This window comes from Notamacropus eugenii, chromosome 2, assembly GCF_028372415.1.
Source record: "Notamacropus eugenii isolate mMacEug1 chromosome 2, mMacEug1.pri_v2, whole genome shotgun sequence".
In the NCBI taxonomy this organism is placed as follows: Eukaryota; Metazoa; Chordata; class Mammalia; order Diprotodontia; family Macropodidae; genus Notamacropus; species Notamacropus eugenii.
The window spans coordinates 241,585,819-241,716,685 of NC_092873.1; the positions used below are offsets into that span (position 1 = coordinate 241,585,819).

The window sequence follows — 130,867 nt, forward strand, 5'->3', positions numbered from 1 at the left end:
CACATAGGGCAAAAGTGGGAAACATGGAGAGGAACTTAAATATTAAGATGGAGGAGTCATTGTCAATTGAAGATCAAGCAGAAATAAAGATAAATCTATCAATCAATATCTGAGTCTGGGGGGAAAAATATTCATTGAGCTCCTCTTACGGAGAGACAAGGTGCTAAGTTTGAGGATAGGAAAAGGCCTATGGGAGTAACTATCCTCAAGTTAGGGAAGTTAAAGGAGTCAGGAAATCGTTTCTAATCCTAACAACAAGGTCAACAGAGGTCAGAAGACAAGATATCACAGTTGACTAGAGTGGTCAGCAAAGGTTTGGGGAGGAAGTTGGATTTGACCTTAAAGGATGTACAGATTCAATGGGAAAATACAATTCCGTTGAATAAAAGGTGATTTCCACATGATTCTTCAGGGTATTGTATATTGTATATCTATTGTATAAAATATGTGCTAAAATAGAGTTTTTAGGGTCAGTTACTATCATCCCCAAAATTCCAACCAAAAAACAGTCTTCTGAAACTGCAATAATGGTTAAGGGAACAATGGTTCTGAAATAATAGACCTCACTTAGTCTAGGAAAAATTCAGGCAGCTCTGTCTCTGTTTAAAGACTTATTGCTTGAAGAAAAAAAAATTGGCTAATTTGATTCAATTCAATAAACATTTGTCTAGATGCTATGTTCCAGGCAGTAGGCGTCAGAGATACAAAGACCATAATGAAAGATTCCCTGACTTCAAAGAGCTTACATTTTACTGGGGGGGAGGGGAAGGTACAACATTTGCAAAGATAAAGAAATACAATGTGCATTTTAAAATTACATTTAAAACATATCAAGAAGGAGAAAGCAATAACTAAGGCATTTAAGAAAGGCCTGCTATAGGCTAGAGCACATGAGCTATGCCTTGAAAGGAGTGAAGGATTCTAAGAAACAAAACTGCAAAGAAAGGGGACTCCTGATGTGGGGGACCACACGCACAAGGCAAGGAATAGAATAGCATGTATAGGAAAACAGTTCAACAGTCCAATCTGACCAGAATGGACCACAGATAAAGGGAAATAATGTGAAATAAGAGGAGGAAAGTAGGTGGGGAACCAGATTGTGGAGGACCTTAAATGCCAGAAAGAAGATTTGGTATTCTATGCTATAGGCGATATATGGAAGACTTTTGAGTAGGGAAGTGACATAATTATATCTGTGAATTTAGATTGGTTATATTCTCTTATTTTTAATTTATTTTTATTCTGAACTTTACAAACCCCAAAAGAAAATGAATATTTCCACATGCTTCCATATTTTCATATACATACATGTGTATTTCCATATACAGATATAACAGAAAAAGAAGGTTGTACATGAAACTTCAGATTTCGAATATCCTCAACTTTCTTTTCTTTTATATATAACTTATTTTTTATATGTAATGTCATTTATATATAATAAATTGAATCTGTAGTTTTCAAAGCTGCCCTTTTTACCTGTTAGCTATATTTTCTTATAGGTATGATCTTTTGCAAAGTTTCTAGTTCCCAAAGTAACCTCCTATTCCAGGAGATGCTACTGAGCAAACCAGATTGATTTTATTTTGGGAAATTGATTGGTCTTTTATAATACCTAGTAACAAATGGAGTTTTATCAACTCCCAAAGAAATCAAAATCAATTAATCTGAAGAGGCTTCTGATCATTTCCTATTTGGAAGAAAGGGTATAATCTTCCATGGAGCTTTCTAGTTGAACATACAACCACATCAACTTTCTCTGTCCACCACCACTAAATTCATTTGCCCTGGATCTACCCTTTTGACTCATCAAAGACAAAGGTAGTTTAAGGTAATGAAAAGAATACTGGATTTGGAATCTCAGTCCCTCAGCTAAAGTCCCAGCTTTGCCACTTACTAATGGAGCAACTTTGAGTAAGTCATTTAATCTATCTGAGTCTCAGTTTTCTCTTCTGTAAAATGGGGATAATACTTGCCTGTTTCTCAAGGTTATTGTGAGGAAAGGGCTTTGCCAATTTTAAAATGCCGTTTAAATATATTATCTGCACATGATAAAGTCTTTATTCACTATCTTTATTGGTTGGTATAGTGTTTATGTCTATTCATGAGGCCAGCATCTGGATAAGATGGTAAGCTCCTAGAATAATAATAACCTCATCGATACAGAGCTCAAAGAGTCCTTAGAGAACATCTTTGTTCATAGATCTGGGACCTCAGAGGCCATCTACTCCAACTTCACTTTACAAATAAAGCTAGCAATGTCAGAGCTCACTGACAAATCTTTAATAGTTCATAATAGTGCAATTTTATATTATTTCAAAGTATATGGAAGCAGCTAAGTGGTGCAGAGGATAGAGTGCTGGGTTTGGAGTCAGGAAGACTTCTCTTCCTGAGTTCAAATCCAGCCTCAGACACTTACTAGCTGGGTGACCCTAGATAAGTCATTTAACCCAATTTTTCTCAGTTCCTTCATCTGTAAAGTGAGCTAGAGAATAAAATGGCAAACTAGTCCAGTATCTCTGCCAAGAAAACCTCAAATAAGGTCATAAGGAGTCAGACACAACTGAAACAACTGAACAGCATCATCAAAGTGTATGATCCAAAAAAGTAGAAAAGGCACTTAATAAAGGCTTCCCAATGATCCCATCACTGTGACTTCTCATTCCCAAAACTAAGTGGCTATTGTGGGTAACAGCTAACATTTACAGTTAGGATTTGTTTACAAACATGCTTTATAAATATTATCTGATCCACACAACAACCCTGACTAATGTAATAAGTGCTATCATTGTCCCCATTTTATATATGAACAAAACTAAGGCATAGAGCTGGTGAGTGTCTGAGGCTAGATTTGAACTCAGGTCTTCTTCTCTCTATATTCAGGACTCTAGATGGCATTCCCAACAGCTTACAGAAGCTACTGCCCTTCTTAAAAGGTCACAGTCTAGTGGGATAGGGGAAGTAGTCCTTACCAATAACATTATATATCCCTGAATCTTAAGGGGAAGTGGATTTTCAGATAACGAAGATTTCTAGGCATTGAAGTGTATTTTTGTTGTTCAGCCATATTAGACTTTTGTGACCCCATGTGGAGTTTTTTTGGCAGAGATGCTTGAGTGGTTTGCCATTTCTTTCTCCAGATCAATTTACAAATAAGGAAACCGAGGCAAACCGGGTTAAGTGACTTGCCCAGAGTGACACAGCTAGTGGGTATCTGAGTCAGATTTGAACTCAGAAAGATGAGACTTTCTGACTCCAGATCCAGAACTCTATCCAATGCACCACGAGCTGATCCATAGAATGAAGGGATTGTGCTTAATGACCTCAAAGGTCCAAATGTGTCCCCTGATGTTGTGCAAACATTTTTTTTCTATACTTAGCAAAATATTTTGCTTTGTTTTTTTATTTTGTTTTGCTTTTATTCCAGCTCAGCAAGCAACCTCTGGTCTCTGGAGTCTACAGCCTTGTCACCTCCTTCCCATAGGAATCCCTCATCCCCTGGAAATCTTCCACCTCGGACTTATCCCAACTTTCAGAGCTCCCTCATCCAGCCCTGCCAATCTTTTCAGCATCTCACTCCCTGAACCTCTCTGTCCTCCTGTTTAACTCTATTCCCTGGGCCTTCACTGATCAAGACAAACAACCTTTCTTCAACTCGTACCATGAAAAAACTTAATAGGGATAAAATTAGGTCACTTTCTCCAGTTTTTCATCTTCCTTGGTTTGTGCTTAGGGTCATAGGATCATAAGTCTAGAACTGGAAGTAACTTCAGAAGCCATTTATTCCAACCTCTTCATTTTACAGATGAGGAAACTGAGGCCAGTGAGTGATCAGTGACTTCCTCAAGGTCATAGCAAGTAGTGTTAGCTGCAATATTTTAACCCAGGTACACTGATTCCTGAACCAGTGTTCTTTCTACTGTAATGCACTTTGAAAGTTATCTACTAAATAGCTAGGTGGTACTATGGATGATTTAGTGGATAGAGTGCTAGGCATGGAATCTGGAAGATCTGAGCTCAAATCCAGCCTCAGACACTAACTAGTTGTGTGACTTAACCTGTTTGCCTAATTCACTAGAGAAGGAAATGGCAAATCACTCCAGTAAGTTTGCCAAGAAAACCCTATGGACAGTTTGGTACACATTGTCACAAACAGTAGGACATGGATGAACAATTGAACATGTATAAATGGGGTGCTGAACTGGAGTCAAGATGATCTGAGTTTAAATCCAGGCTCAGACACTTACTAGCTGTATGATCCTGGGCAAGTTATTTAACCTCAGCCTGTTTCCTCAACTGTAAAATAGGTATACTCCTAAGGGTTATTGTGAGAATCAAAAATAAGGTGTTTTGCGAACTTTAAAGTGCTACATAAAGCTTAGTAAAATGAACAGTGCTTCTACCATCCTTTTTGGTTGCAACCTACACCTTCTTGCACTGTTTAATCTCTGTTGAGTTAGAAAAGTGGAAGCAAGAGCGACAGGAGATTGAAGCTGAATCTAACTGTCTGGATTGCCTTTTAGATATACCAGGGAACCTCTGGCTTACAAAATTCTGTACCTGACCCAACCAAGCTGTGCCTAGGCAGCAATCTCTAGATTCCATTCTGAATGAGATAATGTGCATCAGGAATCAGCTCTTTTTACTGTAAAACTCATCACTGCATTTTCCATAAGCATTAACAGAAGAAAGCTGTGTTTTCATTTTGGTTGGTTTTCAGAGAATTAGCAGATAAAAGGGTTGTCAGTAATAATGAAAAGTTATGACAAACAGAAGGAAAAAAAATTCATGATCATTGCTATCCATCCACTAAGAGTATAGCCCATCTTGTCTATTTGGCTTATAGTCACATTTATGTCATTCATGGAAGTAGTTAACAACACCAGGTTCCAACCCTACATGTACCGTGACTGTGACCACTTTAAGAAAACCAGACATGATGATTAAAAAGGTTCAATATATATAGTTTCTGGGTAATTTAATCATTTTATTAATAAAGCCAGAAGGTTATTAATAAAAGGATGGTCCTGGGGCTGTCTCTCTTAAACCAAAGACCCCCTCATGCTGATGGGGATCTCAGTTTGCTTATCTGTAAAACCAGAGAGTTAGAAAATTTTCTTTAAAGAGGCTTCAAGCTTTGATCTTTTTACTCCTCAGTTCTGCTCTATATTTTGTTCCTGAAAAAAACAAATTATATGAGAAATTAAGGGGATCCCCACATTCAAATGTTTAATAACAGGAAGGAACAAATGTCTATAATGTTTCCCATCAAAACAAGGTTTCATAGCAACATCAAAGAGAAGGTAAAGAGCGTAAGGCTTCTGCTCTGAAGATTTCAACTTTAGTAATCAACTGAACACTTTTTGTGACTCAAACTAAACCTGAGTTTGGAATTTTCAACAAAAAAAAATTCGTTTGAATTTTCATTCTTTTAAATGTATTCTTTGGGAATTAAAAGCAGCTGGAGTGGTTAATCCAATTCTGCAAAGGCATAATCATTGATCTACTTAAAATGGGTATAGTCTCACCTTTTTCAAAAAATAAAACTGACTCAAGTTTTTGAAAAGGCACCAATTTTAGAGTTAGGAGGAAAACCTGAAGGTAAAGGTGGCATTTAGTGACATTCTATTTTTCAAGCAATGACGGTCTGGGTGAGGTTTTTTGGTTTATTTTAAATTCTGATTGGAAAATATTGCAGTTCACCCAAAGGCCCTTACCTACTTCCTGAAGTATTTCTGGGGAGTTTGAGGGTGGGGATGTGTATTGTCAGAGTCTAGATGCTGCCATTTGCTTAAAAGTGAGAGCTACAATGTGATGAAGAAAACAGGTACTTGAGAAGAACTATTCACTTTCCCCTCCATCTTAGTCACCATGACCAGTCACAATTTAAAGCAAGATTGGACCATACCCCAAAAGCTCCTTTACGGTAGAATTCAAGGCCAATACCATTCAATGCCTATTCTATTCTATACTATTCAATGCCTATTTTTTCCTAAGTATAGATGCATCTGATTTTTAACTGTAATAGCTCAAAGCCAGTACAACAGAATTTATAATTAATAACTTTTTTCTTTAAAATTTCTATTAAAACTTGCCTAATTGAGATCAGCTACTCTTATTTAAAAAAAAAAATTCACCAGTGTCACAGAGGATGCAAAGTTGAAATGGAATGATTTCTTATCATAGGAAGTGTTCCCCAGATGTTTCCATTTGCAGAAAACCTTGTGCTGACTTCAGGTTCAGGTGCTCTACTGAGTCTAGCTGAGATCCATGTGGTCACCCAAAGGGGATCAGCATACTAAGCCACAAAGAAAAAATCAAATGGATACAGAATGTCTATTACTCAGACATGAGTAATTTGATGGGTAGCCCACTTAGTCCATCTAAGTCTGATGTTGGATCTGAGTTGATACCAAGGGTTCCCAATTTCCCTTCCACAGCCATGTGCTAAACTGTGAGAGAGTTGAGAATACATATGTCAGGATTCCTATCTCAGTATCCTGCTCCTCTATTTCCAGCAGAGTCTGGTCAGGCATAGGAGCCCCATCTGGAGAGAAAGCATAGGAACCACTGACCTAAGTCCAGTTGAAAAACAGGGAGGAGATTTGATTGTGTTCACTAATAACAATAGATTATTACTGTTGATTTCATTCTCTTTCCTTCCTCATCTTTTTCCTTGTGTAATGGGAGAGAAGGGAGGGAGGGGTTAGACAATGAGGGCTCAGTCTTTAGAGCACACACATATTTACCCTTCCTGGTGGATTATATAGAGAATAAACAATATTCTCTGCCTACTGCCAATCTACCATCTGGAACTTCGGAGAGCCAATTCCTAGGCATAAGTGAGAGTAATTACGTAATGACAAAAAGTCTTCTGATTGGCAGAGAAGCCAGAGGTCTCAGTAGAGCAGGGGTTCTTAACCTGAAGTCTGGGAACTTGAGAGAGGAGTTATAGTTCAACATAATTGTTTCCTTTATAACCCTATGTATTTTATGTATTTAAAAACATTATTCTGAGGAGTCCACAGACTCACCCAACTGCCAAAGAAGTCAATGATACCCACAACTCTAGCAATAAAGGCTAAGCCAGAACTGAGTATGATTATAAAAGGTTCCATTTCTTACTCTACTGTGGCAGCTTTTTAGTGAGTAAAAAAATTCAACAAGCCTCCACCTAGGGGGGAGAAGCATCAACTAAGCTCCCTTACTTCCCCATCCAGCTCCTATGTAACTATCAGTGAATGATAACTATGTCTTTCGTCTCTTGTGTTTATTCTTTCTTGAACCCAAGTGAATGAATATCTGGAGAGGAAACAGATTATATTATGATCATGTGAGTTTGATGCATGAGCCATCAAAGGTCCAACATCTAGAGTTGGTTAAAAAAAAAAGTGTCTATTGGCAACTCTAGAAGTCAAGTCTGGCAAGGAGACAGCTCTGAGGAGCCAGATGAACTAGAATCCACCCAGCAGTCAAGATATGATATACTGCAACCAAGAAAGCCACTTGTGCATTTTTCTGTGTCTTATGCCAAAGTGAACTGGGTGGAGACTCTTCAAAGGGAGAAAAGGACTCTCTTGGCCACATATGTTTGCTTCATGTATTTCAGTAACTTGGTGCTTCAAGTTTGAATCCTCTCTCCTCAGCGACCAAGTGTAATGGGTAGGGTATATCCTCAGTTTAGGAGGCCTTTTTTTTTTTTTTTATAAATCTTTGGTCATTGCTATTTGCTTTCAATGAGGGCAGTTAGATGACACAGTGGATAGAGTGCCAGCCCTGGAGTCAGGGGGACAGGAGTTCAAATCCACCCTCAGACATTTATTAGCAGTGTGATCCTGGGCAAGTCATTTAACTCTGTTTGTCTTAGTTTCCTCATCGGTAAAATGAGCTGGAGAAGGAAATGGCAAATTACTGTAGTACCTTTGCCAAGAAAACCTCAAATGGGGTCACAAAGGGTCAGACATGACTGAACAAGAACAAAATGTTTTCAATAAATAACCTTTAGGAAAAGTTGCTCTTAGAGCAGAGATTGAAATTGCCCTATGGGGACCTAACTCACCAGTAAAAGTTGAGGGTTGAGAGATTGAGTGAAGGAATGCTACATTGTAAAGAGAAGTGTGTGCACCAGAGAAAACATCATATAACTGGATATAATGCAACCCTATGAATACAGATTCATTCATCCATAAAAATGGAAGGCAGCAGAATGGATCGGAAAGCAAAATTCAACAATATATTGTTGACAAGAAACAACATAGCTTCTCACAGAATAAAAAACCAGAGGTTGAGGAAGAATCAGAAAAGTTGGAGGAGTGGCAATCATGTTATCAGAAATGGCAAGACTAAAAATATTCAAATGGATTTGTGATTGAATGCTTTGGAAGTTCCCTATAAAGATTCATGACAATCTCTCCATGACACAGCAGGATTTCCTCACTTCCTCCTGACATTTTAAGGGTACCCATAGAGTTGTCTGGCTTTCTACCTGTTTTCCCTCATCCTTACCATAATATCAGCTCTAATTCTCTTCTTAAGATACAATTTCTTGATATCTTTTACCCCTCCCTCCTATTTGAAATTCCTCATTGAGTAAATATTACCCCTAGGCAACTAGATGGGTCATAGTGGACAGAGTGCTGGGCGTGAAGTCAGAAAAACCTGAGTTTAATCTAGCCTCAGACTTTAGATTTAAGATTGTTGTCCTTCATTCTCAGAGGACCAAAATAACATCACTACATTAGTCATTACAGTGTGCTCAACTGTGGCTGATCAGATCAATACAAGCTCAGAATGCTCTACCACAAGCTGGGCACAAACAAGCCATGTGAACATTTAGGGTGGATTCAGTAAACTTGCGCATCTCATGTTTCTTTTGATCTATGTCAATTCAGCTTTACTCATAGAGCATAGCCCCTTCCCTGATGTGGGCACCCCATACTGAGCGGTCCCTGTGCCAGTATCTCCCATGTCACACAATCAATTCCAAAGTTCTTCAGAAAGACTTTGAGTTTATCCTTTTACAGCTTCTTCTGACCACCATGTGAGTGTTTGCCTAGTGTGAATTCTCCATACAATAGTCTTTTAGGCAAGCATACATTTGGCATTCAAACAATGTGACCAGCCTATCGGAGTTGCACTCTCTACAGTAGAGTTTGAATACATGGCAATTTAGTTCAAGAAAGAACCTCAGTGTCTAGTACCTTCTCCTGTCAGGTGATCTTCAGAATCTTCCTAAGACAATTCAAATGGAAGCGATTCAGTTTCCTGGCATGGTGCCGGTATACTGTCCAGGTTTCACAGGCATATACTTTCTAACCAGGACACCTTGGGGAAGTCATTTAACCTGTTTACCTCATGTTTTCTCAGCTGTAAAATATGGATACTAATAGCACCTACCCACTAGGTGCTACTGATATGAGACAGTATTTGTAAAGTGCTTACTTAACGCAGTGCCTGCTACAGGGTAGTGACCATCTTTTTTTTTCAGTTGTGTCTGACTCTTCATGACCCCATTTGGGGTTTTGTTGGCAATGATATTGGGGCAGTTTGCTATTTCCTTCTCCAGCTCATGTGACAGATGAGGAAACTGAGGCAAGCAGGCTTAAGTGACTTGCCCAGGGTCATACAACTATTAAGTGTCCAAGACTGAATTTGAACTCAGGACTTTCTGACTCAAGTCCTGCTACTCTACCCACTGTGTCACCTAGCTGCCCTATTAATGCTGTTGTTACTGTTGCAGCCTGCTCACGCTCACCGTGCTTTCCACTGTCTTCTTTGTGATATTCATTCATTTTCCTTTGGAAACTGTAGCATTCCATGTTTCACTGTCATACAGCAATCCTGCTAGAATGTTGGTTAAAACGATGGGCCCTGCCCTTCACGGGAAGCTTTGAGATCATTAAAGGAAGGTGGCAATGTCCCTAAGGCAATCCAACCTACCTCTTGTTCCATTCCAGGCCCAACTCATCCATGGAACAAACACTAAAGGTTCTCCATAAAAAGGCATGGTACCGTGCAACAGACATCCTTCACCCTTTTACAAAAGGTCAGGCCCCATTCTTTTGATTGATGGCAGAACAGGTCTCTTCCAAGAGTCTCTGCAACGTTCTAGGGCTAAATGTCATTAGTATAATGTCATTAGAAAAAGAAGCACCTGGAGAAATTCACCATCCACAGGGAATCCCTCTTGAACCTGAGTATGGTGCTGGTTCTTACCCATCACAATAGCAAACACCTTTGGCAGCAGACATCTCCCTGTTTTATACTATGTCTATGTTACATAATCTTCGTGAACAGGGTTATTTCTGGTGTATTATTTCAAGGAATCTTGAATGCCTTTAATGTGTGGTAAGAGATACCTTGTTGAAAAAACGCCTGTAAGATGACATTTTACCCTACTACTTTTTCATGTTCCAACAAAACATAAGCTTAGTGGGATCTGGTATCCTCATCTTTCAGTCTATTATGAAATAATGAAAACTGTGAAAAAAGTGATCAATTGTCAACTATCATTGTGAAAGCCCGTTATTTCCCTACTAATATCTTCAAAAAATTCCTTCCATTGTTGTCCTGGGGCCTTTTCCTTAATTAATGGATGAGATCAGTAGATACTGATATTCTTTGTTCTTTTTTCGGTATCCATGATTTTGGTACCTTCCCCGTCTTCGGTTATTTTGTATAGCAATCCTTTCATGTCCTTTTGTCACCTGCAACACAGATCTTCCATGGAAACTAGGTCCAAGTGGCTGCTTTCCATCTTTTGTTCTCTTTGGTGCCATTTTTCTTTTAGCAGCATCTGGGACGATGACATTAAAGTGGTAACTTCACTATCTTTGATGGGAAAAAAATTATTTTTACAAACCTTTACCACTTCCTTTGTTTGTGTCCTCTTTCAATATCACTGGGATGCTCTGGAAGAAGGAAGGGAAAAATATACAGGGGAAAATTTAGGTGATATAAAAAGATATCAATATAAATTTTTTGAAAATATCCTTCGGATGACTATTTAGCTAAATGTCTTACAAAGCTTTCTTTCAACAGGTTTTACTCTCCTGTTCTTCTCGATTTCATGAGATAAATAGTGTTCGTATTCATCTATCATCCTTCATTATAAGATTTAACAAACAAGTTTATAAATTCTAACCTGATGTTACCTTTGGCCTCCATCACTATCCATCTGGCGATTAGGTTGGACATTTACTGACTTAAGGTGCTTTCTGAGCTCCTTTAGAATTAATTTACATTCATTAGACTTTTTAATAAAATTACAATTAATATCTGTCATCTTTATAGTTCATTTCCAATTTCTGATTTAACTAGTTCAGAATTGTTTCAGGTAAACATGATATTAACGAATAATGCCTTCACCAATAATGCCTGAGTTTAGTACAGATAATAAGGAAATCCAATAGCTGCACACCAAGAAAAAAAATCAAATAACAATGGGTCAAAGCTATACACAAAATGTAATTATAATAGAAGCCAAAGGGGAAGGGTGGCATGGCACAGGAGAAAAGCAGCTACTCAGGTTGTTGTTCAGTCATTCTTTGGTCATGTCTGACTTTAATTTTTAATTAAAAGGTCACAATCTAGTGGAGTAGCGGAAGCAGTCCCTACCAATAACATTACATATCCTTGAATCTTAAGGGGAAGTGAATTGTCAGATGATACAGATTTCTAGGCATTAAAGTGTATTTTTGTTGTTCAATCACATCAGACTTTCGTGACCCCATTTGGAGTTTTCTTGGCAAAAATACAGGAGTGATTTGCTATTTCCTTCTTTAATTCATTTTACACTATAGGAAACTGAGGCAGAATTAAGTGTCTTGCCCAGGGTTACACAGCTAGTAAGTTATCCAAAGCCAGATTGGAACTCATGAAGATAAGCCTTTTTGACTCCAGGTATGGTATTCTAACCACTGTGCCCCCTAGTTGCCCTCAGCTGTTCAGGAGATGCAGCTAAAGCCACCTTCTCATCAATGACAGCATTCCATTGGAGATAGCTCACTAGCATTACGATTGAGGCTTTCCTGAAGTTAGCAATCTTTTTCTCGGCTTAAGAGAAGACTCAGCAGGCCAGGAACTTCCTGAGATTCCACAGCAAGGGCTTTCCCAAAGAACTGTGTCCTCAGGAAAATAGACTCTGGGATTATGTTCTCAATTGGTCCTTTATTAATTCATCTTTCTCTAGATCAGCCCCTTCAAACCGACACAAGGGAGACATAACCTGTTTGGTATTTTAAACTCTTCAGAGCTTACGTTCTAGATCTATTTCATGTTTAATCCTCCTTTAGGGATTAGGTCTCTAAGGTCCAACCAAACTAGACTTCTTTCTGTTCTTCAGAAACAACATTCCATGCCTCATCTCCAAACCTTTATCCAGGCTGTTACCACCCCCAAGCCCACAATGCACTCTCTCTTCACTTTGTCCTTAGCATCCTTAGTTTGCCTCAAGATCACTTTGCTACCTCCTATATTAGGTCCTTCCTGATTTCTCCAAATACCACTCCATCGCACCAAAACTACCTCATATTTTGTATATATTTGTACGTGTACATGTCCATTCGCACAAGACTGCAAGTTCTTTCAGGGCAGGGATTGTTTATTTCACTTTTGTCTTTGTATCGCCACTATGTGTGTGGCACAGAGGATAGAGCTCTGGGCTTAAGAGTCAGACAACTTGGGTTCCAATCAGACCAGAGACATTTAGTAGCTATGTGACTCTGGGCAAGTCATTTAACCTCTGTTTGCCACAGTTTCTCTATCTACAAAAATGGGAATAATAAAAGCAATGATTTCCCAGGATTTTTGGGAGAATCAAATAATATAATTGTATAGTACTCGGCACGATGCCTGGTATGCATGCATTATGTAAATGTCAGCTATCATTGCTATTAATACCATTAACGACTAAATTAGTTAACATACCAACGAAAATTTTAGAAATCTTTTATTGAGTCTTTCACTATCCTGTATACTTTTTATTAATGGGAAACGTCCAGATACTTCCAGTGAAAGATTTAGGCAAATAAAAGGTAAGAACAGTCTCTGACTTCTCTGATTCAGGGCTGTACAAATCCTTAATTAGCATAAGTCACACTAGAGAAAACTTAAAAGCCATTTTCTGATGTATCTTCTTTCATCTGTACTTAGGTCTTTCTTTGTCTCTGACTTTCTTTGGGCTTCTGCTTCTGTCTCTCTTTTTCTCCCTTTCTCTTTCACGGGGTTCTGTTCGGTGTTTAGATTTCCTGTTGCTATGGTAGCCATCTTTGTTCTGAGACGGACTGCGGCTGTGGCTTGGAGGTCTCTCACTTTTTTCACTCTTTCGCTTCTCTTTACAATACTCTTCTTCATGTCTCCTATGATGCCTCTCCCAGTTGGAATCCTAAAAAAGAAAATTGAGAAATTTACAGGAGTGATAATAGTTCACTTGGTGGGCACTAGCCATAGCACCCAATATTCAAATGGAGAGATGATCTCCTTCTTTGGAAAATTCCCTCCATTGATGCATATTTATTCTATCAGTTCCTGCTCCTCCTATGTGACCCCAGTTCCTCCCATCAATGTGCCAAGGAGAGTCCATTCAATACACTAAAGGCTCACTTTCTCCTGAAGTCACAAAAACACCAGTCTAGCATCTTCTCCTGCCATCATGCATCTCCCTGATGACATCTTTTCCCCTTGTTCTTCATAGTTCAACACTGATTATAAGTGCAGCCTGTTCACACCCACCATCTGCCTCTGTTGTCTTCTGGGTGATGTTCACTTTGATTTCTTCAGTGACTGTAGTGTTCCATGTCTCACAGAAATACAACACTGCCATAGGATAGTGGCATTTTTTAAATGGGCTTTGTTAATAGGAACTTGACAAGAACTAGCACAGAATGACTCAGATGTAGATATTAACACTGTTAAACAGGCTCTTCTATCAATACCAATAATAACTGTAATAATCACAACTAATATTTTTATAACATTAGTATTAGTGTTTACATGTGTTATTTCACTTGATCCTCACAATAACCCTGGATGGTAGATGCTACTAATATATACAGATGTGGAAACCAAGACACAAAGAGATTAAGCGATCTGCCCCTAGTCATGTAGCTAGTAAGGTCTAAGGTCAGAATCCAACTCAGATTTTTGGATATACCTCAGCCAAGAGAAAAATTAGACAAATTTGAGTCCTCATTTCCAAACAATTTCAAGAAAGAAATCAGTGCCTAAAACTAAGAACTAGACTGCTAAACTTAAAGTAGTACAAGCTTCTGCAGCAAAAGCACAATCTTTTCTAGGTATTTGTTAAAGAGAGATTCCTCCCTCTATTTGATTCTCCTGAGACATATCTGTCAGGGCAAACAATTTATCTTTCCTAGAACATCCTGAGAAAAGCTTCACGTCACAGAATAAAATGGAGGGTGGGACAAGTGAAAAAGAACCTTCCTCTCTTCTGTTCTTTCCCAACTCCCAACCCCTAATTAAATTTTAATACCTGAGCAAAGTGGCTAAGAATTGAAAAGCTTATGGTTCTCTCTTTTTCCTCTAACAGAGTTGCTGAAATGCTACCTCCAGTCAAGAATGCCTTCTCCTTGATCCATTCTGATCATGAGAATCTCATGATTACTGCTTCCATGAGGATATCTGTCCTTGAAGTATATAAGTAGAAGTACATGTGAGAGCTTAAAATCAAGAATTCTGTGGTGATCTAAGGCTTCTAGACAGTGTTGAATAGTTTCACAAGAAAGCTGAAATGTTCCCCAACATCCTGCTTCTGTGCTTTATACAACACTCTGAAAGGACTTGGCAATGATCACAAAAATTGACAGGGATATAGCAATGTAAGCTTTAAAATACAGGCAACATGGTATAGTGGAGAGAGGGATATAGCCTAACAGCCAGGAAAATCTGGCTGGAAGAGTCTGCTTCTGACACACACTAGCTGCGTGTCCCTAGGAAAGCTGCCTCACTTCTCAGTGTGATGTAATGAAAGGACAATCTGAAGTAAGAGATTTTAAGTTTGAATCTCAGCTCCCAATTTACTACCTGTGGTGAACTCCTGAAGGAAGATCCTTTTCCTTCTTTAAATTTACAATTTTTTTCCTCCGCAAAAACAAATTTTAGCATTCTACAGAATTCCTAGAAATAATACACAATGCTCACATAAATAAATATTCTTCTGCTCTGATTTGGCAAACACCCAAAAATGCATAGCAGTCAAAGACAAAGAAAATTTTCTATTTTACCTAGAATATATAGTGTGAAAATACCAATTCTTTGTACAAAGAATCATGATTTTTTTTAAAACCTGTTTTTTAAAAAATTTTAATACATTTAAAAATGTATCCTCAACTTGAGAAACATCAGCAAATATTCAAATATACAAATAAGAATAAACAGCCATAAGTTAAACCATAAACTACATTAGGCTCTTGTAAAAAGTATCTATTTAGTTTTATTGATGCCTTTTGTTTTTTAGATGACAGTCATTTCTAGATATTCTCTCACAGACCCCTCCCCTCAAAATACTGACCCAAAGCCAAACCCGAACAGTCCGTTCCACCCCAGCCACCCCCCACTTAGCTGCTGAGCTGACCGTGTGTGTTGCAGCACCTTTTCTCTGCACCCATGGCTGCTCGTTGGGATTTAGTCTTTTAATGTTGTTTTCTTTTATGTTATTGTAGTCACTGAATACATCTTAGACTGAGATCTTTGTACAGTCTTTTTCTTTGAAATGAAAATTTTATCACAGATATTTGGAACAAATATTTATTCTCACTCATAATATCTCCAGCTATATTGGTTTGTTGAGAGAAATAAGAAGGCTTCTGAGGTTGGGGGAACATATAGATATGCTGCTAAAGAGTCTTACAAAGCTTCCTATCTTCCCAAGCATTCCGAATACAGGTATTTAGTGTTCGTTGAATTAGTATAGAGCCTTGGGGAGCAGTGAAGCAGAATGGGTCATAGGCAGGGTGAGTACAGAATGTTGGGGAGCTTTTGCTGAATGCTGACAAACACTACTAGTCTGTTAGGCAGACTTGGTCAGAAGGAGCCCAAGGCTGTCAGTAAGGAGATCAGTTTGGAGGATGTTGTAACATAGATGTCATTCAATGATTTCAGTGGTGGCAGAGAAAACTGGACTGATTCGAGCAACACTTTAATACATCATCTTAATAAAAAGTGTGACAGCTTAGATGAGAATTAAAGGAAAAGGCATTTCTTAAACACTTGCTCTGTGCCACCGTCTGCTAAACAGTAGGACACAAACAGAAACATGAAGCTAGTCCTTGGCCTTGAAAAGTTATCTATGGAAAGGGGACACAACAGAAAGGGGACTGGAGGCCAGGAAGGGACCTTCTGATTTGCAAAGCTGTTAGACTAGTGGACAGAGCCACAGGGGAGCTGACTGACACAACTCTCCTAGCAGCAATGGTAGTACTGGTAGTACTGATTAGGGTTCCCGAACTGGAAAGTGGGAAGAGGCAAAAGAACATGCACAAGCAGCAAAGCTGCATCGGAGAAAATGGCCCCAGAGTAAAGGGAAGCCAGCTGGTGTCAGCCTACATCTGGGGAGCCTCAAGAAGTCTTCACCAATGAGGCAGCAGAGCCGCAGCCTACTCTGAAAGAGTCAAGGAATTCAGGTAGCAAGTGCTGGGGTGACTACTGAGAAGATGGCCAGGGAGTGAGAAGTCAAAGGAAAGGTCTTATGGTGACACAGAAAAGAGCCTCTCTGCCACTCACTCACTCTCTCTATGACCTTACTTAACCTCTCAGTCTCAGTTATTTCATGTGCAAGATGGGGGACATAAGACTGGCACTGCCTACCTTGCAGGGTTCTAGTGAGGAAAGGATTTTATAGACCTTAAATTAAAAGCACTAGGTAAAGATGAGTTATTACTTCTGTCTTCAGAAGTTGAACTTCTCAGAGACAGCCAACTGACTCTATAATACCACTGTGAATGATGAGGAAAGGAAATCAGGATTAATTAAACAAACAAGTCCTTATGACTGACTGCACTGAAAAAAACTGTAGACGCTATTACTACAATGTAAATGGAAAGAATAACCAAAAAAAAGCTAGTCCAAGAGAGGTCTCTCTGGAAACAGGAGGGAGAGAGAGAAACCAGGAAACAGAGGTGACAAATATAAAAGAGATCAACATGTTTGACATTATAGATATTATAGAAGTTGAAAAATAAAACACTCCAAAACCCAAATTTCAATTCAGTTCAACAAATATTTGAATGTCTACTGTGAGCCTAACACTTTTTTCCCCATTGTTGAGACAGATTCCCCCAACAAAGGCAAAAAAATATTCTTTGGTTATTTAAAGGTTTTTCTCCATCTCTCCCTAGGTAGAAATATAAAAATTGCCACCTTAGATATGCCTCTTTTATTTCCCTGTGATAGAAGGTATATTGGCTAAATTGGAAGTAATGATGCTACGCCTTATGGATTTTGTTAAGATAATGTATGATCACAACAGGGAAAGAATTTAGAAGATGAAGGCAAATAACAGATTAAGAAAAATACTAACAGCAAATATGATACATAAAAGCACAGTATTAAAAATATATAAGGAACCATTAATAATTTACAAGGGTGTAACTCAGAATGCCATGGACAGGTAGAGTTAAAGAATATTATCAACAGAGAATTTTCTTTTTCTTCTCCTAATGCTATTACTGAATTGATAGGAATTGCTGGGGATAATTTTTAGCAAATCTTAAGTTTTAACCAGCTCAGCCATTCGCAAGGCCTCATATGAGGTCTTCACACTCCTGGAAGCTGTCTGGAATAATTAAGTGTCCCTTTTTCTCCTAGTTTTCCTGAAACTAGCTGTCACTTTTCTTTTCAAAAACTTGTAAAAATGTTCTATTGAAAGCATAATTCCAAACCAATACAACTAATTCAACTTAAGTAATCTTTAATTAATTTCAATACATAAAGTAGCATAACAATTTCTCAGTCACTCCCTCATTAGTCCTCTCTCTTAAGTATTTATCTCCCCACAAAAAATTCATAATACAGATAGTCCAGCAAAATAAATTCATTAGTTACCCAGACATATAATAATAATGTAAAAAAAACAACACATGTACAAAAGGACTATCAAAATACGAGGTGGCAAAAGTAAACTGGCCCATCCAAGGCACTCTACGAACTTTAAACAAAAATAAAGTTTGGCACACAGTCAGCAACCAGGGGTGAGAAACCAAATTTACACATACAATGAGAAGCTATTCAACAGCTACTCTACCTCAGGATTCTACAGAGATACAAATGGAGGCCCAGACAAAAAAGAAAAGAGAAGCCCTACAAATGCGAGCAATACACAAAAACCACAACAGGGAATTATAACTCATTACTGCATCATCACCCTATCCTGCCATGTGACCCTACCACCTAAGACTCATTTCCTGTAACATAGGTGAAAATAATTTCAATATCTTAACCACCTTCAGCATGTAGGCATGGGGTGGAAAAATTAAATTTAAATGAGTTTTTGAATTGGACGTCAAGGTTCAGAAAACAAATAAAAAGTTCTGAAAATATGAGTCAAAACATTCTTACAAAACCATTCTCATCAATTAAAATAAAAAAATTGGAAAGTATGAATTAAATGTGGTTATCAGTCAATAAACATTCAATGCTTAGAGTCAGGAGATGAAGGATCTTATTCAAGGAAGAGCAAGGAGGCCATTGTCACTACATTGCAGAGTGGGGAGAGGGGGAGGAAGGCACAAAAAGTTTGGTATTGGGAGGAGGGAGCTGGCTGTGAAAGCTTTGAATGCCAGAGGATTTCTTATCTGATCATGGAGGTGGTTTGGAGCCACTGGAGTTTACTGACTAGAGGGTGGTGACATGGTCAGATGGGTGCTTTAGGAAAATCAATGACAACTCAGTGAAGGATGGACTGGAGTGGGGAAAGACTTGTGGCAATTAGATCAACCAGAAGGCTATTATAACACTGCAGGCATGAAGTAATGGGAGCTGTGCTAGGGTGGAGGCACTGCCAGAGGAGAAAAAGTGGAGTATACAAGATGTTAAGAAAGTAAAGTCAAAGCCTTGGTAACAGACTGGATATATAGGAGTGGGGTAGGGTGACAGACAGTGAGGAGATGAGGATGACACCTGGGTGACTGGGAAGAAGATGGTACCCTTCACAGTAATAGGGAAGTTTGCAAGGGGAAGGTTTGGGGAGAAAGATATTGAGTTCAGTTCTGGATGTCTACAGGACACCTAGTTCAAGATGTCCTAGTGGAGAGGTGAAATCAATTGGAGGTCAATAGAGAGGTTATGGCTAGACAAGTAGATCTGAGAACCATCAGCATAGAGATGATAACTGAATCCATGAAAACTGACGAGATCACCAAGTGAAATAATATAGAGGGAAAAGAGAAGAGGGCGCAGGACAGAGCTTTGGGGACACCCACAGTGAATGGGTGTGATGTGCATGAAGATCCAGCAAAGGAGACGGAGGAGCAATCAGAAAGGGAGGAGGAGAACCAAGAGAAAGCAGTATCATAAAAACTCAGAGATGGGAGCATCAAGGAGAAAATGATGAACAGCATCCAAGGTTGCAGAGAGGTCAAGTAGGATGAAGATGAAGATCTTCAGATTTGGTCATTAAGAAATCTTTAGTAACTTTTGAGACAGCAGGTTGAATGATGAAGTTGGAAGCCAGACTGCAGAGAGTTTAGAGAGAGAAAGAACAGAAAAGAAAGGCAGTGATTGGAGACAACTTTCTCAACGAGTTTAGCCACAAAATGGAGAAGACATATAATACGACAGCTACTGGGGATAGATGGATCAAGTGAGGGTTTTTTGATGATAAGGAAGACAGGGCATATTTCTAAGTAATAGAGAAGCCAAGGAGAATAAATGAAAGAATAAAAGATAAGTGAGAGAGTGGGGATGATAGAGAAGGCAATCTGCTGGAGGAGACAGGATAGGATCACTTGTGCATGAAAGGAGTTAGTGTCACCTCATCATGTGAGATAGGAACGAAAATGGAAATTACTTGGGTTTTCAAAATTCCCCTTAATGATTAGATAATTGTCCTAGACAATCTAGGTTTTTTAATTTTACTTAATACACAAACATAGGCTCACTAAATTTTTTAATCCTAATACTGAATTTTGTCAAAAGGTAAAGAAGAAAAACAGAAAACTACTAGAAACTTTTAACCACGTTGCCATTTATGAAGGGAAAAACATCCCAAGAGATTAAGTACTTACCACTCTTATTTCTGGTCGGGGATATAATTATTTAAGCTAATACAAATAACAGAACTGGTTAACATTTTCTTCCCATCCCAACAAACAGCAATTAGAAATGCCATGGAGAGGTTATAAGGGACGAAACAACAATGTCAAAGAAATTCACAACAGGAAAAGAATTTGCAGGCTATAAATAACCTGCTAGTCTAAGTGTCTTCAGCCTTTATGTCCACCCCTGGATAAGTAAGTACTTAGGCCTCTGTTTATTACAAATTTACACTTATTAGAATTTTGTCCTTGTTGGCCTCATTCACAGTTTGGTTCTAGGATGCTCCCCACCCACATATATCAAACACTGGAAGACAACATTACTTGTCCTAAAGCACAGCTCTAATGATGCCATCCCCTTCTCTAGAAGCTTCCACGAATCTCTATAAAATGATGTACAAACATGATAGAATGGCACCTACTTCTTCATCTCATCTCCTGCCACTCCCTGACACACATTTTCTATTTCAGACCAAGTGGATGATTCCTTGTTCCTTGAACACACTTGGCTGGGTCTTTCCCACATTAGCAGAGTGGTAACAATAGCAATAGATTTGGTTTTAGAGAACTTGGTTTCCCATCCTGGCTCTGCTAATACAGAGCTCTATGACCTTGGGCAAGTCACACCTCCAATTCTTATTTGCAAAGTAATAGAGTCAGAGAAGCTCTCAAAGATCCCCCCACCTCTAAATCCTAGGCTCCTAAATTCATTCTCTTTCCCATATCTAAAAGGTTCTCCCTCCATTTCTGCTTTTCAAAATTACATCAATCCTTCAAATACCATCTCTTTCATGAAATTCATCAAATTCCTAAAGTGTTTTTATACCACTCTTATTTACTTACTACACAAAACTTTGTAATTATTCATATACATTTTCTTGTTACACTGTAACTTCCTTGAGGGTGGAGACTGCCACTTAGTCACCTCTATATTCACGAGCCTAATACAGTCAGAGCTTAATATAATCTCTGTGCATATCAGGTACCAAAACATCTTTCTTAAATACTGTTTTTGCATAAAAACTAACTTTATTTAAACTATAACACTTTGAAATACAGTGTTTTGAAGTATGATAAAAAAATGATCAGATTTCCATTTCTAATATGTACCACATTTTTTTTCCAATATGGATTGTTATGCCATGTTACAGAGAGCCCCTTCTATCAAGGCTAAATGAAAACAAGTAAGAAAAATAAAGGGTGACATGCCTTTCATTTATAAACTGTTTTCTTTCATGAATCCTTTTGCTGTGAGGGCAAGGAAAAGGGGTTCTGAGGATGGGAAAAATAGGGTGTCAGTGCATGTGTCCGTCTTTCATTGGTGAAGAAGACCACGCCACCAGAGAAATAATGACATGACTTGCACTTGACTTTGTTTTGAGTAGGGGGGGCTGTGCAAGGTCACCAGCCTCACTTCTCCTCCAGAGCCATCTGAGTCCTGTGACCAGACATTCATCAGGATGACTGGAGATGACCCAGGATGAGGCAATTGGGGTTAAGTGACTTGCCCAAGGTCACACAGCTAGTGAGTGTCAAATGTCTGAGGTGAGATTTGAACTCAGGTCCTTCTGCCTCCTGCTCTATCCACTGTACCACCTAACTGCCCAGGTTGTCAGTATGTTAGTGATAAGAGATTAGTCCTGTGATATCTTTGGTATAGAGAACTCCAAGAGAGGACTGTCCTTTAATCAGTGCAGATCCTTGCCTTTCCAGCAACATAAAGCCTTAGAGAACTGCCTAGAGCATAAGAGATTAACTGGTGTGCCCAAGGTTACAAAGTCCAACTGTCAGAAGCAGAGCTTTGTGACTTTGAGGCTGCTCTCTACCCCACATGAGTGTTCTATTTGTTTCAAATATGGGACAGAGCTAAATATAATTTTCTGGGCCCATCTTTCTCTAGATATTTGAACGCTGAACTTTATATGTGGGAAAGAATAAAAAATCATAAATGAGAATTTTTTCAGTGTATCGTAATTGTTTTTGACAAGGGAAAATGTCAGTCTACAGCTCAAGTCACTCTGGTTTCTGTTGAAGACTACTAAGGGGTCCTCTGAACTTGTCTTTTTGAGTTGCCAGATTTTCCATAAACACTGGACCCAGAGTGTGCAGGAGGCCCTGAATGTGTCAAAGACAAAGCCCCCACACTCCACCCTGTCCTGAGCTGACATAATGTGTTGTTTGCATTCCTGTGTGTCCTTGGGAGTCGAGACAGGCCCCAGACAGTCTATACTAGGCTTGGGCAGCTGGGACCCTTGTAAATAAGCAGACTATCTTATCTTCAAGGTCTAGCAATTTTCAAGGGGAAAGAATGTGGCTTTTGTTGTGGCCTTGCTCCTCCCCTTTGGGAGGGGTTTTGTCCTTTTCCCACCTTACTGCACCTTTCCTCCTCCCATGTCACATCCCTTTAGGTAGAGATTTCTGGTATCTCCTCCTCCTTTTGTCCTGCTGTCATAAAAATGCAAACTATTTCTATATGGACTGTGAACTCTTTGGGATCAAGGAGCACTTCATTTCTCTTGTAATAAAACTGGTTTCCACATAAGTTTGTGAAGTTGTGACTGCCTGTTGACACTTCCTAGATGAAATACCAGGTAAAAAACATTCATTTATAACTTCTGACACAGTACCCCACAGATTAACCACCCAAACATACCAACTGTTCTGTGCTGCGAGCCTGTGATATATAATGATATTCAGAATGGTATTCTTCCTAACAATCAATGAAAACAGCAGTGACATGAGTAAGTCATTATTGTGAGATTAAGTATTTCACTCTCTGTCAGCTAAATACAAAGGCGAATTGAATTAGAAGTACCTTAGAATTTTTTGCTGTTGTATAATCCTCTTCAGAGCAGTGATGAGTTTTCTTCTTATGTTTTTTACTAGAGTGGGAATGACTTGATTTAGAGTCATCCATTTCTTCATCTAACACAAGATCATATTTTGTACTAAAGTACATAGTTAAGGGTAATTTTGAGAGCTGATCATGTTTTAAAACACAAGGCTTTAAGGACCAAATGAGGTTACCAAAGCAACTAAGTTCTAAAGGTAATAATTCAAAAAAATGTCTACAGAACAGCAAACTTACTTTGTAAAACAAACTCAGTATTTCCTATCATTACATAGTGAGTGGGCATGAGGTCATTATACTCCTTAGTGAATCCTCGAACAAGGGAGTCAGCATTTCCCGTTAAGAGTTTTAGAATAATGCTAAATGCACAAAACTGTGGAAGATGCTATTCTGAGTGTGTCCTCCAACATTCCAAGTTACCACTGCAAAAGGCCACAATCCTAGGTGTCTCCAAATAAATCCAGACACCTTGAAATTGCTGGTTCCTCTGCAGCAAGCCCTTCTTCTGGAATGTCTCAACACCACTTAAGAGCAAATATAACAGAGCTACCTATTTCCCTTTCCAACCTTTCCCTTGGGAACCGGTCAGGACTCTGCCATAGAACATCCCAGGCTTGTGCTGATCTGATGATTCCTCTCAGAAATGGCATGGTTTAAAAGCTGCCCTTTCCTCATATTTTTTAATTCCACAAGCCTTGTTCTCCTCCCTCCAAACTCTGACATGTGCAGAGCCTCACCTCCTCCCCAGGCCTGACAAACTAGAGACCTTTGGCTCTCTAATTACTACCCTAAGGGTCCTCTCCAGGACTGCTCAAAAAGATCTAAAGCAATTAAATTACACAACAAATTTATTTCTCCCCATCCCCTAATCTGTTGGTATAATTAGGTATTTATCTTGAATTCTAATGATACACATTTGCATGGGCAAATAATATAAATTTCAGGTGTCTACATACACAATCACACATAAAAATGCTTTCCCCAATCCTTCAATCTATAATCTTAGATTATAAATTTCTCAAGAAGAAATGTCATGAGTCAAACTTATTTTCTGTCTTCCCACTGGAATCAAAAGATGTTTTTTAAAAAGTAGGGTTATCCTCCATGCTATCCTGAAAAAGTTGGATCTGTGTTCGGACATGCCCTTGCTACCTTTAACAAATTCTCTCTGAATTTATCCAAACCTTTCTTTAATCTTTCTATTAATTAAAAAAAAAAACTTCTAGCACAAACATAAAAACAAACATCAGGAGTAGAATTTGTTCGGGAAACTATGTCTCTATATGTATGTATGCATATATCTATAGCTAGAGAGAAATGTGTCCAAACTTAATTGCAGAGGGGAGAGTGGGGTATGTGTGAAAGAAAACAAAGTAAAAAAGTGCACAGCAGAGAACAAAAGAAAACTTACAAGGGAGCAAAGGAAAGATGGACAATTATCAGCACAATATGCATTATTTATCATACTACAAGCTTTCTTGAAATAAAAATTTGTTACATATTTTGAATCCTTTCTCATGTTCTGCTATGCACATGACATGCTTATTTAAGTTTATGATATGTTTTTGTTTCTTTTCTCTATTCTGTATTTGTGTTCTGGCCTTTGAATCTAAAATAAAATTTAAAAATATAAAAACACAAACAAACCCCCCCCCAAAAAAACTTCTATTCCCTCTCATGGAACAAATGCCTTAAATGCATTATTTATACACCAGAGAATATGTAATCTCTTCAGACTGCACTTTCATCAGTGTAGATCACAATCCATGCATGTGTTGCCTCTGCTTCTCCTGCTCATGCTCTCCAGCAGACCCTCCACAAAAGCCCTACCCAACATTCTGAAGGCCTATCTCTCCCTAGATCTTTTTACTTTTCATGGTTATCAGCAAAGCACTCAGGCTGTCAGTCTGACAATCCCACCTTTTCCAATCATACACATCCATGATTATACAGGTTACAATGGAATACGCTGTAAGACTATTTGTGTCTACCAAGCATCTCTCCATGGACTTTCAGGTCACCTGAACCTATGTGTTGAAGAGACTGGCCTTTCCACCAAAGAGTAGCTTGCTACCATTATGTATTGCTACATAAATTTCCTAAGTTCAATTCAGCCTACTCTCTTCCTTCTACTTGATTTTTGGGGCCATCTCACTGTCCATTCACAGTGCTTATCCCAGATATATGAACACAAAAGATTGGCCTTCAACACTCATGTCAGTCTGAACAACATGCATTTGTTTCCTTATTTCTTTTGATAAATCCTGAACCTCAGTAAAAAGGCCTTGAAAGCTTGCTATAATCAACATAATATCATCTGCAAGCAAGAACAAACATCAGAGGACCTAAATGCCTTTAGGAAATCACTGTTCTGTTTGGATTCAGCAAAGGACAGCTTCCATGACTTTCTGGCAAATGTCTTCCTATTTGATGCCTCATCTGACATTAACGATCAAAGGGACACTGAACAAAATTCCCTCTATGACTGCATTTATCAAAGAATTTTGTGTGGTCTTAACATATTAAAGAGAGAATGACTGGAGGAGAGCCAGCAAGGCTTCATCTACACTTCCAAGTTTTTTTGGTAATCAACAAAGGATAAACACAGTTGTATGGTTGTAAAAATGTGGCTTGTTGAAGAGAACTGAAGAATACTCTCAACATTGTATATAACATTTTCATGACAGTATGAAAATGAAAAAGTAGGTACATGGTTTAAAAGCTACTGATGTTCTCAACAAGCTATACAAATTAGTTAGGACTTTTTATTTGCCCTAACCTAAATTTACCTCTTTCAAACTCACAGTATTTCCATTAACTTTCATATTCAAAAATCTGGAAGAGATTTCCAAGTTCACTCTACATCAGGAATTCCTAACCTTTCATCCATGGACAGATTTCTGAGCTTGGATGAAAAAACCCAACTATATCTTAATTTCAATATAATTGGCTTCTTTTTTAATCCTCTATATTTCATTTTAATGAATTTAAAAACAGTATTCTCAGAAGGGCTCCACAAGCTTCAAGAGACTGCCACAGGAGCCTGTGACACAACAAAAGTGCCCTGGTCTAGATGATTTTGAGATCCTGATATCCCTATCAATCCCAATCAGTAGTATTTTCCACACTAAAAAAGACTATTTTTAGTCAATCTTAATATAACAGCATTTCCATCCTGATTATTCTAGTTACCCTTTTTTTCTACAATCAATCAACAAGCACTTACTAAGCTCTAACCAGTTGCCAGGCACTATGGCACCTCTTATACTGCTTTACAGACAAAAAGAATTCAATGTTTTTCACAAAAAGTCTATCAGATAAAAATCTTCCTTCAAAAAATGTTGGGTAGAAAAAAGGTTTAGATGATGTAGGGGAAAATGATCCTGTTTTGCCAACAGGAAGCTGGAAAGAAAAAGAGGAGCATTCATTTGAGAATGCAAAAACCCACACTGTGCAGCGTGTGAAATGACAGATTGATAATGAGTCTATCAAGACATAAGTAAACCAAACATGACATAATACGAATAGCATCGTTTAACTGCTTCCTGCTTGGCTCAACTCAAAACTTGGAAGAATCTCAATTTTTTTATTTTTTAAAATTTCTTTTAATTTTATTATGGTGATTGACTTGCTCAATAAATACTTGCTAGTTATTCCAATAATAATGGTGATGACGATGATTACCAACTGAGGACAATGTGTTCAGGGGACGAGAAAACTGAGAAATGGAGTTCACGTACATGAAGAACTCTTACCCAGAAGATGATGAACAGATAATCACTATTTCCAGTAAAGACTAGAATAGAAAGAAATGTGTTTAAACTATAAGGTTAGCCAGAAGAAAGAATTTAGTAACTATGAAAGTTGTTAGCGTACTCAACATCTGAAAGATAGTCTTCTCTAAGGGCCACCTCAGTTGGGTTCCCATCTATCTAGGGCTAAGTATGGTTCTGACGAGGGATAATGGAATGAACTCATTTTAACTTTTAACTTAAATGAACTTTTAACCTTTTCCTAGCACACTACTGGTAATTGTGACTTAGTCCAACAAACCAAAGTATTAAAAAAACTTTCAAAGAAAGAATAATTTTGAACATAATTATAATTTCGCAAACAGCCTTGTGATGAAAAAAGTCTTCTATGGCCTTTGCAATTTTCCAAAACACCTAGAATTCTGCAGCTTGAGGGGGTGCTCAATAAGTATTAAACAACCAGCTATAACAAAGGATACTCCTGTTTGGGTTTTACTTTATCTTTGAGAGCAAATTTAGATTTTTCCTGGTCCTTTTCATACTCCTTGAAATCATTCTTGGTATATTTTCCACCTGTTTATCAAGAAAAAAAAAAAAGAGATGGTTGAGTTAGTTCAGAAAAACAGAATTCAATAAAAAGAATGAATTGCTAATGCTCCACAAAAGAACCTTCAGAAGTTTAATTACACTACATGCTTCTTTTATTAATTTCATTAGTTCAACATAGAAACTTAAAGCTAGAAGGATTTTAAAAATAAGCTAGTTCAACTCACTCATCTTCCACATGAAAAAACAAGCCTAAGGAAGTTAAGTGGTTTGTTCAACATGGTGGCAGAGCCAGGACTAGAACCCAGATTCTCCAGCTCCTGCTGATGGTTCTTTGGACTGGAAAAGGTCACATTAATTCATCTCTCTATTAGAAATCTAACTGAAATCAAGTAGCATGCCTAATATGGGCAGATGCTGCCACCTAATGACTGAAAAGAATATTGCAACACAAAATACAAAAGGGGGATCCACTATAGATGTGTGTGCTCCTTAAAAAGAGTTGGCATAGTTTGGCACAGTGACTTTAGATATGTCTTCTTAGTAATTTATGAATAAGTGGATCCATGAATAAAGAGACTGCAAAACACACACTGCATACTATTGTTCTCCAATAGGAAAAGACCTCATTAGGTTCTAGATAATATGCATGAGAATGAAAAAGTTAGGTGACTCTTTTCCATATTAAAAGTCCAAATTCTAAGAACTCATATATATTTGCATTTAAAAAGGAAAGAAACAAAGGAATAGAAACAACCTACCTTTCCCTCTCCATTTAACTTTTGCAACAGACTGGCTAAAATCTACATGTATTCTTCTGTCATCTATAAGCACATTATCCATTTTGAAAAAGGCTTTTTCACAGTCTTCTTCCTAAAGCAATGTTATTTTTAAAAGTTAACTCTTTAGTATATTTCTACAGCTCAGTAAATTTGATAAAAGCAAAAGTTAACAAACCCATCAGTAACTACTGATGCACATAAACTATAAAAATATGAATGATTTACAAAAAAGAATGTCCATCTACTTCAGAAGAGTATAACTGCTTGAATATTCTAAGCCCCTATCAAACCCCTCCAGTTGGAGAGGCAGGATAGTGCAGAGGGCTAGGGGCCAGGGGACCAGGATTCCACTCCTATCTCCACTATTAATTAGCTAGCCCGAGCAAGTGAAGCGCTCTGAGAGCTCCAGATTCCTCACTGTGAAATAAGGATTATATCTGCATCATCTACCTCACAGGTTATTATGAAGAAGGCATTTTGCAAACTCTCAAATGCTATATGAGTTATCATCATTCACAGATAATTAGCATCCAAATTTGCTTACTATTCCCTCGTCCTAAAAGGAAGAAAAAGTTATAGATCCTTAAAATGCATATTACTGACATTAAAGAAGAGGAACATGGGATTTCTCCATGTGACCTACAGATGAAACCTGTTGTCTCTCCCATTAGAATGTGAGCTCCTTGAGAGTCAGAACTAGCTCACTTTTCTACTGCATGCCCAGTCCTCAGCACAATGCTTTGCACACAGTAAGCACTAAACATTTTATTCATTCATTCAATCAAGTAAGCAAATACCATTGCAAAATTTCACTCTCATTCTTCCAATAACTTAGCCAACATTCTCCTGGGTCCATTTCTGTGGGATAAGGTAACTGTCTACTCCTAGAATTATTTTGTGGCAGTCACAACTAATTATGAAAGAGATGGCTTTGATGTAAATATATCTGTGTACACAGAAAATTTAAAACAGTATCTAGAACAATGGCGGTAACACTATGATCTGGTCAGATGCTATCTAGGCTATTGTGGTCAGAAATGGGTGACATTTTAGGGTGGCTGGAGAGGGTCAAGATCAATCAGGAAGTTTCAAGAACATAACAGCTAAAATAATAAAAACAGCTAATGTTTATACAGCGCTTTAAAGTTTACAAAGTGCTTTACATATCTATTTTCTCATTTGATCCTCAAAACCATGAAGTAGTATCAGATATAACTATCTCCATTTTGCAGATGAGAAAGCTGAGGTGGCACTGAGGTTCAGTGTCTCGTCCAAGGTTACACGGCTAGTACGTGTCTTAGGCAGCATTCAAACTCAGGTCTCCCTGGCCCCAAAGCCAGCATCCACTGTGCTGTCCAGTTGTATAAAAAATCAACTGAAGGAACTGGAGATGTTTAGTATGGAGGAGAGAAGGCATTTGAGGGCAAAAAAGATGCTAGTTATCGAATATTTAAAAGGCTGCAAGGGAAAGAGAAATCAGATTGTTCTTCTAGCTCCTAGAGGGAAGAACTAGGAACAATGGATTATTTAAATTGCTAAGAGGCTCAAAAAACTAGAACAATGTACTCAAATTACCAGAAGGCAGATTTTGCCCAGGAAAAACTTCCTAACAATAAGATCTACCCAATCAATGTCCATTAGTTGGGGAGCAGGTATACAAACTGTGGTACCTGAATGTAATGTAATATTAATGTGCTGCAATAAATGACGAACATGATAGAAAAGGTTTATAGGATCTGAAATAGTAGACAGAGCCAAGAAAATAACACACGATGACTACAACAATGGAAATGGAAAGAACCACAAAACAATCAAAAGTAAATGTTGCAAAGTTACAAAGAACAAGCGTGGTCCCCAAGAAGGAGCTATGAGAAGACCTCTCCACTCCCACAGCTTCACAGGGCTAGAAGGTCAATGGCTTCTGTTCATGCAAATGTTTTCAGAATTCTTTTTTTGATGAGTTTTTCTGATTTATCTCTTTTTATCTTCAAAAAATATTATTTGTTATAGAGGATGGCTCTCTAGGAAAAAAGAGGGAGAAAGATAGTGGGAAAATTTTGGTGGTGTAAAAAAACATGAAAAAATAAAAATTTATTTTAAAAAAATCTATCTAAAAGTGTAGTGGGCCATTTTGGGAAATTCTGGGCTACCAGAATACCAATTCTGGGTATCCAAGGAAAGACTGTAAGACCACTTGTCAAAAATAATACCGAGAGGATTCCTGCTCAGGCAGGGATTGTACTAAAGGACCCCTAGAAGGACAACTGTCCACATTTTAACTTCAGAGTCACAGAATATTAGGAATGGAACTGACCTTCAAAGATTATCTGGTCCAATTCTCTTATCTTAAAGAGCAAAAGGAGGACCAGAAAGAGAAATCTGACTATTTTTTGACCGAGGATTAAGAACCAGGTCACCTAAATCTGGGCCCAATTCTATTACAATACACTGCCCCCTCCCTGCAAAAATGAATTAAAATGTACTAAAATCATGATTAAATAAAGCTGCTGGATTATGAAGTATATTATTCAAAACATTTTAGGCTCTCAATGCAAACTAGTCTGAAACCAGAAATTAAAATATAGGTCAAAAACAAATAATAAATGAAACATCCTAACCTTTTAAAAAGAGTCATTTTTTTCTTAATTACCTAAATAAGAAATTACTTGTAAGAGATTAAATGAAGCCCACACTAATACAATATCAAAACCTAAAATCCCATATCATAACAAAAGAGAACAAAACAGGTATGAATCTGAATGTTTCTGCAACATGGCATACCTTTTCAAATTCAATAAAGGCATAACAAAGAGATTCTCCCGTTTTCCAGTCACGAATAACTTCACAGCTAAAAAAATAAAGAGAAAGGGATTAAAATGAAAACTTAACATGGTGGGGGGAGGTGTCAGGAACCCAATCTCTCAGAAAAAAAAAGCAAAATATTATAAGTGAGCACTAATGTGGAGGGTTCCTGGAGCTTGAACTATTCCTATTTTGGCTAAATAATGTTTCTTTGGAAATTTAACAAGTTTACAAATGGAAAGACTTGACCTAGAACAGCCCAAATGCCCAACGCCATTAGGTCATATGTATTCAATAAAGGGAAGGGTGGTTTAAAAGTGTTCTCTTTTTCTTCCCCCTCACCAGTAAGGGTCAACTTAACTTTGCTAACTCCATGCTTAAATTATTAAATTTTTTACTATTAGTTTTTTGTCTAAACACCGAAGTTTATTTTTAAATGACCATAAGCCAAGACTGTGTATAAATACAGGTGTTTTTAACCACAGCACTACACACAAAGTATCTTACTACGGATAATATTTTCTGTATGACTAACAATAACAATATCTAGAAAACCTTTATATGGTGCTTTGAAGTATGTGAAGCCCATTATATTAGTTATTTTTAATATGTATAATTCAAAACAGTACATACACACTTGGCCTTGGAATGCAATGTTATTGTTTGGTTTTTTCCTATTAAACATTCTCTTTCTCTGAGCACAAGTCAACTGGCTGATAGCCAAAAGGCTGCCATGTAAAATAACATAAAAATTAATATTTTTCTTTGGATAGTTTATAAAATGGGAAAAAGAGAGCTGACTACATTTTGTTTCTGATAGCTGAGATAAACTGCGCACTTTTTTTATTCTTGTTTTTCTTATAAAATCCACTTCTAAAACCTTCATGTTCTAAAACAGAGGTATGTCATGGTGGTGATCAGTTAATATTTCCTTTGACGAATAAGAAGTTATAAGTAATGATCCTCCATAGAATACAAAGAAGAAGAAAAATTTCTGCCCCAAGATCTAAATTCTAAATGGAGAATACTTCAAAGGAAAGAAATTAAAGGGCTGTGAATTCACAATGACACACTGCATTCAACCTTAACATAAGAATACACAACAGAGAGGGCTCAAGCTAAATATTTAATTCAGGAAAAAGCTTAACACCAACTCCAACCTCGCCAAATAAATGTAAACTTGGCAGAAGTGAATAATGAAGTATGAATAAGGTCTAACTAAGAGAAACAAAAAATCTAATCAGAACACTGAAAGGCAGGTGCTAACAAAATTAGGAAGAAAATAAGGATAAAGATAAGTTATGATTTTCCAACACTGAATAAATGATTATAGAATTGTAGGATTCTCATCCATGCTGAAGCCAACTAATATGAAAATAGGAAAAGTGAGTTCAAAATTAAACTATGGAGGAAAATAGGCTTGAAACTGCCTTGTATGCAGAACATAGACATTGGAATGTTAGAGCAACAACTGATTTTGCCATCATTATCAGAGAAAAAATTAATCCACACAAATGAATTTTTCATACAAAGTTTACTCTCTTTAAAATACCAAAAAAATTTTAAATTTCACTATTTTTCAAAGGGAATTTTAAAATGAATCACACACTTCCCTGGTTTCTTAATACAAGAAGTTTTTTAAAAAAGAAAACTGCACCGGCATTCAATGCACTTGATTTAATTACTTGAACAACTGTCAAATGTCTACTACATGGAAGATGGTGTAGGCCCATTTCCTCCTCCTTTCTACCTTTTAAAATCTGTACCTTCCCTTTAAGGTTAAGATTCAGTGCCACTGACTTTCTAAACCTCCCAGGTATAAAACTGTTCTAAAATTCCTCCAATATTCCTCAAGCACTGGTCTACATCCATCCTCTTTCCCATCACTATCTATATCAAATTATATTTACCTGTTGACAAGTCTCAACCCCCTCTATAAAGGGTAAGGTTCTAGGGCTCTGTTTCACATCCCCAGCAGCAGTAGCCGAGAGTGTTGCCCATAGAGAGCCCATCATAAATATCTGTTTAACTGAATATGATTAAACACGATCCAACTGTCACCACAGTGCCAACTAGTAGTACTCCAGGAGTTGTTCTGTATCTTTCTATGTGGCCAACTGTCAGCTGCAACATGAAGCTCTTCCATATGGTCCTCCTCACCTGGCCCTGACCACCTTCATAATTTGCTGCTTCTAATATTCTGTGGTTTGAGAAGCAGAAAACCAAGGTGGTGAGAAGAGATGAGCATCAGCAGGCTCCCAAGGGAGGACACCTCAAGTGCAGACCATGCCCACCAAGGAAGGACAAAAGTACAGGCAGAAGGACGTCACAGCAGTGCGTGAGCAGGCCGAGAGGCCTCTGATCATTGCCCAGCTAACACTCTAGTCCAGATGGTGAAGGTTTCCAGTCTGATGTCCAGGTAGGTGGAACTACTATATTCATATAGCTTTAAGACTGGACAGGCAAGGATGAGGTGAGTGTGGACCAAAAACTGTCTCGGTTTCTTCTCTTTCTGTGACTTCTTCATTCAACAAGTGGTTACACATGTGCAGCACTGCAGCAGTTACTTTCTCTGTTTTTGTCCATTCTTATGCTTCTCACACTCTACCTAGAATTACTGCTTAAATAATGTGTAATTGAGAGTTTAACAGTAAGGAAGCTCTATTTTTACCACTGTTTAAACAGAAAATTATGGATTTCAGACAGCTTGGTTTGCAGGTGGTCAAGATGATATCTAAGAGTTCTCTTAGAGAGGAACCTTGGTCTGGGAGGAACATGATGGACTTGGGCAAAAGGCCTAAATCCGAGTCCCAGACTTCTGGCTGTGTGGGAGAATCACTGGACCTCTCGGAGCCTCAGTTTCCTTATTTGCCAAGTGGAGTTAGTCCTTGTACTGTGCAGGCAAAGTTCCATATCAACTATACAGAGCTTCTTAAACTGTGGGTCACGACTCCACATAGCAAGAGTAAAAGGTTTCTGAATGCACCATGACCAAAAATTAATTAAAAATCAAATGCATAATGAATCTGAGGTGTTTCTGGAAACACATGCCCTCAAGCCACGCAATGCCAACAAATGCTGCTGAAACAACTGGAAAAGGGGTCTCGAGTGGGAAAAGTTTAAGAAACCCTGCCTATGCAATGCTATCTCGATATGAGTTGCTATTTCTCATTCTATTCATCAGCATGTCCAGTAATTCACTGCACGTGGTCCATTTCTTCCTGGTAACGCCCACATTCTCTTGAGTTTCTTCTCCCCCCCCCAACATTCCCTCTTTCCTCCTTTTCCCCACTGCTACTTTGGTACCTCTGGCCCTACTGTTAAATCGAGAGCTTCTCTGAGAGCAGGGAAAGAAGAAAGAATCAGCACAGCTTCCTCTACTGGGCTTTTTGCCTCTTCTTTTCTCCTCTTCTCCCATCATTCTACCTCTCCTACACTTAAGGCACAAAGTGGTACTCTGAGGTCCAACTCTGTGGTCCAACAAAACCAGTGAGTTAGAACTGAAGTGGCCATCCCACCCTCATACGAAACCTCCAAAACAAACCCAAACAAATGGAAAGGAAATCCTAAAAGTATATTTGCAAATTATTTTCTTCTCTGACATGTTCCCCATTTTTATAGCCTCTTTTGCTTTAAAATGGAAATTTTTGAAGGAAGTGAAAAATGTGAGGAAATCTAAATTCAAATTAGCTTAACTACTCATTGTTCTTTAACTCTGAGAATGTTATTGGTTTTTAATAAGTAAAGATAAATGTCTTAAAGACTGGTAAGTGTGGTATCATGGGAAGAGCGCTAGTCTTGGATGCAAGGACCTAGGTTCTTATCTTTTACTTCCTATGGGACCTTGGAAAAGTCATTTAATTTCTTTGAGCATCAGTTTCCTCATTTGTAAAATGAAGACAATATTTGCACTAAACACCTCTTATGGGTGTCAGGAAATGCAAATGAGAAAGTATACACAAGACACATTGTAGTAAAAGGAAATCTACATAAATGTAAGCTACTATTAACATTAGAGAAGATGCTGGTAGATCAAGAACTATGGAAACCACTGACTCAATACATTAGAGATGAAATTCTAGGAATAAAATCTATCTTCCAAATGCTATGAATAGTTACCAATGAAAGCTAAACTAATAATCAGTTTATATATTGATATATAAATACAAAAATTATGCATAAATGTATCCTCTTTAGGAAAGCACCCTATTTATTTCTTTCCTTTTCTCCCCTCAAATCAGTAAGAAATACCTTTTGATGGGCCCAAATCTTGAGAAAATTATTTCTAGATCTTCATCTGTGGTTACTGGATTCAATTTGCACACGAATAGGACATTTTCTGGAGGTTTGATATCTGCATCAGGTAAATCTCCCACCTGAATTAAAAGTAAAAAGAAAAATGTCATTGTCTTCAGTAGGAATATTTTTAAAATTCTAATTAGTCTCACACAAAATTTGCTAATGAATCTGAACCTGTATTTATGAACTGAAGGTACAAGGAAATTAATCATTAATATTTTAACATGCAGAATAATACAAAATGTTCCTGGTGATGAGAAGAACAAAAAAGAGATAAAGCACCCTGGAATAGTCCTTGCTCCCCACTTTTACCACCACCCTGCTTAGTCACTTGCCCCCAGGAGTTCCACAAAACCAACAGTGTGAGACTTCCAATCCTTACAGTTTGAGATGAGGATAACAGTCATTGTGGGGAAAATTACATCTTCCTAAAGCCTGCAAGCAGACCAAGAGAAAAGCATGCACCAATAAGTAGTCTACGATAAATGTTGTTCAGACAGAAAGAGAAATGGAACAAGACACCATTACCCTACTTACTGCACTGTCAAGAGTGATCAATAACAAAGACACTGAAAATGTGTATCTTTAAAATGAAGAAGAAAAGAGCACCTCTTACTGAAGCTACTTATCACCTACAAGGTATGCATTTAAAATAATGGATTCCTTTCCGAATGAATAAAAAAAGCAATTCAATAAAAAATATCCACCCTAAAATAACACTGCCAGTTAATTCACAAAAACAATAGCAAGCAATGAAAGTTGGCAGTAAATGTAATTCAGAGAAAAGGAAACAGATGGCATATAAATATAGATAACATTATTATGAAATGAGAGGCAGCACAACATTATAGATTAAAAATGGGAAAAAAAAAGACTAATGTGGGCACTTAATCGCTTAACAAAAGTCACTTAAATAGTCTCGTGGCCTCAGCTATTATTGACTGCATACACAAAGAGAATACCTGTTAGCATCCTTAGTTTTCTCCCCATATTCATTTAGCTGTGTTAGTTTTGCTTTATGAATTAACAGTGTCATGAACTTACTCTGTAATTAATGTTAAATTCCTCAACTACTCTTTATAATCAGAGGATTTAGAACTAGTTGGGATTCTAGAGGTCAACAAGACCAGGACCTTCATCTTCCAAATGAGGAGGCTGAGCTTCAAAGGCTAGGTGACTTTCCTAGTCACTCATGAAAGAAGCAATAAAGCTAAAGATTCAAATTCAGATCTTTTGACTCCAGCTCCAGTATCTTCCCCACTATACCATATTGCCTTTTACAAGTTCAACAATTCATTTTTCATGAGATGAAATCTAGAGTGCACCCAAGTAGTCATTTAACTTTTGCCTGAACACCTTTGGCAGGTTTGGGGGCCCCAATACCTCCTAAAGAACTCTTTCAGTTTTGGAAAGTTCTCCTCCTCTCTATACCATGTATCTCTTTCCTGAATTACAATTACAATGTCACCATACAATATTTAAAAACACACATGAAAGAGACTTATTTAAATAGTTTTACAATGCCCAGAAAACAAGTCTAGCTTAGGATGCTTTTTTTTTAAAGAAGCAATCTTTAAAAAGTATTTATAAAGTGAATTTGCTGCTGGACTTTGCAGCAAATCCACTTTATAAATACTTTTTCAAACTATTCCTGTTCCACAGAGAAACTGGAATATTAATGCATTTAGCATGTGAAAAATTCCTGTCCAAGGAAAGTTTATGCAAACTGAGCAGAATGTACAGGGATAATGCTAACCACACTAGGAAACGGATACGTCCTAGCCAGAAACGTTGCTAGTTGTTGTCAACACTTTGAATTCCCAGTTCCTATTATAGTACTTTGCATAATAATTGCCTAATAAATGTTTTAATGGATTCAATACGAAAGTATAGCATAGTCATATAAAACTCAGAGTAGGCTAAGGATGGCTAGGAAGCAAAAGACAACAAAAATGAGTTTTAAAAAGCTGTATTCGGAAAAAGATAATAACCAAAGAAGGGTTGACTGCTGCTCAAGGCCCACGGGACAATTACCAAATTTCAGAACTGGAAGGGACTTCAGAAGCCATCGAAGCCCAATCCATACTCTTAAAATGAAACCTCCCGAGAACACACCCAAGTGGTCATTCAACTTTTGCCTGAAGACCTTTAGTGAATTTGAGGAACTCTTTTCCATTTTTAGAAATTTCTAATCGTTCCTCCATGGTTCCCCCCCTCCATGCCATATGACTCCTCCAATATTCCTCCTTCTCTGTTACTGTCACCATTCTGGGGCAGGCCTTAGGCCTGGACCACTGCAATAGCTGCTGGTGGGTCTGTCTGCCTCAAGACTCCTCTCATTCCAATCCATCTTCCATTTAGCCAGTAAAGCAATTTTCCTAAAATGCAGGTCTGACCATGTCACCCTCACCCCCACTCAATAAATTCCAGGAGTTCCCTATAAGCTCCAGGATCAAATACAAAATGCTCTGTTTGGCATCCAAAGTCCCTGCTCCTACCTTTCCAGTCTTCTCACACCTCACTCCACACCACATACTCTTTAATCCAATAACAACAGACTCCAGGCCATTCAATTTTCCATCTCTCATTTATGAGTATTTTTCCCTGGCCTCTCCCCCACCCCTGGAATGTGCTCCCTCTTCCATTCCAACTACAGACTTGCCTGGCTTCCTTTAAAGTACCATCTAAAATCCCACCTTCTAGAAAGCCTTTCCTCAGCTAATTATCTCCTATTTGTCATGTATATGGTTTGTCGGTAAGTATTTGTTTGCAGGTTGTCTCCACCCTTAGACTGCGAGTTCCTTGATGGCAAAGACTGATTTTTTTGCCTCTTTTTGTATCAGCAGCACTTCGCATGGTATCTGACACATAGTAGGTATTTTATAAATATTTATTAACTGGTCAAAATTATCACAGCAAGAGTTGCCCTACAGGCAAACACACACATAACACTGAAGAAATATGTGCAAGAATATATTTAAGCAGAAAGTTATCTTACCATTTCTAGAAGAATAGCCTGAGTTTTTGCCTCCTTCTCAGCCATTATTTCTTCAATTTCTTCAGCTGATCTCCCTTTGAAATCATCTATTTCTTCATCTGCTCCTATTCGGCCACTCTACAAGGGGAAAAAGCATTTTGCAAATAAAAACATAAATACTGACCCATGTATTTAATGGAAAAAAATCTAATATATATGAAAGACAAAATACCTTTCCATAGTTAAAAAAAGCAATCAGGAGTAAGCTAACAAGGGTGATGAAATTAATCTAATGCCAACCAAAATGAACTGCTGAGCAACCAAGATGACAAAGAATCCTGTAGAAATTAGCCAGTGTCCAACAGATTATTGATTTCCAAAAAGTAAACAATGCCACAAATGGTATCCAAAGTCTTTCATTCACAAAGTTTAATTTTAGGCCACACATCACCAACACCAGTTTAAGATACATTAGGGACAAGATGTGATTTCACAGGTATAAAGAACACCCGGATGAGGAAACTCTCAAATGGGAACATTCTCTGCAACTCAGTCTGAGAAAGCTGCCCTGAGCACTAAGACATTGAGTCGCCAGGATGGGTCAAGGATATGACCCGAACCCAAGTCTTCCTGGTTTCAAGGCTGGCTGTCTGCTCATCAGGCTGATGCTGTTCAGAGTGGAAAAAAATCTACACTGATATAAAACAGTCCCTCAATTGCAAGGGCCCTCCCAAGGAAACCAGTTCAGTTTGGACCTTCGAGTATATCTCAGACAAAACCAAACTAGTACCCCAATAGAGCAGTAATGTCAGAGGTAGGCTGGTATTATCACTACTCCAAATACCCTCTGCTGCCCTTCTCCCCTTTGCTACAAATGCACAAATATATACATATTTTTGTCCTATTCTAATCAAGACGCACATCCCTGGAAATAAGATTTTTAGAGAAATTTTTAAAAATTCAAGTCAAAACAGCTAATGCAGTTTGAAGTGTCTCAAAATCATTACTGTTTTAATAAAAAGAAAAGGGCAAAGGAGAAAAACAACACTGCAATAAAGAGCTATGTTTTAACAGATGAGCAGTAGTAGAACTAAGAAAAAGCATCAGAAATGCAGCAGCAAGGGGATTCTATGTGTGACTTTAAGGAAAGTCACATCAAAGTAGTGGGATGGCTAGGTCAGTGTCTGCAAAAAGAGGACTACAAGTTTCTCTGTCTGAACCTAAGCAAGCCCTACAGAAATAGTTACAAAACATAATTCTGAAGAAACCATTTTGAGTGTGAAAATCACATCCACCCATGACAATGTACAATCCCAAGAAGATTCAGAAAAATCAAAGAACTTCTTAGTAGAAAAGACTATAGATGCCATCCAGTCACATCCCCTCATTTCACAAATAAGAAAAATGACCCCAAAAGGTGAAGTCACAGCCAGAAAGTGGCAAAGAGTCAGCATACTTACATCTAGTTGTTCTCTGGTTGGTTCTGGTGACCGATCAGGAATTGATAAGCCAGCTGGGTCATCAAATGGATCATCTAAAATCACTGTATGATTTATCCTTACAAATGAAAAGCAAATCATAGGTCTGAATTAAAGTATTTCAGAATCTACACATTAACCATAAAATTTTTTAAAATAATAAAAGTCAGCCATCTTTAACCATTCCTCAAGTCAAAAGAGAATCTATATCAAGTTCTTAAAATCTGCTACTTCAAAAGAAATCATTTTCATTTTTGTTTTCATGTTGCTATGACTATCTGACATGATATTCACCTGCAATGACCTCTAAAGTAGAGAATTATTCAAATGCTGAAATCCTAAACTTTTGCCTTATTTCTTCATTATCTACAGGACCTCTTAAAGCAATGCATTTTACTTTCTGAGGAAAATTAGTAACCATTAGTACCATTATTAACATCAAGCTATATTATTTTAAAGATTTTTTTCAAAACAAATAGCTAACATGTAGTACAATAATCTTATAATTATTTAAATAGAAAGGCAAATAGTCATGACTACAAGAATTCTTCTAGTCTTCCATTAAACCACTTTCATTCCTCCCACGGAACAATTTCTACATATCACTACTACTAAAAAGTATTTATTAAGAGCCCAAGTGAATATAAGTGTGCTAAAATACTAAAGCACAATATGTACAGAGACCAACACTAAAATAATCTGATACCCACTGACCTCATAAGGTTTGGCTCAAGTTCCAGCTCCCTCAAAAAAGCTATTAGAATTAAATTGATCAACATACCACATGCCATGTCTTATACTTGATGGCAGCCTCTGCACACAAATTCATGTATACATACATGTACACATACATGTGTACACACACACAGAGTTCACTCAGTTGTGAGTGCCTTCCTAGTCACTGCATATGAATCTTGTACATATCTTGCATTTACCTATCTACGAACATGCTGTATCCACTCCCACAGCACCCACCTCACCCCCAGAGCAGAATGTAAAATGTTCTTGGAGGAAAGGATTCTCTCCCTTCCATATTTTTATCAGAGTTCCTGTCACATAGCAAATGCCTAATAAACATCTGTTCACTGAGTGAACCTAAGTCCTTAAAGACTACCAGGCTCTGGCAAGTCCTACCAAGCTGAAAAGACTTCAACTACATGGCAGACTATGAGTCTGTTGGTCAGGACCCAGCCTAGGTAATTTCATAACACCTCATCACCAAATAGCTAACCATAACAGATTTTTCTGGACAGAGCCACTCGTAAAGGCTTCTAAGGCAGGGAGTTACAGTTTGCTATCAGATAGGGAAGTCTACATGCTATGAAATCACAGATCCTTAAAGCACTGTATGTACAGTGCAAACAGTAATCACACCTGATATCCTGATACGGCACAAAGTCTTTGTCAACAAAAGTCTCATTAATTTTCATGATCACATCCATTCCTTCTGTTACTTCACCAAATACTGTATGTACGCCATCAAGGTAATCTAGATTTTCTCCTGTGGTAATAAGAAACTAGATGTGAAAAAGAGAAGATGTATATTATTACATAATAAAGTAAACACCTTTAGAAAGTATATAGCCAAAGTTATTCAAAAACATAAAAATATACAAATCAGATTATATCTAAAGAGATAAGTTTTGTATAACCTCAAAACAGTATGTTAGTAAGTCATGCTAACATAAATTTTGAAAACTTTTAGTTCAACTATGTATGTATGAGTGCATGCACACGTGTGCATCTGTATTAATATTGAGATGGCAATTTGTGAGGTTGTGCAAAGTGGCTAATTTCAAATGGGACTAATTTTAATGAATGTGGTGGGAAAACCCAGGTTACCAAAAAAGTAAAAACAAATCAGAGATCCTAAAATTGGATACTACCATTGTCATTTCTAGTGTCAGCTCTCTCACCCCAACCCCCCCCCAGGGAGCTTCGGAGAAGTCATTTCATCTCCCTAGGCCGAATTTTTCCAGTTAACAATATTCATAACAACAACAACAGCAACCATAATAGTATGGTAGACTTATGCACAACATTAAAGTTTACAAAGTCCTTTCTTAAAAAAACGTTTTCCCCAATTACATGTTAAAACAATTTTAAAACTTTTTTTAAGTTTTGAGTTCCAAATTCTATCCCTCCCTGAGACGACACGTAATCATGTAAAGCATTTCCATATTAGTCATTTCATACAAAAAGAATCAAATACAAAAAAAGAATGAAAGAAGAAAGTGAAAAATAACATGCTTCCGGCTGTATTCAGACATCAGTTCTTTCTCTGGAGACAGACAGCATGCTTCATCATGAGCCCTTTGGGATTGTCTTAGATCACTGTATTGCTGAGAATAGCCAACCCATTTACAGTTCTTCATGGAACAATATTGTTTTTACTGTGTACAACATTTTCCTGGTTTTGCTCACTTCAATTTGCAACCGTTCATGTAAGTCTTTCCAGATTTTTCTGAAATCATCCTAATTTTTTTTTAGCACAATAATATTCCATCACAATCACAGCTTGTTTAGAATTCCCCAATTGATGGGCATCCCTTCAATTTCCAATTCTTAAACACCACAAAAAGAACTACTATAAATTATTTTTGTACAAATAGGTCCTTTTCCCTTTTTTTGATGTCTCTGAGATACAGATCTAGCAGTAGTATTGTTGGATCAAAAGGTATGTACAGTTTGACAGCCTTTAGAGCATAATTCCAAATTGTTCTCCAGAATGGTTGGATCAATTCACAACTCTACCAACAGTAAGTACATTCATGTCCCAGTTTTCCCATATCCCTTCCAACATTTATCACTTTACTTTTCTGACAGAGTCCTTTTGCAAACATTTCATTCAACCTCATACGATCTGTACAACACCTTGTGAGGTAGATAATATCTGTAATTAGCATCCTCATTTTACAGACAAGAAAACTGAGACTTAAACAGTAAAGTTATTTGACCATAATCACACAACTAGTAAGCACAAGAGTCAGGACTCAAACCCAGGTCTTCTGACTCCCAATTCACCATTCTTTCCACTATGCTAAGCAAAAAAATAAAAGGAACTGGCCTAGAAAATATCCCAAATCTATTCTAGCTCCTCCATCCATTTTCTATTTAATTGGCTTCTTCTTCATTACAGAATTTTAAAGGATTAGCAGAGTGTTTTCAAAAAAATTAAAAATAAAAGAACAAATAAACTGTAATCAAACAGTTTTAAAAGGTTAAATAGTATGATGTTCTGATTCAGAGGTTCAAAATAATTTCCTTACAATGAAAATTATTAAAACATTAGAATGGGAAGGGGTGGTGGTGGTAGGAAGCAAGGTATGGTCTACCACCCACAAAGTCCTCCAAACGGAACTAGAAAATGAACTAGATCAGATCCTGATAAGGAAATCCAGAAAAAGTCACTGCGTCCTTTGTCCAGCCCAGTCTGGTGTAGGGAAACAGAGAGGGACATCTATGGACAATGGGGACCAGGTCGGGCCAAGAAAACATGGCAGCTCAAGCAATCTAGCATCCAAGGAGAGGCCAGAACAAAAGGAGGTTCCACACCCAGATCAGCCCACCCCCAGACCTATCTATGGCACTGTAACAGGGACAAGTGTGAACCAGCAGTTCTGTCACCCACTACCAAGTTTCAGGTCAGAGTGAGAAGGAGACCTGCTCACAGTAGTAGAGTGGTAGCTTTTTCAGGTAGGAGGCTTTGGGTGGTGAATAGGAGAAAGTTCAGAAGCCAGTAGCTCACACTTTGGAAATACAGTAGAATCTTAGTTCCAGCATCTAGCCCACTATGCAGAAAATAAGCAAGGCAGGAATCCCAGACCAAAAGGGAATCTATAGTTCTGTCATTCAGAACCAACAGTTTTCCCTCTAACTGATCATGGTAAAGTCCAGCAGCAGTCTACTCTAACAGATTCAAACCAAGGGTCAAACCATTCTGGGATTAATGAAAGCTTGTAGGTCCTCAGAATGTTCCTGAGATATGGGAATAACACAATACTCAAAAATCCAAAACAGGAACAGCTCAGTCCTTCCCTCTACAAGTGTGGCAGAGTTCAGCCCTAACATCAATACCAAAGTCAGGAAGTGGGCTGGAAGAATGGGCAAACAAACAAACAAACAAACAAAAAAGAACCCCACCATGACGAGCTATTATGAAGGCAGGAACATTCAAGACAGCAGAGGAGGAGGAGGAATCCACCTCTTTACGATGCCTAAGCCAAAAGAGAAGGCTTATTGAAACAGAGGGCTCCAAAGCAAGTGGCCTGGGATGCTGTCAGGGAGCAGCAGTCAGTAATCAAATCGATGGATTGTCCCTGGGCAAGGAATGAAGCCTGAGGAAGTCAAGAGGAGCTGCAGTAAGAACAACATATAAAGATGCTGATGTGAGAAACAAACTAGACAGACTTCTGGGGATATCTGAGTAGAATCAGGCCAGCATGCGTTGCACTTAGGTTTGTGTTCTTACTATCACTAAAATATTGGAAGACTGGGAAAATTCTGTTAACACAGCAGTAAAGACAGAATAGTTCAAGGTTGAAGATGCCATTAACATTCTTCAATGTACATGCTGAGTATTTGGAAAAACTGAAGTTGGGCTGCTCACCAACCAATGAAAACTCCATGGTTTCCGCCCTTCTAGACCACAATTCTTTACATGAACTTCTGCAAACACTTGGGAGTTGCCATCTACTCTAAGAGAAATATCTAGGTGACCACAGACAGTCTCACAGCGAGAGAAGCTCCTGTCCTTGACATCCACATGTTTAAGCTCTTTCTGAATTTTCATATAATATGTATTCAGGCAGTTTTCATAGTTTTCAGATGCTTTGAAATATTTCCTGTTTTCTTTAACAGTATAAAATATTTCAATAAACCAAAGCCAAAAAGAAAAAAAGGATTTTTTTTTAAGATGCTTTAACTATAAGCCCTCTCTTTTTCCCCAAATACATTTCTATTTTACAGACTGCTCTGGTTTTCAAAATTGGTCAGTTTCCATACTAACCTACTCTGGTGTATGGGTGTGGGTGTTTTTTTTTTTTTAAGTACATCCAAGGAAGAAATGACTAGATACTTTCCTAAAGTACTGACCCAAGGAAAGCAAGCCTCCTTTAGTGGTTTTGAGTTTTTAGAGCTATTCATTTCAAAAGATTAAAATTTTTATAGTGTTTATGTTTCAGACATGTTATCGCCCTCACAATTTCTTGGAATTTAGAGAGAGAATCAATGTGTACTCAACACCATTTCCCTGCTATAAGAGGGCACTGTTTTGTATACATGTGATATCTTTTTCCCCCTCTTATGATTTCAACATAGAAGTTTTCTCCAATGCCCAGTATGGATGATATTTTACTATGAGCCACTGTCATAAGATCACTAAGATTCAGATTCATCTTCATTCTCCCTTTGCTATATCATTCTTTTGTGCAGAATGCCTTAGGAAAACTTTAAGTTATTGTTTTCAATTTAAAAAAACCCTACTTTATACAATTAGTCATTTTCATCATGGTCTACTGTGTATTTGGTTTGTTTCAATAATTCACTGCTGTAAATAGTGCACTGCCATCAAGCTCAAATACTTTCTCATTCAATTTCTAAATTCCTTTTAGTCCCGGGGAGCTTTTTTGATTTATCTTTCCTGGCTAACAACAGCCAACAGGATGTAGAGGTATATGGTGTACGATGATGGGGAGTTTACACTGTTTTGGAACCTCTTCAATATTCTGCAAACCCTTCAAATTTCATTCTCAATGAAATTTTAGGAGTGGGACACTTTTAAATCCCTTCAAATTTAGAAAAAAGTATGACAGGGGATTTTATGTTCTTCCCAGTCTTAAAATGCTTAAGCCATTTAAAACTAAGAATCCCATCTAAAATGCAAATATGTCTTCTGGAATGCCTTCTTCCTACTAAGGTCAGAACTGAGGGTTAAGTATAAAAACCTTTAGCACTGTGAAGAGATATAGGGTTAAAAATCATTCTTCTGTATAAACTTTGTAAATATTTCTATTTCCTGAAGAGTTCAAATCTGGCCTCAGACACTTACTAGCTGTGTGACCCTGGGCAAGTCATTTACTCCTGTTTGCCTCAGTTTCCCCATCTGCCAAATGGGCTGGAGAAGGAAATGGCAAACCACTGCATAATCTTTGCCAAGAAAACCCCAAATGGGTTCACAAAGAGTCAGATACAACTGAAACAAATGAACAATAACAACAAAATATTCTAAATGGTAAATAGTGAGTGGAAAGTACATATAATTTAAACATTTTGTTCTTCGGTACACAAATTGTTGGCCCTCTTTTAAAACATAATTGTGTAAAATGCTACTCTAAATTAAAATTGAGTACTGTTAAATTGGGTAATTGAGGAAAAAAATATGAATTTTGTTCAAGTATAAGTCTCACCTTTCTAGAATTGCTGCAATAGGTTTATTTGCAAAAAGCAGCTCACCTGAGATCCATGTTGATCACTGCCATTGTTCACCATAGATACTGTGCCCTTTTTCTTGTGCTTAATTCTTGGCATTTTTTCTGCCTCAAAAAACCTTGCTTGATCACCATACAGGTGCCTGAAAATACACAGCTGTTTTTAATAACCATAAATAGGCAAAGATGAAACTATGATAAAAAAGCAGATACTTCAATTTTTCAAATAAAAGCCACAATGAAATAGTCCAATTGTGTACAATTGTTTCTGAATTTAGAAATGGAAATTACTAGTGAAAAACTGTTTATGTAAAGATGTTGAATTTAAACATTTCCATCATTTCACTGGTATATTCAATAATTCAACATCAGTGAAGAAAACTCCTAAACAATTTGCTATGGCTGAAACCCAGTGTGACATGATAGACATACTGAAAGATGACATAAAATTACACATGTAAGTTTCTACTAAGCATCAGGACATCAGTACACTCTTCTTTTTCCCTTCTGAAATCAAGAAGGACACACAAAGTTGAATAAACAAAATAAATTTATAGCTTAAGGCCTAAAACAAGTGTATTGGTTGCGTTGTGAACAATGTAAAAGAAAGCATTATACTCTTAATGAAAAAAAGTTTTTCATATTCTAGACAGACACCAGTAGGATGCCCAGAGATGCCTCCTCAACAATGCACAACACTTGATTTCTTCCACATATTCTTACTCACCTTCTCCCATATGAACTATCATTCACAAAAAAACTGATTAAGGTTAGCTTTGTAGCTAGGGACTAATCAAACGCCCTGAACCTGCCACCTCTGGCCTCATTAGCACCTTACTTGAACTCACTGGACTAGCCAATCTCAGATTATTCACAAATAATACTTTTGAGAATGTAATCATGATTCCAAATATTACTTTCCACCACCTCCATCCCCTCCCCATTTTCCCTACAAATGCCCTCAGGAAGTTAGGTTCACATGAAAATTCTTTAAAAATCATAAAATCATGATATATTTACTACTGTTGTAATAAAGATGTATATATGGCCAAATGAAGCATATTTAATAAACATTCAATTAGGAAATTCAATTTTTGGTATGTAAACAAAAAGTACTTACACAAAGACTGACTCTCCTCCTCGGCCAGTACCCATAGGATCACCAGTTTGAATAATAAAATCTCTCTACAATACACAAAAGGCTGATCAATTGATATTCTGAGTTGAAGAATTTAGGCAATAATAAGCAATGATCACCAACTTACCTGTACGTTATGAATGAGACAATAATTGTAGTACTTTATTTTGCACAACTTCAAAAAATTCAAGCAAGCTGAAAGAAATTAACACATAATTCATCAGCAATTAATAAGGAATTTTTTAAATACGCAAACATAAGACAAGTTCTGAATTTACTTCAGTTAACTATTAAGGAAAATATATCTTTTTTGGTCCTTGTTAGAATAGTTCAAGAATAGGAATTATATCTTTTTTTTATCTTTATGTTTTCATCCCTGGCACTTGGCCCAAGGACCAGTACACAGCAAGTACTTAATAAATGCTTAGTACTGGAATGATTTATATTAAAGGCCTGGAAAAAAATCAGACGAGACTGAAAAGAAATTTCATGCTGAATCTTTTGATTTGTTTCTATTTTATTTTTAAAAGAATCTATCAGTTGCAGAGCACCAATAAAAAAGAGCTTTGTAAACCTTAAATTGCTCTACAAATGTGAAAATTATTTTTATTTATATTCAACATATATAAAATAAACTGGTCTGGTATAGAAAGTATAAATTCAGAAGATAAATATGTTCTAGAATGAGAATGTTCTATAAACCTGGTGTTTTTAGGCAAATGAAATTGTAAAATTTATTCAATAAACACAAATTCACCTTTTACTAAACACTAAATGCCTGTTATATACATGGCACTGTCCTTCAATGACAAAGTAACTGGCCTGAAGGTGGCTGAGACACAGAATAAATATAATGCAATTTAGAATGAGAGAAATGTATAGGAGAAGTCACAGAGGCACAAAAAGATTAGGAACTAAAAGATCTTTCTTGAGCTAATAGTATGAAGGAAGCATTCATGGCAGAGATAGAATCTGGGCCATAACTTAAAGAAAGGTTTCTTAACTCGGCATCTATAAACTTATTTTTTAAATATTTTGACAACCACATTTTAATATAATTGGTTTATACTCCTATGTATTTTATTTTATGCATAAGAAGGGGTACATAGGCTTCACCAGACTGCCAACTCTGATGCCATGACACAAAAACATTAAGAATCCCTGCCTTAAATGGAAAGATTTCAGTAAGTACAGTACAAAAAATACTTAGCTTGGAGCCAGAAAAGACCTGGGTTTGTATTCTACTAAGACTTAACTAACTGACTATGTCACTTAATCTAAGACTCAATTTCCTGATCTGTTAAATGATCTGTTAAATGTTCCTCGTCTGTTAAAGTAATGTTTATATTCCATATCTCACAGGGTTATGAAAATTAAATGTGATTATATATGTATGTATGTTTGGGTATATATGTATGTATGTAAAGATATACACATATATGAGACAGACTTTGTAAATGTCGGTTTTTATTAAATAGGCTAAGAACTATAAGGGAAAGCATTGCAAAGTTGGGGTATGACATAAACAAATGCAGAGGCCAGAATAGGCAGGATGAGGCCAGAAAGCTAATATTCAAGTTTGGCTGTACAGTAAAATGGAATTTAAGCATGCATTATGAAATTAGGAAGAGACACAGAGGACCTTAAATATCAGGAAAAAGTTTGTGCTGTTTGCCTTTGGAAGATTTATTCTGGCAGCTGTGCTTGGAAAGGCAAGACAAAGAGACCAATTAAAAAGCTATTATGAGAGACAGGGACAGGCTTTCTCAGACTCTCCAAAAGCGCCTCTCTACACCCACACCCCCATCCCAGTCCCTTAGGATTTCCCTTCTAAGATCACCTTCTAGTGTTTATCTATCATGTGTGTACCTAGGAAGAAACTCCCTCTATCAAACACAAGTTGCCTCTCCTCTGTGACTATAGTCGAAGAAAGTTGTAAAGGGCTCCAAGAGGGAAAAACTATTAGTCCAGGGTCACATCTGAGTTTTCCTGACTCAGAATCCAGCTCTCCATCCTCTCTCTGGAGCCAGACCCCTGGGTCTAATCCTCCTTTCAAAGACCTGAACACAGCTCACTACGTTCCCGGTATCCATCTAAACCCTGGGCATCCTATGAAGAGGAGGGCCATCTCAGAACTTCCAACGTGGGAACCACCTGCATGCAGTCGTGCAGATTGCAGCCCATTTGTGATTTTGGTCCCTACCCCCTAGGGAACTACCCGAGTTTCAGAGGCCGTGGGCAGTTACAAAGTATCAGAGGCTGACCACGAGCACAAGGCTACAAAGTATCAGACGCTAGAAGCAAGACCTTCCTGACCCCAAACCTGACACTGCCCCCGGCCTGGCTCCAAAACACTCCACCGGAGAATAATTTCGCAATTACCAAAGTCCCGCTCCCGCTCCCGCTCCCAGAAACTTTTCCCAAGACGAAAATCAGGATGTGGTTCAAGGGGCTGAGGAGGGAGGGGCCCCGACCCCATCCCACCTCCCACCACCCAAGGACCAGGGTCAGGGGCGGGAGAGCTGGGAGAGGCGGCTGGCAGGCCGGGGACCCCCGACGCAGCTCCTCACCCCGCGGCCGCTCCTCTGTGTACAGATCGATAACGATGTCGCCCAAAGTGGTCTCCAGCAGCACCGCCATGACGCCCGCGCCGCCTTCGGAACCGGGAAGCCCAGACCCTCAAGCTGCGGAGGCTCTTCCGCGCCAGAGATTCTTCTGCGCGACGCCTCGACCTGACGTCATCGCCAGAGCGCCTCGGGGGCGGGGAGTCGTCGCTATGGCGACCACGTGCCGGAGCCTCAGCCCTCTAGCGGCGCCTCGACTTCGCGTCAAGACCACGCCTCCTTCCTTCCGACCCTGTCCTCATTTTAACTACCCTGAAAAGAGCCGGGGCTGTTAACAGTTTTGTATCTATAGATCCCTGTTCCTCATTATTTTATTTCTTTGAGGATACAGGCTTAGTAGAAGGAGGAGGATAATACTTGGATAGGAGCTGCTACGTCCAGATTACTTCCCATGAGGGTTGGAGCGGCTCCCAGCTGCCCCCGTGGGGCATTAGTGTATGTTAGTGTTCCCACCTTCGTCATTTTCCCCTTCTGTCATGTTTGCCCTCCCAAGAGTCTGCGCCAAGCAAAGGGTCTTCAGGACGGCGGGCGGTGACAGAAGCCCAACAGCCCGGAGGTGCCAAGGAGTGCTCCCTGACCCCTCACTTCTCCTGGTGGTACTCTCATGCTTGGGGAGGGAAGGCGGGGAGAAAGGCTTGGTCGTTATAATTTCACGGTACTCAGTTCAATGCCGTTGCTGTTCTTTTCATTTATATTGCTGAAGTCATCATGGATGTAGTTTTTCTTGTTCAGTCTATTTCCTGTTTTATCCATCCATTGCCTCTCCATGCTTCTTATTTAATTATTCTTATTTAATGGGCTTCTTACTGTACAGTCATGTAGTCATTCCCCAATTGACGCATATGTACTTTGTTTCCAGCTCTTTGCTACTATAAAAAAGCAGGTGTAAATAGGTTGCTATATTTAGATCCTTTCCTTTTATCACTCATCTCCCCCAGGTATATATGCCCAGCAGGGAAATATCTGGGTCAAATGGTATAGGCATTTTAATCACTTTGTTAGCATAAGTCTAAATTGTTTTCCAGTGTGGTTGGATTAATTAACAGCTCCACCAGTAGAACATTAGTATGCCTGTACCTCAAAGATTCACTGCTCTGTAAACGCATCACGTAAACAAATGTGGGAGGGAATGATGTAGTTTTTTGACTGAAAGCTTTTTCTTTATAAAAATCTGTAAAAAAAAATCTTTGTACAAACCCCCTCTCGGAAAAGCAATGACTTGTAACAAAGGATAAGAAAGGGGAAAAAAAAGCCAGCTCATCAAAGTTAACCAACACATCAACTGAGTGAAGGCATATATCATAAAAGTCAAATTGGATAAATCTAAGTACACGTCAAACCTCTAGTCAGATAGAAATTCTGCTACCCAGAAAAGGGGCATCAGGAAAAAAAAAAAGTATTACAAGCATTTAGAAAAAAGCAGTTCAAGTATTAAGGGACCACAGGCTTAGTCCCAGAAGACTTGACACCTATTTCTATAGATAAGATTTTTAGGAATACAGTATTCCAAAGGGCAAAAGAGATAGGCAAACAAACAAGAACTCACATTGTAGAGCAGAGCATAACCTTGTAGAGAAAAGGGGAACATTTAAGCAGTAGAAGACATTAAGGCACTTTTGATGAAAAGAATATAAACCACATGGTGGCACTACGAATCTGGGGTAGGACTCTGTAGAACCCTATGAAAGAGCTAGGGATTTTCACAATGTCAGGGCATGTCCTCTTGACAGTTCCAACCATGTGCAGTTCCCTTGTAAGGGCGTCTAAACCACAGAGTGCTGATGAGTCAGAAAGACTGGGAGAAAAGTAGAATCCAACATAAAAGAAGACTTGTAATGATTCCTTATGTGCTATTGTACAAGTTTTGTGTATTTTCTATACCTGCTTATGAGTCCATGTGTAATATATACACTCTACCTCTTTCTCTCTGAACTCCAGCTCCTAGTAGCTAAGTTCTCCCCTTGGGGCCACTAGCCAGCAGCTCCAGTTCCATTTAACTATCTAATATCAATTAGCTTTTACAAAGGAATATTTACTTCAAAGATAAAATAAGGACAAATATACAAATATTCCCCACTATGGCCACCTTAGAGACATGTTCTCCCCTTATACTTCTTGGTCTATGCGTAGGCTAATAACTTAGCTTGGTTCCTTCCTAGTATTCATTCCACCAAGGTCATAACCAAAAGCAACTTCTCTGTTGGATGAACTCTTGTCTCAGCTACCATTAGACCGGTGTCCTGAATGTTACCCAGTGTTGCAAGGGCTGTGGCCTGGAACACTGGGATGCTAGAGTGCCCTCTGGACCTTTTAAATTCACAAGATCAGAGGATCCAATATCCTTCACCTCAGAGGGAAAAGAACAATTTCAGAAGATAAGAAATGAGGACTTTTCACTAGGCCCTATGGCCTTAGAGGGGAAGAGGTTCCTTGATGTTCCCCCTTACAGCATTGTCTCTCACTAGCTACTGCAAAGAAAGTCACTGAATGAAGAGGAAAGGTCTCACTGAAACTGACTCAGTTCTTTTTGAAGATTCCCCTAGTTCCAGCTATGTAACTATTGAAAAAAAAGTTCCTCCCAACTGTATAGTTACAGACCAGAACCAGTTACAGAATATCTGTGCATGCTGTAGCCTATAGGTTTCCAAAGTGGGCAATACCACCTCTAGGGGAGTGAGGCACTGGAATGATGGGGGGAAAGGGGCAGTAGTAGCCTCAGATGCAATTGGGGGAGTATTGAATAAAAATAAGGGGCTGGGGAAAGCATAAGGAAAGAAGAGAACATTTTGAAAACCATTCATACATGTTTACTTCTTTGCATAACAGAGTTAAAGTTGTATTGATTACATTATTTTCCCAAGAAACACACAAAATACAAGTTATAACCCATCAGTGGTCAAGTCCACTGACAGGTCTTAATAAATTAGCAAGTGTTGGCAGGTGAGCATACTGCACATTTTCAGGAAGTCCAGTATGCATTAGCAAGAATATGTGCATGTAATGACTTGTTTACAATATGATACTATACAATTACATGATGCAGTACAAAATTTCAATGTAGGAAAAAAACTATAAAGTTACAATAAATTATTAAATTTAGGATGTCATTTTTAAAAAACATTTTTTGAAATGATACAGATTTCAAAAAACAAACCATTAAAGGATTAAAGAAAGTAAATTTCCTACTAATTTTTTTTTTAAAGGGAGCTATAGGCCAAATAAGTTTGGGAACCTCTGAACCTCTCTAAGGTACTTCCTTTACAGCCATTTTAAGTCTCTCCAAAGCAGGTCTGCCAAATTCTCCAGACATGGAAGTTGCATAGGCTAAGCAAGCTGATGGGATCACTGTGCCAAACCCCAGTTACATGGATTTTCTGTGGGCTTCAGTAAAGACTGTTCTGTACCTGATACACATTTGTCACCTTGAGTGCCTCTATGGGATCAAGAGACCCTGTTACCCACATATGTGGAAGGACAGCTCTGTTAGAGATTTCTCAGAGTAAACTCTGATTTGGAACAGTAAACCAAAAGTAAATTTATCTTTAATGTTCACCCTTGAGATGAAATGTGGGCCATTTGAGCCCATATCCTTCAATTTAATAAGCCCTAAGTACGTACTATATGCTATGTGCTTGAGTAGACACAGACACAGAAGATACCAAGACCAAAAATGAAAGAGGTCCCAACTTCAAAGGGTTTAACTACTAATGGGGGTGAAATTAAACGTTAAGGAGATAAATTCAAAACACATACAGTAAAGCAAATACAAAGTAATTTGGAGACTTGGAGAGAGTATTAACAGCGAGGGGCGTCAGGAGGGGCCTTTGATGGAAGAGGCACATAAGCTGAAGCTTGAAAGGATTCCAAAAGATAGAGGGGAGGCATGGGAGTTAGTTTGTGCAAATACACAGAGGAGGTGGGAGGTGGGAGGTGGAATGTGTATGAGAAACAAACAAATAAACCAGTTTGGCCAGAACAGCAGAGTACATAAGTAACATGAAGTCAGACTAGAAAGAGGCTGGAATCAGATTCTTGAATAGCTCTCTTCACCTAGATTCTTCTCTGTAGTCCACTCAGCAAAATAATGTATGAAATGATCAAAATTTGAAGCAAATAGTTTTTTAAAATTAAATTTTAGTTTCATAATGATCCACCTTCTCTTACTTTTACTTTCCAATGAGAAAGCAAGAAAAACAAAACCCCTGTGTCTACGTATAATCAAGCAAAACATTCCTGCATTGGCCATGTCTTGCACGCACGCACACCACCACCACCACCACCATCACCCTCAATCTGCACCCTGAATCCATGACCTCTCCATCAGGAGGTGGACAGCATATTTCATCATGAGTCCTCTGGATTTGTCGTTGCATTCAGCAGAGTTCTTAAGTCTTTCAAAAGTTTCTTCACTTCACTTTGCATTAGTTAGTTCATACAAGTCTTCCAAGGTTTCCCCTCTTCCAAAGGCTTCATCACTTGAGTTTCCAATTCTCTGATATCACAAAAAGAGTTGCTATAAACCTTTTCTACATATTGGTCCTTTTCCCCTTTCTTTGATCTCTTCGGGATATATATATATATGTATAGCCCTAGTAATATTATTCTTGGGTCATAGGGTATGTACAGTATAATAGCCCCCAAGTTCCAAATTGCTTTCTAGAATGTCTGCAACTGATCACATCTCCACCAACAGTGAATTAATGTACCTATTCTAACACAGAGCACTCTATGCCCCATTACCTGAAGATCAGGTATGTAATATTTCATTCATCCCCCAGGGTTCTCTTTAAGGCAGTTAGAATATCTAGACTCTCTGCAAATGGTGTTCCAATGGTGTTCCCTAAATTATAGCCATTAATAGTCTAATTAATCTTTACCCAGAAATATTTACTTCAGAAAGAATTATCACAAATACACACACTTTCACCCTCAACATATGGGAAGCAATCTCCCTTGTACCACTTCACTCTGGGGAGGATAAGGGAATTAGGTTCATAATTTAGCTTGGTTCCTAGCACAGTCTCATTCTGAGTCCAAAACCTCCTTGAAACCCAAGCCTTAGGCATCCTGGTTTCTCTGGGTTAGGCTTCCTTGCTAAGGTGGCTGACAGCACTGTCCCACCTGGAATCCTAGCTTGAATGTCAATCATGGTTCAAACTGTTGGATCTGGTAAGGATCACTGCTGCCACCTACCAACATTTTGGATCACATGCCTGTACTGTAAAAGAACCCTTTAAATCTTTACCCTCTCAGCACCGCCTCCTCAGGAACAATATTTCTTCCTATTTAGATATGTCTTTAGGATCTGTAGGAGTGTTCTGTAATTGCGTTTGTAGAGCTCCTAAGAGGGTCTTGGCATGTGGAGTGCAAAGTATTTTATACTATTTGTAGCTATTTTAAGTAGAATTTTTTTTTCTAACTCTTCCTGATGAGTTTTGTTAGTAACATACAGAAATGCTGACGATTTGCGTAGATTTATATACTACAACTGTGCTTAAGTTTTTGTTTCAATCAGTTTTTTAGTTGTCTTAAGATCTCTGAAAATCTGCAGTGGTAATTTTGTTTCCTTATTGCTTATGCTTATCCTCTCAATTTTTTTCTTGTCTTATTTTCATAGCTAACATTTCAAGCACTATATTAAATAGTAACGGTGATAATGGATATCCTTGCTTTATCACTGATCTTGTTGGAAATGTCCCTAGTTTGACCTCCTTAAAAATAATGCTGATTGGGAGGAGAAAGGGAGAAATGGAATGGGGCAAATTATCTCTCATAGAAGAGGCAAGCAAAAGACTTTTTAGTGGAGGGAAAAAGAAGGGAGGTGAGAGAAAAACATGAAGTTTACTCTCATCACATAACGCTAAAGTAAGGAATAAAATGCATACTGAGTGGGATAGGTTTAGTGAAGACTTCTCAGATTGTAATTCTCCCAGGGGTGAGGTAAGGCTTAAAGGCTCAAAGTTACAATATTTTTAGAATAGAATAGTTCCATATAAGGATATAAAACTGTGTAGTGTATTAGGGTCTCAATGATTGGACAAAACTCACATAATTCCTTGATGTCTTCATTTTTAAAAGGATTGGTTAGATTTCATGTCTAGAATGTAAGATCATATTCTCAGCTAATGAGGATAATGGTCAGTGGGGGGAGGAGGGACTTGCGTTAGGGTCTATATAAACACTGCCCTTTTCTTTGTCTTCTGCTTCCCTACTCCTACAGGTTAGCCCCGCTTCTCGAGAATCGAATAAATCTCTTTTCTGTCATCACTTTGGGAGGCCTCTGAGTAATTGATTTATGTAGGGACCTGAGCCATCCCACACAATACTCATTTTGGTATGAAAAGCTGTCTTACAATACAGGAAAGTGGGGAGAAGGGGATAAGCAGGGTGGGGGGGAGGATGGAAGGGAGGGCAATGGGAGGAGGGAGCAATTGGAAGTCAACACTCTTGGGGAGGGACAGGATCAAAAGAGAGAATAGAAACAATGGGGGGCAGGATAGGATGGAGGGAAATATAGTTAGTCTTACACAACACGACTATTATGGAAGTCATTTGCAAAACTACACAGATATGGCCTATATTGAATTGCTTGCTTTCCAAAAGGAATGGGTGGGGAGGGAGGGATGAAGAGAAGTTGGAACTCAAAGTTTTTGGAACAACTGTTGAGTACTGTTCTTGCCACTAGGAAATAAGAAATACAGGTAATGGGGTATAGAAAGTTATCTGGCCCTACAGGACAAAAGAGAAGATGGGGACAAGGGAAGGAGAGGGATGATAGAAGAGAGGGCAGATTGGTGATAGGGGCAATTAGAATGCTTGGTGTTTTGGGGTGGAGGGAGGGGACAAATGGGGAGAAAATTTGGAACCCAAACTTTTGTGAAAATGAATGTTAAAAGTTAAATAAATTAATTTTAAAAAAAATAATGCTGACTGTTTTAGATAAAGCCTACTTGTCAAAGGAAAAATCCACTTATTACTATGCTTTCTAGTGTTTTTTAACAGAAATGGTATATCTTGTCGAAAGCTTTTAATCAAATTAAAGTTAACATCAAAATCTCTTAATCAAATAATTTTTGTGGTTGTTATTAATGTGATCAGTTATATTTATGGTTTTCCTAATAATAAACAAGTTCTGCACTCCTGGCATAAATCCAGCCTGGTCATAGTGTATCTTTGTGATATATTTATTGCTGCAGTCTCTTTGCTTTTTAAGGTTAAATTTTTTTAATTTTACTTAAAATTTTTGCATCAACAACCATTCAGGACTATTGTTGGATAGTTTTCTTCCTCCGCTGGCTCTCACCGCTTTATGTATTGACTCTATCTGAATCACAGAAGGAATGCAGTAGGCTCTCATCTTCCCCGTTTCGTTAGAACGGACATTTCTTCACACGCTGGATGGAATTTATGAAGCGGGTGGTTTCCAAAGGCGGTGGCCCAGGAAGCGCTTTCTCTTTGGGTCAGAAGAAAACATCTTTTCGATCCGTTTTCTCAGCGCAGCACTGACTGCTTGTCAGGGTCTAACTGCCTTCTCGGACTCTGGCAAGCTCGTCTTACCTAAACAAGCTCTCCACGTGCATGCCTCCACCTCCGAAGTCTCTGGGCAGGGGCGCAGGCCGCCAGGGCCCGGGTCTGGCTAGGCCGGCCGGGCCGGACCGCCGCTCCCCGCCCAGCCCCCGGGCCGGCTGGCTCCTCCCCCGCCTGCGCTGCGGCCAGCTCCGTCTACCAAGATGGAGGGCGCGCGGCTGGCCGCCGCAGTCCGCCTGCTGCTGCTGCTGCTGCCGCCCTTGCTCCCGACTCCCGGGCGGCTGCTGGCCCGCGCCGCCGAGCCGCCGCCAGCTGTTTCCTTCACGCAGGTAGCGAACGGGCGCGGGCGCTCGGCCGAGAGCCGGGCGCTGCGGCTGGGTCCGGGCGCGGGCAGCGCGGGGGCATCCCCGGGGCCATCCCCCGGGCACACCGGGCGGTGACCCTGCCGGGGCTACTGAGGGACCAGGGGCCCGTGCCTGGGAGAGGGGCTGAGGGGCCGGGGAGGAGGAGGAGCGGAGTCTGGGGCTTCGGAGCAGCCCCTGCTTGGGGGCGGACGGGTGGGGGTAGGGGGCAGGGGCCGAGGGCAAGGGGTGAAGAGTGCAGGGAGCCGGAGCGAGCGAGGAAAGGAGAGGGAGGAGCGCACCATTTCCGGCTGCCGCAGTGTTCCACTGTTAACCTGTTCCCTTCCCATTCCTGGCCGGGTTTATTTACCACCTTCGGGCCCAAAAGAAATCCCCAGGCACTTTACTATTTCCTAATGGCGCCTTCTGGGGGCAGAGCTGGGGCTAGTTATTGAAAGGCTGGGTGTTTGATCGGGTTAGGAAGTCTAGATGTTGCCTTCTCGAAGCGTTCCTCCGCTGCCTAATCCCTGGCGGCTTCATTCCTGGCGAGGGAAAGAGATACAAATTATCATCTCAGAGGCGCCGAGGGGCCGGACCCCACCCCTGCGGCGTTGCCAGCTCCGGGAAATGGGGAAAATCCCAAATGAGGCTTCCCCTGACACGATTTGCTTACTTCTTTTGCTGTGGCAGATTTTTAAAAAACTAAGTTGGGGCAGCTGAAGGCCACTGCCTGGTGCCTGATTGGAACTGGGATGGCAGGGGTAAGGAAGGACCTGGAAAACATCACCCTGGTAGACGTTTTCAGGGCAGGTCCCAAGAGTTTAAGGTCGGCAGAACCTCAGGAAACAGGTGTGTCTGAGACTGGTACACATAAATTTAGTAGTTGACATACCTAGTACAGAGTACCTGCCCTTGATCATTTCGACTTTTAATTTTGCCGTAAGACTGTTTACCCGTCTAGTGTAGGAAGAAAACAATACAGTCTGTTTCAGTTCTGTTGAGGCAGTCCAGGAAGTCACCCCACACAGTCATTAGAAACACTTGTGTCTACCAAAGTAATCTGAGATAATTTCATTTTGACTGCTGGCTTTAAGTCCACAGTGCTTTGAGGTTTCATCATTTCTGGTTATTGCACGATCTCCACACCTCCCTTTCCACACCCCCATTTTAGAAAAGTTCAGATCCGGACTTGAAATTTCATTTCTTCTTGCCCAGATAGTGAATCAGATTGCTGGGATCTGAGTAATTTGTTTACTCTAGGATTTGTGATGTCACTATAAGTAAATCTTTTGAATTTGAAAAGGGAGAAAAAAAAATCTATGGCATTTTTTAAGAGAACATAGTGTTGTTCACAAATAAACTGGATTGTTGTCTATAAACCCTGGTTTTATTCATAGGAGAAGTGTTTTTTTGATGTGGCACTTTAAAGGAATGTACCTTTAACCTTAAAATAATTGGGTCATCAGAAGGGAGACAGTTGAAAGAGATCTGACTGAATTTATGCATGTTCCCGATAGTCTATGTAATTGTACTGCCATTTTTTCCTTTGGTGTAGTCTGGTACCCAATATGGATTCATTGCAATGAGAAAGTAGAAGAGGGCATTGAAAATGGATAGGGAAGAAGAGCATTGGAGCCGGTCATATAGTCCAGAGGTGGGGAACCTGCAGCCTCAGGGCCACATGTGGCCTTCTAGGTCCTCAAGTGCAGCCCTTTCACTGAATCCAAGCTTCACAGAACAACTGTTCTTTCAAATGTTCAGTCAAAGGCCCAGATGGCCCAGCACAGAACAAATGTTCAGTCAAAAGACTGTACTTGAGGACTTAGAAGGCCACATGTGGCCTCAAAGCCACAGGTTCCCCAGCCTAGTCTAGGCCCATATTTCCACTTTATAAATGAGCAAAGCAAGGCCCAGCAGAATTGAATCGCTTAGCCAAAGTTCTACAGATACGAAAGAGCGGAATTAATATTCGGTATCACATCCTCAAACTCTACTTCCAGTGTTTTTCCCACCATAACCATTGCCAGGAGAACCAGGATCCACAGTAAAGGGATTCCTTCTGAGGACACCCTGAGCATGGGCTCTCACCACCTTTCTGACCCCTCAGGCCTAAGACTCTGCTGAGATAGATCTGAGTGGATCATCTAAGAAGGGAAAAGGACAGGAACTTGGTAGCTAAGAGAGATGGGAAACAGCTCAGGCTGAGAACAGGTCCAAAAGGGGAGCTTTGGGGGTTACCAAGTAGGTCCCAAGGATCTTATAATCTAACGGGGGAGACAACATGCAAACAAATATATACAAAGTAAACTATGTCCTGGAAAAGGAAAGGGCAAACCACACCATCTTTGCCAAGAAGAGTTGGACACAACTGAATGACTGAAGAACAGACTGTATACAGGATAAATAGGAAAAAATGGAAGGAAGGCTGTTGAATAAAAAGGGTTTGAGAAAGGCCTCTCTAAAAGACGGGATTTTAGTTGGAGCTTAAAGGAAGCCAAGGAGGTCAGCAGTCAGAGTGGAGGAGGGTGGAATGTTCTAGGCCGGGGAGAGAGCCAGAGAAAATGCTGGGAGCTGAGCAGCAGAACAGCCATGAGGCCAAGTGTCATTGGATTGAAGAGTACATGGTGTGGAGTAAGGTGTAGGAAGACTGGAAAGGTAGGAGGGGGCTAGGTTATGAAGGGCTTTGAATGCCAGTCAGGCCATTTTGTATTTTGTCCCAGAGGTGAGAGGGAACCACTGGAGTCATTGAGTAGGGAGGGTGACAGGTTCAGGGAGATTGAAGATAAGAAAAAGAGTATGTATGGAAGAGGGAGCAGTGTGTTAGAGGAGAAGGCCTGGGGTGAGATCTCTTGAAAGAGGGGTTAGTTAGCCTTGGTAAGGAATGAGGTTAATCCATCTTGTGAGACGGGGGATGGAGGAGAAAGTGGCAGAAGGCACATTAGTGACAGAAGAAGAGGAAGAGGAAGCTCCCATGGGATGGCCTCAATTATTTTCTATAAAAGATGAAGCAAGATTCTTGGCTGAAAGAATTTGGGGAGGGGGAGCCATGGGAGCCCCTGTGGAGAATGGGATTGTGGGTTGATAAAGGAGGGCAGAGACTGAGCACAGTGCCTGGCACATAGTAGGTGCTTAATAAATGTTTATTGACTGGTTGATTGAACTAAGAGGCAGGATGGTAGAATAAACAGGAAGTCATGAAATTTGGTTCTAGTCTGCTCTGCCACTAACTTGTGTGCTATTTTAACCTCTGGGCCTCAGTTTCCTTATCTGAAATAAGAGCTTGGGATAGATGGTCAACTTGGTAAAAAGTTGGGAAGAGTTTTAGATTAGCACCTGGGCTCACACCCTGACTCTTCCACTTAACTATTTGTGTGACCTTGGACACTTTATAAATTTTAAAGGGCTATATTAGTGCCAGCTGTAAATAAATGCTGGTTATCTTTCTGAGTCTCAGTTTCCTCAACTGTAAAATGAGGTAGGTTAAACTAGATAACCTAGAAGATTATCTAGGTTATCTAGATAACCTAGGTAATGCTAGGGAAGTGTTTTGCTGGGGTACTAGAGGTGAGCTTCTAATGCCTGGCTCACGTTCCTGAACTTGATTTTAGCATAAACACAAAGCTAAAAGTTAAAAGCTATGAAAAAAAACCTTCATTTTTATTTTCGTGGTTTTTATTTTTTGTCTTTGTCTTCTTTTACAGAATGACTACTATGTACATATATTTTGTATGACTGTATGTGTATAACCCATATCACATTGCTCACCTCAGGGAGATAGAGAGGAAAGTAGAGAATTTAGAACTCAAAATATTAAAAGAAAATGTTAAAATTGTTTTTCCATGTAATTGGGGAAAAGATAATAAAATATTATTTTTTTAAAAGGAGGCTCAAAGTATAGCTTGCCAGAGTTAGCTATTTTGGGGAGAGCTACTAGTCCCCAAGGCAGAAGGTGCAGGGAGGGAAAGGGATGATACAATTTCTGGGTAGTACCTAGATCAGGGGTGGGGAAACCTTGGCCTTGAGGCCACATGTGGCCCTCTAGGTCCTCTGGTTTGGCCCTCTGACTGAATCCATACTTCCTAGAACTTAGATCCATTTAATAGACGTAAGCATGATAAGTAGAGGGACAGCTGGCCTTGAGTCCTAGTGACCTGAGATCATGGCCCACCATTGTTACACATTAGCTTTGTGTCCCAAATCACTTAACCTTTCCCCAATCCAGGCATCTCTCTTAACACTATAAATTACAGAAAATTTACAGATCTACCTTGCTTATGGGTAAGGGAAATTCGTCGCTTTGAACTCCTGATAACTGATAAAATCATAGGTCCCTTCAGAAAAAAATTTAAGAAAAAGCAACTCAGATTGAAAGGCTGACATGGAAATAAACATATCCTGATCCAATACCCTAGTGAATGTTAGCTTTCTTCTTGTAGAGGGCATCTGGTTCTCACTTGGGATTCAGATTTAGACCAAGGTATGCCAGTGAGGAGGGCTGCTGGAGAGATAAAGGTATAAGAATACCAAGACTGGAGTTTCCTGCATGGGACGTTTGGAAAAGAATTCATGGACTCAAGCATTGTTGAAGTCAAGGTGATAAAGATTACACTTTTCAGTGGGCAAGAAATCTTAGGGAACCTGCAACTTTAGAAGGGTACAGTTAAAGTTTATATAGGATATTTTATAGTAAAATGTGCCAAATATGCAAATTAGGTGATTCAGGGCAGGAATTAGGGAGTGGATAAGGAATGGTTAGTTCTTAAAGGAACATGCACTTTTAGTATCTACTTGGAAGGTATTTTACCCAGAGTTTATCAGGGAATTGCCCAAGGAGGGGCTACATGGAGGTGTGGTTTTAGGCCTGAAACATCACTAAGTCAACTAACAGTCAGGACTGATTAAAGAATACTGAACTGCTCTCATCCATATCGTGTTAGACAAGATAAATGTAAGGGAGTATTTGTATGCCTAAGTTTAGGATACATATTGACTGGCACTCAGAAAACACATAATAAATACTTATTGGCAAACTGAGCGATTTACTAGTTGTCAGTGAGTAGTAAGTGTCATTATGACCCACTCCACAGACAGTTCAGCCAGTACACAGCTGGTTCAAACTAATAAGTTCTGTAGGTGCTGCTGGCTACTATAGCAGGAAGGGAGATAATGGTTTTCGCTGGGGCAGGCCGTGTCCTTGGGCTGGGGAGAAACTGCCTGGGACAATGTTTTGAGGCTAGGGAGAAATGTGATTTTTAGAGGGAAATGTGACTTTAGAATTGGGGTCCAAGCACATACCCCATCACCAAGAGAGGGACTATCTCAATTTAGAGAATTTTCTGAATCTAAGATATATGGAAGTGACTGTAGAACACGGAAAACAAATAAATAATTTAATATTTTTTTTAAAAAAAGAATTTTCCAGACTGCCCCAGGAATTGGGTATATTCTAGGACAAGAGTGGGGAACCTGATGCTTTGAGGCCACATGTGGCCCTCTAGGACCTCCAGTATGACTCTTTGATAGAATCCAAACTTCAAGCTTGGCACATAGTAGGCTCTTCATAAATGTATATTGACTTCAAGTTTGGATTCCATCAAACGGCCACACTGGAAGAGTTAGAGGACTACATGTAGCTTCAAGGACACAGATTTCCCATCCTTGCCCTAGGGCATGACCAGAGTTTTGGTATAGGCCTTCTCTAAAATGCAGCCTAAACTTGGACTAGCTCTGGAACTGACCCAGACTCATTTCTAGAACCCCTTTCAGGAATCCCCTGTTGATCAAGGCAAAAATAAAAGGGAAGAGTTTGGGATAAAAGCTCCTATTTTGTGCTTTTGGAGTGCCAGTCAATATACTTATTAAGCACCAGTCAGTCAGTATACATTTATGAAGCACCTCCTATGTACCAAGCACTGTGCTAAGCAAGGGGAATGCAAAGAAAGGCAAAAGACAGTCCCTGTTCTCAAAGCTTCTTAGTCTAATGGGAAGACAACGTGCAAACAGCTATATCCAAAGAAGATAGATACAAGATACTTTGGAAGTAATCAGTCATCAGAGGGAAGGCACTGGCATTAAGGGAGATCAGGAAAGGCTTCCTTTCCCAAAGGTAGGATTTTAGATAGCTCTTGAAGGAGGCTGGGAGGCATAAATAAGGAGGGAGAAAATTCTAGACATGGGTCAGTCAGTGAAAGTACAAAGTCAGGAGAAGTTCCAGGAGCAGCAAGGAGGCCAGTGATACTGGATTACACTGGAATGGTCAGTGGGAGCAAGATTATGAAGAGCTTTGAATGCCTAATAAGATTTTATATTTGATCCTACAGGTAATAGGGAATGACTGGAGTTTATTGGGTAGAGAGTTGACATGATCAGACCTGTTTTTTAGGAAGATCACTTTGGCAGCTGAGTAGAAGATGAATGGAGTGAAGACAGACATGTGGCAGGCAGACCAACCATCAGGTTATAAAATAAAAGTTCCAATGTGAGACAGTGAGAACCTATACCAGGGTGATGGTAGGGTCACAGGAGAGAAGGAGGTATATATGAGAAATGTCACCAGATAAAATTGACAGGCCTTTGGCAACAGATTAGATATGAGGGGGAGGTGTTGGAGGGGAGATGATAACTGAGATATCCAGAATGCCAGCTAGGTTTTGAATCTGGGTAACTGGGAGGGTAGTGGTATGCTGAACAATAATAGGAAAATTAGAAAGAAGGGAGGGTTCGCCATATACCCCAGCTTCTGGGATAAGAACTCACTGTTCAACAAAAATTACTGGGAAAACTGCATAACAGTATGGCGGAAACTAGGCATAGACCAGTGCCTGACACCATACACAAGAATAAAGTCCAAATGGGTACATGATCTAGGTATAAAGACTGATATCATAAACAAATTAATGGAGCAAGGAATGGTGTATTTATCAGATTTATGGAGAAAGGAAGAATTTTTGACTAAACAAGAGATAGAAAACATTATGAAGTGCAAAATGGATAATTTTGATTACATTAAATTGAAAAGTTTTTGCACAAACAAAACCAATGCAACCAAGATTAGGAGGGAAGCAGAAAACTGAGAAAGAATTTTTGCAACTAGTGTCTGTAATAAAGGCCTCATTTCTAAATTATATAGAGAACTTAGTCAAATGTACAAGAATACAAGTCATTTCCCAATTGATAAATGGTCAAAGGATATGAACAGGCAGTTTTCAGAGGAAGAAATTAAAGCTACCTATAGTCATATGAAAAAATGCTCTAATCACTATTGATTAGAGAGATGCAAATCAAACAACTCTGAGATACCACATCACACCTATCAGATTAGCTAACATGACAAAACAGGATGATGATAAATGTTGAAGAAGATGTGGGAGAATTGGAACAGTAATTCATTGTTGGTGGAGCTGTGAGCTGATCCAACCATTCTGGAGAGCAATTTGGAACTATACCCAAAGTGCTACAAAAATGTGCATACCCTTTGACCCAGCAATACCACTTACAGGACTGTATCCCCAAGAGATATAAAAATGGGAAAGGGCTTCACATGTACAAAAATATTTATAGCAGCACTCTTTGTGGTGGCCAAAAACTGGAAATCAAGGAGATGCCCATCAGTTGGGGAATGGCTAAACAAGCTGTGGTATATGAATGTAATGGTACTATTGTGCTGTAAGAAATGATGAACAGGAAGACTTCAGAGAGGCCTGAAAAGACTTATATGAACTGATGCTGAGTAAAAGGAGCAGAATCAGGAGAACTTAATACACGGCAACAACCACAGTGTGCGAGGATTTTTTCTGGTAGGCTTAGAACTTCATTGCAATTCAAGGACTCAAAAAATTCCCAATGGTCTCTTAAGGCAACATGCCTTCCACATTCACAGAAAAAACTATGGAATTGGATCGCAGAATGTAGCAGTTCATTTTCTTTTCTATTACGTTTTAGTTTGTTTTATGATTTCTCTCACTCATTTTAATTCTTCTATGAAACATGACTAAGGTAAAAATGTATTTGATAGGAATGTACTTGTAGAACTTATATAAAATTGTATGCCAACTCGGGGAGGGAGGGGGGTGAAGGAGGGAGAGGGAGGGGGGAAAATCTAAGTTATATGGAAGTGATTGTATAACACTGAAAACAAAATAATAAGAAAAAAGAAAAGAAGGGAAGGTTTGGGTAGAAAGATAATGAGTTCAGTTTTGGATGTTTTGCATTTAAGATGTGTTCAGGATATTCAATTTAAAATGTCCAAAAGGAAATTGGTAAAGCAAGATTGGAGATTAGGGCTGAAGGAATGTGTCTGATAATCATTTGCATAGAAATGACCTTTGAACCCAAGACAGCTGATGAGGTCACCAAGTGAGGTAGTTTAGAGAAAGAACAAAAAAGAACCGAGGAGAGGGTTTTGGGGGCTACCTGCTCTTAGTGGGCTGGATGAAGATCCAATAAAACAGCCTGAGGAGCAACCAGATGGGTTGGAAGAGGACCAGGAAGAAAAGTCAGAATTTATATTGAAGAGGATTTAAAAGTGACTGAGACGGGTGGAATTGCAGGCACCTTGTACAGACAGCTTTCTTAAGGAGTTTAACTGAGAAAGGGAAGATACAGGATGGCAGCTGCTGGGATGGTCAGATCAAGAAAGGGTTTTTTTAAGGATAGGGGATCTAGGTGTGTTTGTAAGCAGCTTTCAGATACAGAATTTCTAGATGCTTCCAAATACAGATTCAGAGTTTCCCATGCCAGTAAAGTTGCAGGTCCAGATTTGGGGCGTGTTCAGATTTTTCCAAATTCTCTTTTACCAACTACCATAGTAATGTCCTTGTTACTTGCAGGACAATATCAAAGTTAATGTAACTACCCTGGGAGATGATGGGGAACTCCATGAGAAACAGGTTTGTCCTCCTTTCTATATTATTTTAATATAATTTGCTGTTTATCTGTATTAAATATCCTTATTTCTCTGTTATTTAGTCTTTTTCATCTCAACTCACACTTAGTTCTGTTTTTTTTAATATAAAATTTTTGCCATCATCATTGGAATTCATGTAAACTTTGTTTTATTTTAAGGTTTTTCTTAACATTTTTTATGAGAATGGGCAGATATATGTAAATGACTTCTCCCTAAAGAGTGGAGTAACTCGAATAAGGGGTGAGACCTTCATAGGTGAGTACCACCAGATTATTTCCACAATCCTTCTGCTTTAATAATTCAAGAGAAGGAAATAAAGAACTCTTGGATGTATGTTTTTCAAATGCAAATTAATAGTATACATTATTATAGGAATAAATAGTATCTAGATAAATAGTGTTTAAAGCTGCTTACAGCTTTAGTTCATCTTCAGTGCTGGCTATATGTGGCATTGTACACTGTTTCTCTTGAAATGCAGGTCTTGCATTTGAGGTTGGACCTTTTGGAACTACATCTAAGGTAGGTCAATGTCACTTTAGTGATTTTAGTGCTAGTGATGAAATAGCAGTGTCCTCATATCACTTGAAAAAGCCAAAGGAATTCCCTATTTCTCAAGTCTTTAATATCTTCCCTTCTTAGCCACGTTGTTGATCTTTTTAGGCTCTTTCATTTTCACACAGCTAGTACAAGTCTAAAATAGGATTTGAACTCAGGTCTTTTCAACCCTGAGTCCAGTCCTCTATCCATCATGGCCCTGTAACACCTAATTGCCAAAGGCAATCATGTGCAACTTTCTGTCATAATACTACTCTTTGCAACTGTTGCTCATCTATCATAATTTCAAAAACAGTTTTGTTTTATTTTTCATGGCACTGCTTAGTTAGGGAAACTAATTTAATTTACAGTAGAAGTCAGATTTATTGACTAGAGAGAAGTTGATTTTATAAGAGCCACTTGCTTATGCCCCAATTTAAGCAAAAAAGCATACCTCGTGAACTCCTTCAAGTATTGACTATGGGAAAAAGAGTGCTTTCTACAAACTCCTTTCCTATTTCCTTATTAAAAGTAACGATAATGTACTTATCCATTGACACCATGAAAATACTTTGTATTATTTCATATGGATATCTACATATTGGTGTGTTACATGTTACAGAGATTCTTAACCTGGGATGCCTGAACTTGTTTTAAAAAATATTTTGGTAACTGTTTTTTAAAAAATTGATTTTATTTCTAATCCTCTGTATTTTATTTTATGCATTTAAAAACTTTATTTGGAGAAGGAATCTGTAGGCTTTTCTAGACTGCCAGAGGGGGATCATGACAAACAAAAGAGCTCAAGAATTCCTGATGTAGTACACTTAAGCTGCTTGAGGGTTTTTGATCTATCTTCAGTACTTAACACAGTGTCTTACACGTAGTAGATATTTCAGGGGTTTTTTTATAACTTAAATCAAATGGCTGACCTTTTATAGGATGTGGCACTAGATTTGCAAACCAGAGGACCTGTGTTCAAACACTGACTCTTCCACTTACTATCTTTCTGACCTTGGGCAAGGTCACAACCTCTGGACCTTATTTCAACTTCTATAAAATGGATTGGACCAGATGATGTCTGGTTTCTCTGGCTCTAAATCTGCAGTATGATTCTATGATGTATAGAGAAAATTCACACACCTATCTTCATTTCCTGAATGTAGGCCATTCCTGGGAAGACATCCATTTGGCAATAAACTGTGAAACAGCAAAAAACTTTTCTTGAAATCTGGTTATAATTCTTGTGCAATATCACACTTCCCTTAGGAATCTGTTGTTTTCTTTTAGATAAAATGTCAGCCCTTCCCTCTCTGCTGACTCTTTCTCTTACAGCTACAAACTTGTTCAGGTCTCCTTGGTTCTTTAAAAAAATTTTTTTTCCTTTTTCCTGTCACCTTCCCAAGCTGCCATCTTTTCTCCCCTAGCCTTTACTCATTGCTTCTTACTATTCACTCATTCCTCAGTCACCTACAATGTGGTTTTTTTCCAGACCACACTATATTGGAACTGATCTCTGCAAAGTCATTAGTGACCTTCTGATTGCCTGACCCAGTTACCTTTTCCTCTTCAATTCCTGCATTTCACCCCGACCACCCTTTTCTTGGTTTTCCCTCTCCTTCTTGGCTTCTGTGACACCGTTTTCTCCTGGTTGTTCTGGCTCTCTGACTGCTCCTTCATTGGCTTTCTTGTTCTGTTCCTCTACCCCTTCCCCTCCCCGATTTGGATGTCTTCCACAGTAATGACATAGAATCTTCCCTCCTTCCCTGCCATGTTCTCTCCTTTGTCAATCTCATGCACTCTCATGGCTTCATTTACTGCCTCTATGTATTCCTTACTTCCTTCCATGTACTCTATGATCCAATGGCATTTTGTCCCCCTTGCTGTTCTTTGAACATGACACACCTTCTCCAGCTCCTGAATCTATGCCTTTTCACTGACTTTCTTCCATGCCTGCAATGTTCTCCCTTCTCTACCTCTTGGCTTCTTTCAAGATGCAGTTAAAATCCTACTTTCTTCAAGAAAGCTTTCCTAGTCTCTTAATGCTAGTGCCTTCCCTCTGGGAACACCTTCTATCCATCTTATATATCTTTTATATGCATAATTATTTGCATGTTGTCTCCCTCATTAGAATGTAAGTTCCTTGAAGGCAGGGGATATATATGCCTTTCTTTGTATTGCCAGTGTTTACTCTTGAAACATAGTAAGCCCTTAATAAATTCATGTTGATTTGACTTGAGGCAGTCTATTCTCAAGTCTTTCATTGCTAAGTACCCATTCAACATCTCCACCTAGATGACGCACAGGCATCTCAAACTCTACACATCCAAAATGGAGCCCACCTTCTTCCCTCCAAACCCTGATTCTCTTAATTTCCCTATTTTCTTTTAAAAGAAAGCTCCATTTATTCTTATGCTTTCTAGTGTGTTTATGCGTTTTTGTCGAGGTAATCAGGATTAAGTGACTTGCCCAGGGTCACACAGCTAGTAAATGTCAAGTGTCTGAGGCCAAATTTGAACTCAGGTCCTCCTGGGTCCGTTGCTTTGTCTAGGGTGTCACCTAGCTGCCCCACCCTCTTTCTTTTGACAGCGCTATCATCCTACCAATCGTCCAGCCTTGACACCTCAGTATCATCTTTGATACCTTCTTCCTGTTCACTCCCCACCTCTAGTCAGTTGACATATCTTGTCCTTTCTACTTCTTCATAATCTGTAGCACCTTTTTCTTATTTTCTGCTCTTAGTACTGTGACCCAGTTTGGGTCCTCTTTATCTCTCAATTGTTCTGTTGTAATAAGCTCCTAATTGATCTCCCTGACTTCAGTCTTTTCTTATTTCCAATCCATCTTTTACATAAGTAATTTTTCTAATGTCCAGGTCTGATCATATAACTTCTCTGCTAAAAGCTAAGGTTACTCAGTAATGTAAATATAGAACAAAACACATGTTCTTTAAGCTGATATTTAAGGCTCTCTATAATTTGGCTTCAGCTTAACTTGCCATTAGTGTTTCATCCTGCTTTCCTCCACATACATATTATATTCCGTCCAAACTGGTTTCCCCAGTTTTGTTCTGCCCTTTTAAAACTCATGCTATTCACTACACCTGAAGCATATACCCATCACATTTCTTGGCTACTGACACTTGACACTTACTAGCTGCCTACTGAAATAATGGCTTCACTTTTTTCAAGATCTAATCTAGGGGCCTTCTCCTCCTCACTGTCCACCTTCCAAACAAAAGTAATCACTCTGCCTTCAAATTACTTATGCTTCTCTGTTAAACTTCTCTTAGGGACTTAATCTTATGCTAACACATTATTATAGTTATTTTCATACAAGTTCTTTCCATCCTAGATTATGAACTCTGTTAGGAGAAAGGCCAGTCCTTTTTCATTATATTTGCAAGGCATTTAATGAATGTTTATTGGGTTGGGGGAGGGGAAGGGAATGTTGTGGATTTCAGTCTAGCATGGGTATGGCATAAACCTCTGCTTTTTCTCCTTTAGCTGGCTCTTTCACCCAAGCCCATACTCACACTAGCAGTTCTGTGGTTCCCAGGGCTGTATCACATGTCTACAATTGACAACTCTTAGGACCGTAGGAGTAACTTTGGTGTTTGTTTGTGATTACTTGTCACTTCAGCTTCTGAGCCCCCACAGCTGAGCCTTCGATTTATGTAAAAAAAAAACCATGACATCTTTAACTCCTAAACTTACTAAAAACAAGACAAAAACAATAATCATGACATTTACTCAGTACAAGGTAAGAGCAAAAATATCATAATATTATCTCCATAGAAAGCAAAAATGGGAATAATTATAACATTTACCCAATAAAAGACTAGTGTAAGAATCATTATAATATAACAGTGTACCAATGAACCTTGGTCACCATCTTCCTCTAATATACAATGTCCATGGAGTAGTGGAACCATACCTACAGACTAGTAGGGAGGTACATGAATAGGGCCACCCTTGACAGCTTAGGTCTCTTTAGGAATATTACACAAAGGTACTTCTCTGCTAGCTCTTTCCCTTCTGGACTTCTTCTAGGCAAAATTGCTCTTCTCTTCCTATAAGCTAATGAAGTAGTGACAAGCTCTTTTAGCTCATAGCCACCCTTGATAAGACATTGAGGAAATGTTGCACTATTTTGGCAACATAAATACATATGTGTGTGTGTGTGTGTGTGTATTCACATAGAGTATATGTGTATATGTATATATGTATATATATATACATATACCCATATACGTATATATCAACAAGTTCCCTTAAGTCAGAGACCTGGAGAGCTCCTCAGACCTTCATATAATAAGGAATTCTGCTTTGCTCAACCCAAAGCCAGTATTCTTCTCACAGCATAGCTCACAGTTTACAGTAAAACAGACCTAAAACCTGTAGTACCAGCAAGGTGTTCCCCCATAGATGGAACCATAGAATAGCCCTCTACATTCTACTGAGCCTCTGGGGGCTGCTCCAGTCAGTAAGACAGCTGGAAGCCTTTCATGTCTTCCATGCGTGGTGTCTTCTCTCTGCCTCTTTCTATAGATTCTTTATTGCCTCAAATCAGAACTTCCTGGTGGTTAGTCATTGATTTGTTTTTGCCATATGAGATAAATTCCCCTTTCTGTCAGACATTTCAATATAATCTTCCCAGTGTCCCCAAACAGTTATTTAACTCACAGTTTCTTATTTATAAACTTTAAGACCCTAAAAATTAGTCACATGCAAATGCTCCAGTAGACCACAATACCCTACAGCCATTGTTATTTCTGCCTTCCAACAAATCTTCTCATTTATCTGAGACTCTGGCTCAACACTTTATCTGGCAGGGTGTTTCTTCACAGCAACTGATTTTATTCATCTTCCTTCCACAAATGGTTGGTTTGTTGTTGCCTTATTTTCTGTCCCATTCCACTATCAGACTTCACAGGGAAAGGGGTGGTACCTGACATCAAGGCTTACGTTGACTTATAAATCTAGAGCCACGAGGCCCTTTCTTTTAGAGATCAGGAATCTCAGACCCAGAAAGGAGATTGATTTAGACCAGGTCACACATTATGAAACAGAGCCATGATTCTAAACCAGTTCCTCGGACTCAAAATTCAGTGCAACTTTGTATCAGTTTTCAACAATCACTTCCATAAGTTTTAAATTTTTCTCCCTCTTTCCCTCCTTCCCCCTTCCCTGCCCAAGATAGCATGCAATCTTATATAGGTTCTACACATTCATTCTTATTAAACACACTTTCTTATTAGTCATCTTGCATAGCAGAATTAAAATGAATGGGAGAAACCATGAGAAAAAAACAAAACAAAACTTAACAAAATAGAAAATGGTCTTTCATTCTGAGTTCCAATTCTATAATTCTTTCTCTGGATGTGAATGGCATTTTGCATCAAGAGTCCTTTGGAAATGTTTTAAGTCCTTGCATTGTAGTGAAGGCCTAAATCTATTAGAAACAGTCCTCGCACACTGTGACTGTTACTGTGTACAGTGTTCTCCTGGTTCTGGTCATTTCACTCACCATTAGTTCATAGAAGTCTTTCCAGGTTTTTCTGAAGTCTTCCTGTTCGTCATTTATTATAGCACAACAGTATTCCATTACATTCATATACTATAACTTGTTCAGCCATTCCCCAATTGATGAGCATCCCCTCAGTTTCCACTTCTTGGTCACCACAAAAAGAGCTGATATAGTTTTGTACATGTGGGTCATTTCCCCATTGTGATTATCTCTTTGGGATACAGCCCTAGAAACAGTATTGCTGGGTCAAAGGGGGATGCACATTTTTATAGTCCTTTGGGCATAGTTCCAAATTGCTCTCCAGAATGGTTGGATCAGCTCACAGCTCCACCAACAATGAATTAGTGTTCCAACTCTCCCACATCTTCTCCAACATTTATCATTTTCCCGTTTTGTCATGTTGGCCAGTCTGATAGGTGTGGTATGGTATCTCAGAGCTGTTTTGATTTGCATCTCTCTAATCAATAGTGATTTAGAGCATTTTTTCATATGATTGTAGATAGCTTTAGTTTCTTCCTCTGAAAACTGCCTGTTCATTTCCTTTGACCATTTATCAAGTGGGAAATTCTTGTTTACTGTTGCTTTTTTTCCTGTATTCTTGTAAATTTGATTCAGTTCTCTATATATTTTAGAAATGGGGCCTTTATCACAGACACTGGTTGTAAAAATTCTTCATACTTTTTTAAAATTAATAATAATAGCTAGCATTTATATAGCACTTTCATCTTTGCAAAGCACTTTACAAATATTATTTCATGTATCCTCATGACAACCCTGGGAGGTAGGTGTTATTATTTTTCCCCATATTGCAGAAGAGGAAATTGAGGCAAAGAGAGATTGTGATTTGTCCAGGGTCACACAGCTAGTAAGTGAGTGTCTGGGACTTGAATTTATGTCTTCCTTCTTCCAGGTAGTCCTGTGTCCTAGTACTGAACTACCTACCTGCCTATTTTATACTGTGTTAGGAATGTCAAAGGTAAGGAACCATTGAAATAAATGAAAGATTCTGTGAATAATGTATTCAGGAATCATGACTATGCTGTCAGTTGTACAGAGTAAGTTTCCAATTTTTAGCCAGGCCACAGGCTGCCTTTTAATATTAGCTGATGAATTCAAAATTTGTTAGTCTAGCAAACAGCAGTTTACCACCCACCTGTATAAAGCAGTGGTGGTATGGAGGGTACAAAGGTGAATTAGACAGAATTCATGACTTCCATTAGCTCATAGTAGGGGAAATAAGACATGCACAAGTTATTATAAGACAGACAGTGATTAATGTCGTAAGAGAGGTCATATTAAATGTTATAAATATTTAGAGAAGGATCAGGACCTTGTATTAGAAATGCTTCATGATCAGTCAGTCAGCTGTCATTAGGTAAGGATTTACTAGTGCTAGTTAGTATGCTTAGCGCTGGGGATACAAAGAAAAACACCCTCTACCCCCCACCCCAAGAAAAAGCCAACAATGCAGTTCCTTCTCTCAAAGGTGCTCATAGATGTCTGGGGCTGAGGAGACTGGGTGTAAGAGACATGCCTTTATGGGACATGTCTATAGGATCTTCTACCCTCAATAATCACCTGAGATTGGGAAAACTGCCCATTGCAACACATCCTGCTTTACTCTGCTACCTCCCCATTCCTGGGTACCTCCTCTGCATGAGTCTGTGCAGGGCTTTTCTCTCACCAAAGTGCCTGGGGCAGTATGGGCACTGGGAAAAAGGTGCCTATAAGGGGATGTGCAGTAATTGAAGATTAGGTTGTGACTAATGTGTGGAGGCTAACTTGTTGCACACTAGGCTGAGGAGCTAGGGGCTTATTTCGTAGCCAGTGGGGAGCCATTGATAGCTTGTGAACAGTAGAGTGAGGTGATCAGAGAGAGCTATGCTTTAGGAAAATGAGTCTGGCACGTTAAAGGAGTTAGATGGGTGGGACAAGCGCATGGACCACTTAAGGATATTGTGGTAATAAAGTAGGATTATGGCAATGGAGTGGAATAGGGGATGGATATGTGGACTGGATTTATGTGAAGGAGGAGAGAAAGGGAGAAATCAAGGATTACAGCTGGAGTCAGCAAGACTCTTGTCTGGGTCAGTGGTTGTACCATGAACACATACAGGAAATGCAGGAAGAAGAACTCTTTTTTGGGGGGGAGGGAGGGATGGTAAAGATAACAAGCTTGATTTTAGATGTGTTTGTATGGACTCTGCCAGCAGGGCACTCAGGTACAGATGTTCAAGAGGCAGCTAGAATTGTGTGGCAAGATGTATTCAAGAAAGAAGTTGGGGCTAGAGATACAGATTTTCGTATGCATAGAGATGTTACTGAAGCCTCAGAGGTGGATGAGATTGCATGGGAGAAACCAGTTATTCCAGTAGTGCTTATAGTAATACATCATGGTATTTATGGAAATCACATGTTTATGTCCATTCCTAGGTGATTAAAGAGTTTGACAGAATATTCTAGAATGGGATCAGGTTGGGCCACATCATATCTCTGTTACATTAATAAATATACATTTTTATTCCTGTTTGGCAAATAATCCTTAACTGAAATCTGTTATATCTAGGTACCACACACATAAAGGCAACGAAGTATGGTACTGGTCTTGCAGTCACAAAGACCTGGGTTCAGATCTGGTCTCAAACACTTAAAAGACCTCTTTGAGCCAGCCTCTGTTTGGAAGGGAAAATGAGAATAATAATGGCATCTATGTCAGAGGCTTATTTTAAGAATCAAGTTAAATATTGTATATAAAATGCTTTGCAAATCTTAAAAGTGCTACAGAAATGTCACGATGAACATCATGATCATCATGGTTTAAGGGACACAAACTAAATGGTAGTATTTATTTTGCAGCAGTTCCCTTGGTGAGCATTGCTTTGTGGTATCTTGCAGGATCCTCTGGCTGTTGATTATTTTCTACCATTAGATGTTAGAGCTTTCCCTGGTTGACTTCCAAGCCATTTACTGCTGCTTTGTCCTACCTCTGCAACCGGTGGGCATTATTGTTGAACAGGAGTTTGTGACTAGTAACTTCCCTTCACTACCGTGGGTGATTGAAAGATTTAATTCAAAATAGTTCCTTTTCAGGGAAAAACTGGGGACACCCATGCACCATCACTGTGTTGGGGCTCCCTTGTGTCACTGGGATGCATTTACCTTGGAGGCAAGTAGTATTCAGAGTTCCTTCTTGGCTGCACTATAGACAAACTTTACCAAGGTTGCCTCTATTAACACCTTGCTAATGATCATGAGAATCTAGAGATGTTCCTAGAGTAGCATCAGAGAAACTCTGGACTATCCTGCATTTATTTATTTCAAAAGCATATAAGTACAAGATTTGATAGCAATTTTATCTATGCTGTTCTTGTAGATTTGCATCAGCAGTGAGGATGGAGATGAAGAGGTAAAGCCATTAAAGGGGGTGCAACATTGGCTGTTTTATTCTGTGTAAATATCATTAAACTAATTAATTAAACTTAGAAATCATTTTATGATTATTTCTGTTTAACAATATTATTCCTTTTTTTATAGTGGAAGATGAAAATTTAGAAAACCTGAAGGTCGAGGGATATTTTGGCACTGTCAGTGTACGGATATTAGTTCATCAGTGGCCTCTGGCATCTACCTCCAATGTGCAAATGATTGCCATTCAAGAAGAGGTAGTAGAGATTGACGGGAAGCAAGTAAGAGAGCATACTTACTTATTTCAAACTTAGTAATTACATTAAAAATTAGAAGCAATTGTGCCATGAATTTTGTGAATTTTAGATTGTGTTTTCTTCTATCATGTTTCTAACTTGTTTGGGAAAAAGAATTTAAGAATTGACCTTCTGTAATCATAAAGGAGCCTTTAAACCCCAAATCCCCCAACTTTTTGGAGTTTCTGTTTTACATTTTTTTTCTACTGTCATATTTGGCATAAAAATTATCAATTACATTCCTCTCTTAGCTCATTTATGAATACTCTTAGAGGGAGGAAATGAAGCAATTAGACATGGTTTTTACCTCTGTCATAGGTTGGACTATGGATTAAATTAAATGGAACTGAAAGTAGGGACTACAGAAATGTGCCAAAGCAGACAAAAATATGTTAAGATCCCAAAACTTTCCCCAATGTGGAAAAAAGCAATTATTCTAGATTACTAAAGTTGGCAACCTACAGAAAGAGATCAAACAGGGAAATGGGGTTCATGTTTATGTATGATCCAGTGGCATTATTTAAAACAAAGAGTAATTGGTTATTTTATCTTTCATAGGCTCAACAAAAGGACGTGATTGAAGTTGGTATTTTAGTTAAGAATCAGAGAGTTCAAAGACGTTCAAATTATACCATTCCTTTGGAGGAAAGCATTCTGTATTCTATTCCCAGAGACAATGACATTTTATTTACACTTCCTAATCTCTCAAGAAAAGGTAACTGTATATACATGAGCTGAGTAAATACTAAGTTAAGAAAAATACCTTTCTTGATGAATATTTGTTTAACACTTGAGTATTAAAATACGTTTTTTATGCTTCGGTGCTCTAATGAATCAGTTATCTTATTGCTATGGATACACTTTTCATTGATCATTAATACCTGCATAGATGGTATTCATTCATACCTTCTCCTGTCTACATCTTTCCAGAAATCCTCTCTGAAGAATCCATTCTGTATACTGGAGGTACTCCTCTTATTTTTAGGTTTATTAATAATTATTTCAATACCATAGTCATTTTCCAGTAGACTCACCCTTCCCTGTCCACTTTATAATAACAGAGAATAAGTAAAGCAAAACTAACAGATGAAATAACCATAAAAGTTAGCATATACAGCATTTGTAATCTCTAGGTTCTTTCTGATCCAAAGAAGAGGAAAGCAGGTTACATTTGTTTCCTCTTAAATTCAAGGATCTCACTATAACACTTGGGATTCATTGCCCCACTCTTGACTCTTGATGGAGTGACTGGCCCACCAGCTGTTTCAGTAATACATGTTCTCAATGACTTGTCATGCCAATTATTCACAAATTCAGTGGTAAATTGATACAGCCTACTTAGACCCATCATGTGCCTTTTCCATTGCCCCAAGGTCATTTAGGTCACTTGATTCTTCTGAGATCATGATGTTCCATAGTGATGTTAAAAGAGAATGGACTTTCCTATCTTTTAGCAGTTTGAGAACTTTGGAAGTGTAGTAAATGAGATCCTAAATGAGATCCAGACTAAGCTTTGTCCTACATCCTTATAAAATATTTTACTGTTTGTAATTGCTGATGCATATTTTTAATCACAGTAATGTTATTAGGAAATAAACTTTTTTCAGAAAGTCTTTTGTGTTGTTTTGGATTTATATTCAAGGGTTTATAGGAGTCTCCCTTTTATATACTTATAGAAGTATAGGGCAGGGAAAAAAGTGTTGACTGGAGAACCAGGGCTCAGATCCTCCTGATTCTTATTACCTGTGACTTTGGGCATCACTTAACCTTCCTGAACTTTAGTTTCTTTACTGTTAAATTGGAGGGGAAGAAGTTGACTAGATGGCCTCTGAGGTTCCTTATAGCTCTAGATATATGATCCTATGGGCCATTCTGTGATTTAGTAGATCTCTTCTGCCATAATTGTCTACTCTTAAGTAGAACATTAAGTATCTTTGTTTTAAAGTTCTCTTTTAAAGGAGAAAATTACTTCACTTTTGAAAAACAGAAACTTTTTTTGCTACTTCAGTTAAAATTTATTTTTGCTTGAGTTGAGTTATCCTACACATTTTTAAAGAAGAGATAAACCTCACTTTTTATTCAGTAAGAGATATGGTTACTTTTATGGTTTTCTTTTAAAAATGCTAGTTATAATAAGTCTAGATAATTAGGTGATGTTGATTTCTGTACATACTATGAGTTTTATGACCTTAATCTTATTTACTAACCTTAAAGTTAGTAGTAGAGAGTACATATAAAGGAGCTAGAAGCGTTCGGTTAACTTTGGTCCTCCTATTTCTGTAGATAGCCCTAGTCCTTTGCAGACAACCAGTCAGTACCTTATCAGGAACGTGGAAACGACAATCAATGAAGACACATTGCCTGGCAAGTTACCAGAAACTCCACTTAGAGCAGGGCCTCCATCTTCATACAAGGTAAATGTCAGTATCTCTTATTTTCTTTAAAGTATAGGCCAATACAAGAAGAAACAGTGGCAGCACACAAATTAATGGAAGGATTAAGGGTTGGAGTCCTTTAGATCCTTTAAAATAGAAATCATCATATGATTTTTATGTGATTTTTTTTTTTAAACTGGGCCTGTGATATCAATACCGTATCACAGCTCCTGGAGAAGACTGGCCAGCAAGATAGTACAATGGAGAGAGACACCTAGAGAGCCAGGCCTGGAGTCAGAAAGACTGAGTTCAAATCTGACCTCAGACACTTACTAGCTGTGTGACCCTGGGCAAGTCACTTAACCCTATTTGCCTCAGGTTTCTGCATATCAAATGAGCTGGAGAAGGAAATGGCAAACTATTCCAGTACCTCTGCCAAAAAACCCCAAATGGTGTCATGAAAAGTCAGAAATGACTGAACCACCTGGGGAAGAACTTGCCCTGCCGAGGAGGTAGGTGGTACAGGGAACAGAGTGCTGGATCTGGGGTCAGGGAGAGCTGAATTCAAATCCCCCTTCAGATGCTAGTTGCATGACCCAGAACCACTGCTTCAATTTTCTCATTTGTGAAGCGGGGATAATAATAGCAGCACCTGTCTTCCAGGGTAGTTGTGAGGATCAAATGATCCAATCTCTAAAGCCCTCACCACAGTGGCTTTCCTTCCTTCCTTGGTGGGCATGGTGATAGTAGAGACAAGCCCCACAATCATCAGAATACCATTATTTCAGCCATTCCCTAATTGATGGGCATTCCCTTAGATCTGTTTGGTTTTTGGATTTTTTTTGCTTTTAAATCCCCCCATTATCATCAGATTTATTTTGCATGTGACTGTCCCCTCTTTGGTATGATCTTAACCTTTCCTCCCAGCTGGTTTCCCTGTTGAGCTTGATATGTTTTTATGGTAAGTTCTTTGTGTATGTGTGCATTCAGCCTCATTTTCCCCATTTCAGAAAAGTGATGCCTACTCCTCCCCTCTTCACGTTCTTATATTCCTGCACACTCCAATTATGAGGAATAACAAATTCCACTCCCTTCTTCCTTTTTTCCAGTGTATTTCTTATTTTGTCCTTTCTTAAAATCCTCAGAATGATTCTTTCCACCCCCATGACTTCCTTTTCATTTAACTCTCTCAATAATGCCAATAATGAAAAACACAGGTTCTGAGAGAACACTTTTGGCTTCTTCCCCATGAAAATGTTAGCACTGTCATAGAGCCTCTTCTATTACTCACATAGATTTATCTTTCTAGGTAAATTTCTCTTCACTGTTGTGTTTGTATTTCAAGTTCCTATTCAGGTCTGGTCTTTTTTATAGCAAATGCTTGAGAATATTTTATTACATTAAAGGTACTTTTTCTTTTCTCTTGTAGGATTTAATTCAGCTTTACAGTATTTTTGGTTATAAGCCCACATTTTTATCTTTTGTAAATAAATAATAATAAACCAAGATCTCCCCTGCTTTATGGTAGAAGTTATCAGTTCTTGTATACTTGAAGTCCTTCTTCCTAGATACTAGTAGTATTTTTTTTTCTTGAATGTGGGTATTCTGGATTTTGGCTGACATTACCCTTCTTTTAAAGGAGGACTTTATCTTTGTCTTCTAGGTTTAATAGAAAGGGGCTTTTCCTTTTTTCTCCTTTGCTTCATTTCTTCTAGGTATTGATGTATTCCTTGTGAAAAGTCCATTTTTTCCTTTGAGTATCTGTTTGCAATTATTAGAGACTTCTTCCTTTTGGAGCACCTTAAATTTGCAATACTTAACTGATACTGGTGGGTGTTTTCTTTGATTTACTCATCTTTCTAGCTTTGAGTTCCTGAATTGGGAGCCTCCTTGCAGCTCTTTTTGGTGAGCTCATCTGCCAAGTTTGATCTTGTCCTAGGGACCTTGGGTTCCTTTGTTGACCTCCATCACTATCCCACTTTCACCCCTCAGGCTCTTTCCTGCCCTCTTTGTCATCTTATGATGGTTTTAGAGACCTCAGAGCACCTAGCTTGGGCTGTCCAGGTTGGGCATCATTCTGGTTACTGTCTGCTGCTATTTCTCAGAGTTTTTTTAAAGGTCCTCTGGGACTTTCTAACCATCCTGAGGCGTTGTCAGGAGATCCTTACTCTTGCTTCTTCTGGACACGGCCTTGAAGACTATGTGTGCCATCTCTCGTTGTATTGGCAGCTTAGCCTGAAATGGTATTGGCTTTGCTGAAAGGTCACCCTGGGATTTTGGCTGACTTTTCTTGCAGCTCTTAGATGAAAGATATCACTTATTGTACTTTCTCATTGGATTTTTTGATCATTATTTGCTCTTCAGCAAACTTCAGGATTTTGCTAGAGTTGGTATATGGGAGCTGGGTGGTATGTCTCCTGTTCAGGTAGCCATTTTGGCAGAAAGTCTGAATATGCTGAATTTGAACTCACTCAGGGGAAGAGGAAAAGGAGTTAGGAAAGTTATCTTCACCAAGACAGAACCAGGGGAGTATGAGATCATGAAAGAAAAAGGAGGTAGGAGTGTCAAGGATTTACTAGTAGTACTAAATATTGCAGAGAGAGGTCAAGGACAGTAATGACAGAAAATTAAAAGTATATTTGGAAATAAGGTCATTGAGAGAGTACTGTCAGTGTTGAGCTCAGAAGCCAAATTGCAAGGGAATAAGGATTTATTAGATAGTAAGAAAATGGAGAAATTATCTGTAAATTTATTTTTAAGTTTGGTAGTAGAGAGGAGAAATGAAATTTTAACTTGAAGTGGCAGGAGTCCCATGAGTAAAATACCCAAGAAAGATCGAGGGAAAGGGTTTTAGTGTTGTTTTTTTAAAAGACAGGAACTTATTTTATTTTAAAATAAACATTAAAGACACTCCCCCTTTCAACCCCTTTACAAAACTTCTGAATGTGGAATGTTCTCAAGAATCCTTCAGCAGCCTGTCATTTTAGTAGATTACAAGGTCAGCAAAAGTCCAGTTTTCTAACAATGAGTTTTTTAAGAATGGTTTCAAAAATTAAAGCAACTGAAAATTTACTCATCAGTTTACTGAACTGCAGGCTAGACTACAAGTATCATTAACTTTAGCAGCCTTTGCTTAATACATGGGATTAATTCAACAGGAAGCCAAAGCAGCAGAGAAGTCCACAGGCATGTCGAAGTACAGCTAGCACTCCAACTGCACACAGGAGATTCAGCATGGCATGAGAAAGGCTAAGTCATTAATCCCCCAGGAAGCCTGGGGGATTCCTCATGGAACAGAAGAGATCACTATTGTGGGCAAGACCAATGCAAAAGGGTTTTAATTTTTAAAGAACAGAGGATATATGAATGTGTTTGTAGACAGTTTGTTGGAGAGACAGGAAGAGGGAAATTAAAGATGTCCCAGAAAAGTCAGAATCTAGGATTATTAAGTGGAGAGTCAGTCTTTAAAAAGAGAAGTATTCCTTCTGGGAGATGGACAGAGGTAAAGAACTTTTGAGGTATTACAGGAATGGAGCATTATAGCAGGGTAAGTGCAGTGAAGATGGGGGAATAAGGGTAGATACTTAATAAGTTTTAGTTGTAGCTGGATATGAGAAAAATTGTTGGTTGGGGTAAGAATTTCAAAGAAACAGAGACTGAGTGTCATAATGACTTTATACTGGGTAAAATCAACATGTTTTGTGACCTTTTCCATCAATGGTCAGCTGACCAGGGAACAGAAACATAAGATGAAGAATCTGCCTTGATTTAGTTCTACCATCTTTAAAGCTAAGACCCCATACAGCTTAACTTTTTTTTTCTTTTTAGGTTATTTGCCAGTTGATGGAGGACTTCAGAAAATATATGTGCAAATTCTGGATTAATGTTTTCCCAGTACTTTTTATGTTTATGAATATCACAGTGCTTGGAATTATAGGAGCAGCTATAGTAATAGCCATCTTAAAGGTGCTTTTCCCTAATTATGAATCCAAGTAAGTAATTCTCATTTTTATGGAAACTACCACTCTAGCTTTCCTTTCTTCCTGCCACTCCACTTTGTCATTTAGGTAAATGGACAGACTCAGTAAATGTTCCCACTCCTCCATTCACCCCCACAATAGTAGCACCTTCCTAGAAATATGGGTTATATTCTAAGACTATGGCTGACAGACACTGCTGTGTTAATATTGTGACCATCTATGTGAAGATCCACTTTTATTAATAAGTCTTTCTTCATAGCTCTTTTGGTGCTTAGATGCTTGGATTTTGTCATGGCCCAAGAAAGAAATTATGACAGCCTAAAGTACAATTCTGATATACTTCATTCATCGTTTATATACTAATATACTATTAACAGTATGTTAATGTTCAAATATACTATACTAACAGGTACATAGTATGCCAGTCGTATCTTAATAGGCACTAGTAGTACTACTAGCATACTATGTACCTGTTAGTATAGTATATTAAAATGTTATTAGCAAAGAATAATTATTTAAAACACCATGTTTTCAATCTTTGTGCCTAGAAGGTAGGAATAACATCCTTTTTTTTCTAGGTTTGCAATCTTTTTTCTTAGCCTGTAAGTTGGAGATTCCCACTTCTCTCAGGACCATTCTCTAGCCAGTGATCTGGAAACTCCAGTGGTACTTCCACCGTACCCATCTCTCTTCCCCTTCCCCATTGAGAATGCATTACTATTACTGTCCCAGCTCCCTTTTTTAGTGGATCTGTTATTTTAGAATCTGTTATTATTGTAGGTCAAAATAAACTGAAGAAAAACCTGTATCCTTATCTAGTAGGAAAATTTACTCTACTCTGTATTACAATAAGACATATCCTTTTGAATTTCAGGGGAATTCTTCACTTGGATAAAGTGGTCTACCATGGGTACTACCCTATTGACTTCTTAGAGACAACAGTGAAATCAAAGGATAATCCTGAAGAGAAAATATGTATTTAACACATCCTTACCCCATTTTCCCATTGTGGAATTTGCTACTTGGTTCATAATTTCCAATCATTTAATGAAAAAGTATAATTCAAATAAGAAATAAAAATATATTGAAGAACAGTACCATAACTAAACTTGGCCTTCTAAGAGAGATTGAAGAATAAGGATAAAACATGTGAAATTACCTGACTGGTAATGTCAGATATGACTTTCTAAGGAACAGGAGAGCAGCAAAATTAGCCAAATTGAAATAAAATATGGAGAGACTTGAAGTATCTATATTTGCATACCAAAAAAGACTTTAAGCCAATAATTCCAGATGCCTTATTAAGAAAATTACATCTAATTTTTAATTGTAATGTATGAGGTCTTACTTTAAGCACTTTATGAAAAGCTAAACTTAAGAGCAGCCCCAGAATAAAACACTTTTTTAACTATTTAACTTGTATTTTTATATAACATTTATGATTTTGATAAAGACCCTTGAGATAGATTATTACTTCATTGTACCTGTACTACGACTACTTAGCAGGATCCAAATGGAATTGTCAAGTGCCATTCTTACTGCAAAGGAAATCTCTTGGGGAGGGAAAGAGTTGGGTGTATACACTTATTGGGATGTGATAGGTCAAAACTTATGCTGGTGACTCATTCTCCACAATAGAAATCAATGACGATGTTACTAAATTTTAGTGAGCAAACAAATATTATGTTTTAAAAGAATCTAGTAGTGATCTACTTAATTTTACTTAGGTATTTTTACTTTGCTTTTCATTGCAATTAATATATGAATGGACTTAAATACAAAGTATTATTTATTAACACTGGTATTTCAATGGAATACCTGAAAATGGAACAATTATTTTGAGCCACAAAAAGTTTACTAAGCTTTAAAGAATATTAAAGAAACAACGTTTTAGTGAAATCTCCATAAGATGACAGGGTCTCTGTGCTCAACTATCCAGTTCTAGTTTTATGGGACTTTCGTATGTATTTAGAAGCAAATTTATACATAGAAATTTATTCTATGTATTTAGAAGGGGAAAGTACAAGGGAAATAATTTAAGGTTTTATAACTCACTTGATTTGTCAATTTTATATCATTTACAAAATGTCTTGGATTGAGCTCCCAAAATAAGCTGAATAATACTTTGGAAAACAAGTATTTACCTGTCCCTACAGCAACATTCTGCTACTCAGGGACATGAAAATAGAGTCAGCTGCATACATCTTCAAATGACTAGTGAAATAGGTAAAGTAACGAAAGCCTTCTCCAGCCTCGCACAGAATCTGGCAAGCAGGAGGAAAGGTAGTGTAGGTCCTTGTTCCAAATTATTTTCCCTTTGGTTTACCTAAATGAAAAAAACAGTTCTTAAAAATTATATCCATGAGTGTTGGAGCCTGAGGTCAGAGCTGGCTCCATTACTACTTAGATTGAAAAGTGGCTGTTCAGCTTTTCCCCTCTATTAACAGTTGAAAAAGTGAAAAATGAGGTATAATCTTGTGAATATGAAGGTATGGCCTAAAATAAGCATTAATTATGAAATACTTTTAAGTAAACAAGATTTAATGCAAAAGTAACAAATTGAGTCAAATTTCCCTGCAGCTTAAAAAAATTACATTTATTCAGAATCATGAGTTCTTTTATAATTATCATTATGAAAGTTTAAAAAAATATAGCACTCAGTGCAATGAAATACTACTTTTCATTACTATTGAAACAACATAAGGCAGGTTTTCTCACAGTTTACTTTAAAAAAAGAATTTAGCATGATCCAAATTCATATATCCATTTTTCATATCTTTCAATGTCCGCAGCAGATACTGACTTAGAAACTTTTTTTAAAGCCATTCCAAAGTCCTCCATAGTTGTAGGCATATGCATTTCATCTCTGGAAAGATTTCTGATTTCTTCAGGTGTCAAACCTTCAATGCGCCTCCTCATGGCCATCAGGGATGCATCTCTTCATTTTAAAGAAAAAAATTAAAAGGTTAAATCTTTCATATGTCACAAGGGTCTGGTTACACTAAACTAAGAACAAGAAACCCTTTATTGCTACAACAGAATGTTACAGTGGTTATAAAGTATGATCTTACTACCTGTGCAATAAATAGTATTGTACAATATACACTTAATGTTTCCTTTACTTGAAATGCTTCTCTAGTATGCCAAATGACAATTCCTACCTATCTTTAAGGCCCAGTTCAAATAACACCTGCTCTACAAAGCTGTCCTTGATCTTCTCCAAGACAGAAGTTCTCTCCTAATCCTTGAAGCACTTTTTTTGGTGTATTTCTTAAGCACTTGTGTTCAATTTTGTATTATAATTATTGGTTTATGTGTCATTTACACCTTACTAGACTGTAAGCTCCTGGTGGGCAAGGACTTTGTTTTTTAATCTTTGTCTCCCCCTTGGCCTAACCCAGAATAGCCACTTAATAAATGTTTGTTGAATAGCTGAAAAAATGTTATCAGTTTATTTTACCAGTTAATCACACCACTTATAAACAGTATATCCCAACATATAATTATTGTATACTACTAAAATAGATAAATGGAAGCTACACACATCAAAATATTTGCAGCTGCACTTTTTGTGGTAACAGAATTGGAAATAAAATGAATACCCATTGATTGGGGAATGGCTAAACAAACTGGTGCATGGTTATAATGGAATATTATTGCTGTGCTATAAGAAATGATGAATATAATGAATTATAGAGAAACAGCAAGACTGATGCAAAGTGAGGTAAGGAGAGACAGGAAAACAATTACACTGAATGGAAAGAACAACAAAACAATCAAGACTGAATGCTGCAGAATAACAATGAATAAGGTTAGCCCAGCCACATGAATATACATCCCATCCCTTCCCAGCTCCTTCTTTCTTTGAAGTAGAGGACATGGTGTGGAACACTGTAGATAGCTAATTTGTACTTTGATATTTGGGTTAGTTTTGTGGAACTTGCCGTTAAAAAAAAATTATCATAAAAGAAGGCACTTGGGGAAAGGACAGGAAAAGAATAAGGAAACGGGAATAACAAAAGATCAAAATTTTATTTAAAAAATAAATGAATGCTGAACATGAATTGTGTGGAAAAGCAAATTTAAAAGGAAAAAGAGGCTGGCTGTAGGAAACTTTTTATTAACCAATAAGTAAGGCCAATGAACAACAACAACAAAACAAGGCTTCATCCCACTGGGGAGCAAGTGTTTGGTTACCTGTCTGATAGATTGTATGCTAAATTTCTTTTTTTTTTTTTTTCATATGGCACAAAGCCTCTTAAAAAGGGTTAAATCTTAACACTCAGGTATGCTGGGAAGCATGGTCCCATCAATGAAATCATAAATCCAAATGAATATTTGGGTATTGATTTCAAATTTTTTACATTATATTTATTTTCCCCTAATTCCATTTCCTAATCCCACTAAAACTTCCCTTATAACAAAAAAAATCAAAGTTAAGTGAAACCAACCAACAGAGCAAAAACATATTTATACCACATTCCACATTGATAGTCCCTAACCTCTCTACTGAGAGGAGAAAGATATGTCTGTCTCATTACCAATTTTTAGGCACCAAGATTGTTTATTTAGATTTCAGAAAAATATCTGACAAATTGTGTTAATTATTCTTTTAGACAAGGAGAAAGAAGAGCTAATTCATCAGCTGGATTAAATTATATTCATTAGAGATTATCTGGATTCAGAATTGGATGAATGATCAGCCCCCAAAATTAATCAGTAATGGTTCAATGTCCACTTAGAAGGCCCTAGAGATTGATTCTTGTTTTTGTATGGCTGAACATTTTTATTACTGGTTTGGAAGAAGACATAGATTTGGATAAAGGTTTTTCAGCTTTGCAGATGACACAAACCTGGAAAGGATAGCTAAAACACTGGAGTACAGAATCAAGATATTGTATTAATGGGCTGAATCTAGTCAGATGAAATTTGACAGGTATAAGTGTAAGGTTTTAAACCTGAGTTCAAAAAGCCAACTTCACAATTATAAGAGATGGGTAAGCCATCACTAAATATCAGGTCATCTGAAAGAGATCCAAGCATTTCTGTAGACTGAAACTCATAAATTAAGAATAGGATATGTACTCCCCAAAAGGTATCATCATCTTGGGCTGTATTAAATGAAGCATAGTCTCTAGAGACAGTGAGATGATAGTACCATGCTACTTTTCGTAGATCAGAGCACCATAAATGTTTATTAAATGCTTACTAAGTGTGTTTATGTATATCTATGGGTGTGTCTATATCTATCTATACATACATATATATATATATATATATATGTCACATGTATATAAACAAGACACAAAGTAGATGGGAAGTAGTAGGGAAGACTAACAGTTGTTGAGCGTTTGGAAGAGGGATCAGGAAAGGCCCCTTTAAGCTTAGAGCATCTGAAAAAGAATGCTGAAGGGGCTGAAGAATATGCCTTATGTGACTAGCTGAAAGAAATAAGGATGCTTTGCATTCTTGTGGGGAATGAGAAGTGGGGGTAGGTTTGGGAGCGTGGAGAGATTTGTCTAGAAACATTTGAAATGCTGTCACCCAAAAAAGGGCTTAGACTTCTTACGTTAGAACCAAAAAGACCAAAAGAAATAGGTAGAAAGAGAAGATAATAGGCATTTATTAAATGCCTACTATGTGCCAGGCTTTGTGCTAAGCACTTTACAAATGTTATCCCATTTGATTCTGATGACAACCCTGTGAGGTAAGGGGTTATTATTATCTCCATCTAACAGTTAAGGAAACTGAGGCAGACAAAAGCTATGAATTGCTCAAGGTCTTAGCCAGCTGGTAAGTGAGACTAAATTTAAAGTCCCATTTTCCTACCTCAAGACCCAGCACTCTATCAACTGTGCCACCTACCTGCCTAAAGTAGAAGCTGCAGATTTGTGTTTCACATAAATAAAAATTCCTAATACTTCATTAGTCTGACTCAGTAAGTAATGGGTTCCCTGTAACTAAAAGTGTTCAAGCAAAGACTAGATGACCACTCCTGGGTTATGTGGTAGAGAAAATTCTTCAGTTATGAGTTGGACTATAGGAGTTTTGAGGTCCCTTTCAATTCTCAGTTCCTGTGACTGTCACCTATGATATTAAAACAACAACAACAGTTCAACAGCACAAGTTCAGAGGACAGATCCCTAAGACACTCAAGTAAAGACCTCCCTCTTGGGCTCAAGGTTTAGTCATTCTACACTATGTACTAGCCAATATTTTTCCGTATTGTACATAGAGATAGTGCAAGAAACAATGCTTCACTGAACCTATAGAAAGAAGGCCTAATTGTGAAATACAGCTACGTTACTGATTCACAGATACACATTTGAAACAGCTTAAATTTTCAACTGAGTAGAACAGGATGTAATATTTTTTTCTCCTCAAAACCAATTTGTAACTTAAGGTCTAAAATGACTTGAGGCTTCATTTAACTTCATATAACATAAGAACTCTAAGGAAACCAATACTCACAAATGCTCTTCCATCCAAAAGAATTCCTACCTGCATACATTGGTAATATCTGCACCTGAATAACCTTCCATATTTTCTGCTATACTTGCAAGGTCAACATCATCAGCCAACTCCAGTTCACGTAGACTTATTCGCAAGAGCTCTTCTCTGCCCTTTGCTAGACAAATATCAGAAATGGGAAAAAAATTAAGCCCTCAACAAATAAATTAGGTCATTTCTCATACTCTCACACCTATTTTCTAGCGGAGCTCCTCTGTAATACTTCACCCTCTCCTTAAAATTGTACACTTACCTACAAGTACTTGCTACTGTTGTGCCTTAGTTGTAGAGAGAGCCTTCAAAGAACCCTTTCCCCCAACTGATAAATGGTCAATTGATATATGAACAGCTTTCTAAAGATGAAATCCAAAATATCAATAACCAAAAAATGCCCCAACCAACTAATAACTACAGAAATGAAAATTAAAGCAACTCCCAGGTTCTACCTCATGCTCATGATTGGCAAAGTTGACAAAAAAAGAAAAATGACAAATGATGAAAGGGCTGCAGGAAACAAGCACGTCAATGTAGGGATCTGTTTTGATTGACCGTACATACATATTAAAACAGACTTTGTTTTTTTTTTTTCCAATGGGAGGGAGAGACTAGGAGACAGAATTACTTTTTGTTAACTGAAAGCACACTCAACTGGTTAAGATGACTAAACATTAAGATGTTAATATGCAGCACTATTTTCTCTTGAAAAGAAATCTATTAATGCCCCAATTAAAAAAAAAAAAGATATGTTACAATTTAAGTAACAGTACCTGATGGTAATGGAATGTAAATTCTTTTTTCTAGTCGTCGTCTTAAAGCCTCATCAATATCCCAAGGAAAATTAGTAGCTGCGAGAACCATAACCATTTTGGAAGGGTCATCATTTTCAGAAGCCCCTCCAACACCTAAAAGAAGAGAGAAGAGGGAGGAGAAAATAGACTGGTCCCATAAGTTATGTAGAAAAATCACAACAGTAATGTTGCACTAATAATCACTTTTAAAATAATAAGGACTATAAAATATTTGGCAGAACAACAGGGTATTGCTTCCTATACTTTGTTCTTAGTTTAAGACTTTTTCCACCACTGTGCTAATTAAAGCAAAAAATTAGAGCTCACCGATGAACAAAAACACAATAGCTTCTATTAAGACAAAAAAAAGATTCAAATAGTTAGCAACAATAATAATTAACATACCAAATCTGTTTTTCAAAAGTATAGCCTCTCCCATAAAAAATAAAAATACTATATTAATTCTATTAGCAAGAGAAACAACATGATACAGTGGAAAAAGCATTGGTTTTGCAATCAGAACACTTTACTCTGACTGCTACTAATTGTGTGACCTTAGTGTTAAAACCCTCTAATTTCACTGAACCTCATTTTCATCATCTGTAAAATATAGGTAATACTGCATGAATCAACTTAATCCAAGGCTGTTCTATTCAATTCAACCAACATTGACTATTGGCTAGCACTGTATCTGGCAAGAGACACCAAAAAAATTAATAAATTCCTAACCTCAAGGAATTTAGGATCGAATGAGATAGTAAAGCATTATATAAATGTGAACTACTATAATTTAACATTAAGTGTAAAGAGGGGGTTCACCACCACACATGAATGCTGCAAGGTGCCGTGTGAAATATCTACTACACTGCAGCCCCCTACTATGCACCAAGAGTGCCAGCCAGAGCCATTGCTACCGACACCCATGAGCAGTTAGTTCCAGGACCTTTACTAAGTTCACCACCTCTAGTCCTATGAAAAGCTTTGACTGGTAAAAGCCCAAGCTTTGAAGAGAAAGGAGGGAATTAATTTATTACATGGAATACTCCAGATGCTTATCCCTACTTCTCCCAAAGTAAATTTATTTACCATCCATCTGAACCAGCAGTTCTGCTTTTACCCTTCGGCTTGCTTCATGCTCCTCAGAAGTTCCTCTGCGACTACAAATGGAATCTATCTCATCAATAAATATTGTTGTTGGAGAATAAAATCGAGCCTAAAGAAAAACAGAATAACATGATACCAGGTTATGTTAAAACAAATCAGCAGATAGGTGACCAATTACAGAAGAGCTACTAGTGGAAATTTTTTATTTATCTGCACCTGTGAATTTCATTGGTATAAGGACCTTCTATGAAAGAAATTCCCTCTACTAAAGAAAATGAAATTTCTGGTCTTAAGAGTCTCCTGAAGCACTAGAGAGGTTAAGTGATTAGATCCACAGTTACACAGCCAGTATGTATTATAGGAGAGAAATGGAACTCAGATCTTCCTGATTTTAAGGCCACTTCATATCCTACTCATATATTCTAATCTTACATGTGCAACATATTCCAGACCACTTCTAATGAAAGGTATTTAACTAGATATACATACACATATACATATATACATACACACACATACATATTTAAAGAAAGATAGACAAATGTATTATAGACTGTAATGCCCGAAAAAGGGCAAAAGAAGAACAATTATAAACAGTTGTAAATGTTTATTGATAGATATTCTAGAAAAGTCATGGGATCACAAATTAGATGTCATCTAGTCCAATCTGTATTTCATAGTTAAAGAAAAGGAGGAAACTGATGCTTAGAGAGTTAAGTGATCTGCCTATAGTAGTGACAAAGCCAAGATATGAACCCAGGCCTTCTGAAACTAAATCCAGCATTCTTTCCACTACAACAAAAAATGTTTTTGGTTAAGGCACTATCTTCCAAGGAACATTAAGAATAAAGAAAATGAAATTACCATTCTTCTCTACTTTAATGAAATAAGTAATTTTTCTCCCAAATATGAAGGCAAAGGAAAAAGTAGGTAAAATAAATATTTAACAACATACAGATGATTTCTAGGGGCAGTTTAAATACATTCCACTCTACAAACTGCTATGTAGGCAAAAATATTAAATCCACCTTTAGATCAATGTTTCAGGCCAGACAAATAGTTAACAAAACCTATTTAGTAAGATCATTTGGGGCAGTCTTGAGTGAAGCTCAACAAGGTTTTACATATAATCCAACTTTTGGGAAGTGATGAAAATAAAAACAGAACACAGTATCTCCTACCAGTCAAATTACGAACAACTCTGAGAACTACAAATGCTATTTATCAAATGGGTTTAAAATTTTTAGAGTACTCATCAATTATGAGATTTAAGCCTAAACAATAACTGGAATTACAAAGGGATGAACTAATGTCTAAATTATGTTATTGCTTTTAGGTAAAAAGACAATTCATTTAACCATCTTTCTTTCTAGAAAGGAAGTCAGGTCTTAAAAGTAATTACAATAGATACATATATACCACCTGGAACATTTTAGAAAAGGTTAGAAAATTAGAGTATAATTTTAATATACTAGAAGTTTCATAGCTTACTAGAATATATTAAAATAATTTGACTCCTTCCCCTCTCCCCTTATCCAATAGGTTGTCAAATCTTGTCATTTCTATCTCCACAACATTTCCTACATGTTCCTTTTGCTCTGCTCAGAGAATCATCACCTTAGTTTGGGCTTCATCACTTCTTACTGGGACTATTGCCATCATCTGGTCTCCCTACAAGCCTGTACCCACTCCATAAAGCTGTGAAGTAATTTTCTTAAGAGTGCAGGTTTAATAATGTCATACTTCTGTGCTCATTAGATGTCAATGCAGTTCCCTCATACTTCAAGGATGAAATGTAAACTCTGGCACTTAATGATCTTCACAGTCTTTTAATGTTTTTGTTCATTACACTTCTCTACAATTTGGTCACTCTGGCCTCTCTGCTGTACTTCACACGTTATTTCCTCTGTTGTCTCCCAGGCCTAGAATGTACTCACTCCTCCACTCCACTTCCAGGAATACTTGGTTTCCTCCAAGACTCAGTTAAGTACTACCTTTCACATAAAGCTGTTCTTGACTGCTTATAACTACTAGTTCCTCCCTTTCAAAGTACCTTGTACTCATTTGAACACACACACACACACACACACACACACACACACACACACACACAGAGTGTTAATTACCTGTCTGCCATAAAAGAGGTACCTAATGACTGCTTATTGATTTAGGGCTATCATCTAATAATTCTTAACTTTCAAGGTTTATGATATTCAAATTTTATGATTTTCTATTCAAATACTCCACAGGGGTTGAGAAGTCATCCATTCTCCCCAATAGGAAATTTCATCTCTATAAAGACTTGAATACTACTTGAGATTTGAATGCTGTGACATCATGCAATGTTTTCCCAGAAAAGAAACTTATACTGTCCCTCTCAATTCAATAAGCATTAATTAAACAAACACTCACTATATATCCAAGGCACTGAGGATAAAAAAAAATGAAAAATACTCCTCGCTCTCAAAGAACTTATAGTTTACTGGGTGCATACAATATATAAAAAGGCAAATAAATACAACTTGAGGAGAAAGCACAAAAAAAAGGCAGAGGGAGAAGGGTCAGGTCAAGAAGGGCAGCTCATAAGGAGGAAAGAAGCTAAGGCTTCTAAGAGACAAAAGTGAGAGGGAAGGAATTCTAGGCATAAGGGAACAATCTGTGTAAAAACATAGAGGCAAGAGACTGAGGCCTCCAGGACTCAGTCAGCAGTCAATCCCTACCTTCAAGTTTTAGACTTTCCATGTTTCTATACTGGGAATGTCTATGGTATGGCTCCCTCTTGAAGTCTACTTCCTCTTCTCCCTTTTTCTGGTTAGTCCACTACAATCCTTCTGGCCAGATCTTTTTAGTTAGTTTGGTGGTTAAGGCATATCAACCATCTGCCCTGGTCTCCCCATTGCTCAGCCCAGATCAACACACTGTTTAAGATATGGCCTATGTTCTCTCAACTAAATTTGTCTCTTCCTAACTCTCAAGTCCGTCTAAGACTAACCTTAGATCCCCTCCATGGTGCCAGCCAAGCTGAGCTGACGGATACAAACTAGAACTCATAGAAGGTAAATTTTTTAAAGGCAAGGCCTACTGTCTTTTTTGTCTTTGTATTTTTATCACCTGCTACAGTGCCCTGGCACATATCAGATACTTAATAAACATTTGACTGATTATCCTAAAGCTAATGCGGAATATATATTTCAGCTACTGGTTCTAATCATTTTCCTATCACAGATTGCTGAATCTCTGGGCTTACACTTGGATCCTCTCCCTTCCCTGGATAGATCTCCCCTTCCTTTTCGTAGATCTCATAAACTATATACCATAAACTTTATATCATATTTCAAAAGAAAAGTAAGATCTAACAAGTGAGACAACAAATTACAATTACCCTCCCCAATTAGACAAGCTAAATCCACTGATATACCCAAATAATCATGACCACATATACAGTATAGCACCTTAATAACAGCCATATTACTTGCTAAGGCAAAGACAGTATTTTGGGGTTTTATCTTTATGATTCCTTTTAAGGTTTTCTTGGCAGATACAGGAGTGGTTTGTCATCTCCAGTCAAGATTAGAAATGAAATTTAGGTTGAAAACAGTATGAATTTGAGGAATTACATTTTTTCTTCTTATTCAGATTTTAAAGGGTGAAAGAATGAAAAAGAAAAACTTCTAACAAAGGACAAACAACTTAAGCCAGCAACTGGGTCATTAAACACAAGGTATTTGGTTAACATGCCCAGTTGAAAAAAAGTGAAATGATCCAATCTCCACAAACGTTTAAGATGTTCACCAACTGAAATGACTATAATTATGTTGTTGAGTTTTGGAATCACCAAAACAATACAATTATACAAAAGACAGACCGGGAATTACTTCAAATTCCAATTCCAAATCACACCAGATACCAATCTTGGAGGGAGGGCAGGTAACAAGTGGGGAATTGTACAAACAAGCCTTAGTGGACAGTTTTCAATTGTAGATATCATTGGACTTCAGGCAAATGTTATACCAGCTAATCATGCTAGGTTTTCCTGGTCTCTGAATACACTGGAGATCATGCCAACTCATTTTCTAATCCCTAAAAGAAGTATAGGAAAAAACATAGGAGAAAAAAGAGGTACAGAATCATTAGAGCTCTCTCAGACATTCACCATTTCAAAGAGGAGGCGAACAAGCTTCTCAGACTCTCCTCTGTACTTGGAGGTAAGGGTTGATGAAGAAACATTGAAAAATGTTGTTTTGCATTCAGTAGCTACTGCTTTAGCAAGCAGAGTCTTTCCAGTGCCAGGTGGACCAACCATCAACACCCCCTGTTGGAAATATAGTAATATAATAAAGAATTAACATGAACCTATACAACTGTGATTGGTTCTATTTAATACAATCACTTCTGTCAATTCCAAAACAACTCATACATATTCCTAAAATTATTAAAAAGGTAAAAGGCAACTTAAATCAGTTTTATGCAACACATTGTTTCCCTTCCTATACTCCCTCCCTTGACCAAGAAAGACAAATTTTAAAGAGGACACATTTATAGCTACTGTATAACATTCAATAACTAACACACCTTGCGTTCAGACAAGCTCAGTCGTCTGAAAGTAGGTATCTTACTCCTCTAGCCCAGAAGACCTACATTTTTTGAGGCCCTAAAGTTGAGGATCAAATGAGATATTTGTAAAAACTGCTTAGCACATTTTCTGGCACATAACAGGCACTATATAAATGCCTTCTCTTCCTTCCCCCTTAGATTATGTTCCACATTACTTTTTAACTTACGTGTTTGGAACCATGGTATTAGTTTCTTGGGGTAATTCTAACTAGTACTCAACTTGCTTGAAGCTCAACAATTACAACTATCATTTTTATTCATGTTTTTTATACTAGCTCACTCAAAAATCAGAGTCAGTTATTTTAGATTCTGTGGTTAAATAAAAATCTTGAGGCACTTACTTGATAATATTAATATCATTAATAATTAATTAATTAATTCTGAAATGCTTCATGTTATCATATTCAAACTCACTCAACACAGAACCAATTTAGAAATTTCCTAAAAGTCACGTACTTGTTTTTGATATACAAACTTTGCAGTGCCATTTTGACCATTAGCATAAATGTTTTTTCTCAAAAAAACATTTTTTAAATTAAAAAATTAGCAAACTTTGGTTTCCTTTAGGACATGTGCCACAATTACTTGGATGATGCCATAACACTGAGAGGGCAGGGAAAACTTACTTTCCATGGTCTCCTAATTCCCTTAAAGAATTCTGGCATCCACATGGGTAAAACCACTGCTTCCTTGAGTAATTTTTTAGCTTCTACTAAGTCAGCTATATCATCCCTGTAAGAAAAAAAAGAGATCAGCAGTTCCTTATAGACTTAAAACTCCATGATCAGAAATCTATGCATGTGCATATATAAAATATCTGAGATATGTGTATGTCTCATATATATATATGTGTGTGTATGTATACATATATATGTGTGTATATTTTTTAATATATGCATGCAAATCTCCATGTATTTGTGAAGTCTCTATAAAGAACTCAAAATTTCTGGATTCAAAAAACAAAAGGAAATGCCATCCTGTTTAATTAGAAAGAACTGAGTCTAGCTGCTTACTCAGAAGCACTGCCACTACACCACACAAAGAACAGCCATTTCTTGCTTTATACAATCAGGAGGTTGTATAAGCCAAATTCCTAAAGCAATGATTCTAGCAATACCAAGTACTGTAAGATAAGCATAACAACACAAGGGGAGATACTGAAGTCCCACATCCAACTCTAAAAGGATGGTCATCTAAGAACAACAGACAACATAAAAATTTTAACTTCTATTTAATAGGCTACTCTTGGAGATAAAAAAAGTGAAGACGTTCACAAAAATTAATGAATTTTTTTCTCTATAGGTGATAAAAGAGGTATTAGCCAAACCCACCTCAGCTAGAAGAATAGGTCAAAATATTACTGTTTTAAATAAGTAGAATTCCCAGACAAAAGGCAGTAGAACTCAAACCCAAGTCACTTTTTCAAATGTGTTACAATGTCAAGTGTCCTGATCCAACACAATCACTCAGACAGACTGGCTGGAAAGACCAAGGGCTGGAATCTCACCTCCAACAGTGACTATCAGAGGGACAGTAGGCTTGAGTTCCAATAAAACAAGAATCAGAGCACCACCTCAATAGGTGTCATGTCTCAAAATGAGAAATAGAAAGACCTCTGAAGTTTTCAGCGGGTTAATGTGTCAAGTATTATGATTACCTTTAAACAAATTACCCACACACCATTTCCACTTCAAAATCATTATGCCAATGTGCCATCATTGGCAACATTTTTCTAAATCTTCACTGTGCTGCAAGTTGGTAACTTACCATCGAATATTTGGATTCTGAGAAATTATATCTCTTTCCAAAGCTTCTACTAAGTCTTTATCGTATCCCGTGCCATCAAACTTATTTGTCTCTGGTTCAGTGACTGCAGCAGGTGATTTGTTCTACATGTGCACGCACATGCACATACACATACACGGAAAAAAAAGAGACACAATCCATGCATTAAACATGAAGTTGTTATTTAAAATGCTAATACACTACTAAGATTAGTAAAATTACTAGGAAAAATCCTTCCACCATATTCAACATCTCTTGAGTTCTACATTCAGTTTTGATTTTCACATGAAAAGAATATGACACACTGGCCCTGGAGCCAGGAGGACCTGAGTTCAAATCCAGCCTCAGACACTAGCTATGTAACTTCACCCTAACTGCCTCACACAAAAAAAAGACAATATTAAATAGAAAAAAAAGGTTTAAAAATAATTAAAAAGTTAGAAAACAGGCTTGCACATAAACAAAACCTGTGTGTATGTTACAGCAAATTCAAACATTTAATGTTGTGATCAGTTAGCGAATCACAAATCGATGACTAATGATATGTCATAATAATGATCATAATAAACGTTTATTAAGGCAAGTCAGTTGTTAGATGTTGAAAAATATGCAATTATCTGGAGAGAATTAAGGTTAGAAAGAAGTTTTATTCTCTCTGTGGTTACAGTTTAATCTTACGTACCTACTTTGCCCTTATCAGTGATACAAATAAATCTGTTTTGGATTCCCCTACCCCCAGTTCTTCACCACCACTTCCTAACAATGTCATTCCTCAACCAGCCACTCATTTTGTGGCTATTTCCTTTTGCCCTCTACATTGGAATAAAATTCATCTGCTTCTCTTTTTAAGTCCTTCAAAATCTTGCCCAACTATTATTTCTCCCAGGTATCCTCCATTTCAATCAGGTAGATCATTCCTCACTATTCTTGCATATGACAAGCTCATTCCTACTACTGTACCTTTATTCATACTGTACTGTCTTATTTGGTAGATTTAGATAAGTAATCTCAATCAGGGATCTCAAATCAATTTTAACTTCCAGCCCTGCTCCCAAGTAAAAGGCAATAGGGTACAATTCTTTAGAAGTGGAATGAAGTTTTAAAGTTTTAAAAAGACTATAAATCTAGTCATAGTTTGTAAGACGGATAGGAAAGAGAAGATGGAAGAAGTGAGATTACTTAGGTTCCAGCCTTGTTGTGGGCACTGTCTAGGAAAACATTTTCTGTAAAGCAGTGATAAAACTTTTTCAATCATACATACCCCTGACATTTTAGAATTCACTGATTTTATAATGTCTATTATAAACAATTACACTAAAAATAAGGGTTTAAGTCTCAGAGTATTTTCATTATTTAGGCTTTTCAAATACAAACTGTCCATAACTGTGGATAATCTTGGCTTTTTAAATGTGGAGGCTGAAGCAGAAGTCTTACACAGGCACCTTCTACTGCTTTAAGATTTAAAACACAGAGAGCTCTAATTTTTACTTAATAGCTTAAAATTTTTTTCTTCTGTGAGCACTCATTATCTCTCTCCCATCTTAATGGTTGTAAAATTTAAGCTTAAAACAGATGGCTACTTTACTGCTAAAAATAGTTTTTTATTCATTATAAAATTTTTAAAAATCATATTCTTAATTTTCTTATACTGTTGGAAATTCTATAAAGGCAGCTAAGTGGCAGCCAGTGGATAAGAACGCCAGGACTGCAATCAGGAAGACCAAAGTTCAAATCTTGCCTAAGATACTTCCTAGCTACTTAATCTGGAGCAAGCTATTTAACCTATCTGCCTCAGTTTCCTCAACTTGTAATAATAACAACACCTAACCTCCTAGGGTAGGTGTGAGGATCAAGTGAAATAATTGCAAAGCACTTACAACAGTTCCTGGCACACATGAGATATTTAAAATAAGCTTCCTAATGGCAATCTGGTGCAGCAGCAATAGTAGCAATCCACCAAGTCATACTACCTGTTCTTCCATCATAATTTCTCATCAATCTGTCTTATTTATAATCGGTACCATAAGAAACATTTTCAATACAAAAAAGAATTCCTATTTTGTACCTCACAGATCTCTGTATCTTTTTTCCAACTATATAATTAATTACAAGGCAGAAATCATTTCTCATGCTTTTCTGTAACCCACATCTCTTAGCAGTTTTTTATATATCATAAAAAATCTGTGAATGAAAAACAAATTGTCAGATACTTATTTGCTATAAAGTTTTCCCTCTGTTACTCTTTTTTTTAAAGATGAATTGTACTCAATGCATTTTCTATTAGATACTTTTAATGTGAAACAACTGGCTTAAAATTCTGAAAAGCAAGAACGATCTTATGGATATCTGGAACTGGCTACTGACAATGACAGTAATAGCTAAGGTCAGAAACGTTATTTGATGGGAAGAATGGGGGTGAGGATAACATTCCCAAAAAAGGTCAAGTAAAATAGGCAGCTAATGACCCTAAGTCAATGAAGGCTAAGAAGAATCCATTACTAACTTTGAGTAGATACCCTTGCTTAATGGGTGGAAGGGACCAAAACATCTATTTTCAATTTTTTGCTCTGTAAAATTATGTCTCTTTGAAAGCAATACTGTAGGCTTACGCTGAAAAATAAATATCAATTATTTAAGGGAATATCACATGGCCCATATCTGGATCAATATGCTCCTTACTATTTGTGTGATCTAGGGGAAAAAAAAAAATCCTCTTTTTTGGTCTTTCCCTTTGGTACTCAAATAACTTGTTCAAAATGCCTCATTATTTCAGCTGAACTGTCAATATTCACCCACAGTTCAAATCTTATTACTGCTACTTATTTATTACTAGAGAGCTTGCCCTCTCCCTGTTCACAGGATGAAGAGAGTTAACGTGTAGAAAACAGGTTAGAACACTAAATGTCTTCATCTATAAACAAGACTATATTTTCAGTTCAGAAGTGGACTTCTGTGGGAAAAAAACCCAGCTCTTCTTTGACTACCGGAGAGGAATGTATGTGTCTATAATTATATGAATGGTACTTTATCTTTGTAAGGGGCTTTTTGGGTTAAAAATTCTACTTAGTGTTCTTACATAAAAGAAACACTTTACTAAAAAGTTAAATAATAAAGGTTATATTAAAAAACAGGAAAAAAAACAAGCGGGGTTAGGGTAGGGTGCTAATCCTCTTCTCATTCAGAGTTGTTTCAGCAATGTATCCAAACTTAAATTCTATTTTTACCCTATACCTCCAAGCTCACATTCCCATATTAGCAATTAGATAAAAGGCTTTTTAAAAAAAATATGCAGTGGGATCTACTAAATGGAAACTCAAAAAAAAAAAAAAGATATACTGTGAGATTTGAAAAAAACATAAGCAACTGCAGCAATAATTTTTCATCTCATCTCCCAGGACTTCAGTTGCTTCATAAAGCCTCTATTACCTGGAACATGTGAGAAATGGGACCTTCTACTATGATTTGCAAAAAGTCATCTTCCTTATATTTATTAGTATTTTTTTTGTCTGACAATCTTTGACAACTGACATATTCAAAGTGTCAATTCTCATTCTCTGTGTATGTGTAGGGATGTATATATGAATACATACACATATATGTAAATACCGTGGTTACAGAATGTAATGTAAAATATTGGACCCAGCACAATAGAGGAAAAAAGAGCACTGGACAAAGAAAAATAAATGGAGTTCTATTTAGACTCTACCCTTTGTGACTGGGGTAATTTCATAACTTTGGGCAAGGTACCTAACCTCTTGTGGCCTTGCATTCCTTGGCTATAAAGATGTGGGATTGGACTAGCAAATTACCAAGGCCACTTCCAGCTACTGATCTTGTGTGTGGTTCTAGAAAGGCCTGAACAACCTGTGGCCCACCAAAGGATTTTGGGGAGCCTGCAAAAAATGTCAAGGATGTTTTCCGTGACATTTTTCGTAGGCTGCTGGAAACCCCTTGGCATGCCACAATTGGATTGTACAGGCCTGTTCTAGAAGTTGAATAGGTATGTATGGTTTTTCAAAAAAAAGATACATATATCGGATACTGTTTGCCTTTATTTGTTTCTTCCTTCTAGACACAGCAGGAATTAAGTATTTGTTGAATGGAGTATAGGAAAACTAATAATTTGGGGTTATGGTTAGTAGGGTTCAAGCAATCTGAAGTTTTGTACTGTAGCTTACTTTGAAAAATCAATATTTGGGGAATACAACTAGCCAAAACCTCAAGCTTTTACTTTCATCTTTTAAATATACAACTTAAAATTTCACGTTTTCTTATGGGAAAAATATTAAGTATTACCTTTTCTTCTCTTCCTTTGTTCTGTTGCTCTTTTTTTTCTCGACAACGGACTGCCTTTCCTTTGTCATTATTAGGATTTTGTGAAGATGGACGATGAGGAACCTTGACTGCGGCACTTGGACGGTTACCATGAATTCTAGAGTCACTATACTGAGGAGACTGACGTTTTCTGGGTCCTGGGGATGGTCTAAGTAATGAAAACAGATCATACTATAAAAACTGGTGAGTCTAGTGTCAGAAAATAAGTTATTTTGACTGACTGAAGAAAATGAACAAGATTAAAAAAAGGATATGAAAGGCATGAGGTAACAAGGGACAAATAGGAGGTCTTGATATTTGAAGCTAAGGTGTGAATTTGGTGCAAAGGTTATTTGAAAGTAAGAAGTATTGAAAGCAATAATCATGGAAAAGGATCTTTGTGAAATTATTTGGACATATCAACAAGTATTTAAGCCATTATTGTGTTCAGTTTAGTTCCAGGAACAGAGAAGAATGTAAAACTAATCCAAAGTACTTGTTTTCAATTTAATTTAAATGAATTTATAATTTAGTTGATAGACAAGAAAGATACATAAAACTGAATGGCAACATTATGGATAATCAAGTGCTAGCAACACTAATACACAGATGAAGTACAACAGCAATTCAGAGGAAAAAGATCCTTGTGGGCTTGGATAGTTAGAAGTAGCTTTATGAAAGATTTGAACTAAGCTAAAAGGAAGCACCAGAACCAGACTGCTAGGAAGAAGGGGTAAAGGCAAAACAGCCAAAAGGGAAAAACCTATAATACTTACTAATGGTGATCATAATGAAGAGAATTGACATTTACACAAAGCTTTATGTACATACATGCATATCTCACATCAACCCAGCAAGCACCTACAAGTATTATTAATCCCCATTACACAGATTAAGAAAGTGAAGCCAAGAGAGGCTAAATTACATGTCTATGGTCAAAGAGCAAATAGGTGTCAGACCCAGTATTCAAATCCAGGTCTCCTGGCTCTGACTCCAGCAGAAGTGATAATAAGGAAACTTCCTGACTGGAATAAAGGATTCATACTAGACAGTATTAAGAAAAAAATGTAGCATTAGGTAAGTAAGGTAGGTAGAGGCCAAGTGATGGAAAACTTTGGATGCTAGATTGGAAATTTTGGCAACAAATTCCACTATAGATCTTCATCAGGAAAATATGATGAAAGTGAAGATTAATCTAGCAGTAATATATACATGATCAAGTACAGAGGGAGATAATAAAGGCAAGAAGATCAGTTAAAAGACTATTATAGCAATTTAGGCATAAATTTAATAGCGAACTAACCTAAGGCAGTAGTAACAAGATAGAAGTCAAGAAATAGTCAATAAGCATTTATGAAACACCTACTATGTACCAGGCACTGTGCTAAGACCCAGAGATACAAATATAAAAAACAAAGACAGTCCCTGCCTTCAAGGAACTTATGACATAATGTGGAAGACACAAAAGAAAGGGAGCAGTGAGGAAGATGATGATGAAAAAGTCAAAGACGAAAAAAGAAAATGATTAACACAAAAAAGCAGCTCAACTCAACTGCAATAAACAATCTTGGCTCTGAAGAACAGGGGATATAATGTATATTCTTCAATTCAATAGAACAGTGGGGGATTATGGGTATGGAATGCCAGAAGAGGCTGCTTTGTCAGTTAGTTGTGCTTAATTGTTTTTCTTCATTACTTGGAAGACAGAGAGCACATCAGGAAATAACTGATGTTAAAAAAAGAAATGCATCAATTACAAAAAAAGAAAAAACAATTAATTTGAAAGGTGATCCATTCAAACATTATGAAGAGAGACACCAGCTGGACATGACAGACTCAAAAATGACCAAACCAAGACAAAATAATTAAACTTGCCAGCTAGATAAAAAAAAAATCAGTAAAAGAGAAAGGATAAAGTACCATTTTAAAAGCTGTGAGACTGAAGTGATGAAAAGTCATCAAAATAAAAATGTTCCTTAGGCAAACGAAATTCAAGTGATGACAAGGCTGAAGTGAGTCATTACTGTAATATAAGAGTTTAAAGCTCTCTGAAAAAATAAGTATAAAGTTAGAAGAGCCAAAAAATTGGGGATTGGACCTTCAAGGTAAGTAGGTTAAAGGGCAGGAAGAAAAAATAGATGAATGAAGATAGAAAGAAGCAACAAATGACCCCAATGAAGTAGGTTTTACAGTAATAGTCTAGGGAATTAAAAACCAGGTTTCAGTAGAGGTACTATAGGTAACAGAAATTCAGTCATATTGTGTTTGAAGGGTTGTAGAGCACTTCATAAAATTCCATTTAACTTTAGAGATATTGTTAATAAACATTAATACATGACTGGTTATGGAGAAGACACTGACTAAAAACTGAAAAGAGAAGACCAAATAGAGTAAATAATATTAGGTTATCTGCATTATTCAGGGATGAATTTTAGAGTCAGAAATGACCTAATAACACATACTCAGTGAGGAATTCCTTTCATAAGATTACTAGAAGGCAGTTTCTTTTCAGATTTAACACTAGTAAAGGAGAGTTACACTCCAGGGTCAGGTTATTTGGACAATGGATAACACTATTTATTAGAAAATTCTCATCAACAAGCATTTATTGTATGCCAAGTGGTAGGGATACAAAGAAGGGCAAAAACAACTCCTGCCCAAAAGGAACATACACTCTACAGGGGAAACGTGTAAAAAACAAGGTACATATGGATTACCAAGGAAGAGGCGACAGCATCAAAGATTTCTTAGAGAAGGAAAAGGTGGAGGAAAAAGGAACTTACAGGTGTAAATGTTAAAGAAACAAGATAAAATGGTATTAAGATGGCTAGTTAAAAGCTTCAAGAGTTTAGAATCAGGAAATAAAAGAGGTGAGATGGGAAAATTGATGGCAATGAAGGGATTCATCTCTGTTCAATCAATAAATCAACAAGCATTTATTAAACACATATAAGATACTTTCTCTTGTGTGATAATCTACTGGACTTCTCTTTTAAGGATGTGACAAAGGAATTACAAAAGAATGTTGATGGAGCAAAACTTTTATAAAGAGTAAAACATTACTAGATATTGTATGAATTGTGGTTAGAGAATTATTTTAAATTAGCTAAAAATCACAAAACTTTTATTCCTGATTTTTTTTTTCAGGAATAAAGACATTTTGGGCACCAAGTTAAACTTTGGGTTCATTTATTCCTAATATGTTCCCTAAAAGATCTCTACTTACCTCCGTTCAACTGGCAAAGACCAAACTTCTCCCTCTGAAGCTGGAAGTTCGTGATGAGCAGCTTTCAAAGGAGTGCTATCTAATTTAAAGCTTTCTAACGTTTTCATGATATCCTTAACATGTTTAGCTTCCACACTTATCTCTTGCCAAACCTGGTTAGAAAGCAAAAACATAATCTTTAAATTCAAATGACTTATGAAAATCAGCATCATAAATGTGATAAATTTACATTTAGACAAAAAAAAATTTTTAACTAGATAATCCAAGACTGTTTAATGAAGTTTTAAAGGCTTCATTCATGCTACACTCCCAACTGCAACAGCAACTATAACAAATCAAAAGAATGGTTTCTTGCTTTTTTTCTACATTATAGATGGCTACAGACTTCTGATTTGAAGTCAAGAGTCCAGTAAAAATATAGCTACTTAACAAAGCAAAAATAAGTCAAATACATAATCTTAAAAGAAAAAAACAATCCTTAAGATACTAATCTCAACCTCTTCTCTCATTCAGAGTAAAGTAATAAAACTGACTAAATTTAACTTTATATTTTCTCAGTGTTATCTTACTGACTTCTAAAGTAACCTCTAATTAATAGTCTAATATAGGCCATAAGGAGGAATGTGGAAAAAAAAGAAGTGGTTCTGATAAATCTATAATCTGCATAAATAAAAGTTGAATGAACAGAAAACTATACACAAAATCAAAAATTAACTAAATGAAGGTTTCACAATTTATTCTTCGGCAAACAAACAAACAAAAAAAAAACTTTTCCTGTATATAAATAAAACAGAAACTTCATTCAGGGACAGAAGGTAACTACAGAAAATATAGAAATGGATAAAAAAATTTCCTTGCTATTGTTAAAGTTGAGTTTTAATATATGAACACTACTTATGAACTAAATGGAAAAAATAAAAGCATTTTAAACAAAATATGCAAAACACTCATTCACAAACAGGAAGAGGAAGAAGATCTCTGAAATGTCTTTCAGTGATGCTTGGAAGAAGACCAGCAGTCAATACCAAAGAAATAGCTCATTGGATCTATGGCTATCTTAGTGAAATACAATACTGAAATAAGTTACTTAAAGCATCTTTGCAATTTCTTTGCTATAACACTATATAACTGAGCCTTGCTATGGCATCATCCTTCATACTTGTCACCCTACAGGAATATCTAATGGGTGATAATGAAGGCTCTCCTAAGATGACCTGCCTAATCCTATATCAAATTTGGTTCTAAAGAAAATGTTAAATTCATTGCCAGTGTATTCTGTGAAACAATACTGTCTTATAAATAGGCTATCAGAATGATAGAGTAAACCTCCCTTTATCAAACTATAGCTGGGATAGACTAAGTGGGCTTTAATGGGATTTTATAACAGAGTTCTATTTAAAATGCCAAAACTCAGATAATAAGATTCCATGTCCTAAAAGGGTTGTACTGTATCTCTACATAACTTTGAATCTTTCAAATCCTTCTTAAGAGTTATCTGAGTAATTAAACCATTAAAACAAAAGCAAATAACAACCAATTCATGAGGATTTATCAAGTACCCACTAAGTTCTAGGTACTTTTACTAGGCATGGATACACAAAGAAAAACATTATACATTCCCTGCCTTTGAGAAGTTTATGTTCTATAATGAGAAAACATGTGCACATAAGCATAAACAAATAGATGACAATTTTTTTTGAGGGGGAGAGAGTACAGAGTAGTGTGTTGGGGAGAAAAGTAGGAAAAATTTCATGTAAAAAAGTGATGCTTAAGCTGAACTTTGAAGGAAATTAGAGATTCTAAAGGCAGAGTTAATGAAGGAGTATATTCTCAAACAGAAGACTGGGGCAAGGGTAGAGTGGGGCGGCATCAGTGTAAAGGCACAGAAATGGGATAAGGAAAGCTATGATGAGGAATAGCAAGGCAACCAGTTTAGCTGGACTTTGAATGAAGGAGGGCAATGTGCAATAAGACTAGAAAGGTAATTTGGAGTCAGACTGTGAAGGTCCTTAAATGTCAAACAAAAGAGTTTGTAGTGGTAGAGGCAACAGTGAGTCACTGCAGCTTACTGAGGAATGGAGTGATATGGTTAGACCCGTGCTTTAGAAAAAAACACTTTGCACCTATAGGATAAAGAGCAGGGAAATTTGAGATATGATTTCTCACCTGTTGCCATTTTTGCTGGAGGTATGTATCTTTGACTGAGTACAGATATTTGTTCATTTGATCAAGCACTCCCTGATAATAGACCATTGCAGAGTCATAGTTTCCCAGCAAAGCATATTCACGAGCCAATTTTACATTTTCACTAATCATAAGAAGACTCATGCTCAAAGGCAAGCTGAAAAAAAAAATATTTTTATGTTGCATGTTTATTAACAGCAGGTATCCCAAACAGGGCCTAATGAGCACAAAGACAAAAAGGAACGTTATCCAAGGCCCAGAGTTCCAGAAGAGCCCAGTTCAGACTGTAGCATTACTGTAAAAAGGGGATGAATTTTAAGCTTTTGAAAAGACATTTAAAGTTACAGACTAACTAGGATTTGTGAACGTTGAATTAATCAGAAGCTATTCTAGTAGTTTGGATTAGATCCTAGGTAACTGGAAGGATGACAGTGCCCTTGATGGAAACAGCGAAGTTAGAAAAGGGAATGCTTTAAGGCGGTGAAAAGGGATCCCAGCTGACTTTTCGTAAATTATAATCTTAATACTCAAAGAAAGATATTCAGTACAGCTATTCAAGGGGATGGTAGACATGAGACACACTAACTTATAAATATATAGTGAGAAGACCCAAAGCTATAAATTTATATTTGACTTTACAGATAAACAGTGGTTGGGTACAAATCATCCTTTTGACAATCTATATTAGAACTATCACACTGGATAGGCAAAGTAGCCCTTGGCCCAATATAACAACTTAATTTCTTACCCATTTACTAAAGCAAATTTATGTTTTAGGAGTTTGAGAGTAAGTAAAACAGGCCTTAAATAAATCTTGATTATGAGAGACATTTAAATATGAAAAGAGGGGTCAATACAAATCTTGCCTTTCAGTAACTTATAATTTTACTGTTATAAATGACTATGAAACAGTTTATTAAATTAGAGGTGGCAGTTTTATTCTTTCAAAGATCCTATCATAGATTTCTAATTTAAATATTTAACTTTTTTGCAATTAAAAAATTAAAATTTCCTCTTTTCATTTGGTAAATTGCTTTCACTCTATTATAAAATCATCAAGTTCTCTGAGGTACTGAACGCATAGAACAGAATCAACAACAGCAAAATGTCACACAATGGTACATTTAGGGACCTTTAAAATAGCACAAATAAATATTTACTTTCTGGGAGAATCAGATATATGCTACAGGCTAAATTAAGAGAATATACTGTTTTTACTTTAGAATAATTATATTTTATCTTTATAACATTGATTAATATTAACTAATATAAGTATTAATATAATCAGATTTTATCTTTATAGTAATAAAGGAAGACAAGGTGGAAATTTGTTTTGCTTCATTATGTATATTCATTACAAGAATTGTGTCTTTCTTTGCTTTTTCAACTGGAGGAGGGAGGTACAAGAAAAGGGAATGAAGATAGGGTTCTAAAAAGGGGGGGAAGTGGAGAAAGACTTAGGAATAGAAGACCAGAAGGAATCACAGACAAGCAACACAGATCTGAAAATTGCATACTGAATTTATTATGCACAGTTATGCCTTCTGCATCACAACTTTCTCCATTGCGGTTTTGATATATCAGAAGTCAGCGTAAGAAATTAAATGGAAATTTTGGGAGTAGTTTTATGGAACTTTGCATGCAAAACACGCAAAGTCTAACAGATAACACAGTAAGCCAAATACTTAACCCAATTTTTTACAATAATACTGTAAACACCCCATAAAAGAAAAAGAAAAAAATTGAGACTTCTTTTCTGGATGAAGAGAGGGACAAAAAAATTTCACACTGAGTTTCCAGATCATGGGAGTGTTGTACCCCTAACCTTCCTTGCCAATGTGGAAGGGACAACTGTACTTTAAAAGGGTTTCACAAACAATCTCCTGTTTTACAAAATATAGAAATGCTAATTTTAGAGACTGAAAGGATATTGGGACAGAAGAGTTTAGGGGGAAAGTGAATGAGTTTAGTTTTAGACACGCTGATTTCCAGATGTCTTCAGGATATCCAGTATGAAACAGACAACAAAGAATAGGACTAAAGTTAAGGTAGAGATTAAGGATGAATACATAGATCTAGGAGTCTTCCGCATAGAGTTAATAGCTGAGCCCAAGGGTGCTAACAGGGTTACCAAGAAATGACTGAGGAAGAAGAGGAGGTAAAGACTGAACTTTGGTGTATACCCACAGTTAAGAGGTATGATATGGACGCTGAGTCAGCAAAAGAAATGGAGTAGTCAGACAGTAAGAGAACCAGGAGGGAACAGTCACAAATAGCCAGCAAGGAAAGAATATACAGGAAGAAAGAGTGTTCAACAGTGTCAAATTAAATCAACAATTAAAATAATGACCAGCTGGGGAGCAGTTTCAGTTGAGTGATGAGGTTAGAAGCCAGTTTTCAAAGGGTTGAAGAATGAGTGGCGCATTTCATCATGAGTCCTCTGCAATCATGACTGGTCACTATGTTGATCCGAGTTCCTAAATCTTTCAAAAATGTTTATCTTTACGATACTGTTGTCACTGTATAAAATATTCCGGTTTCACTCACTTCACATGACATCAGTTTATACAAGTCTTCCCAGGTTTCTCTGAAACTTCCCCCCAAATTCTTCCTTCCTTGAAACTTCCATATTTTTTTTTGAAGATGCCAACATCCTTTCAATCTCTTGGGACTGTAGCCTTATCTAAGACTTCTCACTCTCCTGCATTTCTTACAGCGTAAAGTATTCCATCATGTTTCTGTATCATAACTTGTTCAGTCATTCCGTCAAGAAATTTTCAATTCTTTGCCACTAAAGAACTATAAATATTTTTGTAAATCTTAGTTTGTTTTACTTAGGACTAAGTCCCCTCCCCTTATTTCCCCTTTTTCCTTCTCTCCCCCTTTCCTTTTGCTTCCCTGATGAGTGAAATGTATTTTCAAACTCCTTTGTGTATGTATTCTTCCCTCCTTTGACCAGTTTAGATATAAATAAGGTTCAAATGTTAACTGCTCCCTCATCCCTTCTTCCTTACTAGTATAGACTTCTATTTGTTCATTCTTTTTATACAGGATAATTTTTCCTAATCTTCCTCCTCTTTTCTCCTCACCTCCAAGTTTTCCTTATCTCCTTCTCTGCCATTCTTCTGAGATCAAGATAACAGAACCACTCCCAGTCATTCTAAACAGACTCCTTCAGTGACACTTAATGATAGGATTTGGAGGGGACAAACGTCTGTCTCATCTCTGCATATTCCAACACAAACAGTTTATCCCTGTTTGTTCATGATTATCTATTTGTTTCTCTTAACTCTAGTGTTTATGATTCAAAGTCTCTACTTAGCTCTGATCTTTTCATCAGGAATGCTTGGAAGCCCTCTAGTTCATTAAAAATTAATTTTTTCCCCAAATAGCATTACATTCAGTCTTGCTGAGTAAGTTATTCTTAGTTGTAATTCTATATTCTTAGGCTTTGGGAATATCGTATTCCAAGGTCTCTATTCCTTTAGAGTGATGGCTATTAAATCATAAATGATTCTAACTATGGTTCCTCAGCATTTGAATTCTTTTTTTCTGGCTGTTTGCAATACTTTTTTCTTTGATCTGGAAGCTCTTGATTTTGGCTATGATTTTCCTGGGAGCTTTTTTCCATTTTGAGGTTTCTTAGAGCAGGAGGTGATCTCCTTCTGGGAGAACTACTTTGTTCTCTGATTCTAAGAGATTTGGGCAGTTTTATGATTTTTTAAAAATATGTCTAAGCTCTTTTCTTTTGGTCATGGCTTCTAAGTATTCCAGTGATTCTTAAATAATCTCACTTTGATTGTTTTCCAGATTAGATGTTTTTTCCATGAGACAATTTATATTCTCTTCCATTTTCTTTTTCAGTCTTTTGACTTTGTTTTAGCATTTTTGTTGTCTCATGGAATCTTTAGCTTTTATTTGGGTTCATTCTCATTTTCAGGGAATTTGTTATTAGGGTAAAGCTTTAAATTTCTTTTGTCAAGCTATTCTTTTTTCCACAGTTCTAATATCTTTTCTAATTTTCCCCTATGTACTTTAAATTACATTTTTAAAAAATCATTTTTAAGCTTTTCAAAACGTGCTTCCTCTTAGAAATTCTAGTTGAATTTATGCCCAACTTCCACTTTGTTTTGAGGCTTCGCTTGCAGATGTTACGAAAACCATTTTCTTCTACTGGGTTTGTATTTTCAGATTCCCAGTCAAGATATTAAGTCTTTAAGATTAAGTTCTTTTTCTGTTGCTTATTCTTCCAGTCTACTTCTTGACTTCAGACTTTATGTCAGGCAGGTTTTGCAAGCTTTTGGATGAAAGGTCTGGACTGGCCTTTTTGTTGCTTTCTTGGGGTACTGACTACTGGGTTATTTCAGAATTTCAAGGACAATTCAGGCTAGAGATCTGAAAGCTTCACTGCTCCCAAAGTGGTATGAGTCAAGGCCAAGTCTGATTCTTGCTCTCTTGGTATGAACTTTGCAAACAAAAGTTTCTGCACTGGGTTTGAGTGTGAGCTACAAGTACGTGGGCTTGACTCCTTTGGAGTTTCAATAGCTGCTGCTGACCTTCATTGTTAGCCACTAGGAAAGCTCTCCTGGTTCAGAATAACATAACAGCTGGCTCCCTTTTGGTCTGGGGCTCCTGTACTGGTTATTCCTCTGCAGGCTTCAGCCTGGTTTGGAGTTTGGAACTAAGACCCACTTAGATCCGAGCGTCCAAGCCACACAGCTGCTGCTTGTTACTGAATATGCTTCTTGCTTAGCAACCAGCTAAGGACCCCTGACCAATCCTCACCTTAGAATGCCATCCCTCAGCAAAGGTCCCCTCTTCAATCTGCCCTGGATCTGTGGCCCAAAACTGGGTAGTGTGTCACAGAGCTGCCAATGGGTGGCTTTTCCAGAACAAGTTTAGGAACTTCTATGCTGGATCCAGGACCTCTTCTTGCCTCTTTCACAATGGAATGCTCCCAGCAGCATGCTCCTCACCAGACCCTGTTCCCAAGGTCCACACACTTCTCCCTATTCTGACATGGGCTGGAAAAAAATGACTCACTTTCATCTCTTTTTCTTGGATTTCCTGATCAGGAATAAGTCCGGTACATTTTTTCTAATTCTGTTTGGAGGACTTGTGATGGGGGTGGGAGGGAGGAGGAGGGTGGAAGTAATCTATTTTTTTTTGACTGCTCCACTAAGTAGGCTCCCTCTAGCCCTTAAATTTATTTTTAATGGGACTCAAGAGAACAAAGACTTTTTGGCAATTGGGGAGGGATTTTTCCTACTGCAAAATACTCTTAATAGCAAGTTTAGGCAATGTATTATTCAATGCACTCTTTCAAAAAGTAAGTAAAATAATGTCTTATGTGATCTAGAATTAATTAGAAATGCAAAAATCAACCAATATAGAAAGACTAACTTTAATCTATACTAATACACTAAGCAGGACAAAATATCCATCCCATATTGGTTTTTCTAACACAAATAAGAAAACTTTGCTTGCTAATCACAAAAAAATAATGGAGGCATACTGAGAAATGTCCTGTCATGAAAAGTGGCAATGTGAAAAGGGCACTGAATTTGAAGTGATTCAAGTTCTTAGTTCAAGTTCTGGCCTAAACACTTAAAATTTGTGTGATTTTTGGGTTTTACCTCTCAGGTCACAATTTTCTCATCCGTAAAATGAAGGAGCTGGACTAGACAACAGCTTCTAAGATTCATTCCAACTCTAAATCTTAATAGTGCAGAATTACTGCAAGCACCCACACTCCCAAGGAAGAGAAGAACCCCATATTATTAACTATGGTAGTCAATACTTCTTGAGCTACTCATATATATAATATATATATATATGTATACACACACATATATACATACATATGTATGTATGTATGTATGTATAAGGCCGAATACAGAATAAATGCTTAGGAACTGCTTGATTAACTAAATGATCGCTAAACGTTATGCCACAATCAGAGGTATATGCTAAAGTGAAGAAAGTCAGAAAATCAAGTTCAAATATTGTCTTTTATATTGTATTTGTGTGACCTTAAGCAAGTGGTTTTGCCTCTGTGGGTCTTGATGTCCTCATATATAAATCAGGGATGGACAGTGATAGCACTAGAGATTTCCAAGTTCCCTTCCAACTCTAAAGCTATAATCCAATGGGGCTACCCTGTATTTAAGACTTATAATAAAATTAGGGATGCATGATGCATACACAAATAAATAAACATTTTTTTAACCTCTTTGTGAAGTGAAAAGGGAGTAAGGGGTAGAAACCAGTGATAAGTAAACAAGGTTTCTCTACCTTGGCTTTAAAAAGTAATGTTTATAGCAAATTTCATCATCTGGTCAGATATTCCTTATGGGCAATGACCTGTCATTTTACAATTTTGTTGTTTTAAAAAGAATCCAGTTTAAGAAACATCTAGTCCTGTAAAAGACAGGTTATTGATTATATAGCACAATCACTCTGTACCAAGCACTGAAAGAACATTTTCTTTACTCTTTTAGACAGTTTTGTAACCCTAAACACCATCTTCCTCCCCAATTTAATGACAATACTGTATAGTTCTACAAGATTCTCACCCTTTAATACTCACCCTAAATTTCCACTAAGCTAATGCACCTAATTTTAACTATAATTTTTGAACACTAGTTATTAATTCAACATTTTAATGCAATCCTACAAAAATTAATTTTTCATAATTTTAACAAGATAACGAACTATATTTTTGTCCAAAAAATTTCAAAGAATTTTAACTTCATAAAATATTACTTCTCACAATTATCACAGGTTGCACCTACATCATTCCAGAACAAGCTTTTCCACTTACTCTCATCCCATGAGAGTCATCCTTTGTTTAGGTGGCTTGTGAGGGATTAATGACTTAACTGATGACTAAACTCATTAAAATTAATTGAGCAAGATGCTAATAAAATAAGCAGCAAGATCAGATTTTTAAATGAAATGCGATGACATCTGATGTTTCGGAAAGGTCAGACCACATGTGATATCTATGTAGTAAGTGTGAGTACAGTTCTTTTATTCACATACAACTAGGAAATAATCAAAAAGGGGAGGGGGGGGAAAATACTTTGTTAAGAGAACAAGCAATTAAAAAAAACCTTACTTACTCTTTAGCCCTCTATCTCCTTTCCTCAAAGCTCTCAAAAGAAAAAAAAATTCCTCTGAATTTATTTTTTTGAGGTGCTGGGGTTTGGGGACATCCAAGTATGGGGGCATTGTTAAAATATGGACAAAAATCTATGAAAAATTTTTTGCTCCTTTCTGCAAGACTGGCTTACTCAAATATATAAAAAAGATTAACTATACATTACCTGAAGTCAAATCAAAAAGTGTTTAATAAAATACACCAGAGTTCAGTAAACCAAATTTCAAAAAAAGGACAAGGTGTTACACTGGTAAATAATTCTGAACTAACATCTGAGGTCTGTAATTAGATTTTGCAGATATTATAAATCAGTCACTGGTAATGATGAATAATCACTAATGAATGACCCATGACCACTTAGAACTTGGTAGATGTTTTTGCTCATTTTAAAGCTTGACAAAGTTATTGCTGTGATACAAGAGTATCTTAGAGTAACCTATGTTTGGAAAGTATTTTAAAAATTAAACATTTTAAAGATGGGGGATTGAGGACACTATTCTTTATAGTTGTTAAGAAATGTAACTTGAGGCAAGAAAATGACTGTAATGGAAAAAGTCATATACATACTCATTTAACGATAAGATATAAAGCTCAATTTATCCTAGACAAAACAGTGGGTGATGAAGAAATACATAATTCAACAAAAACATAGACAAAAAGTCATATTTAAGTTAAGCTACCAAACAAGCAGGATGACTAAATGTACTCAGCATTTTATCAGTAATCAACATTCTACGACTCAACATACTATGCCTTCTGACAAAGAACACTATCTTTGTAAAACAGTCAATAAGGTTAAAAGGAAAACATTTAGCCCTATGCTAAAAAAACTGAAAATTCCACAATGTACTTCCTACCAAATTTCTGAAGTGTATTATCTAGGACTGGGTGGAAAGTAATCAATACTGTCTTTTAAAGTTTTAGCTTATGACATAAAGCTAAGAAGAAATATGTAACAGTATACGATTATCCTCGCTTCCTGGAAAGGCTGCTAACATTTATTTGTACAAGAATGCCCATCGTGCCAATTATCCTTCCAATTTTTTAAAAAGTCTCATTCAAGGAACCACCTTTAATTTCTAAAAAAGTTTTCATCCTCCTCTGGAAAAGTTGGGCTACTCCGTATGTAGATAACATACATTATTACATACTCTATACCGAGAACTTTTCAGCCTGTACGAACAGTACCTAAATCACATCAGAAGTGTTCTACCATTGTGACTGGGAAGGAAAGGTCTGTGCACACATTCTAAAACACCAGCAATGTTGTTTCACAATCCAAGAAAGGACCCAAGTCAAAAGCTGAACTGTTTTAAGAGGGAGCCTTCGGGAGTCACAATTCAAACACAAAACACTGGCTTCGTTCTTCACAAGGTGCTGGCGTGGGACGAGAGAGCCTTTCCAGTGGAGAAAAATCACGTTCCTCAGAAACTTTGCCATTAATGCAACAAGGAGTAATATCCGGGAAAAAACAACATGTAATAAGAAACTTTCCCCAAAACTACTTTTTTTTTAAAGGGGGGGGCAATTAGAATTTGACAGCGCTACGAGAAACTAAAATAATTACTCTCCAAATGACACAGGAACTTAAAAGCCAAAATAGGGCATTCGTTTAAAATCAAGAAGAAGAAAGTCTTCAAATAAAGAAGGGGGGTGTAGAAAGGAGGCTTCCAACGCCGCGGCTGCCCGGCCGGCCTCCGGACCTCTCGGGTCCCGCGAGGCTGGGGGCGGGTTGGGGTCTGGCCCCAGGCCCCCGGGAGGAGGGGAAAGCCAGGCTCGGAGAAGCAGGTGTGTCAAGCAGCCAAGTCGGGGCCTGCGGGCCGGGGATCACTAGGAACAGAAGGAAAGGGATCCGCACGGAATGCGGGGCGGGACCCCCGGCCTTCCCTCCCCCACCCCCCACAGCCTCAGCGCCCGCGGCCTTAGAATCGGGGGGGAAGGAGGGAAGGAGGGGAGAGGCTCACCTGGGTCCGCCTCGGCGTCCGGAGCTGGAAACTGTCCTCCGCGGCTGGGGGGCGAGGGGGCGGGACGGACCCTTCGGCCCACCCCCAGCAGCAAGGAAGAGAGGCTCTCGAGCCCCTACCCTGCACTTCCTCGCCCAACCGCCACCCCTCCGGCGCCGCCGCACCACCTCACAGAGAATTTGAAGTCAAACCCGCCAGGGTCACTTCCGGCGGTGGCCGCGGCGGCCCAGGCGACATGGGCGCATGCGTGGGAGAAAGGGAACGCCCCGGGAGCGAGGACGAACGGGGCGTGCGCGCGCCTGGTCTTGGAGAGCGCGCAGACGTCGGCAAGCGGGTGGGGCTGGCGGCGAGGACCGCAGCGGCGTTACCTGTCGCGAGCGCTCTGAGCGCCGCCGCGGCAGCTCCGACGCCTGTCCCGGAGGACCGTGCGGGCGGAGCCAGCCTGGCCCGCCCTTGGGGGATCCTCTCCGGGAGGGGTAGGCTGCCATTAGCGAACTCCCCCTCCGCCGAGAGGGGTCTTCTGCTCCTGGACGTCTGAGGCCCCGTCAGCCCTGGCTCCAAGCCGGAAAAAAAAGACTGTATGGAGAGACAGAGAGATAGAGCCTACCCACATCGCCACACGTGCACACGCGCACGCGTGGGATTCTGAGTCTGAGTGCCCCTTAAGTGGATGTAGCCTATACACGCGCGGAGTCCCGAAAGCCTCGGTGCAGCTTTAAACTTCAGTAGCTTTTGAGAGAGTAGTGTGTGTGTACGCATTTGTGTATACGCAGTCAGGTGTGTGTGCACGTGTCGTGTGACTATATTGTATACATTACATCCTGTTTATGCTTTAATTCGTATTTGCTCGGTAGACAATTATGTTTATTTAATGCGCATGCGTACGTGTGTATGCGCAACATACACCTGTGCGTGCCTATATACGTGCGCATCGCGCGCGCACAGGTCCCCAAAAGTGGTAAAGCGCTTCTTCTGTAACTGCCCTAGGACTTTGGGGACCCCCGATGTTATAGCAGGTCCGACTCACCTTTTCACAGCGTTAGCTTCCTCCATTCCATGCAACAGAACAAACTGCATTCATGCAGGGCTTAAAAGGTTGGCAGGGTTTTATATGTTACCTCGTCTGATCCTGTTATCCTTTCTTTTTTTTACAGATGAGGCTGAGAGGTGGTTTGACTTCCGTGGATCCACAGCCAAGGACTTGAACTCGGGTCTTCCTGTCACTACGCTTGGCCGCGCTGTCAAGGAGCTGCCAGCTAGCTTACCAGCTGTTGCTGAAGTAGTGCCTTTGCTTTCCCGTCTTTAGTTGCCCCTCCCCACCCGCTTAAAGCCTTGCCTGAGACCATTAGCTGGGAGCTCTCTCTTCTCCCCTCACCCTTCTGTTACTGTCTGCTCCTTCCCCGCGAGTCCCGCAGTGAGGTGGCGCTTCTCCTTGCCATGGCCAACACCTTCCCAGATACAAGGGATCCCGTTTATTCCTGCTTCCTGTAGCGGATCCCCCCCTTTATCATCTCGACCCTCTCGTTGGTCTTGGCGACCTCTCCTTTTCCTCTGACTGCTTCCCTATTGCCTACAAACACGCCCGCGTCTCCACCATCCTCAAGAAATCCTTCCCTGATCTGCTTATCTCCACTAGCTATCATCTCTTATCTCTTCTCTCTTTTTTGGCTAAATTGGCTATTTATAGAATGTACGTGGAGAACCCATATAAGATGGCATGCCTGTCTTGGGGAGGGAGGGAATAGGGAGGGGGAGAAAATTTAAAACTTATGGAAGTGATTGTTGAAAACTGAAAACAAATTAAATTTTTTAAAAAAATAAAATCCTTTTTGAGCTACAAAAAAAGACTATAATCAATGCCTCCCCTTCTTTTACTTTCTTCTTAACTCTCTGAAGTCTGGCTTCATGCAGACTTCACATCATGCAAACAAAACTGCTCTCCCCAAAGACACCAATGATCGCTTAACTGCCAAATCTAGGCAGATTTGTTGTTCAGTCAAAAGTTCGGTTGGTGAGTAAAAAGTGCTTTGCTTTCCTGCTGTTGTTCAGTCATTTTTCAGCTAAATATAAGATAGGAGAAGGAGTAGATGTATCCACAGTATCTTGGAAAGTTCAAGATTCCCAGTTACTGAATCTTTAGAGGGTCAGTCAACTTGGTTGGACTAGGGAGTGAATGGACTCAGATCCACCATCCACTTCCCTACAATCTCCATGTCAGGATGATGAAAGCAAACCCTTCTTGTCCCTTTCTGACCCCTTTCTTCCAACTCTAATTCTGACAACAGTAGTTGAAATCAGCCCTATTCTTCCTGGAAAGGACATGCCAGTCAATGGTCCTGTGACTCCAATCACCTTTCCCTCTGCCTTCCCTGTCCAAAAGCACTCTTCTCCATGAACTCCCCATAGGCAGACATTAAAAAACAGAATCCAACAACATATTGTTTACAAGAAGTACACTTGAAATACAAAGTTCTATAGAATTTAAATAAGAGGCTACAGAAAAATCTAAATAAAAAAAGCAGGGGTAGCAATCGTGGAAAAAGCAAGAGCAAACATAGATTTGATTAAAAGAGATTCACATGGAAATTACATTATTCTGAAAGGTACTTTGGACAATGAATTAATAAAAGTACTTATTTGCCCAGAATGGTATTATATCCAGAAACTTAAAGGAAAAGGTAAGTGAATTATAGGAAAGACAGACAAAACACTCCTCCCTGGCTGAGATGCCTTTATATGCATTGTGTTCTGTTAGAATGGATACTTTTTGAATGTCAGGACTCTTTTGCTTGCCTATATTTGTATCCCCAGTACTTAGCAAGACTCTTGGCACATGGTAAAACTTAAATGTTCATTCATTCATTCACTCTGTTCTCCGTAGGGCAAGGTTTGCCACTGGTCTTAACTATAATGGATTGTAAAAGCAGTGTCACACAGACTTAGGTCATAAGAATCACCTAGGACAACCTGCCTATCATACATTTGCTCACTTAGGTATCTGCCACTTGTATAGACACACAGTGTTATGATAAATTAGGTAATAGGTTTGGCAGCTAGAAAATTGGCCTTTCCAAACACCATGTAATTTGTTTCAGCCTTGCCAGTATGTCTCTAGTTCCAGCAAATGTAGGGTCCAAGAAATGGGTGGCAAATCCCAAATTAGTGATGGATAATAATGGTCACCATATTCCCCTCAGGACACTTAAAGTGAAAGTAGAGGTTTTCAAGCATTAGCCAGAACATCTACCCCCTTACAATGTAAGGATTATGTTGATTCTCCTGATTCCAAAATGGGATGAGGTCAGGGATTATGGCCAAAAATCTACCACAGTATTGGCTAAGGTTTTGTGAGTTTGGAATTTTGTGATATGGAAAAGTTCACATGGGAGTAAGGCTCAGATGAGGACCAGAAGCAAGAGGTGGTACATATAGAGAAGTCTGTTATTGGAATTCCACGTATGAAATACAAATCAAACATGGGTCTGAGGTAGAAGCTGTATCTGAAGAGTAATGCAAAGTCAAAGAAATCCAAGATGCATACAGTATACACAGCCCAAGGTCAGCCTATGTTCAGAGAAATTGTATGCCCAACTTGATCTGAGCTTGAAGAAAGGGTTTGTACACATTTTGTCACATGTAAGCAACTGAGCAAATCAGAGTCCCTTAAAGTCCTGGCATATGATTTCTTTATAAGTCTTGTACCCTCTTTGTACATCTGAACAAGATTTAACTATGGTCAGCTCCTAGTTAATGGGAAAAAAACTGTCTTGAATGTAGTAGAAAAGAATGAGAATTTGGAAGTGTGCCCAAAGGGCTATAAAACTGTGCATACCCTTTGACCTAACATCACCACTACTAGGTATGTATCCAAAAGAGATTTTTTAAAAAGGGGGAAAGAAGGAAGAATCTATTTGTACAAAAATATTTATAGCAGCAATTTATAGAATTGCAAATTGAGGGGAATGCCCATCATTTGAGGAATGGTTGAACAAGTTATGGTATATGTTTGTAATGGAATATTATTGCGCTATAAGAAATGATGAATAGGATGGTTTTTCCTTTTTAAAAATTTATTTTTTATTTTAAAAAATTTATTCATTTTTACTTTTTATATTGATTTTTATAAGATTTTGATTTCTAATTTTCCCCTCCCCCCACTCTCCCCTACCCAAGACAGCATACAATCTGATGTAGCCTATCCAAGTATGATCACATTAAACAGGTTTCCAGGTTAGTCATGTGAAAGAAGAATCAGAACAAAAGGGAAAAATCATGAGAAAGAAAAAACAAAAAACAACAACAACAAAAGAGAAAATAGTCTGCTTCAATGTGCATTCAGATCCCATAGTTCTTTCCTCTGGATGTAGACAGCATTTCCCATCATGAGTCATGGAATTGTCTTAGATCATTGCATTGCTCAGAAGGGCTAAGTCTAACAAAGTCGGTCATCACATAATGTGACTGTTACTGTGTGTGGTGTTCTCCTGGTTCTGCTCACTTCCCCCAGCATCAGTTCATGCAAGTCTTTCTAGGTTTTTCTGAAGTCTGCCTGCTCATCATTTCTTATAGCACAATAGTATTCCATTACATTCATATACCAGTCATTCCTCAATTAATGGGCATCCCCTCAAATTCCAATTTTTGGCCACACAAAAAGAGCTACTATATTTTTGTACATGTAGGTCCTTTTCTCTTTTTTTATGATCTCTTTGGGATACAGATCTAGCAGTGGTATTGCTGGGTCAAAGGGTATGCACAGTTTTATAGTCTATTAGGCATAGTTCCAAACTGTTCTCCAGAATGGTTGGATCAGTTCACAACTCCACCAATAATGTATTAGCTTTCCAATCTTCCCACATCTTCTCCAACATTTATCATTTTCCTCTGTCATCTTAGCCAATCTGATAGGTGTGATGTAGTACCTCAGAATTGTTTTAATTTGCATTTCTCTAATCAATAGTGACTTAGAGCATTTTTTCATATGACTATAGATAGCTTTAATTTCTTCATCTGAAAACTGCCTATTCATACACTTTGACCATTTATCAATTGGGAAATGACTTGTATTCTTACAGATTTGACTTGGTTCTTTATATATTTTAGAAACAAGGCCTTTATCAGAGACACTTGCTGTAAAAACTGTTTCCCAGCTTTGAGCGGGAACTTTCCTTTTTGATATTTCCTCAGCCTTTGACACTATTTTCTTCTTGATAATCTCTTCTCTCTAGATTTGCATGACACCAGTCTATCCTGTTTCTCTTCCTAGCTGTCTGATTGCTCCTTTGTAGTGTTCTTTGCTGGATTTTCATTCAGATTGTACCTGATAATCATGAGTGTCTCCCAAGGCTCTGTGCTAGACCCTCTTCTTTTCTCCCTCCATTCTATTTTTCTTGATCTCCTCAGCTCCCATAGATTCAATTATCATCTCTATCCAGATGACTTTTTGAGTCATTTATCTAGACCTAACTTCTCTTCTGACCTTTGGTCTCACATCTCCAACTGTCTATGGAATAGGTTGCATTGGATATCTCATAGACATTGTAAATGCAACATGTCTAAAACTGAACTGATAATCTTTCCCTACAAACCTTCCTCTCTCCCCAATTTCTCTGTTATTCCTGGGGATACCACAATCCTCCCACTCAGCAGGCTTGCCACTTACGTCACCCTAGATTCTTTATTCTCTTACCTCCCATATCCAATCAGTTTCCAAGTACTGCCAATTTCCCCTTTGTAACATCTTGTATATATGTCCCCTTCTCTCCTCTGACACTGTCACTATCCGGGAAGAACCTCATGGTAGGTTGAAGAGAGTGCACATTAGATGAACTTCATTCTTATCTGAAATGATCAAAGAAGGGTTGAACACACAAAGAATTTAGTGTAGAAACACATCAAATTTTATAGGGAAGTAAGTGGGGATGCATGAAGATGAGAGAGGCTAATACTGGATGAGAAGTAGTAGAAAGTAAAACCAACATATGGATCCTGAAGGGTGAATTAAAAGAAAAAGAGATGGGAGCCTACCCCATGAAGAGGAATGGTTGAACAAATTGTGGTATATGAATGCAATGGAATATTACTACGCTGTAATTATGAAATTACAAAAAGCCAATTTCAGAGGACCAATGGAGGTTTCTGCACGTGTGGCATGAAAATGGAATATTAGATTATTCAGGCAGTAGTGTGTAGAGGGGTTAAAGAAGCAATAGACTGGGAAAAGGAAAACAGTTGTCATAATACTCTAAACAAGAAGAGATGATATAAACAAGGAGAATTTAGAGCTAGAAGAGATTTTAGGGGCCATTGAGTCTAACTTCCTTATTCTGTGAATGAGGCAACCAATGCCTAGAGTGGTAAGAAAAAGCTAATATGGAAAAATCATAAATGAAAAGCTGCTACTGGTTTAAGAAGGTCACAGGATAAAAAGAAACTTTACATTTTGAACATGCACTTCAGAGTGTGAAATGATAATCATTTAAGAAAATTAGAGAAACAGGAAGGGCAACAGGCTAAAGCAGATGAAATTATTTTCCCCAAGATACCTAAAATTAGCTTTTTAAAGAAAGATGTCATAGGGAAGTAGAGATTTAAAGTTGATGTCTTTCTTTGAGCTGTCCCATCATCTAAAACTGGAGGGAAGAAGAAAATTATGGATGAGGACATTAAGAGGGCTAGGAGTGGAGGGACTTTTGAGGAGCATCACAGTGGAAGGCCTTGATTTTTTCTCATTTTTTAAAATTCTGAATTTAACATCAAGTAAAATACCACAGTACAGAAGGAAGTACATGAAACCACATCTCCATTATATGTAGCTGATTTTTTGTTTTAAGTATATAACAAAGTCAATGTCACCTTCAAAATTATCTTACTTATCTTGTGGATCCTTTTGGTATTTCTTTTGCTCTATTCTGTACATTTTGAAAATGTTTCAATTATCCTTTTTCTTTAGGTGTGTTTTTCTTGGTACCCCTATCCCTAACTTTCCTTTCCTTCTCCACTCTTCCTCTACCACTTTAAAGAGGAAAAAGAGTTTTACAACAAATAAAGTCAAGTAAAACAAATTCCTATGATGTCTGTGTTAAAAAAAAATGTACGTCTTCCTCTGCATCTTGAATCCATCATCTCTCTGTCAGGAGGTGAACAGCATACTTCATGGAAATCATGATTGGTTGTTACATTGATCAGAGTTTGTCAGTCTTTCCAGGTTGTCTTTACGATGGTATTGTCATCTTGTGAAATGTTCTTCAAGCTCTGCTCACTTCATTGTCAATTCATACCAGTTTTCCCAAACTTCTCTGACATTATCTTTTTTTTTGTTATTTCTTATACGGCACAAAAAAAATTCCTTTACATTCACATATCATCAATGGTTCACTCTTTCCTCAAGGAAAGCCTTAATCTTAGCAAAGAAGGGAAAGTAGTCATTGGCAATGAATGGGTAGAGGAAAAATAAGAGGCATAGACTGAGCAGAACTGAGTTGAAAAGGGATTGCAGGGGTGGGGAACCTGCAGCTTCTAGGCCATATGTGACCTTCTAGGCCCTCAGTGCGGCCTGTTGACTGAGGTCAAGTTTTACAGAACAAATCCTTTTATTAAGGGGCTATGTTCTATGAGGTTTGGATTCGCACTTGGGGAAGGGAAGGGAAAAGGATGGGAGGGAAGGGAAAGGAAAGGAAGAAGGCAGTAAAATTCAGGTCTACTGGGCAACTTTTGGCCATCCAAATTTACCTTCCTTTGGAGAGGAGAAGGAAGGGGAGGGAGAGGCAGATAGGAGAGCAGGAGGTGAGGTACCCGGCTAGCATTCAGCCAGCTGCATCTACTCACAGGATCATGTTTGTCCTTTGTTGCCCAAGAAGACTTGCACTTGATGGATGGATGGTTTAGTGGTCCCCAGACTCTATCTGGGTTTGATATCACTGCTTTATGCAGTCCAAAGTATTCCCTATTGCTGGAGAGCATTTCCAGATGTTATTTGCAGAATGCACTGTGCCAATTCCATTAAGCTCCATAATGATCCAAAGCCTTTCAGTATGAGTCATAGTAATTGGAAAAAAGGTATGACAATCCATACTGAAAAAACAAGGTGGATGGTAAATACTCATTTTTCAGCTTTTCAGATGTAGTGGAAGAGCAATTCATTTTTAACGTGTGTGTGTGTGTGTGTGTGTGAAACAGAGACAGAGAGAGAGAGAGAGACAGACAGACAGACAGAGACAGAGACAGAGAGAGACAGAGAGAGAGATCAATGGGAGTAATAAACTAGAACCCTAGAATTCACTGATCAGGTTAAAAAGCATGTTTGTAAAATTACTCATTGCTTTTTTTTGTTGTTACATTTTAAGTTCCAAACTGTCTCTCCCCCACTCTCCTAACCCCACATTAGAGAAGGCTATCATTTTACACAGATTTATATGTAAAACCACACTATGCATACACCTGTTTATCAGTCCATTCTATGGAGGTGGATAGCATCTTCCTGCATAGGTTATTTGTAGTTGATTTGAATATTTATAATACTCAGTAACTTGGTTGTTCACAATTATTCTTCAAACAACATTGTTGTTAACGTACACAATGTTATCTTGGTGCTGCTCATTTCACTTTCCATTATTTCATGCAAGCCTTTCTATGCTTTTCTAAAATCAACCAGCTTGTCATTTCTTACAGCACAGTAGTATTCCATCACAATCATATACCACAACTTGTTCAGCCATTCCCCAGTGGATGGGCATTCCTTCAATTTCCAGTTTTATGGAGCTGGAATGAGAACTGCTATAAATATTTTAGAGCACATATCTTCTTTTCCTTTTCCCCTGATCATCTTGGGAAACAAACTTAATAGTCATATATATACGGTTTTATAACTCTGGGCATAATTCCAGATCACTCTCCAAAATGGTGAGATCAGTTCACAGTACCACCAACAGTGTATTAATGTCCAATTTTCCACATCGCCAATAACATTTATTATTTTCTCCTATCATTTTAGGTGTGAGATATCTGAAAAACAGGAATGATTTAGAACATTTTTCATGACTATATGTAATTTTGATTTCTTCATTGAAAATTGACTGTTTATATCCTTTGAACATTATCAATTGAGGAATGACTCAATCTTCTAAATTTGACAAAGTTCTCTAAATATTTGACATGAGACCTTTTTCTGAGAAACTGTCCACAAAATTTCCCCCTATTTTCTACTTTTGTTCTAATCCAGGCTACATTGGTTTTATTTGTACAAAACTTTTTAGATTTAATGTAATCAAAATTATCCATTTTACAACTCACAATGCTACCTCTTGTTTATTCATAAATTCTATCTATAAATCTGATTCGTAATGCGTTACATGATCTAGTTTTGTTATACCTCCCTTTATATCTAGGTCATGTATCCATTTTGATCTTATCTTGGCAAGTGGTGTAAGATATTGTTCTATATCCAATTTGTCAGACTGCTTTATAATTTTCCCAAGTTTTTACCAAATAGTATATTATTACAAAAGTTTAAAACTTTACATTTTATGAACCTGCTCTGTTCTACTGATGCACCTATTTCATAGCCAGTCCCAGTTTTGATAACTGTTGCCTTATGATATAGTGTAAGACCTGGTACCTGATCCTCCTTACATTTTTTCCCCTTGATATTTTTGACTTTTTGTTCTCCCAATTGAATTATTTTTCCTACCTCAATATTTTTTTTTTGATAATTTAATTAGGATGGCACTGAATAAGTAGTTTAGGTAGAATTATCATTCTTATATTGGCTTTGCCTACCCATGAACAATTCAAATTTCTTTAAAGATTTAAATCTTACTTTACTTGTATAAAGTGTTTTATAATTATGTTAAGGTGGTTCCTGCATTTTTCTCAGCAAGTCTACTTCCTAGTATTTTAGAGTTTAGTTATTCTAAATGGGGTATCTCATTTCTTGTTGCACGGTTTTGTAGGTAATAAATAGAAATGCTGATGATACGTGAGTTTATGTCTTGCAACTTTGTCAAAATTGTTTCAACTAGGATTGAATCTCTAGGATTTTCAAAGTATTGCCTCAATTAATCATTCTGATTCCTTCAATTTTTTCTTGTCATTTCTGACATTTTTGATTCAATACTGAGTAATACTGCTGATAATGGGCATCCTTAAATATTTGCTGATGGTTTAGGCAGATGCTTTTCATTTTAAGGAAAAATTTGTTCATACCTATGCTTTCAGGAATTTTTAATTGAGTACTGGATTTTGTCAATTTTTTTCTGCATCTATTGACATAATATGATTTTTGTTATTTTTTTTATGTAATCAGTTACGTTCATAGTTTTCCTTAGGTTCAACCATCCCTGCAATCCTGGTATAAATCTGAGTCACCATGTATAATCTTCATGATATATTACTGTAGTCCCCTGGCTAGCATTTTATTTAGAACGTCTGCATCCATATCCATTTGCTATATGCATATCCAGATTCGTCTATAATTTTCTTTTGTTTCTGTCCTTCTTAGCTTAGGTATCAGCACTATATCTATTTCATAAAAGAAGCTTGGCAGGATTGCACATTGCTTTTCAACAACATTGGCACTTTCCAATAATGCTATGTGGGAATTACGGGACACCATGATTCTTAGCAGGAGCAAAATTAAAAATAACCCAAAGGGCAATGAAAGTATATATGGTAGATGTAAGAAGACCCTACTTGTACGTGAAAAGTGGAATAAAGGGCATAATTGAAATGTATGACTAGAAATGTGAGATAACCAGAATGAAAGTCAAGAAACAGCTAAAAATATTGTCACTGGTATTACCAAGACTATTTTAAAACATTTGATAAATGTTTTTGGTACATTGGATGGGTTTTCTATGAAAAATTTATGGAAAGATACAAAAAAATCATAAAAATGAGAAACTTAGTTATGAAAGGATAATTATCCAAACCATTAGAAGGACTGTCCACACCAATGAAATCACAGACCTAGGTATTGGAATTTCTGTAGAAGACAATGTTACGTGTTTTTTTCTTGGTGGTGGTAAGGCTTAAATTGATTTGGTAGTACTGTCAAATGCCCATCACCCTTAAGCATTTGTTACTGGACTTGTGCTTTTGTCCTCCTATTTCCTCAAATAAAATTTGAGAACCTGAGGCTTTTCAATTTCATGTCACAAGACACGAGTAGGGTTTTCTTTGAGGAATAAATTCAACATACCGTAATCAAATATATTCACCAGTGAAGAGAATATTTAAAAAGAGAATTTGAAAGTAATGGAGATTTGGCACATTTTACTGAGTAAATAAAGGATGATAAAAGACTGAAAGGATGCAACAATAATTAAGACAATTTTACACTGAAAGATGAGAAATCAGAAAGAAATAATATCCATGTTTTAGAAAGTAAAAAGAATTTAAACCAGGACTAATTTGTGTAATGAATAAATTATATACATACTAAATACTTAGCTATACAAAATACAACTTTATCACTATAAATTTATTTTACTAAGAAAAAATGAACTTTAGAACAGAGTTCTGCATTATATTTATGTAGCAGCATAGTAGTTAATTTTCAAACATATTACAGAGGAAGAGATTTTTATATCTTTTTTATTATCCCAGTAGATGTTACACTAGAGAAAATGATTGAGAAAATACAAAGTTTCAAAAACAGTCAAAAAATGTCACTGATTACTGGTAACTATTACATTCAGAAATATTCAAAGAATTCGGTATTGCAAGGCTGCAATTCCTTCTAACAAAGTATAATTTTATAAAACTGTAGTGTGATAAGAAGAACATTTTTAATACAAAATACATATATACACAATACAATATAAAAGTAAACTGGTATAGTGCCTTCCACACAGGAATTTCTTTAAGGCGCTTCACAAATATTAAACTAATGTTGACCCAAATTATTCTTTGCTTTGGATGAATTAAAGCAAACAAACTAAATGTTTGACTTTAAACACCAAAGCCATATTTTCTCCTCAGAAAGGAAGGAAGGAGGGATTGAGAGGGAAGAAAGAAAGGGAAGGAGGAATAAAGAGTGTTTAATGGTACCTTGGGATAACAACAGCAGCACTGTCTATGAATCCATCCACTGCATTTTCTAACATTTTAAACATTATTATTGAAATCAGAAGAAACCATTTCCACTCACAGTTTTGCACTTTGCAACAGTAGAAGGTAACTAGTTTTTAAAGTCAGTCTCAAAGTGACTTTCTAGTCATACATTCTCTAGTTTCTATTACAAATATGAAGGTAGAAAAGATACAGCAAGAGGGCCTGCCTTGGAAAGAATGTCATTGAACAATACATAACAATAATATTTACAATTACATGATTATAGAACACATTTTATAAATACAATTTATATGAATGGGCAAGTTAAAGAAAGACAGTAAGTTCTTTTCTTCTAACAACTGGAAAAATTTTAATAGTCTCTCAGCTGCTTTTTGTGAACATCTTTGAGCCCCTCCCCCCACCCCCCTAGATGTGCCAGTGTCTACAATGAATCAATATGAACTGAATTTGGCATATGATTTAAGAAAAGTTAATCTGTACCCATAACTACTAGAATTGTAGATAACAGAAGTCTAGAAACTGACAATGATCCATATATGGCATGTATACCACTGTGAGAGGGTATTCCTAGAAAACAAGGGTTGCACAATTCCCCAAACTGGGAAGTTATAAGCATTATAAATTTGTTCTTTCTTTTGGGGGAAGTGAGGACTGGTGGGTAGGGCAAAGGTAAGGAAGAGAGGTATCTGTTTTTGTGAGAAATTAAGAAAGCTAGTTCTGCCCTGTATTGCACCAGAGATCCAGAAGCAAAAGACCTGTAAAGAGAACAACCCAGACTGTAAATTAAGAATTGTAGAGATTTACTTATACGAAGAAGCAAGAGCTGAACTTGAAAATCTTTAACCAGCTAATTTGTTTTGCATAGAGTTTTATGGGAATATCTGTTCCATTAAGTGAACAATGCTATCCCATTAAAATTAATTTTCATCCACCTCTCTGAGCAAATGTGCCTTACAAAGAATCCTATCAACAGCCTATAAAATACAATTAAAGCATTTTTCAGGCAACCTCTCCCTATATCAAACCACAATAAAAGTGGTGGGAGTCTTAAACTTAGATCAGCAGAGAGGCAAATAAGCGGACAGTAGAATGTATCTTACAGACCTTTTCTATAATACAATAACAGAGACTGTCTTAAGCTAAATCTCAGTGAAACAACTTAAAAGAAGTTTTACTGTGTTGTTCTATCACAAAGGGAATTTTGAGCTTCTTCATATTTATGCATATGAATTAAATTTTAAATTAAGCTTAAATATAGCATAATTCTACTTTATTGGTGCTTAAGAAAGGTAAATTAAAATGGCAACTTTAACTGGCACCCTGCTAGTACTTTCCCACCTGCCCCTTACTTCCAGAGCTAAGCTAAGTGTATTTTGGGCAGAATTAACCACCAGGTTTTCCTTGAAACCTAACCATTACACACAATAAGGATGCTGAAATAAGTTATATATTAATGGAAATTAAATAAGTTAGTGGGAATTCATTTTACACAAAGTATAAAATAATTTCTTAGCAATTAACTCCCCTTCCCACCCCAAAGAACTACAAACATTCATATCCTTTTACTGAAGTTAAGTAGGTCTTAAAGAATTATTATAGTCAAAATATATTTTTCTTTTAAAGATCATTTCCCTAATGAATTACTATTCTGAATGAGTTCTAGTTTGACTAATAAACCTTATGATACTCCTGAAATTTTCTAAATCAAATAATTTGCAGCTAATATATGTAAAGGAGGATTTCCTGGCTTTTCTGCCTTTAAAAGCCCAACACAAATGCTATCTCCTCCATGAAGCCTTCCCTTACTCCTGTCAGCAGCGAACTTCCCCTTTGGACATTTATTGTACACCATTTTGTACTTCAAATGCATTTATTATATATTATAGTTATCTTTGTATGTCTTTTATCCCCCTACTAAGACTGTAAGCTCTGTGGTGAAGAGGGACAGTCTCCTCTAAACTTTATATTTCTCTCAGTGCTCTGCACACAGTAGGCACTTGGTAAATGTTTGCTGAACAGGATATTCAAGATAGTAGCTTCTAAGAAATCACAGAAACTTGAAAATAAGTTTGCAATTTTGCTCAAAACTACGAAAGAAATACAACATGAACAAATGATAACAAAAATAAGTCTAAAAGGTCTTTTGTATGGCAGCTGTTTCCTTTTAAACATGGAAATATATAAAAACACATAGTAATACGGAAAGAAAAATTGGTAGTGCTATAGCTTTCTAAAGTTTCTAAGCTTTAAAAATAGTTTGAACATACTATTAGATGGACTACAGTTACCAAAAAAAAAAGACTTAACT

At 37.7% G+C, this 130,867-nt stretch overlaps 3 protein-coding genes and 1 pseudogene across 4 annotated transcripts; 2 read left to right on the forward strand and 2 right to left on the reverse strand.

The window, feature by feature from the left end:
• Positions 1-12,929: 12,929 nt before the first annotated feature.
• On the reverse strand, positions 12,930-50,131 carry PPIL4 (peptidylprolyl isomerase like 4). The gene is made up of 13 exons (XM_072643678.1): positions 49,891-50,131; positions 47,448-47,515; positions 47,303-47,367; positions 46,208-46,325; positions 41,129-41,271; positions 39,737-39,833; positions 38,298-38,414; positions 35,252-35,376; positions 30,980-31,046; positions 28,178-28,289; positions 27,350-27,443; positions 23,083-23,215; positions 12,930-13,381 (listed from the first exon to the last, which is right to left on the reverse strand). Exons 1-13 carry the CDS (start codon positions 49,958-49,960, stop codon positions 13,136-13,138), a joined length of 1,455 nt encoding a protein of 484 aa, XP_072499779.1. The 5' UTR covers positions 49,961-50,131; the 3' UTR covers positions 12,930-13,135.
• On the forward strand, positions 43,217-44,520 carry LOC140530423 (diphosphoinositol polyphosphate phosphohydrolase NUDT4B-like; annotated as a pseudogene).
• Positions 50,132-57,625: 7,494 nt separating the features above from the next.
• On the forward strand, positions 57,626-86,277 carry GINM1 (glycosylated integral membrane protein 1). 2 transcript variants are annotated; one of them, XM_072643680.1, is made up of 10 exons: positions 57,626-57,800; positions 66,641-66,700; positions 66,876-66,972; positions 67,196-67,236; positions 76,154-76,186; positions 76,296-76,466; positions 77,040-77,196; positions 78,765-78,895; positions 82,685-82,848; positions 83,711-84,247. In XM_072643680.1, exons 1-10 carry the CDS (start codon positions 57,675-57,677, stop codon positions 83,817-83,819), a joined length of 1,089 nt encoding a protein of 362 aa, XP_072499781.1. In that variant the 5' UTR covers positions 57,626-57,674; the 3' UTR covers positions 83,820-84,247. The 2 variants fall into 2 exon arrangements, with proteins under 2 accessions (XP_072499781.1, XP_072499780.1); XM_072643679.1 differs by lacking the exons at positions 67,196-67,236; positions 76,154-76,186 and having other exon boundaries at positions 57,635-57,800; positions 76,315-76,466; positions 83,711-86,277.
• Positions 85,412-116,619, reverse strand: KATNA1 (katanin catalytic subunit A1). The gene is made up of 11 exons (XM_072643677.1): positions 116,488-116,619; positions 107,344-107,518; positions 105,178-105,329; positions 101,934-102,120; positions 97,620-97,741; positions 96,479-96,584; positions 95,392-95,550; positions 91,221-91,347; positions 90,114-90,248; positions 89,338-89,464; positions 85,412-85,774 (listed from the first exon to the last, which is right to left on the reverse strand). Exons 2-11 carry the CDS (start codon positions 107,503-107,505, stop codon positions 85,576-85,578), a joined length of 1,476 nt encoding a protein of 491 aa, XP_072499778.1. The 5' UTR covers positions 107,506-107,518; positions 116,488-116,619; the 3' UTR covers positions 85,412-85,575.
• Between the last annotated feature and the right edge of the window lie 14,248 nt (positions 116,620-130,867).

Bases quoted from the DNA above. Each gene is read 5' to 3' on its own strand.
- KATNA1 (XM_072643677.1), bottom strand. From the start codon at position 107,505: ATGAGTCTTCTTATGATTAGTGAAAATGTAAAATTGGCTCGTGAATAT. The intron at 96,585-97,619 runs GTAAGTTACCAA...TTTTTCTTACAG, and splicing joins CAGAATCCAAATATTCGATG to GGATGATATAGCTGACTTAG. The intron at 95,551-96,478 runs GTAAGTTTTCCC...TATTTCCAACAG, and splicing joins GAATTAGGAGACCATGGAAA to GGGGTGTTGATGGTTGGTCC.
- PPIL4 (XM_072643678.1), bottom strand. From the start codon at position 49,960: ATGGCGGTGCTGCTGGAGACCACTTTGGGCGACATCGTTATCGATCTG. The intron at 47,516-49,890 runs GTGAGGAGCTGC...AATTTCTTTCAG, and splicing joins CACAGAGGAGCGGCCGCGGG to CTTGCTTGAATTTTTTGAAG. The intron at 27,444-28,177 runs GTAGGTTGTTTC...CTTGATAAACAG, and splicing joins AGTTAAATGGAGAGGGAAAG to GTGGAAAATATACCAAGAAT.
- GINM1 (XM_072643680.1), top strand. From the start codon at position 57,675: ATGGAGGGCGCGCGGCTGGCCGCCGCAGTCCGCCTGCTGCTGCTGCTG. The intron at 76,467-77,039 runs GTAAGAGAGCAT...TATCTTTCATAG, and splicing joins TAGAGATTGACGGGAAGCAA to GCTCAACAAAAGGACGTGAT. The intron at 78,896-82,684 runs GTAAATGTCAGT...TTTTCTTTTTAG, and splicing joins GGCCTCCATCTTCATACAAG to GTTATTTGCCAGTTGATGGA.